Source organism: Biomphalaria glabrata, chromosome 8, assembly GCF_947242115.1.
Source record: "Biomphalaria glabrata chromosome 8, xgBioGlab47.1, whole genome shotgun sequence".
NCBI lineage: Eukaryota > Metazoa > Mollusca > Gastropoda > Planorbidae > Biomphalaria > Biomphalaria glabrata.
This window is the reverse complement of record NC_074718.1, coordinates 25,118,146-25,262,324: the sequence shown is the minus strand read 5'-3', so window position 1 is coordinate 25,262,324 and position 144,179 is coordinate 25,118,146. Positions and strand designations below refer to the sequence as shown.

The 144,179-nt window shown below is 34.6% G+C and overlaps 9 protein-coding genes, 1 long non-coding RNA gene and 1 pseudogene across 18 annotated transcripts; 6 read left to right on the top strand and 5 right to left on the bottom strand.

Annotated features, from left to right (window-relative positions):
- The first annotated feature begins 2,807 nt into the window (after window positions 1-2,807).
- Window positions 2,808-6,989, top strand: LOC106061875 (probable glutathione S-transferase 7). Its single transcript, XM_013220100.2, has 6 exons — window positions 2,808-2,967; window positions 4,509-4,650; window positions 5,046-5,138; window positions 5,255-5,370; window positions 5,470-5,574; window positions 6,585-6,989. Exons 2-6 carry the CDS (start codon window positions 4,512-4,514, stop codon window positions 6,747-6,749), a joined length of 618 nt encoding a protein of 205 aa, XP_013075554.1. The 5' UTR covers window positions 2,808-2,967; window positions 4,509-4,511; the 3' UTR covers window positions 6,750-6,989.
- A 3,532-nt stretch (window positions 6,990-10,521) lies between these two features.
- LOC106061850 (probable glutathione S-transferase 7) lies at window positions 10,522-20,695 on the top strand. Of its 3 annotated transcripts, none has more exons than XM_013220078.2 (6): window positions 10,522-10,679; window positions 15,620-15,761; window positions 15,964-16,056; window positions 19,047-19,162; window positions 19,449-19,553; window positions 20,337-20,695. In XM_013220078.2, exons 2-6 carry the CDS (start codon window positions 15,623-15,625, stop codon window positions 20,499-20,501), a joined length of 618 nt encoding a protein of 205 aa, XP_013075532.2. In that variant the 5' UTR covers window positions 10,522-10,679; window positions 15,620-15,622; the 3' UTR covers window positions 20,502-20,695. The 3 variants fall into 3 exon arrangements, with proteins under 3 accessions (XP_013075532.2, XP_055894995.1, XP_055894994.1); XM_056039020.1 differs by having other exon boundaries at window positions 10,599-10,793; XM_056039019.1 differs by lacking the exon at window positions 10,522-10,679 and adding an exon at window positions 11,636-11,662.
- A 12,378-nt stretch (window positions 20,696-33,073) lies between these two features.
- Window positions 33,074-39,077, top strand: LOC106071096 (allene oxide synthase-lipoxygenase protein-like). Its single transcript, XM_013231133.2, has 15 exons — window positions 33,074-33,679; window positions 33,859-33,903; window positions 34,012-34,140; window positions 34,473-34,570; window positions 34,657-34,789; window positions 34,895-34,990; window positions 35,637-35,733; window positions 35,874-35,991; window positions 36,085-36,177; window positions 36,281-36,341; window positions 36,433-36,538; window positions 36,636-36,733; window positions 36,824-36,997; window positions 38,199-38,365; window positions 38,804-39,077. The coding sequence occupies exons 1-15, from the start codon at window positions 33,161-33,163 to the stop codon at window positions 38,916-38,918; spliced, it is 2,049 nt and encodes a 682-aa protein (XP_013086587.2). The 5' UTR covers window positions 33,074-33,160; the 3' UTR covers window positions 38,919-39,077.
- A 13,720-nt stretch (window positions 39,078-52,797) lies between these two features.
- LOC106069395 (allene oxide synthase-lipoxygenase protein-like) lies at window positions 52,798-72,822 on the top strand. The gene is made up of 15 exons (XM_056038366.1): window positions 52,798-53,503; window positions 55,034-55,078; window positions 56,164-56,292; window positions 58,386-58,483; window positions 61,084-61,216; window positions 61,652-61,747; window positions 61,881-61,977; window positions 62,874-62,991; window positions 63,581-63,673; window positions 63,785-63,845; window positions 64,971-65,076; window positions 65,634-65,731; window positions 65,877-66,050; window positions 66,732-66,898; window positions 71,899-72,822. The coding sequence occupies exons 1-15, from the start codon at window positions 52,985-52,987 to the stop codon at window positions 72,011-72,013; spliced, it is 2,049 nt and encodes a 682-aa protein (XP_055894341.1). The 5' UTR covers window positions 52,798-52,984; the 3' UTR covers window positions 72,014-72,822.
- A 350-nt stretch (window positions 72,823-73,172) lies between these two features.
- Window positions 73,173-98,644, bottom strand: LOC106069394 (inverted formin-2-like). Of its 3 annotated transcripts, none has more exons than XM_056038365.1 (19): window positions 98,582-98,644; window positions 90,543-90,760; window positions 89,802-89,994; window positions 88,855-88,970; window positions 86,561-86,720; window positions 85,698-85,771; window positions 85,475-85,576; window positions 84,756-84,838; window positions 83,866-84,626; window positions 83,458-83,576; window positions 83,204-83,368; window positions 82,579-82,836; window positions 80,987-81,165; window positions 80,626-80,746; window positions 78,539-78,700; window positions 77,908-78,016; window positions 77,308-77,616; window positions 76,338-76,488; window positions 73,173-75,885 (listed from the first exon to the last, which is right to left on the bottom strand). In XM_056038365.1, exons 2-19 carry the CDS (start codon window positions 90,708-90,710, stop codon window positions 75,360-75,362), a joined length of 3,756 nt encoding a protein of 1,251 aa, XP_055894340.1. In that variant the 5' UTR covers window positions 90,711-90,760; window positions 98,582-98,644; the 3' UTR covers window positions 73,173-75,359. The 3 variants fall into 3 exon arrangements, with proteins under 3 accessions (XP_055894340.1, XP_055894339.1, XP_055894338.1); XM_056038364.1 differs by having other exon boundaries at window positions 98,472-98,582; XM_056038363.1 differs by lacking the exon at window positions 98,582-98,644 and adding an exon at window positions 98,174-98,309.
- A 506-nt stretch (window positions 98,645-99,150) lies between these two features.
- LOC129927758 (40S ribosomal protein S12-like) lies at window positions 99,151-99,626 on the bottom strand (annotated as a pseudogene).
- A 4,627-nt stretch (window positions 99,627-104,253) lies between these two features.
- On the bottom strand, window positions 104,254-105,262 carry LOC106064286 (uncharacterized). Its single transcript, XR_001217167.2, has 2 exons — window positions 104,869-105,262; window positions 104,254-104,749 (listed from the first exon to the last, which is right to left on the bottom strand). It is a non-coding gene; the product is annotated as an uncharacterized LOC106064286 (long non-coding RNA).
- Window positions 105,263-114,951: 9,689 nt separating this feature from the next.
- Window positions 114,952-116,703, bottom strand: LOC106051555 (uncharacterized). The gene has a single exon (XM_013206747.2). It carries the CDS (start codon window positions 115,971-115,973, stop codon window positions 114,978-114,980), a length of 996 nt encoding a protein of 331 aa, XP_013062201.2. The 5' UTR covers window positions 115,974-116,703; the 3' UTR covers window positions 114,952-114,977.
- Window positions 116,704-116,915: 212 nt separating this feature from the next.
- On the top strand, window positions 116,916-138,290 carry LOC106051560 (histidine--tRNA ligase, cytoplasmic-like). Of its 3 annotated transcripts, XM_013206754.2 has the most exons (15): window positions 116,931-117,076; window positions 119,745-119,986; window positions 121,507-121,593; window positions 121,838-121,957; window positions 122,256-122,351; window positions 122,488-122,613; window positions 123,440-123,547; window positions 123,640-123,738; window positions 124,696-124,789; window positions 125,751-125,878; window positions 126,000-126,072; window positions 131,176-131,357; window positions 132,878-132,994; window positions 133,111-133,257; window positions 137,584-138,290. In XM_013206754.2, exons 2-15 carry the CDS (start codon window positions 119,888-119,890, stop codon window positions 137,677-137,679), a joined length of 1,572 nt encoding a protein of 523 aa, XP_013062208.2. In that variant the 5' UTR covers window positions 116,931-117,076; window positions 119,745-119,887; the 3' UTR covers window positions 137,680-138,290. The 3 variants fall into 3 exon arrangements, with proteins under 3 accessions (XP_055893289.1, XP_013062208.2, XP_013062207.2); XM_056037314.1 differs by lacking the exon at window positions 119,745-119,986 and having other exon boundaries at window positions 116,916-117,076; XM_013206753.2 differs by lacking the exons at window positions 116,931-117,076; window positions 119,745-119,986 and adding an exon at window positions 120,606-121,008.
- Window positions 126,328-130,638, top strand: LOC129927617 (uncharacterized). The gene is made up of 2 exons (XM_056037313.1): window positions 126,328-127,370; window positions 127,656-130,638. The coding sequence occupies exons 1-2, from the start codon at window positions 126,800-126,802 to the stop codon at window positions 128,921-128,923; spliced, it is 1,839 nt and encodes a 612-aa protein (XP_055893288.1). The 5' UTR covers window positions 126,328-126,799; the 3' UTR covers window positions 128,924-130,638.
- On the bottom strand, window positions 137,794-143,294 carry LOC106051561 (uncharacterized). Of its 3 annotated transcripts, none has more exons than XM_056037316.1 (5): window positions 142,868-143,091; window positions 141,510-142,002; window positions 139,862-139,989; window positions 139,484-139,659; window positions 137,794-138,864 (listed from the first exon to the last, which is right to left on the bottom strand). In XM_056037316.1, the coding sequence occupies exons 2-5, from the start codon at window positions 142,000-142,002 to the stop codon at window positions 138,819-138,821; spliced, it is 843 nt and encodes a 280-aa protein (XP_055893291.1). In that variant the 5' UTR covers window positions 142,868-143,091; the 3' UTR covers window positions 137,794-138,818. The 3 variants fall into 3 exon arrangements, with proteins under 3 accessions (XP_055893291.1, XP_055893290.1, XP_055893292.1); XM_056037315.1 differs by having other exon boundaries at window positions 139,862-139,992; window positions 142,868-143,090; XM_056037317.1 differs by lacking the exons at window positions 141,510-142,002; window positions 142,868-143,091 and adding an exon at window positions 143,115-143,294 and having other exon boundaries at window positions 139,862-139,992.
- Between the last annotated feature and the right edge of the window lie 885 nt (window positions 143,295-144,179).

The following is a 144,179-nucleotide window of genomic DNA, read 5'->3' as shown; positions in this document are numbered from 1 at the left end:
TACGATTGGTGAATGAGGTCCATTAGTCCTGGTGGTGAGCTATCGTTTCCCATTCTTTTTTTTTTTCTTGTACTGCCTCATTATTGCAATTGGTCTTTCCAGTGAGTTTTGTACTATCAAGTTCCTCTATCAACAGTCCAGTTCATAATTTCTACATAAAAATGCGCAAAATGTTCACTCACGTTTATTTATTTATTCAACTTTTACTGATACTGAAAACATTTGAGGCGAATGCGGGAATTTCCGCTGACGTGGTGTTCAAAAAAAAAAAAAAGGTGTAAGCTAAATTTAAGATTATTATATTTTGAATAGAAAAAAAAAGCTTATCTAAAGGTGAATGACTCCGTCTACTATATCTACCATTAATGTACATACGTATAAAAAAAATATAAAAAATTATTCTCATAGTTCCGACTTTCAGACCTTGCGATCTATAGGGCAGATGATGTAAGGGTTATATGTTTCTGTGGCCCACGTTTTACAAGGGTGTCATGTGGCCAGCACAACGACCAACCGCCAATACTTCTCCCCAACTTCTGTTAGGTATCCATTAGAGCAGGGTGGACTCAAAGGTCCCCAAAGATCTGGAAATTAAAAATTGTTCTCTTAGTTTGATGAAAAGATATTTAGTTCATGGTAACTATTTACCATTTGAAGAATCAAGACATTTTTTTTACATTTTTTGGGATGTTCGTTCAGAAATGACATTTATTTCATCCTAGACAATACCGCCTACAGCCCGGCGGGGGATAACGGCGGACAGGTTTCAAACCCGGGGTCATCGAGACGACAATCCAGAGCGCATTTCATACGACCAGGCATCCAGATGCCTTCTCTGTAACATATCAGACGTGGCAGGCATAAAAATGGCCCTTTGAGAAACGGTGTTTGTTTGGGCTTTCTTCCAACCACGCCAGTGCAATGAACTCAATCCTGAAGCTCACCAATGGGATCTGTTTTGATTCCCTGTGGCCTAATCGTCCGTTTCCACCCGAGTGCTACGTTGAGGCCGAGAAGTATTACCCGGGCACTTGTTCTATTAAAACTTAAATTATGGGTAATCGACACTGCTAAGGTCTTTAAATGTGATACCTAGGATCCTTCTGTAGCATCTCAATTACATTGCTAGGACCGCATCATAAACCAAGAGATTAGAGACAGAGTTACTGCAGCGATTGAACCCCATGATGACCTGCTAACTATCGTAAAAAAAAAACTCAAGCTAAAAAATCTATGGCCATATTACAAGGTCTTCGGGGCTCGCAAAGACCTTTATTCAGGGAACAGCACCAGGAAAAAGAAGAAGAGGCAGACATAGAAAGCGATGGTAGGACAACATAAAAGATTGGGCGGGCCTGCCATTGAAAGAGGTTTTAAGGCTAAAGACAGAGAGGAATGGAGAAAGACGGTCGAAGAATCATGTGTGGTGCTCCAACGGTCCAAAAGACTAAGGAATAGGTAAAGGTAAAGGACACTGTTAAGGAGGTCAAAATCTGTAACATGGAGACTATGCTAGTGTTATACATAAAAGACATTTTCTTGACCTTAGATAACATTTCTTTTTCACCGCGCACACAATTTTAAAAAGCTTGAAATTCGAAACGTACAATTTAGTTTGCCAGCTCAATTGAGTTGTGTGTATTCATTGAATATTCCTCAGCTTATAAGGCAATGTCAATAGTACAACGAATGCCAGTAGAAGTAGGCCTAGTTTGATTTATCGTACCAGTGGCGAGCCTTGAAAAGCGTTCCCATTTTTCTTTGCGTCAATGAGGGGCGAACTATGGCCGGCGGGCGAACTATGGCCGGCGGGTGAATAACGGACCGTCACATATTTTAAAATAATAATTTAGAACGAAAATGGCACTCTTTACTCAAGGGGCAAATTTTCACGATTTAAATAGGAATCAATCATCTCTGTTCAAAATGAACAAAGTCAATGTTGAGACGCCAAGACTAATTCAGTTTACTGACAATAACCGGGGGCCTACTTTAAACTTTCTAACCAAAATGTGTTCTTTTTGTCAATTAATTACTTAAAAATGACTTTTGAAAGAAGACAAGCTTAGAGAGCTAGGTTAAATAAATGCACCCCTTTTAAAAGTTATCTCCGCACTTGAATTTAATTAAGCTTCAAACAAAAATGAGAAATTATCCTTATGAATGTGAAAGTATTGTTATCAAGGTTGCTTTACGATAGTTACTATCTTTCATTACATTAAGGGTATGGTGTATCAATATTTTGTAACAAACGTTTTGGAAGCTGGGTTCATTGAGCAGCATTTGCATATCTGTAACAATCTACCTATTTATACACCTCGTCTGTCGTGATACGATGATTGACCACGTTTGTCCTCCAGTGGGCTGAGGGCCTTACACTGGCGTTTCGTGCCTTCTCGTGTGGCTAAATATTAAAGTTACATATAGACTTGGCCATGCCCTACATTTGCGATGATATCTAGATAACAAGGTTAATAGGTGTGCCCGCGACATTAGCGTTTACATGGCAAAGTTCAATGTTATCATGACATCAACAATCTGCATTTCTACTCAAGCGTTGTTTATCTCAAACAAGTCTTCAATAACTGCTTGCAGTGTATTTATTTCTCAAACGTTTGTTTGTTTGCGTGCTGCTGAACAAATCGCTAGAATGTATCTTAGGATTGAAGACTTAACAACGTGTTGATATGGAATTGATCGGCCTAAGCATTAAATCAAGAGCCCATTTGTAACGCTCCCACTTGGCCCCTTGATCCCCAATCAGGCGAAAAGTGATGAACGCCTTTGCTCTGCACTATGACGCTGCAATTACTAACTTGAACTCAGCACACTCTCGCAAGTTTCTATTAATAACACCTTTCTATTCCAGCTCGCCTCGAGCTTTTGCTGCGTCATAGCCAAAGTTTTCTTCTGATCTTAACAACGATTTTATTTTTGCATTAGCTTGACTTCTCCACGTCCCTACAGGTAATCAACTTCAGGCTTAATTTGATTTTTTAATTGTATTTATTCATTAAGTAATGCATTTCTTACTTTTCAATTTATTAACAATGTGCCAGGTTTGAATCTAGGTCACCGCAGCCTATATTTTGAGCTTCATGCAAACAGAATCTATTGATTCGCTTGATTGATTTTTTCAGTGCAAAACGTACACCGCTGCAGATCTTAAATCACTTCTTCAGTTTCTAATAACATTATTGCCTTGAAAATCTGAACCTAATTTTAAATACTGCTTCTTGTTAGTTCAAAGTACGGTTACGTTATTTTCATGTAAATAAAACTCCAAAGGCTTATTCTCACATTTCAAGTCTCTTTATATAATGTTGTTTTATTTTTTTAAGTGTTATAAAGAGAGTTATTGATCATCTTCTTTGAGTTTTCAATCCAGTGTTGGGATGATTGGATGCCAAGATCGGCCCTGGCATTACCACAAATTGCGTGCCATATGACAGGCATTGAGGCATCTATTCGTACCGGTCCTCATAATATATAAAGTTAAATAATGCAGTCAACAATACTACACAGAGCTGATAGATTCATTAGTTTGTACACAAATGTATAATGTACGTTTTACTTTTTAAAAATCGTTGCTTATAACATTCTATCAATTTAAGTTAGAAACATAATCTGACGAAGATAGAATGGTGTGATTGTTATTGCCTTCACGGGTTTGTAAGGAAACACTGAAACTAATGCGACAAATTGATATCCTGAATTTTAATTATCTTGTGCACGGACAATGGACCATTATATGCCTACAGGATAGAGCACGAAAAAGTATTCTGCCTCACTAGGATAAGGGGGCTACTTTTTCATGCGCCACATTGTAGTTGCTCCAAAAAAACTAGTACTAAGTAATAGAATTATGTAGAAATTTGTAGAAATAACTGTGAACAATTAAAGTTCGAATGACGATAGCTCATCCAGCTTCAGTCCTTTGTATATCTTTTATCGTCCTAATTTTACTTTTCCATAATTTCTAGAATCAACTCATTTTTCCTTTTCGATAAAGTAGGCCCTATACTACTGTGGGGAATTCTTCACGAGCCTCGCGGCAAAAGTCAATGACCTTGTCATTTACTTTTTTAGAAATATTTCAGCCAATCTCAATTTGTCTTCATAATTTTTGCTACGATCTTTTTTTATTCTTTTATACAAAATTTGTGAGAACTTTTTTTTTTCGTCAGACGCGCGCTTCTCATTAAGCGTGTGTTAACATGAGTAGGTCTACCAGTAACTTAAGTAATTTTTTTCTAATTATACTTTTTAATAGCTTCTTAAGAACAAAGTCAAGTGTCAATATGTTAGGTAATTAATATTATTCCATAAAATGAAGCAGAATAAGAATAGTTCCTAAAAGATATTTTATGAAACAGGCTGGATTGCCCTCGCTGAAAGCTACATCTGCAAGTGGTGTCCGAAAAAAAGGGCTTTGTCATAACTAAAATTGACACGTCAATCAAGTTTTTTTTTAAAGATATTCGAATGACATTTTTTTTATGTTACAGAAAATGGCGCCAAAAAATATCAAGATACTCTACTTTGACGCCAGAGGAAGAGGTGAAATCAGTCGTCTGGTTTTGGCTGCAGCTGGTCAAAAATTTGATGATGTCAGATTTACCAGAGAAACCTGGCCAGCAGAAAAACCTAGTATGCTTTATATGGAATAACCTTTGTTTTGTTCTATGTATTACTATACTATTGTTAGATTGTATTTATGGTGTGTACATAATGAATAAGTTTCTTAAATTTTGGGGATATTCACGATGAACTAAACAATGTCAAGGACACTTAGTTGGTCTTAAATGCTGCAAACTAAATACCAAAAGGTAAATTAATTACAAATGGAAGAAAATTTGACTCTTCAGTGCTAAAAAGTGCACAAAAATTACTGTTTACCTTTTAAAAAACAAAGTTTATCAACACTTTCTTTCACACCGGATACATTTTTAAAAAAAACTAGTTATTTATAATTATTTACGCCCTAGACGAAAGTCTTATCATGGTCTAACAAACATTGAAAATTGTACATACTTAACTTTCAGATACTCCATTCGGACAACTTCCTGTGCTAGAGATAGATGGAAAGAGATATGCAGAAAGTGTTGCCATTTCAACTTACCTCGCCCGAGAATTTGGTAATTAATAGATCTATGTATAGTTTTAAATGGAATCTAAAGTTATTTTTAAACAAAACTTTTTTGTTTACTTGTTTACATAAATAATATCATTTATATATTATATTTTTTTACAGGATTTTACGGTAAAACAAACTTAGACGGTCTTCAAATTGATCAGGTTATACAACTGGGGGTAGACTTTTGGAATGCAGCAACGAAATATTTTATGGAAAGTGATGCAAAGAAAAAAGTTAGTGATTTTTATTTCGCCCGCTTTATTTTCCTATTGTTCTTCAATGGATGTTAGTGTAAAATGTTTCTTCCCTTTTTTTGTTCCACTCTCTGACAGGAAGAACTCTTAAAGAACCTCAAGGACGTGGAGACACCAAAGTATTTGACTTTCTTTGAGAAGTTACTGAAAGACAATAAAACTGGCTACTTTGTGGGTAGCGGTGTAAGTATAAGCTAAATGTACCTTCAAGTTTCGTCGTCTTGCCCTGTCTTAGATCTAGATGACAGTATTTATCTAGTCCTCGAAAGTAGATTAGCTCTAAATAAATTATAAGAGTTCATCGACTTATCTTATGGAAGCCATCTGTTGATATGTTCTCCTTTACGCCAGAGAGAGTAAACTGGTGTCAGTAGTCGCTAATCGACACTCTATAGACAACGGTTTTGTCTGCGTTATATCTGTTAAATACTGCGCATGTAATAACTGGGCCTTCGTAGTTTAGTGAAATATTATATAGTACTCGTTCTTATTATTAAAACTCCATGAAATTCGTTATATTAAGTATGCTTAACTTTTCGTTGGGAAATCTCCAGTTTAAGTTTTCTCCCTTTTCTTTTTAAATGAAGCTTGGTCACATCCACTTCCAGAAAGTATATTCGTTCAGCCACCATCTAATTTTTTCTTTGCAAGTCTACTAGTTTATTAAATTGTTATACCACAAATGTACACATCAATATTTACTTTTTTTTATTTCAAAGTTTGGCCTTTTTTTTTTTACAAAGCTAATTCTAACTCTGTTTGTCTGGTAAAAAGTTTGTACACGTTATTTCGTTGAAATTTTGAACAATTATTTATAGTGCCTGACAAAACAAAAATCAATTAAAAGAGATTAGTTAATTAACTATTGGTAATTAAGTTTTTTGTGTAGTAATGAACAAGGGAAAAAAATAGTACATTAAAGATGTGGTTATATAGATTGAATTAGTCCCCTTAAGGAGGCTTGAACCCTGAGTTTGAATTCAAATTGCAAAACTTTTTTTTATTCATTTATAAAGCGATCACGGTTACATTTACACGGGCACCCATGTCTGTCTTTCCCCTCCTCTTCCCAAATGGTCCAGACAAATGAGAGTATCAGAGCGCATTTAGAAAAACTAAATGATACTATTTCACTGTATATAAGCTTTGTTACTTTTTTTCTTAAGTATTTTTCTTTCTTGTTACTTTCACAGCTCACTTTGGCGGACCTGTTTGTTTATGATTTAATGTATTTCCTCAAGAAACAAAACATGCTGCCATCTCAAGGCTTCCCGGGCCTTCAGGAACTCTACAATAAAGTTGTAAGCAACAACAATATCAAAGCCTACCTGGCACAGAGGAAAGAAACAGAGAACTAAAATCTGGACTAGTTTCTGTGCATGAAAGCTAGTTGTCATTGTTGATGTTTAAAGGAAACGTCAATCTAGATCTAGATTGAGCAAGATCTAGACTTAGCATAGTAACACAACTGGTTCAGTAGTTTTCTTACTATAACTAGGTCCAAATGTAAATCTGGATGCAAAGGCCATATCTGTGTTATAGACACAATATATTTTATTATAAATCTAGATAGGCCTAAATAAAATGCATGTATTTTTTTTTTTCTTTTTTTTTTTATTTGTGAGAAAGTAAATGAATGATTTTGAAAGTGGAACTACATCAATAAAAAAATATTACTTTTAACTTACTCCATATTGTATAGCTGCTAATTTATGGCTACAGTGACCAGCCTGTGACTTTGTTTAGGCCTACACTGACCAGCCTTTTACTTTTTAAGGCCCACACTGACCAGCCTGTGAATTTGTTTAGGCCTACACTGACCAGCATGTGAGTTTGTGTAGGCCTACTATAAATTATCGAATCTCGGTGAAGACTGGGAGTTAACATTTTTAGGGCGCCCCTTGAGTCAATCCAACTGTAATGGGTACTTGATTTGGGGAAAGTAAAGGCGGTTGGTAGTTGTGCTGGCCACATGAAACATGACACCTTTCTCGTTAACCGTTGGTCGAAACAGATGACCTTAACATCATCAGCCCTATAGATTGCAAGGTCTGAAAGGGGAACTTTTTTTAAAGTGACTTGATCTTCAGGAGTAAATGGAGTTTTGAATTTTCTTTCATGAAAGTTCTCATGAGATTCAACAAGGTTCCTGATTGAATCGTTGGTGCCAAACTGACAAGTACATCAATAATTTTACTGCACCTCTTGGAAGGGGGCTCCGGCATTTTTTTTCCTCCTTTACCTTTTCATTTCGTTTTATAACTGCTTGAATAATAATGATTTTTGAATGACTTTGTGACAGAGAAATCCTGGACTGGGTTGGACTGACGTAATGAGCAGGTATCCCAGTGGGCCGGTGGGACCACCAAATTGGCATGTCCGGTAATTCTGATTTGCCCTGACCTTACATTTTATTGAGATGAAAAAAAGCAAAAATTGCTAGAATCATCTGCTAAGAAATGCAATAGAACTACTAATAGGTTCCTCGCCAGTTAGGCGCAAACGGTTCAGAAACCTTGTTGAACCTCTTGATATTGTTCACGAAGGAACATTCACATTGCCATTTATAACCATGTTAACTGGCGAAGAAACACTAACGCATATCCTCGAAGGTGCAGATTTATGAATATACATGTACATCTTTTGATGCCTTTTAACAAGTAATTGGCTTTGCATCTGATTTCGAAACTGTGTCTTGCAACACTATTGCAGTTGACGTTGAGTCAAAGTGTAGGAAACAAGAATATGAGCCGACAATTAAATATTGCGTAACGTTCTCCACTCTCCGGGCTCTCTACAAACTGCAACACACGACACAACGAACTTAAAGAACCTCACAACTCAGGGTTCCAAAGTATCAGTAACAGTTTAATTTCAAATACATCACAATTGGCAACAACATTAACACTGACTGTATAAAAACCTTGCCACTGTTCCGGACTGACTTCACACACCGTGCTGGTTCTGACATCGCCTCGTACTGGTCACACTGCGAGGTAACGTGAAGTGTCTTGACTCTAACACACTCACTCTTATTGAGGGTCTCTATAGGCCTCCTAGAATCGGATGGAACGTCGCTTGGCCACTGGTTGATCACATTTGCCGTGACTTTCGTGCGTAATATTTACAACACGTGACTTTGCCGAACTGGCGTGCACTGTCACGCGTTGACTGCTCATCTAGCGCTGGCCTGGAGCAATTTGCGTAGTCTAAAACACACAGCACTACCCCCATCTGTGTCACAAGTCACAACCAGGTTTATAACAATATATATAACAGAGAATAACAAAAAAGTGAAAAAAGTGGTCACATTACAACTAGAGCAGTGTTTCTCAAACTTCGGCAAAAACAAAACTCATTTTGGTGGCCCTTCCATTGTTAGCTAGGGGGTCTGGTGAAGCACTGCAATCTCCCCCAGCGGGGTTCGGGGCGGATCCCCTACGCCAAGCGTCTTCTTGCGTTCTTCACAGCCAGAAAAGCATTCTCCTGACATCTACAGCTCATTATTGTGAGTGTCAATCAAGATACAAGTAGTGTAAGTATATATTTATTACGCGTTTTTATCGTAATATTATCTTCATGTTAAGCGAGACCTCTTTTAGTAGGCTTTTATTGGCCAGAATAAGACGCTTACAGAAACATGATTAAACGCTTTTTAGATATTCGACTGTTTTAACTCGCGCAAAATGTTTTATTTTTAAGAACCCTTTGAATAATGGTATAACTTTTAAAAATTATTATGTAAATTTATAGTACAACAGATGTGTTCCTTGAAAAGAAAAGATACTTCACATGTTTAGATTAAATCTTTGAGGGTCGCCGCCAAAAAAAATGTCTGAAAAATAATATTTAAAAAAAAACAACTCATATATAAGTTAATCATTGTGTTCAATATGCTTGTTTGTTACTTCGTTTTGTTCAAGAACTAGAATACAAAGCTCTGAACAAACAAAAAATCGAAAGACGGAGAAGAACTCAAAACGACCAAGTAGATTCTAATCTATTCTCTTTATTTTTTTTTTTTTCATTTGAGGATTGAAGTATAAAATTGTGAGTTATAGTCCCAAAGTTATTGATACAATAGAAAAATCTCAGATTGAGTAAAGGTTGGGAAAAGGCGACTAGAAAATATTTGGTCTCAGAACTCATCTCAATTGTCACTTTTCTACTTAAATTTTTTTTATCAATTCTAAATATACCAAAGCATATTATTTCAATAATTATTGTAAATTTATGCGCAATTACATAGACTCTGTCGCCATATTTAACTATTCTGTTTTAAAACGTCGTGTTTTCGTCGGGGCCGGTAGAGTGGAAAAGATTATCATGTAAGAGTCCTCTCTGAGGCCTCTCTCCTTTTTATAATTATTGCTAATGATTGAATTTTGGCATTAAAGAATATGGGTTGGGGCGACTTGATATAAAAATGTAATTTATAGCATATACAACTTACATTAGTGACAGATTTTATGTATATATTTTTTTTGTAAAAAAAATATGTGTAATTTCCTAACTATAATACAAAAGAAAAAGTATTGATCTGCCGGGTGGGATGGGGTGATTACATCTATTGCCCATACCACATGGTACAAACCTTTTCATTTATATTTAGCCTACTAATGATCTAATTTGAGATTATAGTGTGGTGCGGCATAATATACTAATGGGTTCAAATATCTATAAGTAGATTATATTATAAAGAGTCTCAATTTTGTTCACACACTATGATTTCTGCTTAAAAATAGGACCTCCCCCCCCCCCGATCCGCCAGTGCCTAGGACATGCAACTTGTGGGCCGGTTTGCATGGTAATGCCAGGGCCGATTTTGATACCCAGTCCGCGCCTTTCACCGTAGTCCTAGAGGTGAATCTAATATTTCGGATAATGTGGCTAGCATAAAGCCTATAAATCTGTAAAGTCTGTAAAGAATTTAAAATCCTTTATAAAAGTAAGGTGAGCGCGGACATTCACCCGAATGCCCATATAGCCAGTCCGCCCCTGGATGAGGTAATTTTTTTTTTACTGGCGCACTACTGGTGTATTGTAATCATCTTCTTTTTTGAAGTAACGTCTGTATTATATAAGATACGATATCCTTATTTATGTCTATGCCTTTTTTATATAGACGAGTGTATGCGAGTGCCCCACTCTTCATCGGAAGAAAAATACATAAGTAAATCACTATAAACTAAAAAGACAATTCTACCAAATTCGCATATCACTATCACGAGCATCTTCATCCTATCGTTCAAAGTTCAAAGTAAAGCCTCTAGATCTAGATATATATAGTAAGTTTATCATAGATAAAGATCTGCCGTCTTAGGGTATAGAAGAGATAGTTATAACTTCAATCAGTTTAGTTAGACACTACTAGATCTAGATCTAGTAGCAGTTAGAAATAAGTTAGTATTGAATTACAATAAGTTGAATAAGTATAGGATAGGCCTACTGTATTAACTATTATAGTTTATTATAGTAATAGTGTATAGTTATAAAAGTATTAGTATGTTATGTATTAGTATTATTATGAGTCTATTAAATTATTTAAATGCGGCTTATTATGATATGCATATTAATATTTTTAAAATGCTATAAGGCGGAAAACAGAGTGAGCTCTCAACATTCTACTTTTAGGGCTATTTTTTTGAACAATTTCAAATTGGCTTTTATTGACATATTATATATCATTTTTGATGCCCAAGAATAGAGGAATTCAAAACAAATAAAATCAGAAGCAGCAGACAATTATTTAATATTAAAAAATTGGGTCAAACACACTTACCCCTAAAAATGAAAAATCCATCACTCACAGAAGATATGTCCAATAATCCATGAATTTCACAAATTCACAATGTTATTTACAGAAAAATGTTTCACAAAGTAAAGTATATTCATAGAACATTAGAAAAAAATTCAAAAACTAATTTTTAAAAAACATTTATGCCTATTAATTGAGCCCCCCTAGACCCCACCCTCAATGTAAAAAAAAAAGTTGCAAATTATAACTTATAATCATGCTTAATAACAAAACCAGTTACAGTTTTGACATATTATATATATCAATTTTAATGCCTAAGCATAGAGGAATTAAAAAAAAATAAAATCATTAGCATCAGACAATTATTTACCCATAAAAAAATAGGTCAATCACACTTACCCCTCAACATGAAAAATCCATCACTCACAGAAAATCCATCACTCACAGAAATGTCTATTAATCCATGAATTTCTCAAAACAACAAAAAATATTAAAAGAAGAATGTGTCACAAGGTAAGTATACTTGTAGAAGATTTTAAGAAAAAGAATTAAAATTTATTTTTAAATATTTATGATTAATAACTAAGATTACTATTAGATCTATATCAGAAAGCTTCAAGTCAAAGTTTCAAAGTGAGTATCTGCTACATTTGGAATCCTAGATCTAACTGATGTCTAAAGTATATTGTAGACTAACAAACAATAGATCTGGATTTAGTAGATTATTATAAATAACTTGTAAGAATGTAACTAGTCTAAATGTGAATAAAACAATGTTATGAATGTTGAATGTTTGAATGTGCCTTAAACAGCCATGATAGTGATAGTATGATTCAGATCTGTATATTAGACTTCGTTAACTTTATAGAATAATATATATTATATTATATACATTTTGGCTATATGTATTTAGATTTAGATCTATGACTATGGTATTTAATAAAGTGTCTAATTACTGTAATGCTTTTATTCTTTGGAGCGAGGACTAAATTTGTAGATCTAGACCAGACTAGATCTAGATGTTGATCTTGAATCTAAATCTATATATATCTAGTAATCACAAACATAATAATTATACTTGAATTTAATAGATTAGATCTAGAAATCTAGATCTACATTAAATTGATTAAAATGTTGTGTTTTTTTTTTTAAATAATACAGTATGTGGTAGATCTGCAAGATAATTGAAGAAATTTATAGAAATATACAGTGCGGAGTGTACGAGGTTTTACTTTAGCAATCTGACAAAGTGTAGATCTAGATCTAGAATCTAGTAGATCTAGTCTACACAATTATTTCTAGAATTAATTAAATGTTTATTAATTTTTACGTTTTAAGATTTGAGCTAGATATATCTAGATCGGGAATGTTTATTTAGAGTAGATCTAGATAGATCTAAATGCAGATCGTTGTCTAGTAGATTTAGTATTAAATCTCTAATCTCTACATATCTGTTTCGCTAGTTTTATTTAATGATCAATTTATTTTAGACGTAAATCTATATCTAGTTATTGTTATCTAGGTCTAGAAGACCCCCATTATCTAAGCAACTTTGTAAATAGTCTAAATCCTAAAGAAAAAAACAATAATAACGTGTGTGCGCTGTCTGTATAGAGCTAGTATAAGTATTAGATCTCTAGATCTAATCTATAGACCTACTAGTTCTGCTAGTTTAATTTAATAATCAATTAATTTTTTTTATGTTAAGACGTAAAACATGGTAAAGTCTTACTAGATCTAGACCTAGACAATATTAGAATATATCAGTATATAATATGGATCTAGCCTAGTTCTAGTGAGACTAGTGCCAAAAACCCGAGTTTTTTTTTTTATATAGCGCGCGAGGCATCCAATGAAATAAAACAGTAGAAAGCCGACGGCCTACTATAAATTCAAAATAAATGCCTAAGAAGTCAATATTTTAAACTAAACGATCTGTGTATGATAAAGTCTCTAATTACCTTTCGTAGATGTTATCGCTACGAGTTATTCCCGAGAGAATGACTAGTAAAACACCATGTTGAAAAATTGGTCATGAATTTAAGTTCCGCCGACCGACGTTCTGATTGGTTAAAAAAAATTTTTTTTAATTAAAGTTTTTTTTTTCTTTTTTCAAAAAGAACTAAAAAGAATTCGTTATTACTACAGAAATTTAAAAAAAATGTGTTTAAATTGTAAAATCTGTGTTATTTAAATGATATTTAAAAAAAATAATTGTACATGATGTTTACGGACGGAAAAAAACTCGGAAATGACATCGAGGCTATTTTTTTTAAAAATAAGACAAATGAACCAATATATTCACTTTTTTTTTTCTTTATCACGTAGAACATCCATTTCTAAATGGTAAGCATGTATTTTATACATGAATTTTATATAAAAAAAATGTTTCTTACCTTTTGAAACGGGAGCACTAAAATCCAAAAGTAAATGTTGTCCGTCCTTTAGTGCATACTTGCTGGTATTCACAAACGCACAAATTGATTATAAAAACGTATTTCAAAAAACATTTGCTAATGAAGCTTACACAAACATAGATCTATCCATCAGTAAATCAAATTTTACATGGATGATCTATTTTATGTAGAAAATGAATCTTGAACTACAAAAATGCATTTTCAATAGGAAATCTGTTTTCCGCCATAAAGTAAATAGATTTTATACTATTTATAGACTAGATTAGATCTAGCTAGATTCTAGATCTATTAATCTATACTATACTATAGACATAGACTATGACTATAGACTAACGGTACCATACTAACTATATGTCTATATGAGAATGTTTAATTTTTGTTATTTTGAACATAGACACTAGACAGAGATAAACTCTCAGACTCAAGAGATCATCATCATAATTTAAGATCAATAGTTTTCAAATCTGTTTTCAATGGACCCTGAGATGACAGTACTAGGGCTGGGTCCGCAGTAAGATGAAAATTGTATACAATTTAAGATAACTTTTTCCACTAAAAGCCATTTTATCAGATAATTTGAATAATAATCAGCTTGCCTTTCACTATTTTTTAAATTTTATTGAGTTTAAAAATGTCTATTATGAACTATTCTATGATGACTACATTGTTAATGCAGCTTGGCATAACAGCAAATGATTGTTAACAGTCCTGTAATAGAATTTTGTTTTGCACATAAATATCAAATTGATTTATCAACGTCATTCTTTCAATTATCAAGCCAGTCATCATTGGTATTTCAATTTCTTTACTTTATCACACATTTCAAAGAAAAGGCCAATCTTCATTTTAAAGTTTCCAACCAATGATCCTGAGAATCTATGACACAACGACAATTTTTTGCGATGGCAGAATACTTTGACGGATACTTGCCAACAGATAACATTGCAAGTTACAACTGGATCAAAAATCTATTTAGCTGCCAGCTTACCAACTTGACTAGAAAGGAAGAACATCAGTTAGCTGAATTGTCTAGTGGCAGAAATGTTGAACTTTAATTTTAAGAACAAACATTGATTGCATTTCGGTGCAACATTAGGAAAGAATATGCATATACACTTTTAGCTGAGAAAGTATTGACTGTGCTGGTTTGCAACTACATATATATATATATATATATATATATATATATATATATATATATATATATATATATATATATATATATATATATATATATATATATATATATATATATATATATCAGTGTGAAGCATCATTCTTTGCACTAGCTATGATAAAACTTAAGTTTAGATCACTTCTTCAGATGGAACATGACATTCCAGTGTGTGTTTGTATCAAACACCTTGCTTTGTTTTAAATCAGTTAATAAAAAAACAAATATTGACACTGTCATCATGGCCTCACACAACATAAAGCAGCGCTATGGCACCCCTGTAATAATGCAGTGGGTACCGAGTCACATAGGTGTGACTGGCAACACTATTGCAGACTCATTGGCCTACCAGGGTGGGCAAATTCCACCAACTGAACAGGCTGTAAGTTTTCCTCATGCCCTGGCTATAATTCATAAAACAGAAATTGAAAAGTGGTTTGAGTGCTGGGACAAGTCCAGAAAAAGCCAGTGGAGTCTGGGAGCGCATGAGGCACCCTGACGGTACCTCCCCGTGTTGGAGGCTGTCCAGGCCTGAGTAAGCTATTATAGCACAGTGCAGGACAGGCCACTGTCCTGTTGGCTCATATTTCTCATGGCTATGGCCAAATTTCGATTCACAGTGCCCCCGCTGCGGGGAAGAAGAAGAAACCGTGCCTCATATTCTGTATGGCTGCTCCAGACTTGCTGATCTCCACCTTGACAGATCTGGGAAACCAAAAATTCTTGACCTGTATGGTGACATGTACGGACTACGCAAGACAGCAGGGTTTCTGTCCAGGGCTTTTGCAAGAGAGGATTTAAGCCTCTCTAGCCCTCACTCAAATGGAGTTTGATGATGATGATGAAAAAACAACTAATTAGTCAATTTATTCTTTACAGGAAATGGCTCCACAAAACATTAAGATCATCTACTTTGATGCCAGAGGTAGAGCTGAAGTAAGTCGCCTAATGCTGGCTGCTGCTGGTCAAAAGTTTGAAGATGTGCGACACACAAAAGAAACTTGGCCCACTGAGAAACCAAGTGAGTGCTGAATAACTTGTGAAGCAACATCTATATGTTGTCTTAAGAATTGTTTTTAGAAGTAGGGGCTAGTTTTTATTTGCGTAACATAGGCCTAGAGATTATTACATTCAAGCGATTATTTCATAAGTGATTTTTTTTTAATTTGTGCATTCAAAAAGAATAAAAATATAATGACATAATTTAATATATTTTATTTCAGATACTCCATTTGGACAGCTTCCTGTAATTGAGATAGATGGAAAGAGATTTGCTCAAAGTGTGGCTATAGCAAATTATGTGGCTAGAGAGTTTGGTTAGTTTAATTTTTTAAATTTAAGCATGTAACAATTTATCTTTGAAGAAACAAAAAGATTTCAAAGGTTTGAACATAAGATTAACAGACATTTTTAGCAGGTTAACTTACATTAATGGATGTGTCAACTGTATGTGCCAAGACTGTAATTAGACAGAAAGGTTTTTTCACATTAAAAAATGTCTTGAATACAGAAAAGAAATGATCTCATAAATAATTCCCAAGATATAAAATCATTTCGTTTGTTTTCTTCTTCAAAAGCATACAGCTGTTTACACCACTAGTAGAATTGTTAATGTTTCACAATGTTGTATTTATGACTGGAGATTAGTTTAGCAATGACTATCTTCTGCAACTATAATGGTGTTTTGTACCTGAAATAGAATCTCTCTCTCCCCCCCCCCCCACCCCCCAGTTGCAGTGCTCAAATGATTCTTTCTATATTTTATTTTATGACTGTTTCTTTCTACATACTTTGTTGATAGATTAAAAATGAGAACCCATGCTTGCATGTTTTTACTGAGCTTTTTATTGATCCTCCCTGTTACAAAGGAAAAACAAACTTCATAAGTTCAGGGCACTCAGTTCTGGAGAATGTTTAGGAGAATTTTGTGACAAGCTCAAACACTGGCGTAGCAAGAGTATATGATGCCCTGTGTGACAGGTCCTCATGATGCCCTTCCCCTCCCAAAAAAAAAAGAAGGAAACAGTAAAACGTTCTTTTTTTTCTCCAAAAAAAATGTGTATTCAATGTTCAAGTATTGCTAAAATTGGAAAAAAAAAATTTTACAAAAAGATACTAAAGATAAATCTTAGTGCTTTCTTACTAGCAATTTATCAATAATTTTATCAAAATCTTTTTTTCTATCAGCATTTGCTCAATAGACAAAATTGCCTAATGAGTGTGTCATAATTCTGGATTAGCTAAAGCTTAGAACTATTTCGCTTGCATGTAGCAACACTTACCACAATTGTAAGAAATATCCAAATCAAGATAGTGATATTCAAGACTAATTCATCTACGAATATGTATTTATAAAACTCAAGAGCTCAACGGATCCTTGTTTCAAAACTTGGAGGCTTCTGAAGAAACTGCGACAATCGTTGAACTCACTTTCTATCCATGGGAAATTAGTTTTTGTCAATATTATTAGGAACACCATCAAGATTTTTTTTCATCTTATTTTCGTAATTGTCCAAAATCACAATAAACTTGCTTTGTGTTTTTGTGGATATTTACGCCTTTGGTGTGGAACTAAGCTTGGTTCGAAGCACATGTTATGTCAGCAGCAATTCTTACTTGGATAATAATTTCACTAAATCCATGTAATCACTTTGATTTTTGATCTTCTAATACTTCTTTAATTTGTTAGTGATGCCCACAGAGTGCCAGATTTTGCTTTGAGAGAAAACGAATGATGCCCAGGGTTCTCTTTGGATAATCTCTTTACTCATTCCCTATTGTTTAATTAAATCTTTCGTCTTGCTGTCAATACTGTTCCTTACAGACAAACTACAAATTCCCTCCAAGCAAGCAATGACTTAATGTGAGCGTCTCATACTTTTCAATTTTCGTAGATAACCTCTATCACTCATTAAATCTATTGCTGGATTTCAGTGTAGATGTAGTACTTGATCTTGTTGAGAAGAGTAAGCAGGGGAAGCAAGTGTACTGAACAATTGAGTAAGAAATGTACCAACACAACTTTGTCCCTCATTGTACAATGAAGTAATACTGTACCCTATATCTCTGAAGAAAGTGTAAAAGTGCGTGCCTTCAGGGCTCTAAACAAATGTAATTCATTTGATTCAAATAATCTACAGCTTACATTTAACTTGGTATTTATAAACGCTTGCCCTTTCTATATAACACAAATTAAAGTTTACAAACTTAAAAATTAAGTTAATTTAATGGGGTCTAATCAACGATGGTAAAACGAGAGAAAGAGTTTATGTAAGAAAGCATATAGGAGAAAAACAAAGTAGCGAAATAAATACACTTGTATGTGTTTCTTCATATGTTATACAAATGTGTATTTTTTACAAAGTTTGTCCTTAGCTTGTTTATTTTTGGGGAAGACCAGGAAGGCACCAAGACCAGCATTGATTGTGGCTTTGAAGGCTGATCCGTCAGTGTATATGTGGATGGCTGTTTTTTGGATAGCTTTCAATTGTTTTGAGAGCGTGCCTACTTAAAGCTCCAGTGGATTTGATTCTTTTGTTAGAGTATTACTAATTAAATGTGTTTTAATGGTTGGTTATTTTTAGTTAAGTCCAGGAGATTTGTTTGAGAATCTGGTTTGTTTTTTTTCTCTGTTATTGGGTAGATGGTGTTTTAGGGCTAGTTCGTCAGTAAGTTTTGCTTGTTTTTTCTAATTTCTCTGTGCTAGTAGTTTATTTAGATGGTTGTCCTCTAACCTTCTGTATCTCTCTATAGCCTCAAATGCTTGATTTTTCGCCTTAATTTAAGAGGTTCAATATTGGAGTCTATTTCACAAGCTGCTGTGGGAGTAGTTCTCATACCTTCTCTGATCAAAGGCAACGCTTGGTTTTCGATTGTGTCTAAAGATGAAGAAAACAGCACACTATTTTTCCTTGGCACAGTCTACAAAAGAGCTGACAGCTCAGTAGCAAAAAACTGGCTAGAAGAAGAATCTCCTTAGCTTGATGCCCCTCATTACTTGATTTCCTGTGCGGCCTGCACCACCCACACATCGTTAGCTACGCCACTGAGCTCAAAGGCTTACTTGCCTCAAGCTGTAAACAAATATTCAAAGCTTGGTGAACTCAGAACAGAATTTCCATCCCATGTTAAAAAATATTGTTACAGCCAGGACTTGCGACTCTCATATCTGCAGCAACTAATTTCTGACACCTTCTTTTTCTTTTCTCTCAATTAGAATCATACTTTAAAAATATGTATAGTTTTAGAAATGTATAAATAGTTATTAGAGTTGATGTTCATGTTCTTTTTTTTTTTTTTTTTCTAGGATTTTATGGTAAAACCAATTTGGAAGGGTTAGAGATTGATCAGGTTGTCCAGCTAGGAATGGACTTTTTGAGTGCTGCTGTAAAATCATATCATGAAAAAGATGAAGCTAAGAAAGTAAGTTTTGATTGACATTCTTAAAGATGTGTCGTCGTTGACCTTTTCACCTATACTATGTAAAGTATAGTAGAGAGAAAGGGAATATCTAATCTGGCTATCAAACATTGTCAAAAACTTAAAATCTCCATTAGATCTGCAGGGTTAGCATTAAAATGAGAAACATTATGTTCCATTCAAGTTGATTGTTAAGTTAATGCTTTGAAAAACATTTTGACAGTCAGTCATTCTTACCATGAATGTACATATCAAGACATACAGCCACTTTCCATTTTTCCTTTTCTAGGCTGAACTCAACAAGAGTTTAAAAGAAGTGGAGGCACCAAAGTATTTAGCTTTCTTTGAGAAGTTACTGAAAGAAAGTGGTACTGGCTATTTTGTTGGCGAGGCTGTAAGTTTAATACTACTAACATTTCTGATACTAGAATTAACAAAAACTATTTATATACATAAATATATTTATTATTTTTATTCTTTTACAAATTTTCATCTTTAAATACTCAGTAAGGTCAGCTTGCTATATTTGTAAAGTAACTTTACGAAGTTTTTTATTATATGATAAAGATCTTGTAATGATGGACTCTGGTGGGTAATATGTCCGGATATCTTTAGCTTTGAATACATAGTCCCATTATGATGGAGATATATACTTTGGTTATGATGGAGATATGTATTTTGGTTATGATGGAGATATATATTTTGATGATGAAACTCCTCTGTGAAATAAAACACTGTAATTCTTTAAATAAAAATCATGAAAAGATTGAACACACAATATTAATACACAATATAACTTAATTTCAATAATAGATTCACAAAAGTATTTAACGTGAAGCTTGAAGCTTACTAACAGGACCCCAATATAAAGTTGTCTCCCATTTTTATAGGTTTACAAACAAAAACATCTCAAATGGAAAATAAAGTAAAAACTTTCATTTCTAATTTACTCCCTTTCATTCTCCAATCATCTTTTCAAAAGCTTGAATGTTTGCAAAGCCATTGTGTAAGTAAACTTCCTGTTTACATCTCTCATCACTGCAAATCATTTGACAGATGTGTTAGCATCTCTGTATTTGAATGTTCTGATAATATTGTGATGGGGGGGGGGGGGGAGGTTACAAAAGAGAATTGCAAATACATTTTTTTTTTTTGTTTTTTTTTTTTTTGTTCACAGCTAACACTAGCAGACTTCTTTGTCTATGATTTAACCTATGCTTTTGGCAAGCGAGGTGTTTTATCTTTGGATAGTTACCCACTATTGCAAGAGCTTCAGAATAAAGTAGAAAGTAATGAAAAGATCAAAGCCTATCTGGCAGAGAGGAAAGAAACAGAAAATTAGGCTACTAGTAAAAACGCATATAATTTAAGGAAGAACTACTAGGCCCTGATACTCAACAGCTGTTAGTGTTTGTTTTATATTGTCATTTCCTCTAATGTTGTGATTGTTACCAGTTCATGGAGCATTGAAAACAAAAACTATTTTTATATTATTATTAAGGAAAAAAAAAGATATTAAAATAGATTTTAAAGTTGTGCTATTCTCTTATGTTAAACTTTGTTGATATACTTTTTTGTTTCTTCTGAGTTCATTATTGGAGATGTTGTAAATATTTGACATTGTGTTCTGATATTTTATTGTTACTTCATTCTTAAAGGAATGTGTGGAAAGAAGCACAACTCTAAAACCTAATAAGGAGCTTGTCAGCATTTAATGGCAATAATTTTGTTACACTGTCTATACAACAAACACAATCTAGGCACTACACTTATAGTGTAAGAAACATTGGAAATAGTCACACTTAAGGAAACAAAGTCAACTCTTCTTTTTTTTTTTTTTTTAAAAAAAAAAAAAGCTTACATTAAACTTGTTTGAATACAGAGCTGAAGCCATTCAACTTATACCACCACATCTGTCAAACACATCTGGTACCAAAAAAAAAAATTAACAATTTAATCCCTCGATTAAAGGGTTTTTTTTTTCTCGATTTAATGGTTTAGGAATTATGATGTTATAATGTCACTTATATTTTCTTAGCACAAGATAGGTATACCATACTTACCATACCATACTAAACAGGTTAAGTATAAACAATTGTAGGAGTATGGGGGTACCTGTAAACGTTACTCTGCTCGAGTCTACTTGCTAAGTAGCCAAGCCACTCTTGTCCTTCAGCCACACATCATATACCGTAGACCTTTGGTCAAGAATGAAAATAGAATATTGCATGGAAGTATTTTTTTCTTCCATGTCTCTTAATATTGACAAAAATAAACATTAGAAGTTTAAAACAACAACAACGTTTAGACACAAGTTCTGAATATGTTTGATTGTAAAATGTGCTCATTGGTTTCTTGGATCCTTTCACCTTTATGTACGAACCTTGTTGATGTCCAAGAGCTGAGCCGAAGGCTCTTCGAGCTCTAAGTTGGAAAAAAAACCTGCTTGGACGCCAAACAGTAAAAAAAAAAAACCTGTGAGAACACACTTCTGTTTGAGAGAGACCCAAGTCAATGCCTATGTAAAACATTGCTGTTTCCAATGTCTTTGGCCCTGACGCATGCTTGGCTGCACATGGCCGAAGGCCGAGGGCACCGGGAGCCTCCGCCATTTTCCTTCGCTGTACCAAGCTAGCTGTGCGGGAACCGCCATTGATGTAACGGTCCCTTTGAGGAACAGCGCATGGATGTGGGGCGTGTTCGTGGGGACTTTTTTACAACCCCGCCTCTACAATGGGTGGACTCTCGTCTACCCGTGGGCATCCCCACGGGAGTCTTGTGTTGCTACCCATTTAGCCTATCCACTTCCTCTAATGGCCGTTTCCACGCGGGCGCCACGATGAGGCAGGGCAACGTGCCCGCGAGTCGATACAAGTTTCCATTAAGTTTTCATTTTCAAAGCAAATGACTATTACCAGTTTAAATAGCTAAGACTAATTAACATAGTCCTTTGATGCAGGGTAATATTTTATTTTGCTGGAGAATTAGTCCTATTCAATATGTTCATCTCCAGCGCACGGTTAACGAATTTGCGTACGGTGCCGCATGTTTTGGTTTAACCATGGTTTAACTATATTTCGGAAAAACGGAAGTCATGTTCCAGAAGTCCCCCAATAAAATCTACACATCCCTAAAGATCACCGTGAATGAACAACCCATGAACGTAGTATACAACTTAACATATTTGGGAAGCATAGTATCAAATCACGCTTTTTTTTTCAGGGAGGTTAAGTGTCTGATCAGAGATTTTGGGCGCCTCAAAGCGAGAGTCTGGCGAAATAAATCGTACATGGGTACTTTACAGAAAGCAACTAAGACTTCCTCAACGCTTTCATCATGGGCATACGGTGGCAAGACAGTTATTGCCAAGACTGCACTACAAACAGCGATATATTCGCGAATGCCGGTATGAACTTATAGTCCGACAGTCACGCTATGGGCAGGGCATGTATCCTATGGGGGACGAACATATGCCAAATGCGATCTTTTTTTAGTGAGCTGAAAGCTGGTCGGCGTAACAGAGATGCCCCACGGAGACGCTTCTTTAGAATACTAGCGCAATGTTTTTAAGTCTCTTAGAAAAAAATGTGCCATTGTTACAAAGTGCATGTTTTACTCTATAACGTCGAGATGTTTGCATCACTTGATGTTTCGTAGTAAAGCCATAAGAATAGACGAATATCAATATTAAATGTCCGAACGTAACCATTTGAGAAGTTACACTGCACAGACTTTCTTCCAAGCCAATAATAGCCCAATAGTTTTACGCAAAAGATGCAATGTAAAACGACACGACATGAACTGTGTTTTTTCTAGACTGTTTGGGGGGGGGGGGGCTTAAGACTTTTTATTCTAATCAACATGTAATTACATTTAGAACTAACTGAATACAAAAGCAACTCCTCAGATTGGTAGTTTTTACTCGATCGTTCATTTTCATATCTACAAAAATAGTTCCAAAATGAGTTTGGGTATTTATCCTTCCTTAACAAATTATCCAGCTGGTACTTAGTATATTTCTTTATTTTTTTTTTATTTGGTTACTCTTAACCCTTTACTTTACTACTTGGACGGGAATGAATGAATGAATGAAATCCCCCCTTCCTGTGGGGGGACCGGAATTTAGTGACTGATTTTTGCTTTGATTCTGTTTATTTTAGGAGAGATTTTAATACTAAACCATCACTTGCCCCAGCGCAGCCAAGGGGGGTTAAATTTAAAACCTTAACCAGGGGGGGTTTGCAGTCAAATCCCCCTCTTCTATAAAACAAAACCAAAAAAAAAATAATAATGCAAATGGCAATCCCCAAATTCCAAGAGCATAGCTAAGAATGATTTGATTTAAAACCCCCTCCGAAATTTATGATAAAATCCCTCTTCAATATAAGGCTATCCATACATCAGTCACCAGATTCTATGAGCGTAGCCAATAGGAGTTTTGTGTTTAAAACCCCCCTCCACCGGGGTTTATAGCTAAAAATCACCTCTTCAATATAAAAATAAACAATATTACAAAGAGAGTTTGTGTTACACAAACTCAGAGGCGGCCCCCGTCGAAGTCGGATCCCTGTCGGATCTGCATATTCGCAGAGGTGATTTAATTTTGATGTAAAATGTTTTACACGTTTCGGATGTTCCTTCAGAGTTGAAGATAATTACTTCCTAGTCCAAACCTCCCGCAGGACGACGGGGGATGGGAGCGGGCAGGGTTTGAACCCTGGGCCATCCATAAATCTGAACGACAGTCCAGCGCGCAAACCGCACGACCAGGCAGCCATCCGATGTTCAAAATTAATAATGTTTCAAAGATTCATTTGCCGTAAATTTAAATTTAATAAAAAAATAGTAGATTAGTTTTAGTATATTAAAACATTACAATATTGATCAAAACGTTTGGAAATGAAAATCTACACTTTTTTTTTACACTTTAAGTTTAGAAATTGAAATTCTACATCTTAATCTAGTCTATTTTAGTCTAAACTAGATCTAGAAATTCTAGATCTAGACTCTAAAATAATTTTAATTAGAATATAAATCCAGATCTAGATATACTGTAATAAAAATCTAGATCTAGTTTAAAAAATCTAGATTAGATCTAAATCAAAATATCATTCCTTTTTTAAACTCGAGTCACATAACGAGGCTTAATAAACATTACTATACCGAGTTCTTTTTTCATTTCATTTGAAGAATTAATTCCATATAACGTCAGAGGGAAAAAAAAACACTACGTCACACGGCCTAGCTAGACTAAAAATCGCCTTCATCTATAAGAGCCATTTATCGAGTGTTCATAGACTTTGGTGCACCGAGTGCGTTCTTTAAGCATTTCATTTAAAGAATTCATTCCATATGACGTCAAAGGAAAAAAAAACACTACGTCACACGGCCTAGCTAGAATAAAAATCGTCTTCATCATTACGAGCCTTTTATCGAGTGTTCATAGACATTGGTGCACCGAGTGCGTTCTTTTAGCATTTCATTTAAAGAATTCATTCCATATGACGTCAAAGGAAAAAAAAACACTACGTCACAAGGCCTAGCTAGACTAAAAATCACCTTTATCAACACGAGCCATTTCTCGAGTGTTCATAGACATTGGTGCACCGAGTGCGTTCTTTTAGCATTTCATTTAAAGAATTCATTCCATGTGACGTCAAAGGAAAAAAAAACACTACGTCACACGGCTTAGTTAGACTAAAATATGTTTTCATTAATACAAGCAATTTTTTCGAGGGTTAATAGACATTGGTGCACCGAGTGCGTTCTTTTAACATTACATTTAAAGAGTCCATTCATATGACGTCAAAGAAAAAAAATTCCATTACCTCACAATAGGCTAGTACCGGTACCATAAAAAAAATGTCTTTATTTACACGAGATATTTAACGAGGGTTCATAGACATTGGTGCACTGAGTTCTAATAGATATTATTTAAAAAGGATCAAAGCCACATTGTTTTTGCGTTTTGTCTGTCAGTCGGTCTGTCCGTTATCTTGATTTAAAAAAAACAACTAAAAGTTATTAAAAATTGATTAACCTTTATTTTACGTTTCAAAACATCGCAATAATTTTTAGGTATGAACACAATTGAAAAGTTTATATAATAGATTGTTCCGGATGTTTGTAAAAATAGTAAAAGAAAAAGAGAATTTCAGATAAATGTAATACCGTTAATTAAATTTTTTGGATGGTCTCGTATAAAAATTAGATGTACTACAGACACGTGGAGAGATTTTCATACCTTACTTTGGTGTTTGGATTCTGTTTTCCTTAAAAATCAGAACATAATATTAACGATAATTAGATTTTTTAATGTTTTAGGTAGAAAGTTAAATGTACTGTAAGAGAGTAGTGAGTTAAAATATTTTTCATAAAAATCCGTAAAAACATTATTTCGTTAATGAGAAGATTATTTGTTTATTAATTAGAAGAGGGAGTTCAAACAATTATTTGGCGTTAGTAGATTTTTAAATAAATTCGGACATTTCTGGCGACGATTTGTAAGAAACAAAATCCGGAACATTCTTTATCGATTACAAAACTTCTATGTTATGTTTCAGCAAGAAAATTAAATGTCTAAAAAGTAATTTTCAGTAATCAATTCTAGTAAATTACTTTTTTTTAAAGGCCTGAACAACCTATTGTCGATATTTTTATAATTTGTTTAAAGATGAAAATACGGAACAATTTGATATTGATAACCAAATTATAGTGACGCATTGTCAAATAATATAAGTGTAATATTAGTAAATTATGCGATTTCAAACAATCATTAGGCATAATTCATGTTTTATAAAACAATATCCGGAACATTTTTACACTTAATGAAATATAAGTCAGTATAGAGATTTTGATTTAGCATTAATATGCTATTTACATAAAAAACGGAACAACATGTTATTGATAATGTGTTTTTGCAACGTTTAAGCATGGAAATTGAATGTAATATAAGTTAGAAGAGCAAACAAACATTTGTTGGCGTTGATTAGTTTTGCACAAAAAAATCCGGAACAATCAATTTTAGATACTTAAAACTATTGAGATGTTATGGGAGGAACATTAAAGGGTAAATCAGATTTTCAATAGCTTTTAGAGTTCTAGTTTTTTTAATCTAATCGTGACGGACAGACCGATCAACAGACAAAACGCACCAAAATAATCTTCTTTTATTCCGATGGGGGCGCTAAACAAAAAATAAATAAAATCTGATTTTTAAAAAAAGTTTAAGGAATTGGTTTAGCACCTGATCATGTTGCGACGTTACGCTACTGCACGAAAATCGCTGCATAAAAAGTCCATTTAAAAAAATGTGCGTGATATTTACATACAAAGTGCATTATTAGCCTTTATAAACAAACAGAAATGTTTTCTTTTAATTTTAGCAGCTAGTTGACCAGAAAAAACGTCTTTAACTATTATTTGTATTTGTTGTAAACATTTTCTGTACATTTTTAAAATATATTTGACTTTGTGATACTGAAAATACACAAAAATTGTCCATCTTTGTTAGCATATTGTAACATTGCCTCCCTTACATTTACGTAATTGTTTTAGAATTGGTGTATTTTTATGAAAAAAATCGCTTGCATAATTAATTTTATAAATTAAACGGTTTGCTTTTAGAAAACCAAAAGTAGCCGTTGCACCTAAACTTTTCAAGCCGGATTTAATGATGAAATAATATTTTTCATATCTCTTATAGTTTTCGAGATCTGAGTGTGACAGACGGACAGACGGACGTTTTGCACAAACCTAATAGCGGCTTTTTCCCCTTACGGGGGCCGCTAAAAAAATAAAAAATTACACGCTAAAAATTCTATGAGCGTAGCAAGACAAGTGGGGTTTTGAGCTTACTTCTCTTCCTCCAGAGGGCTTTTTAAAAGTTTAAAACCCCTCCTGATGGTTTTGAGTTTAAATATCCCCATACAGAGTGTTTTGAAGTTGAAAATTTCTCTCTTCAATTCTATTCTAAAGCAAACTGCATTCACCTAATTCTATGATCATAGCTAATGGGGTTTTGAATTTAAAAAAAAAATCCACAGATTTTTTAGTTTAACCCCCCCCCCCCCCCCCCAAAAATTATTTTGACGATAAAACTTCCCTTTTCGATATAAAATCTACAGATTCCAAGAGCGTAGCCAAGAGATGTTACAAATTTCTACCAGTGGCTGGGCTCCATTAATAAAGTGCAGTGTATAGTCATCTGCCGAAAATGAAAAATACTAAATGTGGCTCAACAAAGATGGCTAAGACGGATTTTAGGAGTCAGTTATAGATATCGGGTCTCAATCAAGGAAATCCTATGCCGAACTGGGAGTCGACCCCTTAGTAAGGTTGTGACAGAGCGTCGCATTAGGTTTGCGGAACATGTTCTCTGACAAAATGAAGTACGCATAATCAGAGTTGCGATGACATGGAGGCCATTTCGAGGAAAGCGCAAACAGGGACATCCTAGTACAACTTGGCGCACACTTTCATGGAGGTTCTCAGAGCAGGTGGGAAGAGGCTTCAGACATTGCTAGTGACAGATTTTTGTGGAAGCAGCTTGCCTTCAGTAACAATAGTACATGAGGTTTTTTAAATAAAACTATTTAATAGGATAATGCACAGTAGATATCTCAGAATATGCATTTTGTTGGCTTTTAATACCAGAAATAGTGCTTGGCTTGCTCACAGCGCTCCCCCAGAGCCCCTTGCTGGCAATGGCTCGGAGTCTACAATTTTTCCACTAACTCCAGGAAGAACCTATTCTGGGGTACAATAAACGTCTTCCGAATGAATAAAGGGTCAGAATGTAATAAAGATTAATTATGTACACACACGCACACACACACATCCCGAAAAAAAATCCTTGCTACGCCCATGGTGGTGGGGATTTGGAATCTTCATATTCTTGAAACAGGGACCGCGTATAGATCTACCTTGCTACGCCACTGCGGAGGGTGGTCAATGAAACGCTACTACTTTTATATTTTTATTTGTGCCATAGAAAGTAGTCTTGTTTTGGGCGTTTTTTTCAGGCCGTCCTCCTTCAAATTCGAGTGCCTTTGGCATAAGATCAACCTCCATAAGTCCGAATCGTTGATCACCAGAGCATCTTTATCCGTAATGCAAACTTTCCATTAAAAATATTTAAGGAGGTACATTTTGGTGCAATCGTTCTCACAGTTTTAGATGCTTCAGTATAGATACATTGATATAATACATAGATCTATATAAATATATATTTGCGCCAGTTATGAAAAGGGACTGCGCTCTATCGATCGTTTGTCTAACAGTGGTTCCCAAACTTTTTTGTCTCGTAGACCCCTTGCCATGTTTTCTGGCTTTCGGTAGACCCCCTACTTAACTTGTATTGAGTTTTTGCAAATTCATCAAAACATTTTTAAAACAAATTTCTAACTGTAGTGAGTTAAAGAGTGAAAAACTAATTTAAAGGTTATATAGATCTATTTTTTAATTGATAAAATTCAAATTTAAACTAATTAAAATAACAATTTATATTTATTACTGGAATCACCAAAAGCATTGGAAATGTTATCCGTTGCTACGGATATTATGTTTCATGTAGGAATTTGTTGTTCTATGAAGTAGTCTTCAAACATTAAATCAATCAATTAATTAATTAGCCTTATGTATCATTGTAAAAGGTTTCGCAAAGAGCAGTTTCTCATGTATTTTTTTATCTTTCACGTCTGGCTCAAATATTGGGTGCGCAGAACTGTTTTCACTAACAGGAGAAGGGGTGAAGGTGAGTACCTATTGAGTACCTAAACCAGTAAGCTTTCGACAGGAAGGGCTCATTAGACTTGGCTTGCAGCCCACCTAGCAGAAGGAAAACTGAATTCAAGCTGTGCTGCCTTGCAGCTATACCCGAACATGGAAAAGGTTTCGTGGGTCAACCCTGTTAAAAATATGGAGCCGGCGACCTTTAGGCAGTTTGAAGCACACAACGCTACACCCTGTCAGAGCCTACGACGCCGCTGATCCCAAACTATATGTATGTCGTTTGGAAAGAATTACAAAAGAAGCTTTTAATTTTATAACTCATGCCACAGATGTGACCTTGAACTGTGTTGTTGCTTAAAGAAATTCTTTTAATAATATCAGATGTAGATTTGTGTAAAACAGTTATTTAAAACTACAATCACTGTTTTAACTATAGTGTTTTCTGTATTTTGCTATATGTAAAGAGATTTTGTGAGACGCTCACAAACTATTATCTTCTCTATATGATGTCGAAGAGAAATTTTGTGGGTCTATTCTGATCTGATCAGACTACGAACGTTTTTCAAATCTTTATCTATTTTGTCAGTGTGCAGGCATTGTCTCAAATGATCCTCCAGCATAATTGATTTCATATCGGTATAAAAAGGCACTTAGGCAACCGCTAGTATGACAAGGAAGGAATAAATACCAATTTTAAATAATCAACGCTGTACAGTCTACATTCTTTTTGTTAAACATTGGTTGCATGTAGACAAAATGAATTTATTTAAATAAGTATTTAAATAAAATATAATTTTTCGTTTGAATAGCAGGATGAAAAAATTACATTAATTTGATGTTAAAATTGAAGTCACGACCTGTTTAAATGAAATCTATTATCGTAGACCCCCGTGGACATCTCATAGACCCCCAATTTATGGTTTCGTAGACCCCTTGGAAGTCTTCGTAGACCCCTGGTGGTCTATATAGACCACTTTGGGAATCACTGGTCTTATACATGCCTAACGGCTGTCTGTGTCGGCTCTTATTGAAGTTGTTAGTGAACGGATGCTGCGAGGTGGGGGGAGGGGCTTGCCAGGGCATGTGACCTTTGACTACTGGGGTGGTAATTTGCATACGGGCGAAATGACTCTGGACCAGAAAAATGTTTTATTGGACATTCCGATGGTCTAGAGTCTAGAACAGTGATTCCCAAAGTGGTCTATATAGACCCCCAGGGGTCTACGAAGACTTCCAAGGGGTCTACGAAAGTGAAAAAGTAAATTGGGGGTCTATGACTTTAATGTTCACACCCCATTAATGTAACTATTTCAAACACTAATAAATGATTTGTACCTTAATTATAAATATTTATGCCTTTATTATAAATATTTATACCTTTATTCAAAAGTAAAATAGTTGTATTTAATGTCAATACTAATCTAAATAGTTAATTTTGTCTTCATGTAACTAATGTTTAACAAAAAAGAAATCTTGATTTTACAGCGTTGATTATTTATTTCCTTGTCAAATAAGCGGTTGTCCAAGAGCCTTTTTATGACCATATGAAACCATATACACTGAAGCGTTATTTGAGACGATGCCACACTGATAAAAAGATAAAAGTGAAAAAAAAAAATTCGAACACTCAAAGATAAAGTTCAGAATAGACCAATAAAATCTTTCTTCAACATCATATAGGCCTAGAAAAGATGGTGGTTTGTGAGCGTCTTAGAAGATCTCTTTACCTAAAGCCAAATACGGAAAAAACATTATAGATATAACATTGATTTTACCAGGCCTTGAAGTAGTTTTAAAAACTGCTTTACACAAACCTTCATCAGATGTTATGAAACGAATTTCTTTTAGTAACACTAAAGTTCAAGGGCACATCGGTGGGATGGGCATTAAAGCTGCAAACTGCCTAATGGTCTTCAGTTCCATATTTTTCCCCAGGGCTGACCCAGGAAAGCTTTCCCATGTTTGGGTGTATAGCTGCAAAGTAGCAGAGGTTTGAATTCTATTTTCTTTCGGCTATGTGGGCTGTAAGCCAAGGCTAATGAGTCCCTCCTGCCAGAAGCTTACTGGTTTAGGCGCCAGTAACTCACCTTTGCCCCCTTCTTCTGTTAGTGAAAACAGTTTCGCAGGCCCAATATTTGAGGCAAAGGTGAAAGATAAAAAAAAACACGAGAAACTCTTTGTGAAAACTTTTATGAAACAATATCTGTAAAAACATTTCCAATGTGTATGGTGATTCCAGCAATACATATTAATTGTTATTTTAATTGGTTTAAATTTGAATTATATCTGTAAAAAAGATCTCTCTAACTTATGATGTAGCTTTACATTATTTTTCAACTCTTTGACTCACTGCAGTTAGAAATTAGTTTTAAAAATTAGTTTATGAATGTGCAAAAACGCAATATAAGTTAAGCAGGGGGTCTACCGAAAACCAGAAAACATGGCAAGGGGTCTACGAGAGAAAAAAGTTTGGGAACCACTGGTCTAGAGGTTAAGTTCGCTTAGCCCGTTATCGCTAGGCGGTGGTGTCGTTTCCAGAGTCACTGGTTCGAGCCTCGGTCGGCGCAGTCCCTTATTTTCGTAGCATTTAGGTGGCTTAATAATTTAGTACGATTGAACTGCAAGGGTTGCTACTCCTATTCGACTTTGGGAGTTAAATTAGATTTTTTTTTATTTTGCCATTTTACTTTTGTATTGATAAATAAAACATTGTTAGTAATAACAAAACTTGTAGGAGGATGAAGATCTATTTATCTTCTCTTTTAAAGGACTCTCTGTAGCTTATAAAACAAGAAGATAATTGCCCTGGTAATCTTGCGTTATTTTAACAAATTATTTTCATTTGAATAGATAGCAAAAGGAATATTTAAAATAGCTTCGCACCACCTATTTTTTATTTTTTACACTTCTACCAAGGAAATATTTGTTAATGTTTTTTTTTGTTCTCGCTACGCTTCAATACCATTTGTTCAGAGAATATGTAGGTCAGTTTGAAGAGGTCATTTTACTACAAAAAGGTCAGAAGGATGTTTATTAAAGTCGTTGGGTGAACATTGTTTAAAAGAGAAAAACACCTATTGTATTTTTAAGTCACACACACACACACGCACACACACACAAAGAATGTGTGGTTTGACGAGGTGGGCGGAAAAAAAAAGGGGGGGGGGAGGCTCAGTTACATTTGTTCATGTAATTCTCTCCCTTACCCCTTCTACGTTGGTTTTTTTTAACCTCAGTTTAATTTTTTTTTAAAATTAGGCTACAACTCTTCTTAAGTTTACAACATTGCTATGAAATCATCAAAGCAGCGGCGTCTCTAGAGGTGCTGTCCTCACCTATGGAAAATATCAGGATCGGGGGGACATCAAAGAAGTACCATGTCAGAAAGAACCAATGTTTTTTTTTTCATACAATCGGCTTACCCCATTTTACAATGACCAATGAATAAGTGCAGTGAATTGGTTCTTTATGCAATGTGTAAACCAACGACAGATTTTATCGTCAAGTTTCTTTTATTTCTTACTCAAAAGTAAAGTAGCAATTATACATAAAACACTGAAGCATAATCTTCAAATACAAAAACAAAATTTAATAAAACACTCTGAAAGACACAAAGATAAAGGCACATTCCTCGTCCTATATGCTAGGACAAATTTGTACAAATACTCCTTCTTCCCTAGTGCTATTAGAGCATGGAATGGGTTGCCTGAGTCAGCCAGGAAAACCAGTGACTTGGCAGAATTTAAGTCATTGGTTAATATGCATGACTGAATGCATGACACGTAGGACGTAATCATCTTCTTTTTTGAAGTAACGTCTGTATTATATAAGATAAGATAAGATAATTAGGTGATGAAAAGGTGACACCACTTGATAATCGCACCGGGTAACACCGACTCTAGAGACGCCTCTGGATCGAAGCAAAGAAAAAAACAACAATATGTAACATAAGAATTTAAGAGAACAGCATGGGGAGATGGGAGCACGTTGGTACCTCCATTTGTAGTATTTGTACCCGCCTTTACAGTTGACAAGACTTATGTCATTTAGTGTTATAGTTTTCCTTGTGCTCCCCTACCCTTCTTGGCGAAAAGTGAGTTGTAATTTTTGTATTTTCTCGTGAATGACTTCCCGTGTTCACCAAGGTCAGATAGTTCAACATTATAAAAGCCGAGTACAAGACTTCCGTAACTAGAGTGTTGTCTGGAGACCGAAAATTGTTCGATTTGGATTAACTACTGGATCTGTGCCGTCAGTGAAGTCATCAAAATGTTTTCATTCTTTGGACTTGTGGAGTCTGACTACATAGTCGAAGTGAAAACTGGCGACACCATCGGCGCTGGAACGAACGCCAACGTTTCGATTATACTCTACGATGACAAAGGAGAGTCCAGCTCTGCGATACGACTGGATCAAATCATGACCAACAACTTTGAGAGGGGGTCCAAGGATGTTTTTCAGATCTCCAAGTCCTACACTGGAAGCCTGAAGAAAGAGGGTCGCATTAAGAGAATCGAGTTCTGGAGGGACGACCACTGTTCCAGCAGCGATTGGTACGTGGAGAGAATAGTTGTACAGAACAAGGCCACCAAGAGTCTCTTCGTGTTCCCTGTGTACCGCTGGGTCAACGCCAACTACCGTTACAAGATTAAGCATTTGGACACGGCGCTGCCACAACATGAGGACGAAGATTTGAAAGAACCAAGAAAACAGTACATCGCTGATAAAAGAAAGTATTACATTTTGGATCAGAAGTTTCCCAAAGAGTATCCTGATGGACCAGTACAGGTAAGACACACCTTTTTTTTTTACAAAGTATTTAATACTTCAAATATATTCAGTATGTCATTCAATAGTGAATTGTGCAACCGTCGAAGATTGCGCTATGTCGGTTTGGGCAAATTTTAACATCAACTGAACTTTAATTTCGCTCATTAAAAGTTTTTAAATCTGTGCTTCGTGTTTAGGTCAAGACTTTGCCAGCGGATGAGATGTTTTCCTTCAATGACAAAGTAAGTGCTCAGTTTATACATGACTTGGGAATACTTTGCTAGTTGTTTTTTTTTCGAAGAGGTTTGAAATTGTGAATAATTTACAACCTAAACATTTCTATTTTGTAGTTCTGCTTGTCAACATTGATTCTCGGGTTGAAAGTCTCAAGTAAAATCATCAATTACGCTCACGGTGATTGGAAAAGTATTGGCGACATTGCGTCCATCTATTCACCTCCAGCATTCCCAAAGCCTGACGTAAGTTTACCTTTTTATCTTCAAAAAATCTTGTACAAATTTAATTTAGCTTATAAACCCTAGACAGTTTCAGACCACTTAAGCCTAGTAAAGGTTTTCATTATAAAGGCATGTTCCAAGTTAGCCTACAAATCGTAGCAATAGACCTTAGTTTTGATTCTTCCTATTGTGACCTTGTTAAGACTTCGTGCAGTGTTCAGCACGTCTACAAAGATACTTGTACAACTTCACAATCTGAAACCAGTGCATTCAAGTTTATTTCAATATCTGTATAAAAAGCGTGTTGATGTATGAAAATGTGATGATAATCGCATTTACTTGTTCCATTTCAGAAAGCGTCTTTGTGGACAGACGATCTAAATTTTGGCAGGCAGAGAGTTGCTAGTGTCAATCATTCGGTCATTGCATTGGCTACATCTATACCCGAGAAGTAAGTTTTTGTAACGATTGGAACTTGCATATATAGTCTAGCGCTTGTCAATTTTTGTTCTGTATCGTGTCAATTTTTCAACTCAGATTTCCCGTCACCGATGCACTTCTGGCTCCTCTTTTGGGAGGACTAACATTACAGCAAGCTTTGGATAAGAAAAGATTGTTTATTTGTGATTTCCAGATTCTGGAAGGCCTACCTACACTAAAAGATCGTGTGGTGAGAACCTTTTTTGTAAAACTTAATATCTACATTTTTACAATGAAGTCAGCGTTCTACTTAAATTTGCAACCAATAAACACCCACGTGACTTTTCTTCCACAGCTTTGTGCTCCCATTGGTCTGTTTTTTGTTGACATGGCTGAACAGCTCAGACCCATAGCAATACAACTGTTTCAAAAACCTGGAGCCGAAAATCCAGTAAGGCTTTTGTTCAACTCTTAAAAGTATTATCTATAGGCTAACGATATTTTGGATGTTAATGTTGCATTATATGCTAGTTGGTTAGAAATTAGTTCTAGGGTCTCGGATATTAAGTTACTTTACCTATTGTATAAAGAACACTATGCTAATCATCTTACTATTAATTTTCAAAAAGCCTTAACTTGTTCTGTCTGATACAAATTGTATTTCTTCTTTTTTTCCATTCTCGAATCGAAATGAAAGTTTGCACAATTATCTATTGCCCCTAACAAAACAATCAGTCGAAAAATTAACCAATTATCAACTAGTCGTAATTATTTTGGAAATGTAGGGAAAAAAACAAGTTAAGGGGAGATAAGCCTTGTGTAGAGAGTTAGACAAGAATTGCCTTGTGTAGAGAGTTAGACAAGAATTGCCTTGTGTAGAGAGACAAGAATTGAATTTTAGCTACAGTAAAATAAAATCAATGATGTAAAGAGATTATATCAAAGACTATGTATATTAATTATAAAATAAACCTTGCATCCATTTTTCTACACAAAAAAATAGGGACTACATTCACTTAACGTAATATGACCCATGCATGCAAGGAAAAAAGCCTAAAGTACTTATAAATATTATTGTTTATTCTGAATCATTTTAGATCTTTACTCCACGCTCACCTAGTCTGACTTGGACAATGGTCAAGATGTGGTTTAACAACGCCGACAGTGCCTACCATCAAGCCTTAACTCATCTTGGTAGGTTGTCAGTTTGAATTCGACTAGGGCTTCATTGTACGGTCGTGTGTGTAGAGCCAAAAGTATTTTAAAACTGTTAATACTTCCTGATATTCCATAGTGTGCTAATATTTATTTTTTTTTTGCTAAATAACTCCAAGGTTTCACCCATTTGCTCATGGAGTCATTCTGCTTGGCAACTCAGCGTAATCTGTCACATTCGCATCCAGTCTATAAAATCCTGGCACCACACTTTCTAAATCTGATAGCTATCAACAGGTAAAAAAAATTGCCTTATTAGGTCTGTAGCAACTAGGAAATGTAAATCACAAAGAATATTAGCTTGTTCTAAACTTTCTTTTTGTAATTCAGTCTTGCAGTGTCTGAGCTGATCAGTGAAGGCGGATGGGTGGACAAGGCAATGAACTATGGCAATCAGGGAATGTATGCTCTGGTAGCAAAAGCGTAAGTCCAAAAAAAAAAAAAGCTTTAATGCAAAAATTAACGTTTCTATTCTAGAAATGTAGTTCATCGGTTGTACTAAGCACTCAAACATTTTCCAATACAGATACAAACATTGGAGGCTAGATGTGGATGGAACCTTACCTGAGGATCTGAAGAGAAGAGGGGTAAGTTAATCACTTATCGACACTTTAAGATCAAACCTTTATTCTTTAACCTTAAGTCTAAGACTTGTAGCGTTTTTGTTTTCCTTTTTAGCTGGATGATCTAAACGTCTTACCTGGATACCACTACAGAAATGACGCCATCCTGCTCTACAATGCCATCGACAAATACGTGCGGGACTACCTCGCTATATATTATAGTACGTATTTGCCTACGCCTTAATACTTTTTAAAACAAATCTTGTTAACAGTATCTAATAAGCCATAGTCCTGAAACGTAATTACTAAATTTTCCAGGTACGCCTGAACTTGTTATTGGTGACTTTGAGCTTCAAAACTGGGCTCAGGAATTGGTCAAAGAGAGAAACTTCGCTGAAGGTGGCATGGGAATCATGGTACACATATAGTCACCTGTTAATGTATTAGATCATTACAGAAAGTCATACAATGTTTGCTTATCGATTAATTTCCTTCCCAAATTTCAGGGAATTCCCGGCAATGGAGCGCTCAGTACTGTTGAACAAGTGCAACAGATAGTGACAAGTACCATCTTCATCTGTAGTGTCGGTCATGCCGCCACCAACTTCCCACAATATGACGAGTACGGCTTCCCGCCAAACTATCCAGCCACACTTGTTGAACAGCCACCGAAAGATGCTGTAAGTTGTTGTACAATAACCTACAAAAAACCTAACACATAGATTTAGCCGTTTAAAATCATTTCTGCAATTACCACCAAACGCCTAAACGACTGAAATTCAATATTTTAAAATTCAAGCTCCAGGTATTTGAGCTCGCGTTCTTAAATGAACGGAAAACTATAGCAAGACTTTTTAATGGAATATCTGGTGTACAGACTATAGGATGTGCTATTTTATAAAAGGTCTTTTGTTCATTGCAACTCCCATTTGTAGCACAGCATGGAAGTGTTAGAGATGCGCTTTGACAGTGGCGTATTTTTAAAGACAAAATAGCCGTAATGAGCAAAGGAACATGTCCACATTTGCTACTCTTTAGCTTTGTCAAATCTTTCAATTGGACTTCTTTGTCATTGCTTATTTTTCAAACCTTATTCTTTAGGTTTGATTGTATGTTTGTAAAATGTTTTACATGTTTTGGATGTTCCTTCAGAGTTGAAGATAGTTTACTTCCTAGTCCAAACCTCCCGCAGGACGACGGGGGATGGGAGCGGGCAGGATTTGAACCCTCGACCATCGATAAATCCGAACGACAGTCCAGCGCGCAAACCGCACGACCAGGCAGCCATGTCGTCACATTTCTACATCGCTTTTTTTTTTTACTTTATTTTACTAAGGATGTTAACCGGAACGTAAGAGCCGATTATTTTTTTTTTACAAAGCTTATACTTGTGTATATTTCTCCCACTTCCATTCTCGGATGAGATGAAAACAAATGAATAAAAAAAATACTATTTTAACTATTGGTATGTATAGAAAAGGAAATCTTGCAGTATTGAGATGGAAGTAAAATATGCAGTTCTTTCCCTTGTCAGTTCCTTCCCATGTATAAGCTTTTTAAGCAATTTTTATATTGCATGTTATAGTCAGATTACACAACATCGTGTTGTAGACTTTCTGGTTTAAAGTGTTAACTCGATATCGAGCACGTTATTATATCGCGCACGTTATTCTATACGTTATTCTATCGCGCACGTTATTCTATCGCGCACGTTATTCTATCGCGCACGTTATTCTATCGCGCACGTTATTCTATCGCGCGCGTTATTCTATCGCGTTATTCTATCGCTCACGTTATTCTATCGCACGATGTTATGCATGTTATTCTGGCTTGTCTCCCTTAGCCTATGTACTCCTTGAGTAACCGTTTCCCTTCCCACAGAAAGAAGTGATGACTGAGAAACAAGTCCTAGCATGTCTGCCCAACAAAGAGATGACGCTGGAGATCATGACAATGACCAAAGTCTTGAGCACCAAAGGAACTAAAAGCCTTGGAGACTTTGAAGTGCAGCACATTGTGGAGCCTCAGGCACAGGCTGTTGTGGACAGGTAAACGTTTCACAATATTAAATGCAAACCTTCAACTTAAATCCAAAATTTGAAACCTGGTAAATGGTGCAATGTGTAATAACTTGTGTAGATCTAGAAGTGATTTTCAAAACTGATTTGACTTTAATTCTAAATTTGTATGCATTTGTTTCAAAAGTGGATCAGTGAAGCATAGGGTGACATCGGACTATGTTTTGGGCCAACTTCCTTTCAATTGGGTTTTACTTCCCTTAGTTGGGGCTACGTCCATTCTGCTGACTTTGTTCTCTTGATCCCCTCCCTAGTTTGTTCTCTTTAGTCTTTACTCCTCCCCCTTTGTGTTGGAGTCCGAGCCATTGCAATATTTGTTCTTAGTGTTGAATGGCCACCCAAAGCATTTAACGAAAAATACTGAGTTATTTTTAGGTTTTAAATCTTTATATTCGTTTCACTTTTCAGATTTAAACAAGACATTGCTGAAATTAGCAAAATCATCAAAGAAAGAAACGAATCAAGATTCCCAAAGTACAAATATCTGGATCCTGAATATATTCCAAATAGCATTAGTATTTAAGAAACCTAGATAAACCTAGATTATTGCATGTCTCGAATTCTCAGTATTTGTATACATTGTATTGTATACCTTTAAGTTATTTTTTGATTTATCACATTACAATTTTAATCTAATGTTAACATTTGTTAGAAATAAAGCTGCATTATCATGCAAAGAACAGTAATTGTTGGTTAGTCTTTTTTTAAAGATTCCAAGATCTTAAAATTAAGGTGACATGTTAGCAATCTAAGACTATATAAATTTGAGACTAGCCCAATATTTACAGGCTTACATTTTGTGAACACTAGCTCTTAAACATTAAATACAGAATAAAACTCCTTACATTGATTGAAATTGCGTCAATTATTTTAAAGCAAATCATCTGGTAGGTTTCAGTAAACTTTATAAATTTTCTTCCCTAAATAAGACTGTGCTTAGAATAGAACACGACACGGTTCTGACCTCCATAGTTCATCAAAACTTGTCCACATTTTTGATAACGTCTTCATGCAAATCTGCGATACCGGTATTTTCATTTTTAAAACTTTAGTCATTTCACAACAGCAAATATAATTACATAGTACTTTTCTTTTTAGTACATTTGTTTAAATCGACAGTGTTTCAAGGTTGGGTTTCTCATGACCTAGTTTAAAAAAAAAAAACAGTAAATACTGGTACTTCTTAATGGGGGACCGAATTTTAATTTTAAAATTTTTTTTTACAACTAAATTTGTGTTCACACAAGAAAACAATGTTCAGTGCCGTATTTAAAATTTAAAAGGCCCTAAGCTATTTGAGATTTAGCACTGACATGTATTATCTAGATGCATATCTCTTTGGGGCCCTAAGCTTTAGTGTTGACCAAGTAATTGCGGCATTGAAATGTTAAATGAAATCGTATGCGCGGACTTAAAACAGCGTCAGACTACACATGGTACGTTGACATTAAGGGCGATACCAAACAAATTAACGTATCTCAACAATACAAGATAACTCGTCGTTGGAGCATACAGCCCTCATGCACAAGCCAGGAATGGAAAGTTAAAGGGGGAAAAGTGACAGTGGTTAAAGAATTACATTAGAATGTATCTCGCTTCATCAGGCCTGACTACCAGGTCTGCTATTGAAATTAAAACATTAAATGTTTCTTGGCTACCTATCAGTGGCGTAACTAGGGGGGGGGGGGATGGGGGGGGAGAATTTTAAAATCCCCCCGGGCCCCCACCTAGGGGGGCCCCCAAATGGGTGTCCGAAATTTATTTGTAAATACATAAATTAATATATTTGATTGACAAATAGTGTCAACGGGTGTCTTTTTTAAATCAACATTAATGGATTAAATTTATCACAAAGACTAAACCTAGATATTTTAAAAATATTTTTGCCGCAGAGATCAGTTTTTATATATGATGGTGGACTCCTGTTTCAAACTTTGTATCCACGAATAAAACTGCATGATATACAGCGAATTCCAGGTATCTAGTTACGTTTACTAATAATAGATCTAAATTGCTAGTATTATATGGCTGCACTAATTAACCTTGAAGCAAAATTTACAGAATCGAGTATAACTAAAAGTTATTCTTAACAATGCTAAAAGTGTCCATTTTTCGGGTTTGGCGTCTATAATTTCAGAATGAAACTTCACACTCGAGTTATTACCCCTTTATTCATCTTCCCTCAATCCAATGGAAACTCTCTCTTTTTATTTACATGTAATGATCTAGTCCTTTTGCTTTCGCACAAAACATAAACAAAAAATAATGACGTAACATCATATAATATTAATACATCCTTCCTATTGAAGTTATTATCACACCCTTCCTTTTAAAGTTCTTAATAGTGATATCTACTAGCAGGGCCGGCCCTAGCATTTGCGGGGCCCTATGCGAAACGGATCGCGCGGGGCCTAGTCTGGGTAGGGATGAGCATAATGTCAAAATTATTTTTTTTTAATTAGAAAATAGGCCTACTTTCGTCTTTGCAATGAATTTTTATCAAATGAAAGCTCGCAATGCCACTTTTTATTTATTGGCACCCCAAAACGTCAATTTCGTCTATTCTTCAGGAGATTTGAATAAATTCAAAAAAAGTTCAGGACTTTATCGTATATTTTGCCTTTTCATGAGATTTCATGGAGGCCCTGAAAAATCAGGTGGTCGCGAAAACCCTGTTATTTTATATACGTTATAATTTTTTAATTTAATAATGTACACTTGGAATTAGCGCGGGGCCTATGAAAGCGCGGCGCCCACTGCGACCGGCACTGTCTACTAGGAACTATAACAATTCGTCCACTTCTGGTTGTCTTGACTGAACAAGTTCTCTAGACGTTGGTCTATAACTGTCTGTTTCATTTGTTGCAACAGTTTGCAGTTCATTGTCTTCATCGGTATCATAGTACCCAGAGATGTCTTCATCGAAACTCTTATTGAAAAAGCGTTGATTTCTTCTGTATGTTTTTCCATTGTTTGTCTTTATGATGTAAGATCTGGGTGCTGAATGTTTTTTTATGACAACTGCTTTCTGCCATGTTTGACCTAGACGAACTCTCCAACAGAATAATCTTTAGGTAGTCTTGCTTTTGCATCGTATTTCACTTAGCTTTTCATCTGTCGTTCGTTGAGTAATGTCTCTACATTTTCAGCTATCAATGGTTTAAATAGTTTGTGATCAGTTGGAATGATTCCCTGAGTCTTCTACTCGTCAGCAGTTGTGATAGTGAATACGGCAGTCCACTTATCGGAGTATTTCTATACTCGAGCATAACGAGATATGGATCTTTCCCACTTTTGTATACCCTGAATCCTTTTGCTTTCGCACAAAACATAAACAACCAACAATGACGTAATGCCATATAATATTAGCACAGAATCTTCTTCATGCAGTGGAAAATTAAGAATTTTTTGCCTATCTGGAATTCTGGTCAAAGCTCCTGTGCCCAATTAATATAGTTCGGAAGAAACTACAAAAGTCTGGACTGCATATACGGGAATCTGCTAAAGAAATTAGTACCCTTTCATGCTTTCTGCAAAATGATGAGAAACTGACAAAAACCCAATCCATCGAAAAAGCAAAAGAAGGTAGTGAATACTATGGATTCCCTGTAATCAAAACAACCATATGAAAGAAAAGACTTGATGGGAAGTTGAGTTCTAATGTAGGACTGTCAATACAACTGCATTTCAAACGTGTTGTGACAGAAGTGCTGGACAGATTTCATATGGAGATGAAGGGCAGATTCCAAAGGCTGGAAAGAAAATGGATACCTTTGGGTTTCTTCTTGAACCAAGACACCTGTTAGAAGACACGCTTGTGACAAACTGTGCTTTTTTTCCTGTTTGTATGATGAAATAAATGGAAAATCGCTTTTTCAATGATGTCATTGATGCACGAGCATTTTCATCAACAAACAGTAATACAATCACCAATAGACATATTGAGGAAACAGGCTTCATATGGGAATTACGTGAGCTCAGACTTTGCAACCTCCTCCGAATACTGCTAACTCAGGCCACTTCCATTACGACATTAAGTCATATGAGAGATCATTCTCAAAGCTCAAGCTCATCAAAAAGTATCTCAGGAGCACAATGACGCAAGAAAGGCTTATCATGGTTTTAATGTCAGTCAAGTCACAAATACTAGAAAGTATCGATGTAGTTGATGTTATAGATGTCTTTGCTGCACAGAATGCACGACGTGAAGCGATATCAATTTAGATTTGTCACTTGTGCATTATTTAACTAATAAACAACGGTATTATTCATTAAAAGAGTCTTGATGATTACTTTTTGTTAAGTTTACTGATATACTGAACCAATTTGATTTGGGGCTTATATATTTTTGCGTACATTATCCCATGTCATATGTCGAATGTCAAAATGCAAGGGGCCCCCAAAGAGGTCAATCCCCCGGGCCCCCAAATCCCTAGTTACGCCCCTGCTACCTATGCTGCTTTGTGCACGCTACATTGCGCTCTGCTCTGTGAATGCTACATTGTGCTACGTCTGTAGTGTTCACTAACAGCTTGTCCTACTCGCCACCCACTTAACCCACCTACTTCATCAACTGAATGGCGTTTTTTCCCTAAGTCTAACATCCACATCGGTCGTTATCTTAAGACAAAGTATCGATACAAGTAAATCTAAATCTCAGTTTGATTCTTTGCGGGTTTAAAAAAAATTTTTTTTGGTTTGTTGTTAATTTTGTTTTTGGCCATTGTATTTTCAAGGCCTCTTACTAGGTTTCAACCCATCATTTCGGAAACGCTGTCCTAAGGCAATATTTCAAAGCACTTAATGCACAGAATTATAACTATGCTCTCATAAAGACAAATGTTTAAATGTAAACTTTAAATTGAAAAGGTAATCATAAAGGGAGATAAAGAAAGCATAAAAAAGAACAGAACAGAATAGAATGAGTCTGATTGTACATTTTCGTCAAGGGTCTTCTATAATTACTTTGTTGTTGTTTTAAGTTTACTTGCATTGACCATTGATAACGAGATCTATTAACTTCCATTCAAAGTTGAAAAAAAAATGTATAATGAAAGAAATTATAGGATAACGGGTCCCACTACACTAGTCGATCTTCTTGATGGATATCAACAGCAGGGATTCACTTCTGAGGTGAAGGATGACCCGGTGCTTGGGCACTTGTTATGCACCCACCCCTTTTATAGTAGGTCATGGCGTGGGGCAAATAAAAAAAAAGGTTGGGAGGTCGATCTCATAGCATAGATTTTAAAAAAAAAAGGTCATGGAGAGGGCACTGAGTCAAATCCCTTTTTTCTATAGTAACTTCAATATGTTCGAATATAATTCTGCCATTGTGTCAAAGAAAAAAATATATTTAAGGCAGAATGGTAAGATGTTTTCTTTCATGCTAAAATAAAAATATAACAGAGTCGTAATCGGGTTGCTAAATCTGACACCATCTTAGCATGTTTATTGGCCAGAAGTGATATTGTGGACTATGTTTGAATATTTGAAAGCATTCAGCGCTCATTTCTATACACTTTAGTGGACAAGGTGTTAAAAGACAAGCGAGGTGGGGGATACATTAGGTTAATCAAGTTTACTGAAGACACCAGAGCCGGATTTAAGGTGGAGCTATTCCACAAAAAGTAGCCTTCAAAAAAAAAAAGATTTAAAACATCTCAAAATTTAAACTTTTACTTTTTTTTTCGAACTTTTTTCCCCGCATTTTTTTAGATAAGATAAGATAAGATAGTTTTTATTAATCCAATCAAATGGAAATTCAGTTTGACTACAGTTGAAAACCTCAGCGTAACTACTGTACAATAACATATATATGAAAAATTCGAACAACATTCACACACGAAACACATACACATTCACAACCAGCGCTTTATGAATTTGACTTCTATGTACTTCTCGATGACGACAGATGATCTTGTAACACTCTGACCGAAAGTGGGATGAAGGAGTTTTTAAATCTTTCTGTTTTAGTCCTAATGGAAAGGAGACGACCACTTCTTTCAGATCTTATGTAACAGTGGTTTAATGGGTGCAGGTTGTCTTTAAGAATCGTGAGTGTTTTGGAAAGGCATCTTTAATGAAAAAGCTATTCAAGAGATGGTAGCTGTGTTCGAGTGATATACGATGTTTTTTTAATTAGTCTATGTCTTTGTGCCAGTGAAGTATTACCATAACAGCAGGTGATGGCAAAGTTAATTTACCAACAAACTTTAAATCTTACGATTGACAACCATCGGTGCTGAAGATTTTCCAATCTTTTTTTGTCTAAATTTAGGTTGCGTGCAATAGTTAATCCCAGGTAGGTACATTCTTGAACCTTCGTAAAGATGTGATTTACGATACTTAGCACAAGTACTTCTGAGATTTGGTTCATCAGAGCACATGAGACTGAAGAAAGCATTTTTACGGATGAGTCCCCGCTTGTAGCGTGCTCGTAATATGCAGTTTCGGATCTACGGCTCACCCATGGTCTTACTCTCCACAAACTCAAAAACATACAGAATAAACTTTTTTTTTTGTACTAAAAATGCATATTAAGCAACTTTTTTTTTTTTAAAGTAGGAAAGTTAGAGTTAAATTTACAAGGACTCCATTTCTCTCTTCTAAATTATGGTTTGCTATATGATATTGATATGATTAATAATATGTTTTAAAAAGTGGATTTTAATTATAGCTTTCGAAAAAAAGTGTAGGGGTCTGCCCCAGGGGCTCCACATACCTAAAGCTGGCCCTGGAATGCAATATGATTAGATGAACATCTTTAAATATTATTGTAACGTTTTAAAAGTTGTATAGGTCAACCCACCTCCCAAAAACAATCCATCTCCCAAAGATTATCTCATCTCCTGTAGCCTCCTGTTTAAAATACTATTTCTTTTCTTAACCAGCGATCGCCCAGCAATGACGTCGTCTCTCTCTGTCTCTCTCTCTGTCTGTCTCTCTCTCTCTCTCATTTATAACATACTTATATATTTATAGGCCTACATATAAAATAAACCAAATTAAATCACTTTTTTTTTGCCCTCTGGCCTCTGTGTCATTTATTAACCGGTCATGGCCCTATGAAATATTGAATATTAACCAGAGCGTGAATATCTCACACAAGTTACAGGACAAGTTTTGACAAAATAAAAAAAAAAAACAGTCTATAAATAGTACTATAATGTGTACCATTAAAAAGGAAACTTTGATTGTGATAATAACAACTGTGTCAACTAGAAAAGGTCTGGGTCTAAAGAAATAGCTTCTATGTATGCTAGTGCTATTAGAGCATGCAACGGGTTGCCAGAGTCAGCCAGGAAAACCAGTGACTTGGCAGTTTTAAGTTATTGATTAACATGCATGACTAGATTGACCTAGGGACAAGCGTAGAATGTAGCCATCTTCTTTTCTTTAAGTAACTCAGTTTACGGTTAGGCTTAGGTTAGTATTTTATAAGTTTTGCAATGTATAGACTTCAATGTCGCTTTCACAAACGTATTTCTAAACATAGTGCTATATTTTTTTATTTATTTTAACTTTGTCTCTAGGCCCGCTGATGGTCGTGAAAGGCTAAAAGAATGTCAGTTATATTAACTGTACATGCAGTACTAGGTCTACTGTAATGAATATTCTTGATAATCGTTCTGTTGGCTTACATAGCCTATGTATGATCATTCACTCCCTCTGCTTCGATACTATCATACTACATTGTTATTTGGAGTGCGCCCATAGTCTTTGTTTTTCTTTCTTTATTCTAAAAGGTTTTGACCAATCGTTAGATAAGTAAAATAAAAGTTTCCCCTTTCGGACCTTGCGATCTATGGGGCAGATGATGTTAAGGTCAAGGTCCTCTGTTTCATCGTATCGTTAGACAAGACGTGACAAGAGCTAGAACTAAAAACACTGGTACGAGTGACAAAGGGAAAGACATTTCTGTAAACATTCATAGTTTTGAACATCGTCGTACTGAACAAACTATTGGGAAACATAAATATCAAGAAATAGCGGATTATTTATATTTTTTAAAAAATGTTATATTATGGCCCCCATAGGAAACTATCTTAAAATTCATTGTATTAGCAAGGATTTAAAGTGAAAACTTATACACTATTATCATCGGCGTAGCCAGGATTTTTTTTCGGGGGGGGGGGGGGGTTGGCGGGGGGGGGGGGGATTTTTTCTTCCCCCCCCCGCCCCCCCCCCCCGAATTTTTTTTTTATATGTATTTATGTGTGTGTGTGTGTGTACATAATCTTTATTGCATTCTGACCCTTCATTCTTTCGGAAGACGTTTATTGTGACCTAGAATAGGTTATTCCATGAGTTAGTGGAAAAATTGTAGATTACCCGCCAATACTAGCAAGAGGGTCTGGGGGAGCGCTAGGAGCTCCCCCAGCGCGGGGCAAAGCACCGCCACCAAGCACTATTTCTGATATTGAAAGCCAACAAAATGCATATTCTGAGGTATCTACAGTGCATTTTCCTGCTATTAAAAAGTTTTATTTTATAAACCTAATGTGCTATTCTTACTGACTTAGACCCTCCCGCGCCGTTTGGCGCATTTGCCGTCAAGCTGTTTCCATAAAATTGTAGATTCCCTGCCATTACTAGCAATGGAGTCTGGGGAGCGCTAGCGCGGGGCGAAGCCCCGCCGCCAAGCACTATTTCTGGTATTGAAAGCCAACAAAATGCATATTCTGAGGTATCTACAGTGCATTTTCCTGCTATTAAAAAATTTTATTTCAAAAACCTAATGTGCTATTCTTACTGACTTAGACCCTACCGCGCCGTTCGGAGCATTTGACGTCAAGCTGTTTCCATAAAAATCTGTCACTGGTAATGTCTGAAGCCTCTTCCCACCTGCCATGAGGACCTCAATGAATGAGTGGCGTCAAGTTGTATTAGGATATCATTGCAACTCTTCTTATGCGTAATTCATTTTGTCGGAGAACATGTCCCGCAAACCTCATGCGACGCTCTGTCACAATCTTACTAAAGGGTCGACTCCCAGTTCGGCATAGGATTTCCTTGATTTAGACCCGATCTCTATAAATGACTCCTAAAATCTGTCTTAGCCATCTTTGTTGAGCCAAATTGTGTGTTTTTCAATTTTGCAGATGACTATTCACTGCACTTTATTAATGGAGCCCCGCCACTGATAGAAATATGTAACCTCTCTTGAATACGCTCTTGGAATTAGGTGACTGTAGTTTCCTTTAGATTTTATATCGAAAAGTGAAGTTTTATCGTCAAAATCATCTATTGGTGCTTTTAAACCAAAAAATCTGTGGAGTTGTTGTTTTTTAATTCAAAACCTTATTTAGCTACGGTTATAGAATTTGGTAACTGTAGTTTGCTTTAAAATAATATTGAGCTAGAGGTTTTCCACCTCAAAACGCTCTCTATGGGGATTTTAAACTCAAAACCATCTGGAGGAGAATGGTTTAAACTCAAAACACCCCAATTGGCTTGGCTAAACTCAAATAATTTTAGTGTGTAATTTGCTTTTTTTTTATATTGAAGAGGTATTTTTTAGCATCAAACCCCTCTGAAGGGGAGTTTAAACTCAAAAATCCTATTAGCAACGCTCATAGCATTTTGAGTGCGTAATTTCATTTTTTTGAAGATGTATTTTTTACCTTCAAACCCTGCTGACGGGGGGTTTAAACTCAAAACCCTTTTGGCTACACTCATTGATTTTAGAGTGTGTAATTTGCATTTTTTTTATATTGAAACGGTATTTTTTAGCTTCAAAATCCACTTGTGGGGAGTTTAAACTCAAAACCTCTTTGACTACATTCATAGAATTTTCTATAATTTGCTTTGTTTTTAATATTAAGGGGCGGGGGTTAAACTCAAAACTGAGTCAAAACCCATTTAGCTACGCTCATAACATTTTGACAGCGTAATTAGTTTTTTTTTATATTGAAGAGGTTTTTTTAAGCTTCAAACCCTACCGAAAAGGGGGGAGGGTTAAACTCAAAACCCCTTCAAAATTTTGAGTGTGTAATTTGCTTTTTTTATATTGAAGAATGGGGGTTATCGTAAATTTTGGAGGGGTTTTAAAATCAAAATCTTCCTTAACTGTGCTTTTGGAATATGGGGATTGTCGATTGCATTTTTTTTTTTGGTTTTGTTATATAGAAGAGGGGGATTTAACTGCTAAAACTTCTGGTAGGGGGTTTTTAAACTCAAAACCACTGGTAAGGGGTTTTAAACTCAAAAACCCTTGGCTGCGCTGGGGCAAGTGATGGTTTAGTTGTGAACAGGTCAGGCAGGCGCGAGTGGATAGACCTTTTCTTACTGCTCAACATTAAAATTTACCTAACAGTAGGCAGATGTTAGCGCTACTGGGTGGGCTCAATCTGTGACACCTCAGTCTACGACCAATGGGCTAGAGTCGCCTAAGTAACCAGACATACTACCCTAAACTAAATGAAAGCAAGATAACGAAACTTTAGTTTAGGATAAATAAACAAAACGAAACTTTATTTACATGAAATCAAATAATAATAAAATAATATATACACTAACCACTACAACTAACTAAAACCCTCTAAATCTACGCCACTACAAACACCAACAAACTAACCAAACCAACTATCTACATAAACTGATCAAAACAACTTTCTAACTTAAGAGAACTACATCACTACAAGACAACTACTATACTAGACCTAGAGCTACACAAACACACTACAATAAACTAGTCTTAGTCTAGATCTCAATATCCTTCTACTACAACCAACCCATAACTACAACCAAAACAAGAACATCTTAGTTAGTACACTTACTATTAACATTCACTAAGAACAGAAACAGACTATAACTAAACCACTAAGGCAACACTACAGAAACAAAATAACACTAGCTTCCCTAGAATTAGAATAGATCTACAGAAACAATAACAAAACTTTAAAACTAGATCTATCAATAACAGAAACAAATTAACACTAGATTCCCTAGAATTAGAATAGATCTACAACATCAGTTATAAGCAGCAGCTATATTCAGCAGCTATTTCAGCAGTTAAAACAGCAGCTAAAAGCAGTTTAAAACAGCAGTAACAATAGCAAACTTACAGGCCGTCCCAGGTACAGAATAATAAAATAATTAGACGACAAACCACAAAGATCTTCAGCTGTCAAACAGACAGATATGGTACTGACCATTGGTCAAATGTACACTCATCTGTTTTAAGACAGCATGTAGTACATCACTTTTATACATAGACATATATATATATAGACTGGACGATAAAGTAAAAATTATTATGGGAAACATTTGGGAAAAGATAAGTTTGTATGAGTTATACAGCAGTTATGAGCAGTGTAAAATTAAAAGTATTTATAGTTGTTTTTTTTTCAGCCATAACCTATATAATTGATAGAACCCCTTCTGTATTATTATATCTCCAATCGTGCCTAATTATAAATAGTTTTAAATACTAGATTTAGATCTAGTCTATATAGATACTATAGTAAAAAAAATACTACTTACTACTAGTACTATACTACTATACTATATTTTAAACTATAATTGTAATCTGTCTAGTCTATAGTCTATATAGTTAGTATATAAATAGTTTAGGACTAGATTCAAGATTGTCACTAGATCTATAATCTATACTTATACTAGATCTAGACTATAGTCTGCATGCATAGATGATAGACTGACTAGTTTAATAGTTAGTAGTAAAAAGTATGAAAAGTATTAGACCTATCTAGTTAATACAAATATTAGTCATATTTATTAGATTTAGATCTATCAATAATCAATATTAAATTAGTGACAGTCACAGTGTCAGTGACACTGAATTATTCTGACTTACTGAAACTGAAAGTTAATGTGTATAATATTCAATTTTTTTTCAACCTTTAGAATTTATCTTTGGCCTATCGTACTACGAACATTAGAGCACGTTCTGCTAATTTTTTCTTTTTTGACTAAAAACTAGTTCTAACAATTTGAATCGATAAGACGACCACCATTCATTAATAAAGAAGCCGTGTCAACAAACATAGATCCACACCACAAACCTATATTATATATTTGCCTATGTCTATGATTATGAAACAAAGGCAAAATATTGGGAAAATGGCAGTTTTGTACTTTTCAAAACTAAAGATCATAATTATAAATTGGCTGAAATGTTAGTCCAAGAATTTATAGCTCAATTGCCGCCATTTTTTTTTCACATAGATAGAGCACATAAAACATATTTGACTTCCCCCAAATAAAAATAACTTCCTACTTCCAGTATATATTTATTTATGTCTATGCTTTTATACTATCCCGCACTAACCTATATAAATATGCGGAAGTACTATTATAAAATCTGACACTAACCTATAAAAATAAAATATATAAAAATAGATCTAACCTATACAACAAAAATACATATAAAACTAGCTCAGGGAGCGCAAGCTCACATAGTATTAAAATCTCACCTAAAATAAACAAAATCAAAGCAAAACACCAGTCACTAAATTCCGATCACCCCCCCCCCTGCGGGAAGGGATTTCATTTCAGGTTAGAAAGGGAGGGGTTGAACCCCCAAACTCCCCCTGGCTACGCCTATGTCACTTACATCTTCTTCTTTGCAGCTTTTTATGTTTTCCTCAAGGATGGGTTCTATCGCCCACCTGTCTGTCTCGCCATATAGCTTCCTCTTCTTATTCTCTTTTGTTTTTTTTTGCTTTAAAGCAGTGCTTCCCAAACCGTGGTGTTCCGCGAGACCTGACTAGGTGTTCCGCGAGACCTGACTATGTGTTCCACGAACTACTGGTTATTCAACTAGAAGGCCTACACTTGAACAAATGTTGGAAAAAAAGATTCTTGGATACAAACAAAAATTTAGAACATTCCTAAGAACTGACCTAGATACTGACTCTAATTGCACACAAAGATACAACCATTCAATGATTTCTAATCAAGTCTTTCGGAAAAGTGACACAATATTTCAAAACAAGCGTCTCGTTATTTTAGTTTCCTGTAACCTAGTGGTTAGAAGCAACGATTTTCTTGTGTTGCAGCAAAGTCAAAGTCTAGAAACTGGCTTGACACCGGGGATTTTTTCTCCACCCCCCCCCCCGAAAAAAAAAATATATATATGTTTGTATGGATGGATGTGTGTGTATATATAATTAATTAGTGGTAAGCGTGGTCGAGAGGCCAAGTGCGCTTGAATTTGACTTGAAGAGGGGTTTATCGTAAATTTTGGAGAGGGGTTTAAAATCTAAATCTTCCTTAGGTATACTCTTGGAATTTTGGGATTTTCGTCTGCATTTTTTTTTTGGTTTTATAGAAGAGGGGGATTACATGCAAAACCCCCTGGTAGGGGGTTTCAATCTCAAAACCCCTTGTAGGGGGTTTTAAACTCAAAACCCCTGGTAGGGGGTTTTAAACTTAAAACCCCCTGGTAGTGGTTTTCAAACTCAAAACCCCCAGGTAAGGGGTTTTAAACTCAAAACCCTCTGGTATGGGGTTTCAAACTCAAAACCCCCAGGTAAGGGGTTTTAAACTCAAAACCCTCTGGTAGTGGTTTTCAAACTCAAAACCCCCAGGTAAGGGGTTTTGAACTCAAAACCCTCTGGTATGGGGTTTCAAACTCAAAACCACTTGGTAGGGGTTTCTAAACCCCCTGATAGGGGGTAGGGGGGTTTAAACTCAAATCCCCTTGGCTGTGCTAGGGCAAGTGATGGTTTAGTATTAAAATTTCACCTAAAATAAACAAAATTAAAGCAAAAGATCAGTCACTAAACTCCGACCCCCCCCCCTGCGGGGGGGATTTCATTTTGGGGTGGGGGTTTGAACCCCAACCCCCCACCCTGGCTACGCCCATGATATATATATATATATATATATATATATATATATATATATATATATATATATATATATATATATATATATATATTGTTATAATTTTACTGCTTTATTTAGAAAAAACAATCAATGTGCGAAATGTTTCGTTAAGGAAAAAGTTTGCGCAACACTGCTTTAAAGAATGTGTACCGGACCCTAAGAATAAAACAATGTAGACAAAAAGAAGATTGCTGTCATTAGGCCTAACTTTAGTATGAAAATCCTTATAGTAGGAGCGAAGGTCAAACACTTAATGAGTATAAGGCAAAACTGAGATTTTATATTATGTGATATGTTAACCGAATATCTTTTAGGCTCGGGTAGGCGTCTTCTAGCTATACCTTCCCACCATTCATAGTTTACGATCTGATGATCTTGCTTTAGCCCTTGATAACCTTGAATAATAAATGAACACTTTTTGTAGGAAAAGATTCACTCAGGTGTAACCAAAAAAGTTTTATTGTTTTTTTTAAGTTGTATTAATAGTCTACTGGGATAGGTATTAAATTTGTATACTAGCTCCGCGTATCATGTGACATGAGCCAGGCATACGTAGGATGTGATTATTGTCAAATCCGGGACAAGAACTGAAATAAAAAGGCATGCGGCTGGATACGGTATGCAGGGCTGACTTCGTGCTGAAACTTTTGATTTTAGAGCAATCTAACACGACTTCCACTTTTTGCAAATATTTCTGTGACAGATAAAGCCAAAAAAAAAGTGATTTTAGTAAAAATGTTTTCTTTCTTTGGTCTTGTCGAAAGTGACTATATTATAGAAATAAAAACTGGAGACACTGTTGGGGCTGGCACTAACGCCAATGTATGGATCGTCCTCTACGATGAGACTGGGAAATCCACTTCCGCCATCAAGTTGGACCAGACGCTAAAAAACAATTTCGAACGTGGCTCCAATGACGTTTTCCAAATTAGCAAGTCTCAAACCAGCGACTTGAAGAAGGATGGACAGATTGCCAGAGTCGAGTTTTGGAGGGATGACCACGGCTCTAGCAGCGACTGGTACGTGGACAAAATAGAAGTCCAAAACAAAGCAACCAAAAGTCTCTTTGTTTTCCCGGTGTACCGCTGGGTCAAGGCCAACTACCATTACAAGATCAAACACTTGGATACGTCCCTCCCCCAGCAGGAGCACGAGGATTTGAAAGAACCGCGAAAATACTTTCTCGAAGAGAAAAAGAAAAACTATGTTCTGGATCAGAAGTTTCCCAAAGAGTTTCCAAACTGTCCTATTCAGGTGAAGTGTTTTCTTTAATTTTTTTTATTGTGCATTTGCATTTCTCACCATGTTTAATAAGTCTGGGGAAGAGTGGAAGGGTGAAAGTAGAAAGAATATCGCTATTAGAAAGCTGCTGACGCTATACTTCCATTGTCAAATATATTCAATCACTCGTTTTGAAGGCCAGAGTATACTCATTAATAGAGAGTGAGGCTTAAATGTGAAACTCATGCATCCATTATTGGATTTCAGACAATCCCGTATTAAAATCGTCTTCACGGCATTGACCTTACCTTCGTTCATTAACGCATTAGAACTGTGCAGCTATGTTTCTTCCGTGTTTAAAAACCTAGATAAGTTTTATTTACATAAATTAACACAGAAGTCTTGCAACTCTTTGGGAGCGATTGAATCCAATATTTTTTCTTCATAGAGGGTGGAGGGCCCGGAGGGGCGTTAAAATTTGTGACGTGTGTGTTTCGGGCCGCACTAAAGCAAAAGAATCCAATGGAACCGAGCTTCTAGGGACCGGATAGCATGGCTTTATGTCATGTCCCAATGGTCGTAGGTTGAACACCAACGCATTAGAGCTATTGTACCAATGTGGAGACGGATGGCTGCCTGGTCGAGCACTGGAATGTCGTTCGGTCGTCTCGATGATCCCAGGTTGCCCGCTGCCATGCCCCGTCTTCCGTCGGAGACTGAAAATAAACAGAAAGGAAAACTAGATATTAGAAAGAACAAAAAAAAGGAACGGGAACTCCCACACCGAAGAAAAAGTAAAAGAATTCCTCACGACAACCCTGGCAATACAATTATATATAAGCCTCTCCTATAGTTTTTAATGACTAGCAGAAAAAGATTTAAAAAAAAAAACAAATAATCCCAACGAGCCCCAGCGTTAAGTCAATACTTAGCAAGCCTGAATCTTAGGTGTCCTAGATAGATCCCACTGCTAGCTCATTGAAAGTATCCAGATCAGTAGTTCATAGACTAGACTGAAATGGCGAATCAGTATTTAACATGGCAATGCACATAATCGAAACGTTCAAGGAGAGTAAAAAAAAAATGTAATTCAAGCGACGCCCAAACTTTTTTTTTCCACCCGGGGGCCGTAATTAACCTTTCTACATAGTGTCATGGGCTGCATTATGCAGAAAAAAAAATGTATAACTCAATCTATAGAAATCCAACATCCGCCTCTACTTCATTGTGCGCTATGGCCGAAGTTTCGAGGGGGCCGGATAGTTGCACGTTACGGGCCAATTATGATCCGGGGTAACTTTGGATATTACTATTGTACTGTCAAGACATACTTGATACAATAGTCGAGGGAATGAAATTTAGGGAAAACAGGAATACAACTTAGGGAAATTTTCTAAGACTACGCGCGCTGCCGTGTTTGTCCTAGTCTCCTCTGAGTTAACTCATTGGTTTTATCGTATTTTTAAAATTCATCAGAATATCTTTTTTTTATTTATAATCCTAATCCACATTTTATTTTTTGTAAAAACATTCATAATATTTTTTGTTCTTTTTTTTTTTAAGGTGAAAGAGTTGCCTCTTGATGAACAGTTTTCCTTCAATGACAAAGTCAGTGCAGAGTCTTTGTAGATTTTTTTTAAAGCAAATATTGATTTCAACAATTTAGATAACAAAATTATGTTCGTATGCACGAATCTTTTTAAAGAATTTCTTATGACTATTTTTAATTGACCATATATACCTTTTTACTAAGATTATAGTAAGACACTCTGTCTGTCTGGTATATATTTTGTACACGTAACTTCTCGCGCTTCTTATTTGAGATCAAGATGAAAGTTTGCACAATAATTCATTGCCTCTAACAAAACACGATTTAATCGAAAAAAATTGACCAATTATTTTATTGATAAGTTGTAATTAATTAATTGAGTGTTGTTTTTTTTTATATATAGAACATATAGTAAAAAGTCGGTAAGCTAAAGGGAGATTACCCTCTGTATGAGAATTAGACTATAAAATTGAAAGATAGCTAGAGTAAAATTAAATAATTATTGTTAATGTCAAGATTATATTTACAACTGTGTATTGATATAAGTCTATTACCAAGGACTGTATGTATATTAATCAATTGTAAAGAAAAAATGTGTAATGTTGCCTAAGTCACCGTTTTGACTAATGATTTCCCTTCAACAAAAATATGTTGAAGTATATACACCATTAGGATGTATAATGGAAACGGAAAACTAGCTGATCAATTCGTGGTAATTAATTAATTAATTTTATTTTATATAAGTAAAGGGAGTTAAACCTTGCAGTATAGAGAACCTTGCAGTAAACAGACCTGTAGCTGTGATTTTTTGTGGTTCTTTTCCTTAATTTTTTTTGTTCGAAGTACTTTTTTTTTTTCACTTTGCTTGTTCCATTTTCATTGAGCATATCATTCTAACATTGAAGAGGTTCACATTGGTGTCAACTTTAGTTTCTGTCTAATCTTGAAATATCAAACAAATGCCTCACTTTTTTTTTTTTTTACTAATCAAATATTAACATGCAATAACCTTCTGTTTATTTATACTTAAGAATTTAATCATCGCAATTAAAGACCCTAAAATGGAAATGAAATTTTACATAGATATGTGGATTTAAACTGAGGCCTGATTTATTCATCTTTGTTCTCAATGTTTATGTTACAGTTTAGCTTGGCAGCTTTGACACTTGGTCTTAAAGTCTCCAGCAAAATTGTCAATTTCACATCTGGTGACTGGAAGAGCATTGGAGACATAGCCACAATCTATGCTCCCCCAGCGTTCCCTAAACCTGAGGTGAGTGACTGAGTCATTGAGAAGTAGTTAGTAAGCTATATGGTCATTTGTAAGTTATATAGGTTATGTATGAGTCATGTGCATGTTATGTGTGAGCCGTATGTAAATCGTATGTAAATAGGTCATGTGTAAGTCATATGTAGGTCACGTGTGAGTCCTATGTAGGCCAAATGTGAGTCATGGATAAGTCATTGGGTGGTGGGTATGTCAGTCATGAGTGAATTATGGAGAAAGATTTTGTTACAAACATTATATTCCAAGTCAAAGGCGACGAGTGACGTGTGATAAGAACAGGATGCCAAATGGTAGAGTTCAAGTTCTAAGGCTCGAGGCTTGTTGGTGGCTGAGGATCTCTATAGTAGGCTGAGTCGTTGCAATGATGGCTCTAGGGCGCACCCCTTTGGATTCTGAGTAGACGAATTCTAGTCATTTTTTTACACCTTCAAATCCATTAACTTCTTCTAGGTAGCAACTGTCAGGTGGGTTTACAGGTCTAGGGTATGACTTGCTATGCCGGGTTCCCCACCTGATTATTAACTTCCTGTCGGGGTTGTACTTTAGTTGTGGCTTGTCTGCCTGGACAACCCTAACAGTCTAGCAATCAAGTTATGAAATAATTACCAAAAGAACGAACAATACAAAGAGTAACGTATACTGTTCAATAACGAGATTGCATATAACAAATCAAAGGTTGAATGGAGTAATGATATGATGAGGCAAAAATTATGAAAAAATATTAATAGTATTTACAAGAGCAAATACAAGTTATACATATTATTCAAATGCGATATAGCACACCTTAAGCTCAGTGCCACAATTCGATCAGGGCTCGAGAAGCCCACAGCCCAACGCCATGGATATAAGGACCAAACCATAACAATCAGGCTTGACTACAACAGAGTCCCAAGCCTGCGTCCCTAAACAAGAAAAATATGCATTCCATGAGACCGCCATTCTCAAGATTATATTACTAACGATTTTAAAACTACAACGAGAAGAGTAAAACAAAATAAACTAACTTACCCAATGCTAGGGAAGAAAACAACAAAAGAAAGCTCCAGAAAAAGATCCGCCATCAGCAAAAACATAACAGAAGCAATGAAGCAATAACATCAACCTGGCGCGTCCTTAGGAACTAGCGCGCTTACCATTGTGGTGCATACAAGAAAACATCACACAAGAAGCAACTCTAGATGCGCACTACATCTCCCCGCTCCCCCTACCTGGATCTTGCGAAGGCAAGTACAGTCTTCAAGAGATATTGAAAACTGAACTACATAGATAACCGGAATAAGCAAAAACAATTAGGAAACATTACCCAAGAAGCAACTCTAGATGCGCACGACAGCAACTGTAGTGCTTCCACTGAAGTACAGTTGTAAGGATAAGCTATTGTATTAGACTAATACCAATATTAATAATAATATTTATTATCGAGATGGAAATTTGTCTTTAAAAGTGTGCATTACACCAGACAAAACCAGCCTAGGCTTATCAGGAACTAATGCAACTTGCAGCCTCCTGCAAAAAATCCTGATGGCGCCCTTGTTTGTAACAAAGACTTAATGACCCACAGGAGGCGACACCAAAGAGTTAACGCTAACTTTCAAAGTCACTTGTTTATTGATCATATCTTATTTCATATAGCCTACATATAAGAATGAAATTTACTTCGTTTAATAAAGAGTCAGATAAAGTGTTTGCAATTAGGCCCCATGCATCAAGACTCCTCTTAGACCTAATCCTCTGCAGAAGATAGCAGAAGATAGAAGCGGGACGGATCTGTCTGGTAAAAAGTTTGTATACGCTATTTCTCCCGCCAATCTCGGATCAAGCTGAAACTCTGCACAATTATTCATTGGCGTAGAGTCGTTGACAATATATGAATAAAAAAAATCAACCAATTATATAATCATTTAATCATTGTTAATTAACTATTTCGGTTAATATTGAATAAGGGAAATAACATTTACATTATAGAGAGATATAGTTATAAGTGCTGGGTTCTTCCCCTTAAATAAGTTTATATTTTTTTTGTTTTTTTAAAGAGGACTTTTCAGATTTTGCTTGTTTCTTTGTCATTTTACTTTTAGAGGGCTTCATTTTGGACTGACGATCTTTCGTTTGCAAGGCAGAGACTGGCTAGCGTGAATCATTCCGTCATAAGATTAGTGACACATATTCCCGACAAGTAAGTCTCCTGGATTATTGGATATACTTTGTAGTTTCTAAGCAACAAACATTATCTTATCTTATATAATACAGACGTTACTTCAAAAAAGAAGATGATTACGTCCTACGCGTCATGCATATTAACCAATGACTTAAATTCTGCCAAGTCACTAGTTTTCCTGGCTAGCTCAGGCAAACCATTCCATGCTCTAATAGCACTAGGGAAGAAGGAGTATTTGTACAAATTTGTCCTAGCATATGGGACGAGGAATGTGCCTTTATCTTTGTGTCTAACTGAGTATTTTATTAAATTTTGTTTTTGTATTTGAAGATTATGCTTCAGTGTTTTATGTATGATTGCTACTTTACTTTTGAGCCTTCTGTCCTGAAGGCTTTCTAAATTTAGTGATTTTACTAAAGGTGTTACTCTAGTCAAATGTGAATATTCGTTTGTTATGAATCTCACTGCTCTATTTTGTGTCTGTTCCAGTTTCTTAATGTTTTCTTGAGTTGAGGGGTCCCAAACGGAGGATGCATATTCTATTATTGGCCTAACCAAGGTTAAATAACATTTTAGTTTTATGTTCTTATTTGATTTAGAGAAATTTCTTTTAATAAATCCTAATGCTTTGTTTGATTTTTTTGTAGTTTCATCAATACGTGGATTCCATGACAGTTTTTCATTTATTATAACACCTAGGTATTTTGCGTTTTTAGTCTGTGTTACTGGTTTGCCATGAATAAGATAAGTGGAATTAATTGTTTTAGTTTTTTTGTTACTCTTAACAACTGACATTTTTCTGGGTGGAAAGACATGCTCCAGTTTGATTCCCATTTCTGTAATTCATCTAATTCTCTTTGTAAAATATCTGTGTCTTGTGTTGTTTTTATTGTTCTATATATTATGCAATCGTCTGCAAATAATCTGACTTTTGTTCCTGAAGTAATGCAATTTGGTAAATCATTTATGTAAATTAAAAATAGTAGTGGACCCAAGACTGTTCCTTGAGGTAGCCTACACCTGAGTTTACTGTTATCGGTGTTGATTTAGAGCCATTTATTATTACAGTTTGTTCACTCCCTATCAGAAAATCTTTAATCCACTGATGCAGTGGACCATTAATGCCGAAATATATTAATTTTTTAAGCAAACTATGGTGGTGAACTTTGTCAAAAGCCTTAGAAAAATCTAGTAAGATAGCATCTATTTGTTCACTATTATCTAAACCTTTTGAAAAATCATCAATTAGTCCTATTAGTTGTGTTTCACATGATCAATGTGAGGACATTATGTTTGTCTAAGTGGTTTATGATGTTGCTACATATTATGTGTTCTAGGATTTTACATGTGATGCTGGTAAGTGATACTGGTCTGTAGTTTCCTGGGTCAGATTTTTCTCCTTTTTTAAATAGGGGGGTGACATTAGCTTCTTTCCAGTCCTTTGGTACTCTGCCCTGGTTAAGTGAAGCCTGAAAGAGTATTTTGAACACTGGGGCTAGCTCATTGCTTAGTTCTTTGAGTAATCTAGCTGGAATACCATCAGGTCCAGACGCTTTATTTGGTTTGGTGTTGGCTAATAGTTTTTGAATTCCATTTTCTTGTACTACTATATCTTCTATGTTGTCTACTTGGTTCAAATTCAGTAATATGTCTTTGTCTCCTGGAGCTGAGAATGCTGATGCAAAGTATTTGTTTAGGATGTTTGCTTTAGTTTCATTATCATTATGTATTATGTTATGTTCATCTTTTAATGGCGATATGCCTGTTGTTTCCATTTTCTTAGACTTAATGTATGACCATAGGTTTTTGTTGTTATCTTTAGATATTATATTGTTTATGTATTCACTCTGCAGCTGTCTGCTTACTTTTTGGGTTAAGTGTTTAATTTTTATATACTTTTTGTAAACTCTTTCTGCATTAGTTTCTTTAAATTTTCTATATAGGTTTTCCTTCTGTTTACAAAGCTTCTTTAGTCTATTATTAAACCAGCATTTATTTATTTTGTTTGATATGTATTTAGTTGGTATATGATTTTCTATAATGCTTTTAAGATGGTTTTTAATAAAACTCCAGAGGTCATCGACTGTTTGGTTAATGTCTTTTTCTAATAAGAATGTTTGTTGAAAGTTTAATGCAGCTTGGTTTAGTTGTGTTAGGTTACATTTATTCCAGAGTAAGATTTTTCTTTTGGGTTTTGTATTGGCTACTGCTTTTATCTGACTGTGTATTTTTATGATCTCATGGTCTGATAGACAGGGATAATAACATAATCAACTACTAATCCAGGTCTGTTGGTTAAGAAGAGATCTAATGTGTTATTTAATCTAGTTGGCTTTTTAATGATTTGATCTAAACTAAGGTTGTGTAAAGTTTCTATGAAAAGCCCATTTATGTCCTTAAGGTTTTGGTGTTTATCTATGGTTAGTGTTTTCCAATTTATATCAGGTAGGTTGAAATCGTCCATAATCCAAAAAACTGCATTTTTATTTGTCTCTTTAAGTGTAGTAATCTGATTACATAGTTCCTGCATGTATTCTAAACTAGAATTTGGCAATAACATTGCCATCAGCATTTATAAATCTACATCAGTTTTGTTTATGTTTATTTTCTTTTGAAAGATTGCCAGTGACTGATGATCTAGTACAACCCCTGCTAGGCGGACTGACATTAAAAGAAGCCATACATCAAAAGAGGCTGTTTATTTGTGATTTACAGATTCTAGAAGATTTACCAGTTAAACAGGGTCGAGTGGTAAATACAATTTATCTTCGGACATGTCTACAAATTGGAATAATGATTAATGAGATCTTCTGTCTGTTCCTTAGTCTAATTTATTTACCCCTCAAGTGTAACTTTTAAAATGTGTAGCCAATGTTCTTAATTATTATGGACTGAACCCTCTTAATTTAAAAAAAAAAATATTGTTGGTCAGATTTGGAGTCAATTTATTTATATATTGTGTCTACTGTCAACTGTAGATCTGTAGGTTATGTGTAATGCGCAATTGTAAGATGAATTTCCTTAAAGATAATAGAGATTTATTATTTTTATTATTATTTATTGAACAATAATTTAAATATCAATTTATTATTCTACTTTACCACATCAAATATTCATATTAAATCAGCTAATAATAACACATAATTGATATATATATGCATTTTTTCTTCAAATAAAATCATACAGCTATGTTCACCAATAGCTCTCTTTTTTGAGGACATGTCAGGGCAACTTAGACCTATTGCAATTCAACTTTTTCAGAAACCAGGGAAAGAAAATCCAGTAAGATCTTCAAATATTTATGAAATATCAAGTTTTTAAAAAATTAATCAGTAATTGCTATTTCTTAATTTGGTAGTGGAACATTAAACCATGTGAATAAGATGAATAAATCATTGACATGTTTCATCCTTAGATTTTCACTCCTTTATGTCCCTCTTTAACATGGGCATTGGTCAAGATGTGGTACAACAATGCAGATAGTGCTCACCATCAAGCCTTAACACATCTAGGTCAGTGTTGTAACCAGTTTGCTTTGTGGTCAGGTCATTCTTCATAGTAATAAAAAATATTTTTTTTTGTTTTCTATTTTAAAAAAATCTATTTATTTGTATACCTGTGAGTAAAGATGTAAAGTTAAAAGGAAAAAAAAAGAGAGGTATTGTTTATAAATATTTGTCGGTTTTTTTTTATATATAAAGGCAGTACAATCTGTCATAAATTATCATTTATTATGGAATAACAGTCCTACATGTTGTCTTGACAATAATGACATATTTTTGTGGTATATTTCTTTATATTTTAAAGTTAAGAGTATGTTGTTTTGTTTCTCTCATGTTTCCTTACTTACAAAAACATTGGTGCTCCTTATGATCATGATCTTATTTTATATGTAAACATACTAATTACACTTCTCAATCTGCATAGGCTCATGTATGGCTAACTGTTTGTGCAGTATGACAACTTGACTGTCGTTTGGTCATCTCAATGGGATGTAGATTGAAGGAACATTTGAAGCATGTTAAACATTTACCAAACATTTAATTTCTGGATCTGTAATCTTTTTGCATTTTTAGACACTCCTTTGGAAATAATTTCAAGACCAAACCTTGCTAGATGGCAAGAGAAGACAGCAATTAAGCTTTGATATGGGAACCATCATAATGGCAGAATAGCATACATTAAGCCCCCTGACAACATTTACCTCTAAATCTGGCACTAAAGTTGCTGAGAGAACGATTTTGAATTTGGTAGCCATCAGCTGACAAAATTATTATGCACATCCAGAAGTCTTTTTATAAAAGGAAATTAGATTCTGATGAATTTTTATTTTTTAATTTGGAAAAAAAAAGTGATGAAAAGATTGTGCTTAATATATTGTAAAAAAAAATTCTTTTTTTTTTTTTAGGTTTCACCCATTTACTAATTGAATCATTTTCCTTGGCAACTCAACGCCATCTGTCACATTCTCATCCAGTTTATAAAATCCTAGCACCACACTTTCTAAATTTGGTTGCTATCAACAAGTAAGTGTATAGATATATAGGGCCTAACTATAAGGGGGGAAGAGGGCACAATTTTATGTTTTTTAGAGGGAAAAAAGGCTTGATTTTTATGTTCTCTATATTATATATGTGTTGAGCCTCCATTCTTTATAAATCTCGAGTGGTGCCCCTAGAGAGTATAAGGGGGCAGATCACACAGAGTGAAACCCACGCGGGAAGGGGGCACAAAAACTGGAATAAAAGACATCTTTAAAAAAAAAAAGATTAACAGTAGCGATCTCTAAATATTCAAAAATGTTTCAGAATGAAATCCTATTCAGTGTTTAATTTATAACATATATTTCTACCCTTCAAAGGTATAAACATTATGAAATCTTACATTCAAAACCCTGAATCCGGACAAACCTTTCTCAATAAATAAAAACACAAAAAAGGATCTTGTCTTATCTGAATTGGATAAGACTCATGTCTATACCATAATTAGATATTAACAACTTAGATCAAAAGACAGTATTACATTTAAGTATTTCCTACAATAACTATTAGAGAGTTACAACTAAGTAGAATAGCAAATTGTCTTTAATGCTAGATTTTTCAATGCATGTTGCAGCCTTGCTGTGTCTGAACTAGTCAGTGATGGTGGCTGGGTCGACAAAACTATGAACTATGGCAACAAAGGAATGTATGCTCTGGTAGTTAAAGGGTAAGTCAGTGTGAGTATATGTGTGTGGGGGTGTTTTATATTTTATTTGAGAATTTACAGAATGAAGTTTTAGATTAACAAAAATGTGTATACTAAATTTACACATTTCAGATACAAAGACTGGAGACTGGATATTGATGGAACTCTACCTGAAGAGCTGAAGAGAAGGGGAGTAAGTCATAAATTATTCATGCTAAAGGAGACAAAACTTATAATTATACATTATAATGATATCTATCCATTTATATGGCAATTGCAATCATTTTTTGCATACTTCTAGATGATTGATTTTTTATTTTTTTTTTCAAATCATGTTTCTTATTTAGGTTATGCACACTCTAATTCTCTGTTGATAAAAAGTAAAGGTCTTAGGATCTGAGGTTGATGTCCTGGTAGGAACCTTGAGATTTTTACTTGTGATTATACCCCTGCTCTGAAGATCCCAGCATAAAGTATTACTTGTCCTCAGTTGTGTCTGAAATGTGTAAATTTAGTATACACATTTTGTTAATCTAAAACTTCACTCTGTAAATTCTCAAATATAAAACACCCCCACACATACACTGACTTACCCTTTAACTACCAGAGCATACCTTCCAGTTAGTTGGTGCACTTGCTATATAACACTCCAGGACACCATTAGCAGGGACGGCCTTAGGTATAGGTAAAATAGGCACATACCTTGGGCCTCCAATTGGTAGGGGCCTCGCACAGGACTTAAAGAAAAAAATTTTTAGAGAATAAATTGTGAAACATAGATCAGAACCCTATGGCTCTATGTCTACTAGCATAGCTCTAAGTCTCTTCTATGATTCAAGGTTTATTCATGAAAGTTCATATCTACCTGTTAGACTAACTATGTTAGAAGACCATTGTTTCTTCCTTATGGTGAAAAGTTGAAACATTATTTCTAGTCTGGTAATCATGATCCATCCATGAAGCACATTCATGCTATCGGCACTATATAAATTTAACTTAATTGTTGATTTAGATAGGTTTTGAATTCATTACATATTTTTTGGTCTTGATTTTCATTTTTCTTTTTCATTTGGGGCCACCTTATTCACTTGGCCTAGGGCTTCCATTTGCAGTTACCCAAAGTCAGCCATGCCATTAGTCACAGAGACTCTTCAACCCAGAGTCACCAGAGCCTTGGACCTTCAGGAGAACTTAAATTTAATGCTCATGGGAAAAAAAGAAAATGGAACTTTTTAAAAACATCATGATTCTATTGATTGTGTTCTTTGTAGATTACTTTTTATTTTTTGTAATGTATTCTGTTTTCTTTGATCATTAGCTTGATGACTTCAATGTTTTGCCAGGATACCACTTCAGAGATGATGCCATTCTGCTATATAATGCTATTAACAAATATGTCCATGACTACCTGAAGCTGTATTACAGTATGTAATCACTATATACAGAGATTATGTTTTGTTCCTAGTGTCAGTGAGGATATTTTTAGAACTAGGGTATCTGTTTAACTTGTTATATCACATAAATTTTTTTAAATTACCATAAACTCTCAGAATTACAGACCTGCATTTTACTCATTATAATGGTTCGTTAATTGTAATGCACTAATTAATTTCCTAATTTCAGCAAAGATAATAAAATATTATTATTATTATTTCTTATATTTAGGAAGAAATTATCTTCAAGATTAAAAGAATCGCAGATCATTTTTTAAAATTTTTTTAGGGGGGGGGGGCCAAATTAATCCAGTCTACATTTAATTAACGACAAAAAAAACGAAAGTGTGTTTTAGGAGAACAAACTTAAAAACTAAGAACAGTTTTCTAAAAACAGTTTTATAACTTTAAGAATTAAAATTTAAGTTAAAAAAGATCAATTTGCTGGATTTTTCAAAATTTCATTAAAAAATTATAAATCACAGCCATCTTTACAAATACATAACTGCACAAACTTTAAAGAAAAACTTAATGTCATTTTATTCAAGCTACACCTGAATTGATCAATACTGATCATGAACTTCAAAACTGGGCTCAAGAATTGGTAAAAGAAAGAAATTTTGCACAAGGTGGAATGGGAATAAAGGTAAAAAAACATTTTTTTAATTTAGTAATTTAATTGATAAATCAGGTTGTATTATACATAATAATCAGATATGAGAGATAATTGTGAAAAAATGAATTCAATTGTTCTGTTATGCAAATTATGTTATTGACTCTGAACTATTCAGGGAATTCCTGGCAATGGAACTATCAGTTATGTGGAACAACTGCAACAGATTGTGACAAGTATTATCTTCATCTCTAGTGTTGCACATGCTGCTACCAATTTCCCACAGTATGAAGAATATGCTTTTCCTCCAAACTATCCTGCAACTCTGTTAGGAAAGCCACCAACAGATGCTGTAAGATTGTTTTTTAAAGTTAAATTTACATATTCATTTTCCATGTAGCTAGAATAACATTTTTCTTTGGCAGTGTTGCTTTGGGGTGCTAAGGCAGTCTTTTTTTTTTTAAGAAACAAAAAATCTTTGTGTCTGTATTTGTAGTTATAAATCTATAAAAACATAAAGTTTAAAAAATTAAAATAATTAAACTACGAGATGTTTTTTTATCTTCTGAGTAGTATCTTGTATACCATTTTCTTAAAAGACATCTGCAATAAGATTGGCTAAAAAGGTTCTTTCAAAGAGGACATTTCATATCTGCCAAGATTTCCCATCATTCTCATGTCAGGTTGGTCGTAAGAGTACTTAAGATGGTTGAATTTTCTCTTAGTGTCATGTCATCACTCTGGTGACACCTATAGCTTAGCAAAAAGTAGACTCCTCAGAAGACTTTGTTTAATGATCTTAAGATTATTATAGACATTCTTGCGCTATTTGTGGATCAAATGTCACATTTCAGAACTGACCTATTCCACTTCTTCTTTATGTGATATAATGTGACCTTTATTTTTTTACCTGGATGAAAAGGGCAATGTAGATGTCAGGAGAATGCATTTCTGCAGTTAAGAATGTGAGGAAAGTCTATTAATCAATTTTCCTATTTAAAATTTACTCCTTTGTTTCAAAATCATTTTCCAGAAAGCAGTTATCTCTGAGGAAGACATTCTGAAATCTCTGCCCAACAAAGAGATGACACTTGAGATTATGACTATGACTAAAATATTGAGCACTAAAGGAACAAAGAGTCTTGGTGACTTTGAAGTCCAGTATATTGTTGATCCTAAGGCACTCGCTGTAGTGGAGGGGTAAGTGTCAATATCATAACACTTGTTGTTCTGTAGTCACAGATTAATAATAAATTACTGTAGACGTTACTATTTAATAATGATAATAACGTGACTGTCTTGATCAAGGTAGACATATATAACTAACTTTTATTTCCGTCCGATTCTTTGCTTTCGCATAAAACATAAACAACAAACAATGACGTAATATCTTCTAATATTAACACATCCTTCCTTTTGAAGCTATTATCACATCCTTCCTTTTAAAGTTCTTAATACTTATATTTACAAGGAATTTTGACAACTCGACCACTTCTGGTTGTCTTGACCGGCACAGCAAGTTCTCTAGATTTTGGTTCATAATTGTCTGTTTCTTTTGTTCTAACAGTTTGCTGTTCATTGTCTTCGTCGGTGTCATAGTACCCAGAGATGTCTTCTTCGTAGCTCTTGTTTAAAAACCGTTGATTTCGTCTGTATGTTTTCCCATCATTTGTCTTTATGATGTAAGATCTGGGTGATGGATGTTTCTTAATGACGACTGCTTTCTGCCATGTTTGTCCTAGACGAACTCTCACCTTCTCCCCGACAGAGTAGTCTTTAGGTAGTCTTGCTTTTGCATCGTACCTCACTTTGCTTTTCCTCTGTCGTTCGTTGAGTAATGTCTCTGCATTTTCAGCTACCGATGGTTTCAATAGTTTGGGATCAGTTGGAATGATGTCCCTGAGTCTTCTACTCATCAGCAATTGTGATGGCGAATAAAGCAGTCCGCTTATCGGAGTATTTCTATACTCGAGCATAGCGAGATATGGATCTATCCAACTTTTGTATGCTTTGTTGAATATCTGCTTTACGATACCAACATACACCTCACTTTGTCCATTTGATTGAGGGTATCTGGGACTTGATGTTGTTATCTTGAAACCCCATTCAGAAGCATTGATAGCTATTGAATGGCATATTGTCGCTCACTATTTCTTCTGGTATGCCATGTCTAGCAAAAATACCTTTCATTGCCCTGATAACACATTCTGCTGTTTTGTTCTCTAGTCGTTTTATTTCAGGATATTTGGAGAAATAGTCCACAACAAGCAAAAAGTCATTGTTTCGCCATTCAAACAAATCTGTCGCAACCTTTTTCCATGGTCTGTCTGGTACAGCATGAGGTAGCAATTTTTCCTTCACATTATTTCTTTTGAACGTTGCACATGTTGCGCATTTCATTATTGTCGAAAAAATATCTTTAGACAATCCTGGCCAAAACACACTCTGTTTTGCCTTCGATCTGGTTTTCTCAAGACCAAAATGACCTATGTGCAACTTGTCGAGAATTTCATTTCTCATACTTGAAGGAATTATAATTCTGTTCTCATAAAACAATATTCCATTCTCTTCATGAATACTGTCTTTAAATGACCAATACACTTTCACTGTTTCATGAACTTGAGTTTTTATCTTTGGCCAACCTTCTCTGACATAATTCATTACAAGTTTTAATTTAGCATCAGATTCAGTTTTCCTTCTAATTTCAATAATCTTCTGATCACTTCCCGGAAACTGTGCTGTTGCGCTATGAATTCTCATAACCATGTCATCATTTGAATTTGATTGTTCTTGACCATTGATGTACGCACGCGATAACGTATCAGCTATTTGCATTTTTGAACCTGGATTGTAAGTTACTGTTAATTGATATCTCAACAGTCTTAACATCATCAACTGAAGTCTTGGTGAAATCTTGTGTAAAGGCTTAGTCACAATAGTTTGCAAAGGTTTGTGATCTGATTGTACAGTCACAGTTCTTCCAAAAATATAATGGTGAAAATGTTCAGCTGCAAACACTATAGCTAACATTTCCTTTTCTATTTGTGCATATCTGCACTCTGTTTCTGTCAATGATCTTGACGTATACGCAACTGGTTTGTCTTCTTGCATTAAACATGCTCCCAACCCTTTAGAAGAAGCGTCACACTGAATAGTAACTGACTTTTCAGGGTTAAACAATTGCAGAACTGGAGCTTCACTAAGTGTTTTCTTTATTAGTTGAAAAGCATTTTCTTGCTCTGCATTCCACTGCCACAATACATCTTTCTTTAGCAATTCACGCAATGGACTGGTAATTGTTGACATGTTTGGAATGAAACTTGACAGAAAGTTCAACATCCCTAGCAGTCTTTGAATTCCTGTTCGATCTGTTGGTGCTGGCATCTCCATTATTGCTTTGATTTTAGCTGGATCTGGACGAATACCATCTGCTCCAATTTGTCTTCCGAGATAATTAACACCAGAAAGTTTATATTGTATCTTGTTCTTGTTGAACTTTACATTGTTCTAGCTCTCTCCAGAACATTTTCAAAAATTTGATCATGTTCTTTTTCATCTTTTGCTGCAATCAGCATGTCATCTGACATGATATGTACACCTAGGATGTCTCCGAATACTTGATAAGCACGTTTCTGTAATACTTCACTAGCTGAGGATATACCAAAAGGCATTCTCAAGAATCTGTATCTTCCAAACGGAGTATTGAATGTACATAAATAAGAGCTTGGTTCATCCAACTCAACTTGCCAATATGCATCCTTTTGATCAAGTATACTAAACACTTTTGCCGCTCCCAATGAACTATTGATTTGATCAAATGTTGGTATAGTGAAATGTTCTCTCATTATATATTTGTTCAGTTCTCGGGGATCTAAACACAACCTCAAAGAATTATCTTTCTTCTTTGCTATAACCAAGTTATGAACCCATTCTGTTGGTTCATCAACTTCTGTGATCACTCCATCTTGTTGCATTTGTGTGAGTTTTCTTTTTAATTCTTCATAGAGTGATGGTGCAACTCTGCGCGCACATTGAATAACTGGTTTTGCATCTGACGTCAGTTTAATGTGATACTTCATTTTGTATGTACCGAGTCCTTCTATTACTTGCTTATATTTTTTCATCAACACTCATGGAACTTCATTTTGTTGCTTGACATCGTGTACTTCGACATTTCTCTTTGCCTCAATTAGTTTTAAAGCAATAGATGTCTTCAGACCTAGTATAGGATTTATACTTTTCTTGATCACGTACAGATCATCTTTAACTTCTACATCACCGACTTTAAATGTGACCGATGCAACTCCCTTCAGTTCTAATGCTTCATCCCCCAATGCTCGTAGGGTAGTATTTGAATTCTTTAACTGAGTATCACTTTCTAAATTGTTCCACGTTGACTCTGATATCACATTAGCTTGTGCTCCTGTGTCAATCTTCATTTTGACTATTTTTCCCATAATATTGACATCAACCATCCAAACTTTGACATTGTTGTCAGTACCAATTGCCTCAAACCACAACTCATTTACTTGGCTTGACTGACTTTCATCTTCCAGTAAATCAACAGCCTTGAAGTGTTTCGAACGACATTTTACAGCGAAGTGATTTCTCTTTTTACATTTTCGGCATGTCTGTCCGAATGCTGGGCAATTGTATTTTCTGTGAGATCCACCACAAGATCTGCAATCTCTAATGAAACTTGTTACATGATTCTTTGCCATATTTTCCTGTGAGGTTTTGACTGGCTTTCTATCTTCTGTCTTCTTTAATTTATTAGCAGCATCCACATGTAGTCCTTTCATATCTATCATTTGGTTCTGGGTATGCTCGTCAGCACGAATTATGCTTGCTGCCTTCTCTAAAGTTAAGTCTACATCTCTCAGAAGTCTCTATCTCAATCGATCCGACTGTATGCCACATACCAATCGATCTCTGATGAGTTCATCTCGAAGGTTGTCAAACTTGCATTCTTTTGCCAAATTCTTTAACTCAGTATAATACTGTTCAAACGTTTCTCCGTCTTTCTGCTTTCTTGAAAAGAATTTAAATCTGTCATACACAGTGTTGGACTTAGGCAAAAAATGATTCTGAAACCTTTCAATTACTTTGTCTACAGTCTCATCTTCACATACTTGAAAAGTATTGTAGATGTCTCGAGCGGGTTCACCGATCAGGTGTAACAATAAAGCTTTCTTCACTGGCTCGGGCTTCGTATTTTTTTCAGTGGCGACCATAAACAGTTCAAAACTTTGTCTCCATTTTTTCCATCTTTCAGATAGATTACCGTCTAGTGGCAATGGTTTAGGAGGATCGAATAATTCCATTATTCGTACAGATTCTAGATTCTATGTCTAGATCTAGATCTAACAACATGAACTAACGACACCACAAATAAAATGTACTTTTATCAATTTAGAAACCACTAGATCTAAATCTACCTGTTACCAGCACTTTAAAGCAATGTGACACTAGATTTGACACCTAATCTAACACCAGATCTGACACAAGATCTGAAACCAAATCTGACACCATGTTCTGTAGTCACAGATTAATAATAAATTACTGTAGACGTTACTATTTAATAATGATAATAACGAGACTGTCTTGATCAAGGTAGACATATATAACTAACTTTTTATTTCCGTCCGATTCTTTGCTTTCGCATAAAACATAAACAACAAACAATGACGTAATATCTTCTAATATTAACACACTTGTGTTAGGACAATTTCCAATTTGTGACATAACTTTAATTTAAAGAGTGAACTTTTTTCATAATTACATTTTTTTTTCACAACTAAAAATTAGTTAATTGTAAATAATTATAAAATTTACCGGAAAACACACTTATCCCTTACAAGTTAAAACAATCATTTGTCTTTTATTGAGCCTACATTTTGTTTGTTAACTGTGCTCTATAAATTCAATTATTATTATTTCTCTTGCTCAGTAAGGATTTTTTTACTTTGATTTTGTTGCAATTAATTTTTTTATTCTAAAACCTAGATGAAGTCTAATCTATATTTGGGATATGTAGTACTATCCTGTATACTAAGAATTGTGTACCAAGTAATTACTTGTTATGCAATGAAAAATGTTTCTTATGTGGTGCAAATATGAAATAGTTTTAGCTCAGTGTCATGTAACTCTTTAAGCATTGCTAGAAATTATTTGAAACTAATTATTTGCTTTGATTTTAGATTCAAAAAGGATGTTGCAGACATCAGTCAGACCATCAAAGCAAGAAATAAAGAAAGAGTCCCTAAATATAAATATTTGGATCCAGAATTCATTCCTAATAGCATCAGCATCTAAGGCAGATAAGTTGATGGTAACATTTTGAATAAATAACTTGTAAAAGTGTTACAGTTTTTTTTCTTTTGTGGGCATGACAGTTTAATGCCTTTTTTTGATGAATGTATAGCTTATGCCTTATAGGATTTCAATTTTTTTAAAATTCATATTCAAATAGATATGATTTTTATTTTCAAAATTTTGTTGGCTCTGATTTACTTACTTTTGTTATGATTAAATATGATGTCTACTCATGCCTGATGCTCTACCAGATCTCATGCAACCTCATTCATGAGTATCATGTAATAGATTGCATCTATGTTCATAGACATTTACAAAATGTATGTATGAGTAATAAATGATAAATTGTGCATGAGTTGTGCTGCTATTGCTACCTGCCTAAGTGAATGACATCAATAGTCTGACTTACAAAAACAAGTAATAAAGTTTAAACCAAAAAAAAAAACCTATTTTTTTTAAAGAACTATTTCTCCTTTGAACAAATTATAGAGCAATTATTTTGCTCTTAATAACTAATGAATGTTAGGTTTAACAAACCCCAAATACTCCAGATTATGCCCATGCATAAATCTACTCGAGTATAGAAGATTCTGAATTGATGATATAAATCCAGACCTAACATTAAAAGACAGTAGGCTAGACTCGAATATTGGATCTATAGTTAGAGATAAAATATTTATATTGTGAATTGAAAATTTGTACAAGTATATTTTGTACAAATATACACATGTATATATAGTCACAAATTAATTCTAGCAGTTCAGCCATGATGATTTTTACACAAGACAGTGTGCAAAATGTTTCTGAACTATTTACAAAATACCTGCAGAAATTCCCATTGACCTTTGATTTTGGTTGAATTTATTTATTTTTTATTTTCAAACTTTGACAAATGGAGTCTGTCTATATTTGGAAAAAGTAGTGCATGTTTATAAATGGAACTGTAAACATAAAATATATCTCCTATAAAACAAATAAATTATGTTATTAATTGAATAGACACCATTTGATTTAAAGACAAATTTCTAATTATCTTCTAGTCAGCTATGATTCTATATTTGAGAACCAACATTAAATGCAACTTGTAGGTCACTACAGTCACATACATTATAAAGGCTTTCAACTAAGTTGTAAAACATATCAAACAGTTCCAAGGCAATTTATTTTTTTTTTATTTTTATTTTTTTACAGTGGAGAAAAAAAACAAACAAAAAAGCTACTGCCTTCAATTCTAAAAACTAAGCAGCTGTGTAATAAAATATTGTCATAAATCAAGTCACATTTCATGACAACAATTTTAATTGAGAAGTAAGAAGCACACGTTGAGACAATAAAAATTTATATATAAGTGTATATATAAATTATAAAGGTGACCAATAAACACATTTTGTTGCAATATACTTCAACAGATTATAGTGCTGATGTTAAAAACCATTACAATTGTATAAAAAAAGGTTTACTTTGTAGAATCATATAGCTGATAACTCTGTGTTGGAGTAAAGGATTTCAAAATTAAATTTTGTAATAATTGTGTACCTAATACAAAATGTCTATTGAAAGACGCATGGGTTCAAAAGAAAAACTGAAATTTCTAGTGTTATTAAGTCAATGTGTCTTTTAGACTAGTCTACTGATCTGCCATTTATAACAATGTAGCCCAGAACAACCACTTTCTTAGGCTTGACTGCTGCATGATATAATGGAAAGACTAGATGAAATAATCCATTAGTTTCTAGCAACAGATGGGAGATACACTTCATCACAACCTATTTACTACAGACACATCAACCAAGTAAGAGAGAATGGCTAGCAAGTAGATATTCCAGATTTGGTGAGAAATAAACATTTTTAATCAGGTCTGAAAACCTTGATAGAAGTTTTAAAACAAACCCTGACACAGGAACTGTGTTTAACTTGTTATTGTTCTTGGCAAATACATGTAAATGAAAATCTAAACTTCTTTATAACATACAAACCTAGAATAACAGACTGTGCTAAATAAATATTAACATCAATTTCAAAAATATATCTTGACATTAAATAAACAGATTTTAGCCTATAATTTATAAATTCAACAAACTGAATTCAACTAATTGAACTGAAGATAATACATCAGGTTGTGGTGTAACAGGAAGCTGACTTCAGCTAGATCTAATTGAACTGTAGATAGTACATCAACATGTGGCATGTGCTGAACTTAATTTTAAACAGCAGTTGTTTATAGAACTTCTGTAGTGAACTCTGCATATCAACAAAACATAAATAAAATGTATACTCAACAACCATTTTGTTATAATTTTGACAAATATCAGCAGTTTTCACTGTAATTTTGAGCTTCTAAAGTTTGATAGTGAGCAAGATATAGAAACAGGAAAGACATCCAGTAACATTGTTTGAACATTGTTCACAAGTGTTTTGTTCTTTGATATACAGTAACCAAAACAAATAAAGTAGCAGAAATGTATAGCAATATAATGTAAAGCTCCTGACTAGGCTTTAAATCTTAGAAAAAGTCTTGATGACAAAGTTCAGAAAGTAATACTGCTGTACATTTGTTTGTACAAATTGATTGAGACATGGAATAAATTAAACTCACAACATTGCAACTCAGCAATGAATGCTGCAGATGATGCAATACAAAACTTTTGGTATCACACAAAATCAATTCCTTCAAGATTATCACACACACAAGAAAAACAATTGAAAAAAAAAATGCTCAAAAATATTTCAAAAGCAAATGTTGACTAGTCGTGCAACTGTGACCAAAAAAAAAAAGTTACTGCATAAACTACTAGAAATATGTATTAATGACCAGAAAAAAATATTTATTTTATGGCTAAATCCAAACATCCAAATTGTTTTCCTTATGTAAAAAGCTAGACAAAAAAAAATAACCAAAATGAATGTTTGATGATTTTTTTTTAATCTATAAAAAAAGTAAATAGGAAAATTGAGAAAAACATAAATTTCGCTAAATCTAACAAATGCAGCAAAAAAAAAAATGAAAGCACAAGAAATTTTTGGAAATAACACAGAATGAGAAAAAAAAACACACACTAAAAGCCCTTGTAGCATTGTTTTAGAAGAAAATAAATAAATAAGTACACAAAAGAGTACTTAATTTAATATTCCCAAAGAAACCCCAAGAAAAAAGTATACTTCTATGAATGCTACAAATCACAACAAATAAAAGCCACATGAAATACTTTTTCCTACCCAAGCCATTTTGAAAGCTGATTTTTTCATTAAAAAAAAAGACTATAACTAAATAGTGAAGAAAAAAATAAGAAAAACATGTACTCCAATTGGAAATTGATGAATCTCATGTTTTCTGACCAACTAATTATCACTTTGCTGATTTACCTCGGAAGCGATTGGACAGCCGAGCAGGGTGTTTCCGTTGCTTTTCAAATACCATGTTCTGACCCCCATTCTCAGGATGAACATTTTCCTTGTCAGAGATCTTCATTACTGGATACGGACTGGATGGTGTATTTCCATTGTTCACTTTGGACAGTCCCTTGAGGGCACCATCTTCTCCGTGTAAGTTCCCATTTGCTGGTGACTTCTGCTCAGAGTTCTTCTGCTTTAGGGCCTTGGCAATCTTGTTGAAAAAGTTGGCAAGGGTTCCTGACTTTCTTTCTCCTCTTTTGCCATTCCGGACAAACTGCCCTGTACCCAGATCCTCATCATCTGTGGAATGGTCAGGACACTGAGGCAATGCAATGGTTGGGCCAGCTACCAGTGAGATGGGCTGTTGGTAGGGAAACTTTCTGCAGCCAGCTTCAAGATTGAGAGTGGCTAGCATCATAGAGCTCTCTGGTTGAGCCAAGGGGACGAGTAAGTGATCCTGCTGGGCTTGCTCTTGGTACCTGTAGGATTCATTGTAACTATATATTACCAGACGTGTAGAGAGACATTTGTGAATAAAACAATATATACATTACAATTGTAGGAAACCCTAGCTTGTCTCACGATTTTTAACAAAAACATTAGGCTAAATTTTTATTTTGATTTTTTAAGTGTGAAGATGAAGAGAACAAAGATAGTTTTTTTTCTTAATAAATATTTTAGAAACATAGGAAATGTATACTACTTTTCATGTTATTGCTAATTGAGCCTAAATATACATTAAACGACATCATTACCACTGTCTTTAATATTTTTTAAAAATATAAAGTAATGTTTTCATATATGGTAGAAAAAAGGTCTACTAAAAAGAGATGTTAAGTCTGTTTCCTACAATTGTACTCATTTAAACTTCTAATGACTTACAAACACTAAGCTGTTTGGAATTATAACATTCCTCTAAAACCAGACTGACCTGATCCACTTCTGGGTTACATTGATAGAATCAGCTAAATCACTTCGGCTTCTGTGGTGTGTCCTGACAGTGTTAACTTTAGTAGGCACTGCAGGTGGTTCTCTTTGAAGTCTGCTATACAAAGTCAATGGAGCAGAGTGAAGATTTTTTACTGTATAGGAAATAAAACAAATATTATTTAAAAAATAAAGTTTTGTTGTTTATCCACAAAGTCATTATGACTCAAAGCATTAATTAGAGGAACATCTCAAGAATGAAATAATTTCAAACTTTCTAAATCCTGTAAATTACTATTCAGAGTCCTAGGAAATAAGTTTTTTTTTAACAGGAGGACAAGGTGCGTCTCAAGAAACAAAATGGATGTGATTAAATTATCATCTAGTGCATAAAGTACTTTTATAGACAGAGGAGTCAATCAATCAATTTTTTATTGCTAGCTGCTAGCCTTTCATTTGGTCAAGAGTCTCAGGGGCCTTCAGCTCAACTCTTTTTGGACACATTAAAATGGGATCTTAAAAAGAAAAACTAAAGCAATGGCTGGCAATCAATAGAGACAGTAAACACTAATGGGGAAAGTAGAATCTTTTGTTATAACCTGATACCTTCAGGAATTAGCTAGCACTTTTTAAATTATAATATATATAATTAAACATACTAATAATCATTGAGTAATTTATACAGCACAGAATCATTTGTTTGCCTGCCTCTAATTTTCTTTCAGTTACAAAATTCGTATTCAATGTTTTGAGCGACTGTCTGAGAGGTAATGGTAGGGCCTTCCCATATCCTAGGTTTTTGGAAAGAGATGCTGGATGTTTTTTTTTTTTAATCTTGATAGAGAATAAGAAAATGATAGATTAATGGTGGCTTCAAAGATCATTTAGAGGTTAGGGAGAAGTATTGACCTAAGATTAGGGCTGGTACTGACATCAACTGATCAAAATAAAAAAGGTTATGACAAAAAGTATACCTGAGCTTGTAACTATTTTAGGAGCTGTACTTATAGCAGTGATAGTCAGGTCTGCGTCATACATTTCACTTGAAGGCCTGTTAATCATTGGTGTTCCCATCAATGTAATCCCACTCAAGTCCATTTGATTCAAGTCACGCTCCGGTGTGGTGCAAGACTTCTTTGGCGTGGTCTTAGGTGAGTTCTTGGCAGACAGTGCACTTGGATGTGAGGACTGTATCAATGTAGGCTTAAAGTTACCATGATGAAGCTCTGTCAACAAAGTTTCTACCATTGGCTTCCTCTCTTCTACCATGGATGAGCTGGCAGCTGGAAAAGACAAATATAAATGATAACCAGAAAAAATGACACACAAAAAACACATCACAAAAGGCAACAATGACACACAAAAAACACATTACAAAAGGGCAACAATACAAATTTCAAATTCAAGAAAACACAAGTGTGTAAACTCCTAAAAGTTTACTCTATAAAACATCTTTATAAACTATCATAAAATATTCTAATGTGTTTCATTTCTTGCCTAAATTGTTAATTTTTCATTTAACAAAATCCAAGTACAACACTAAGCATTATTTGTATACAAAAAAAAAAACTTGCCTGCATCCAGACCAAATTTGAGGGCTAAATGTTTGTTTCTCAATTTCTGATTGAACTGGTCATTATGTTTCTCTGCTATACTTTTCTGTTTTCTCATGAGTTGTACTTCCTAATAAAAAGTTGAAAGTTCAAGACTAAAACGTATGTTTAAAAAAATTCAAGTCAAAGTATCTAATACGAATGTTAGAAAATTTATTCTTATAATTATTATTGTAGAAAGATTTTCAACAATGTAGAATAGTTGGCGGGGGTGTGGTAGCTAAGTGGTTAAGCACTTTGCTTCCAAACCTGGAGTCCTGAGTTCGAATCTCTGTGAAGTCTGGGATTTTGAACTTCAGGATTTTTATGGCACCCTGAGTCCACCCTACTGTAATGGGTACCTGACTTAAGTTGGGGAAAGTAAAGGCGGTTGGCCATTGTGCTGGCCACATGACACCCTGTTTGTTAACCATTGGCCAAAGAAACAGATGACCTTAACATCCTTTGCCCTATAGAATAGTTGGTACCAACCCATTATACATGCATCATCTAAGAACTGACTTTTAACAACAGCATTGCGCATTCAATAAAATATTTGCCTATAAATGATATAAAATAATAAATGATATAAAATCACAAAGACTTTGATTACCTGTCGACACTGACGCAACTGTTTAAAGAAGTTAAGTAGTGTTGTAAAGCAGTACTGTATGTCAAATGTCTCCAACTCACAAAAATATTCCGCTAATCTGTGGGTTTGAAGTTTCAGTTCTGAAATGTGACCCTGTAGATCTCTAAATGTACACTTGACCTCCTATGGGAATGAAAACAATTTTTGTTTATATTAAGTAAAGTTAAACTTTATCTAAATAATAAATACCATTTCAAAACTTTTTTTTTCTTTTGCAGATAATTGTTCATATGCCAAAACTTTTATAAAAGATTTCAAAGTAAATAAACTAGTATCCTTCAAAATGTAGCAGTATAGCAGGTTGCCATATTCATCTTGTGGCAAGGTGATACCTGACCCTTGAAACTTCTGATCACAGTGTATAATGAAGCCCCAGAAAGCTTAGTTCCTTTGGACTTGATCTTTTTTTTTTTTTTTTTTTTGTGCAGCACTGAGACTATTGTCATGTTTTGTAATTAATATTGCACCCAGGCAAAGAAAGGTTGGCCAGACAGCAGTAGATGATATTTGGTCATTAAAATTGTCTCTTGGAAGAATTTCAATCTGCATATAGGAAGTGCCGAAGTACAGAGACAGCAGTGATCAGAGTACTAAACGACTTACTTCACAATTCCGACATAGGCCACATCTCAATTCTTTCAATGCTGGACTTGTCCGCAGCCTTTGATACGCTAGACCACGAAATTATGATGGTCAGATTCTCTGCCACTTTCGGTTTAACAGGAATCTTCTTAAAATGGCTTGGATCCTACCTGACTGAACGCACCCAAAGTGTCGTTGTTATCGGAACAGAATCAGCAAGCTTACTCTTGAAGTACGGAGTACCCCAGGGATCAGTTCTAGGCCCAGTACTGTTCACTATGTATACATATCCACTCAGCGGTGTCATACGGCCAACCGGCATCCTATACCATTTCTTTGCCGATGACTCACAGTTATACGATTCCTCAGTACCATCAGAGGTGTCGCATCTGGCAGAGAAAATCAGTAGTACCGTTGCAAGGGTGAGCAATTGGATGGTTGAAAATAAGCTCATAATGAACGAAGATAAGACAGAAATAATTAAGATTGGCACTCGGAACAACGTCTCGAAAGTTGAAAGCACAGATTCTCTTTTTATTACGAACTGCCAGCTTCCTTATGTCCATGTAGTGCGAAATCTTGGAGTTTTCTTCGACTCAACAGTATCTTTCGACCCACACATAAGTCAGCTCTGCAAGGGTCTTTATCCGCAGCTGCGTAGATTAGGCCAGATCCGACCATATTTAACAACGAAGTCAACAAAAACGCTAGCTGTGGCATTCATACTCTCCCGCCTTGACTACTGTAACGCCGTGCTAGCAGGTATACCTGATGACAAAATATCCAAACTGCAACGTATACAGAACAATGCCGCACGAATAGTACTTAGAAAAACAAGACAAGATTCTGCTACTAGGCTCTTGCGCATGCTCCATTGGCTTCCTGTGAAAGCGAGAATCGATTACAAGGTCGCCACACTTTGTCAATGAGATGCCCCTGTACCTTAGAGAACTGATTACTCCATATGTCCCCCAGAGAGCCCTGCGCTCAATGGACAACGCTTTTAGTGGTGCCACGTTTCTCCCTCAAAAGCTACGGTCTGCGGGCTTTTTCAGTGCACGGACCAAAGGTTTGGAACTCACTCTCCATTGATCTCAGACAGACAACAAGCTATACCACTTTTAAGAAGAACATTAAGACCTACTTGTTTAAAACTTTTTTAGATTAGTATTTTTATTTATATAGTCGTGTTTGTGTTTGTAATGTTATTACAGCGCCTTGAGCCTACATTTTGTTTGTTAACAGCGCTTTATAAATAAAATTATTATTATTATTATTATTATTAAAAAGATCAGAGGAAAAACTAGCAGGATAATAAACATGTTTCCAAGACAAGTCCTCAACTTATTGGATATAGTAGAAAGTTGAAGGTGCATGGCAACATGCTTATAAATTCTCATGTTTATAAAAGTTTATTCTTACTTATTTCAAAATGAATACTTTCATTGCAATGATATCAGCCTCACCTCTAGAAAAGCATCAAAATCTTTTCTAATACTTGGACTAGCATTGACCAGCAGACGAACAAAGGTATTAATCTCAGAATTCATTTTGTCAAAGTCAGCTTTAATTTGGCTTGGACTGTAGCTGTTGAGGAGGAAGAATCAAGAACAAAGATGACAGATTTCTGGAAAAGTAAATGATGGATTAGAAGGAAATAAGATAATTAGCTGATGTACAGATTCAAAGGAAAGGACCAAAAATAATTACTTCAAATTAATTTTTCAATATTTGTGGAAGCTTTCAGAGAATCATAACCAAAAAATCCCTTTGGTATTTTTGTAGTAAAATTGTTTAGAGTTAACATTTGAAAGTTTGTACTGTTACCTGGCTGCTTTCTCAAGTCTTGGTATTTCATTTAAGAATGTTAATAGCTGCTCATCTGTACTATCCACCAAACTGACCATGAAATGGACAAGATTATGTCCAGGTTCTGACGTTTTAACATCTGCTAACCTTGACAAGCTGCCAAGTTTAAATCCACTAGCATATCCATTGTACTGACCCTGAAAGTTAGCATAGTCAAGAATTACTTTAGCAGGGCCGAAGCTGTAAGTTTGGTGATAAAAAAAAGAGATTGAATGTGTTAAAAATAAGTGGGGGAGCATGAGACAATTATGTTTTAAAGAGGTTAAAGGCACATGCCATCAGACCTGCCTACCAAAAAAAGTCCAAACGCGTAACGCTGATGGCCAAAATACGTATTTTGGCACCAGAATGTGTAACACTTACGCGATCCACTATTTTGTCATATATAATATATATATATATATATTAGATCTAGAAGTCATGATTAGATCTACAATCTAAATGTAGATCAATACGACAATAGAGATGATACCTAGACTAGATCTGGGTCTATGTCTATATAATGAATATAATCTACTCTAGATCTGGGCTCAAGAATGTACCGATGCCGTGGATCCGCTACATTACATACATACTACATAGGCGTCATAGGTCTACAGTCTACTGAGAGTCTACTCCAAACTTTCGTAGGCCTACCTTCATCCTTGATCTATTCTATACTAAGACTAAGAATCTAGTCTAGATCTAGACTAGATGGTAGTAGATGTTATCGATCTATTCTAGATCTAGATCTAGTCAATCTAAATCATACAACTAAACTGGATCTAGATTGTAGAGTAATGTAGAGAATCATGACATAACGTAATGACTAGCTAGACTCTAGCTAGTAGATCTATTCCTGTATAACAAGTTATCTAGATCTAGACTAGATATCTACAATGTCACTCAATGTGTTTTGAATCGATAGCACTTCAATATTTTTTTCTATACAAATGAATATGGGAATCAGGGATTCAACATAATTAATTTCTACTAATGAACTTAAAAAAAATAAAGTCACGTTGGTGTATCAGCTAACTGACGGTACCAACCTGGAACCAACCCGCCACTCCCTCACTCTCGCATTCTTCATTTCTAGACTAATTCTAATTGCTTTTAAGAACCAATCAACGTATAGATCTGGACACAATGTGTTCCCCCACCTTTTCTCCCCCCCCCCCCCCAACAGGACAGCTTAGTGTGACCTCCGTGACCGCTCGTAAGCTAGTCAAGAGAAGGGGAAAAAAAGGATACGAAATGCGTAACGCGATGGGTTAAATGCGTATTTGCGTACTGACGGTCATTTTTGGGAGATTTTGCGTAATGAATACGCATTTTGCGTAACGGTAGGCAGGTCTGTGCCATCCAGGTAAGTAAATTTAATATTTACAAAACTTAAGTTTTTACTTGCTCCTAACTAGCAGACAACCATTTTTGGCAATCCTAAACTATTAAGCTTTCTTCAGAAATTTGTCAAAGATTTAAACCCAAAACTTTATGTTACAAGTTAAATTCAGAATAATCTAAGCACTAACTAAATGTGAGATTAAAAAGAAAAATCTGTTACTTACATGATTCAGAAAATTTCCAAGTCTCAAAATTAACATAAACATTTCCTTAAGACCCTCGCTGACTAAAAGAGATCTAGAAGTTTCCAGCATGCTAGTCAGAACTTGGTTCAGCTGTGAAGTCATCACTGTGAACTCTGCTCTTCTCAGCTGGCCCATAAGTAATATCCTGTAGTTGGGCAAGTCCAACAGATGCAATAAGAATTGCTCTGCTTGACCCAGTTCCAGTAGATTGCCATTGTAATATTTTAAGTGTTTTATCTGTAATGGACAAAAACTTCATTACAGTGTAATAACTCATTATAGCTACTCTTTTTCAATTCCTACTATTAGCTTACACTCTCTTTATAGGTGGGTGGAAGGAGAAATGGTAGTCAAAAGTCTGGAACTGGCAGCATGTGTAATAACCCAAATGTTGTGGGCTCAATAGCCACACTGTCAGATTTCTATTTCAATGACGACTGATCCGATTTTATTGGAACATAAAGTAAGAATATTTTTTTTTAAATTTACGTGTTCATTTATGTTTGAAATTAGAAATTAAAAAACAAAACGTTCAGGACATTACAAGTGCTGATTGCAAACTTGAAGAGAACAAATATTTTAAGTTTTAAAAAAAAAATCATACCTCATCATGGTCTGGAAGAATGTCCATCAAATATTTGATTAAGGGCAATGGAAGCCATGCTGTATCTCCGGTGGACAGTTTCTGAACAAGTGCTATAGGTTCTTCTTCAAGGCGGTTCAAGAATAGATTGAGGCTGAGTCTAGTTGCATTGCTTAGTAAGGATGTCTGCAAAACAAACATATTTCCTGAACTAATAAGAAATTGTGTTTATCAATCAGTTTCAAACCTTGTGCTAATAATGACTGGGACATTACCTCTAGAATATCATTTTTGGAAACTTTTTCTTTGAAAACTTCTTCTACTTGCTGAAAGTCTGGCTGCAGCTTTAACTTGGAGACATCACAATTCAGCCATATACAGTGTGCAAACTTTGCTGTATGATAATAATAATATATATATCTTAATTACTCATTAGGAAATTTATCTTACAATTGTGCATTACACATAAGCATTATAAGATAAAACAAGATACACAATACCATACAAAATATATGGTAACAACACAATTTCTGTTAAAACATTACATGTGAAATTTACTTAAGAAATTTAGATTTCATTGCAATGATGGAAAAAACAAATTAAGGTTTGGACAAGATCTTGTTAGCTTTATTTTAAAATGCTTAAAAATGTAAAGAGAAATCCAATTTTCATGTTTTACTTACCAATATCCGGTTCATCCAGTTTTATCCATTTTAGGTTTTTCATATCATAAGCCGGATAGGCAATTTTATTTCGTTGGTAGTTGTAATAGTTGACACGTGTGCATTTGTCAACTGGACTTTTTTCCACATCCTTTTGTAAAGTGTTTAAAGAGCTCTGCCTGCTGGGTGCTCTTTTCATTGTCAACACTGCTTTAGTGTCTTTCTTTAGATCCTGGGCAATGGGAGAATTGATAATGCCACAAGCTTTTCTCTTTCGAGGAGAAGGCCCAGCATATCTGGGTGGAAGTTTGAGGGGAGAAGAGTTGTCATACATGCTGATCCTATGGATATTCTCAGCACTCCCAACATTTTCTTTATTTTTCTTGTTATGGAAAGTCAGCTGTTTTCCAACATCTTGTAATTGTTTGTTGGAAATAAGATGAGTCATAGGACTGATAGTACCAAAGTTGAAAGTTGTGCCATTGTCAGCTGTGTAGCTAGGAGGGCTTAGCTTATCCTCACATCCCATGTATCCAGAATCGGAGTAAGCTTTCAACCCGAAACTTTCCTTTTTCAAGGATGAGCTGTTCTGGTTGGTCATCTTAGTGATTTCCACAGGTGTGATTTTCTTCTCGGCAATCACTTTGGGGGAGGAGGCCAAATCTGCTGTAACCAGTGCCTGACAAGCTTGCTCTGTGTCCATTTCTGATAAGCTTGTGGCATCACTGCAGCCATGCACCAAGTGATGTGTGTGCCTCTCTAACAACTGCCATAAAATATCACTGAAAAAGTAAAAAGAGTTTTCGTTAGTATAATAGATGTTATGATTTGTTTCAATTGTTGTTTTTTTTGCTAAAAGAAATAGAACTTTGTAAAACAAATATTTCAATTTTTATAATAAAAGCTTGAACCTTTTTTCTTTTTCATGTATCTCTATAGCTAACAGATCCTGAAGTATATTCACAAATGATACCATTTTGGAACCTCCAAAAACCTAGACAAGGTAAACAAAAAAAAAAATAAATATAAAATTTAATAACAATATGTTTACCTAATTAATAGTTACACCTAATATTACTTTTGAAAAGGATTGTTACATTTCAAAGAATTAAAGCTTTATTGAATAATTATTCAAACAAATGTGCTAGAGTTCCACAAAACACAAAACGTGATGGTGAAACTTTGAAAACTTTTGAATTGCTTTCTTGAAGAAATTTCAATTTGATGAAAAAGATCTTAAAATAAAACAATGACTACAATAAAACACTTTGCATAAAGTTTGACCTTCAAAGGAGTTTCTCAAAAAAATAAAAATTTCTTGTTATGGCAACATTTTTAATTATTTCTTAAAAAAAAAAAAGATTTAAGTTAGTTAACTTTATAGATTCTACAGATATTATAGTAATTAAACAAAAATAGAACCCTTTTTTTTTTCATTATTGTGAAAGGGAAAATAAATGTCAGGTACTTGATTGTTCATGTGGATCATTAGTATATTTTCTTTTGTTCACAAAGAAATCATCATTATAATCTTTTCTAAATTACAGACGTTACCTCAAAAAAAAAAAAAAAAAAAAAAAAAAAAAAAAAAAGGATAATTACGTCCTACTCATGTTATGTTTTAACTCACTCTACTTTGTATAGCATCAGCCAAGTCCTGTGGGCTACTTAGGTCTAAATTTGAATTGATATCTACACTTGTTTCATCTTCATGTTTTTTTTCAATGAATGTCTGAAAAACAAATAATAAATAAATAAAAAGTGTGTCTACCTTAATAAAGTCATTTTTTTTCTTTGTTGTTTGCTTTGGGTGAAAGATTTGTGTTCTTCAACAAACATTCTCTAATACTCACTTGTAATTGTGTATACAGGTCTTCATCAGTATCTTCTCGCTGAAGGAAGGACAGCACATCAAGTAGTGACAAGCCTATAAAAACAAAAGTAATTAAAATGTGTAACTTAAAAAAAAAACTTGAATAAATAGCTACACTTTTGTGCTGTCTTTAAACAGCACACTTTTTTTTCATTGGCACAGTCTGCAAAATAGCTAACAGCTCAGCAGCAATAAAGCTGGCTAGAAGAAGTGTTATGTCTTGAAACTGCAATAGGAAAGGTCATATGTTTCTGTGGCCCATGGTTAATGAGGGTGTCATGTGGTCAGCACAATGACCAACCACCTTTACTTTTCCCCAACTACTGTCAGGTACCCATTAGAGCTGATTGGACTCAGAGGAGCCCTAAATATCCCGAAATTAAAAATCCCAACCTTCGAACCTATGAACCCTGGTTCAGAAGCCAAGCACCACCATGATATGCATATAGTGCTTATAAATCTTGATCTACAAATGGTGTATGCTTATTAAAAAATATGCACATTGAATAAAAAAAAAAAATTTAAGACTAAGACTGCTTTATTGATCCTTATGGAAATTTGTTGTGATAACAAGGACAATTTTCTCATAAAAAGACAACACAACAAAAACATCTAAGTAAATAGAACAGACAATTTACTTTTAAAAGACCAAAATTAGCAGTTGTGCATTATTAGAGCATGATACAGACAATCCAATATTAAATGTATTTTTAATTTTTTTCAGATATAAATTTGACAAGGAGACGACAAAACTGTTAGTGGCTTTTTGCTTTGAGGGTGGCTAAAATATTGCTGTTTGAAAATTAAATAGAAAATTCTTTCAACAAACTCAGAAAAAATTACCAATAAATTCATTGCGAATTCTGCATCTCTGAAAGCGATCACCAGTTGAATTGATGATAGCATTGATGAATGTCAGTACTGCTGTCTTGTGGGGCAATGTCTCAGCAGCTTTCAGTTCATTAACTACAAAACTGAATCTGTGGTACAAATGCCTGGATTTCTACAAGGAAAAAAAAAAGCAACAATAAATCATAAATTTACTAATTCTATTCTAATGTTTATACCTACACAAATTGAAGCCTAAGAAATCTTTGTTTAAAGGAAAACTCTGATGGTTTTGACACGTGTTTTCATTTACAGATGAAGAATATATTAGTCTTTTCATTTTATTTTCAATAATAACTTAGTAATTTATGTTTTTTTTCTGATTAACTTTGCTGTGCATACGAAATAATCAGATTTTTAGTCTTTTTATGTGACGTAAAAAATCTGACCAGTTCAGTTCAGCCACATTAGGTCACATAGCTACTTTTTGGGCAGGGAGGGGTGTGGATGAAAAATGCTAGTTTTTTTTACTGTAGAGTTGGTTTTCTTAAGGCTTTAAGTAGATCTAGACCAGTGATTCCCAAAGTGGTCTATATAGACCCCCAGGGGTCTACGAAGACTTACAAGAGTCTACGAAAGAGAAAAAGTAAATTGGGGGTCTATGAGATGTCCATGTGGGTCTACGATAGTGGATTTCATTTCAGCAAGTCATGACTTTAAAGCCAAGGCTAACGAGTCCCTCCTGCCCGAAGCTTACTGGTTTAGGCGCCAGTAACTCACCTTTGCCCCTTCTCATGTTAGTGAAAACAGCTCCGCAGGCCCAATATTTGAGCCAAACGTGAAAGATCAAGAAATACACGACAAAATGCTCTAGGCGAACACTTTTACAAAAATACAAAAGGCAAACTAATTAATTAATAGTTAATGTTTGAAAGACTACTTCATAGAACAACGCATTCCTATATGAAACAATATCCGTAGAAACGGATGATGAACATACAAAAAAAAAACACATTTCCAATGTGCATGGTGATTCCAGCAATACATATTAATTTGTTATTTTAATTGGTTTAAGTTTATGTGTAAAAAAGATCTCTCTAACTTATGGTGTAGCTTTACATTAATTTTCACTCTTCAACACACTGCCGTTAGAAATTAGTTTAAAAAATTAAATTCGTTTATGAATGTGCAAAAATGCAATATAAGTTAAGCAGGGGGTCTACCAAAAACCAGAAAACATGGCAAGGGGTTACAAAACAAAAAAGTTTGGGAACCACTGATCTAGACCAACATCTTGGTAATACAGACTAGTATCTATTATACTCTTCAGCACCATTATCTGCATGTATGTATATATATATATATATATATATATTTGCCCCTTCAATTAAAATCTTTACAAAAGTGGTGACCTTCATTTGTTTAAAATTCTATTGACGTAATGATTAGCGGAAAGCCATACAGTTAAGTTCAAAATATTGTAAATGAAAATAGATCTAGGTCTATGCAGTTAGATCTAGATTTAGTAAGCAAAAAATAATATGTGCTAAGAAACATTTAATCTATGTAACTAGTGTAAGGGTAGAACTACATGCTTGACTAACCCTGTCAGTGTGATATTTTCTCACCTGTCCAATTAAAAAACAAAAAACACTATTGCCTAAGACCCAAGGAAAAAACGTGCAATGGTCTTTTTCATGACAGAATACACATGCTTAACAAGTCTAAGCCTGAAGAAACCATGTTAGAATCAGTCAAACTCACAGTTTATTTCCCTTTTTTGGGGCAGGGAGGGGTGTGGATGAGAATGTTAAGTGTTTTTTTTTCTCTAGTTGGTTATACTAATGCTTTTAGATATCTATATAACTGTACCACTGACTATCATAGACTATGGACTAGGCCGTCACTAGGCCAATAAAAGAATGAAGCAATGCAATTGGTTATATCTAGATTTGCTTTCAGTATTGTTGAGGGGATTGACATAGATATATCTTAAAAACAAAATCTCATATAATCCTGTCATGACTCTAAAAAAATTTTTTATAATGTTTACTATTACAACTTTTTATGCAGAATTTATGTGTCAATAACTCAAATTTCAAATACCATCGGAGTTTCCATTTAAAAAGAAACTATTACTATTAAAGACATAGGCATTACAAAATTAAATTTAAAAAAAATAAATTCTTAAAATATATTATTAAAATTGTGTATTACAATTAATTATATTAACATTTAAAGACACTAAAACTTTTATAAATCATATATAATAGAACTAGAGATGTAAAGAAAGTCAATCATAGACTTACTTTATATTGATCCAATGCATCTAATAGTCGTCTATAGGCTAGTTTATTATAAACACATATAGCTGACAGGATTTCTACAACATGTTTGCGTGGGAGTGTGTTGGCCAAATCAAATCCTACAAAAAGAAATGTTCAAAATAAATCAAATCTATATTCTCAAAACAATTGGCTATATTTTATTAGACAAGGAAAGTACTTAATAAAACTACTGAATGAAGTAACTCAGGGGGAAAATGTTTGGAAAGCCCCCCAAAAAAAAAGATTTTATTTACTGGGTCTAGAGAGACAGCAATTTTTTTAGCTTTGTAATGTGTATAAATAAAAAAAAATATTATATATATATCATGTAACATCGAATACAATATTAGAAAAATAACTTTTGAAATAGATTTATTTTTTAACAATAAAAAAGCAAAACTGCAAAAAAGCAGTGTTTTTCTTTTGTGTTATTTATTTTTAAGAAAAATAAATACTACAGTTAGATTTTACTAATTTAAAGGCAAAGTATTACTGAGATAATTATTGTATAATATTCCAATCAAGCAGTCCCCCACCCTTTTTTTAATCATAGACATCCAATTTATAATTTTAAATGCCTTTTTTTAATCTCATAACCCCTCCTACAAAACCCTCACAGAATTGGGGAAGTTTTAGTGAAGGAGATAGATAAGAAACCTCATGGGCTCTCTACATGCACTACGCATAACAGTAGGGTTTTTGTCCTAGGCTAGAATTAGGGATTTGAACCTCTCGGCCCTCAACTGAAATGGAGTTTGATGATGATGGCCTCTCTAAAATAATTCTTTTTTTTTTTTTTGCCAAATAAAGCAATCAGAATTATTGTGCAAATGAATTGGTATATTCCATCAGCTACCCATTCGCTTAAATCAGAAGCTGCCATGACTAATGTAATTTTGTTTACTGTTAAGCATGATAAAACAGTCCACCTTTCAGAAGTTTGTAAATTCCATCTGTGCTATTGACTATTGTGTCCATGCCAACACGAGAATTGAGTACAGCTCTTATACAGGATAGGCAGTCAATCTGCAAGATTGCATCTGTGAAGCCTGAATATTTGGAACCAATCATGTGTCCCAGGGAGTCAAGTAAACTGTCCAGTCCATCCAGAGAAACAAATTCCTGCATGATTTAAAAATGAATCGAAGAAGGTCCTTAAAATGATACGATTTAACATTTTTATTTAGCAGCCCAAGTGCTATGGTAAAAAAGACATACAGAGCAAATTTCAGTAAAAATACAATTCAAACTTGCATTGTAACTTACAATGATTAATTTGTTATTTCTAATAAAATTAACTAACAAAAATGTCTTTATTCTTTCATCTTCTTAAACTAGCCAGCTTTTTGCAGCTGTAAGCTCTTTTGTAGTCTAAGCCAAGTAAAAACAGCATGCTGATTTGTTGTTTTTTTTTAAATTGTTCTGTACTGCCATAAAGAGAAGTGTTTATGCTGGGTTGTTGCGGTAATAGGTTCTGTGGTGAATCAAGTTGGGGCATTCAAAGAGTGTGAGTAGGGTTTATTCTAATTCTAGGGGAAAATTTGATGCGGTAAATCCTGTTTTTAGGTTCAAGATTCTATATTGGTTTAAAGAATATATTTGACGTTTCACTTAACGTAAAAATAAAAACTAACCCCTAACTAACTAAGAGTGTTTCTAAAGCTGTATACCTGAAGCCATGCTTCTGAACTATTTTCCAAACGACTTCGAAGAGCATAGTAGACTTGAATAGATGGTGAGTGTGAATACAATATACATGATATTGGATCACACCCATCCAATTGATGCTCAAGTTGCTGTGATGATACTGTAGTATTTCCTACACCAGTGGGTCGCATTTTTAGAATGTGTCAGCATTAGCACTTCACAGCACATAAAGAATAATTATCTTGGAAAGAAGACAAAAAAAATATATAAATATATATATGTGCATTTATAAATCATGTACATGTATGGATTATTAATCTGCTTTTAAAAGTATAAAATACAAGACAAAACATTCTCTTCCAATACAGCCAAAGTGTGTTGCTTGATCACTTATAAATGTAGTCCTGAAACTGTACACAGCAACTTTTTATATTTGCAACTTGAGCATTTTGCTAAAAATTCCTATAAAGGCTCATTTTTTATTTCATATACTAGGATAAATTCATATAAGTACGCCTGCTTCCCTAGTGCCATTATAGCATGGAACAGGTTGCATGAATCAACCAGGAAAACCTGTAATGGCTTCTAAGTCTCTAATCAAGATGCAAAACTAGATTGTCTGAAGGAAAGTCAGTAATTTATTAGGTAAGATAGTCACCTAAGTTGTTGTTTTTTTGGTTAAGTTTGGTGTAGTTCTAAATGACAGTAAATCCTTCCAGCATGTAATATCTATAGTCTTGACAAATATATTGAAAAATTCTTGTGATGTATGCGAATGGAATCTTGTCGCACTGCAATATAGATATCCTGAAGCAACTGTTGCTAGAGGGCTTTAAATTAAGATTATTAAGATTAATTAAGACTTTAATTAAAAAATGTATCTGTGTTCAAATCTTTGTACACAATGTCATCTATCACTGAATGTCAGTAAATTGTAAAATGTTCTGCAGAGTTGAAGATAAACTATTTCCTAGCCCAAACCTCCTGCAGGACGACACAACCAGAGAACTGTCATTTCAGGTTAATAGTCAAGGCTAAGGTGATCTATAAAATTTAGAATGTCTCTATGGAATTGATCTCTTCTAGACAGATCTATATGATGATACTATGTCATTATAGGATCTAAAAATCAAAACTCTCATCTAAATCACAAGAATTCAAAATCAATGTCATGTCTTAACTAAATCTATATAATATATAATCTATTAGCTCCTCCTTCATCATCAAAGATGAGCACTTTCCTCATTTCCTAAGAGGTTGAAGATGACAGTAAAAGTCCAATCCTCTCTTTAAAAAGCTGGCCACACACATTGCATATAGGAAAGTTGGGTCTAATGCAGATAGTCCTGCTTCTGCTCTCAGCTTTTTGCTGGCTATGCGTTATTTCATGCTGGTCACTCTCCTTGCCTCATATATATATTGAAACTCTCGCCACTCATGGCTTCAAGCCACAAAGAGCGATTAAGCGCTAGTGTTTCCCAGCCTTGAATGTCAATATCACACTCCTTGAGTGAGCTCTCAAGGGTGTCTTTGTATCACCTGTGTTGACCCCATACAGCTCCCATTAAAACAGTGTAGATGGAAGGAGTTTTATAAGCTTTTTTAATGTGACTAGAATGTAATTTCCAGGACTCTGAAGCATATATAAGTGAAGGGAGGACTACATCACTGTTTAAAGACTTTCAGTCAGTTTTTTAGATTATATGCTGACTTTAATCCATTGCCAAACTTGTTCCTGAAGTCTGCCAAAAGAAGCACTGACACAAGTAAAACATGAGATTACCTCATCATCTAGTTTGGCATTTGCAGATATGGTACTTCCCATATAGACAAACTTTTTAACATTTTTGCTACTTTTTGGCCATCTATGAGAATGTCTGGTTCTGTGACAAATTTATTTGAAGAGGTTGGTACAACACTTCTGTCTTTTTAACATTGATGCAGAGGCCAAAATTTTTGCAGGCATTGGCAAAGAGGGACAAGCTCTTTTGAAGGTCCTTTTCATTTGAGACATTCAGGGCAGTCATCTGCGAATATCAGGTCTCTGAAGCAATTATATATTTTTTACTTTTGTTTCAGCTTAAGTCTTTGAAAAATGAACAGATTTGTGTCAGTTCAATAACTTAAATGTCAACTCTAATGCTTTCTTTGAGAAAGACATCTTTCAACATAGCGGTGAGCATTAAGCTAAATATTGTTGGAGCCAGCACACAGGCCTGCTTCACTCTGAGACAGAAAAAGGTTTAAAGAGTAGTCTCTGTTGTCTGGACTCTTGCTTGAACGTCATCATGTAATCTGCGCACCATTATTATGAATTGTTCTGGGCAGCCAAATTTTTACATGATTTGCCAAAGACCACAAAAGAATCTCCAGAAGCAAGCCAGCTTGGTGGTGATGTTGTCTGTTTAGCAGCACCTTTGACCTTAGCAAGGATTTTGCCATTATGAGTAATGGATAGGTGGGATATGCCATTAATAAAGTTGTCTATTTCCCTTCCACTTGTAGAGATGAATAATGGAGGCATCATATAGAACTACTTTATTTTTATTATAATATAATTTATTATAGATTTAATAAATCTATTATAATTATATATAGTGTCAGACAGATTGTTACACATAGATTTAGATATATGCTATATTCCTATAATTAGTATAATAATATCTAAAGGTTGTCATGGCCAGGGGTGTCAATGGGGTTAATCTCCCATTGTCTATAAAATACTCCTAATGGCATGCGTTTCAAATAGCCTCTGACAACTATGTCCAGCACCTGGCCTGCTCGTGTGGTTTAGATATTAAGCCCGGCGAAACTGCTCTTACTAACAGGTGAAGGGGTGAAGGCGGATACCTGGCGCCACAAAACCGGGAGCTTCGGGCAGATGGAGCTCGTCAGCCTAGTAAGGCAGTTCATCTAGGAGAGGGGTACTCTGACTTCAAACCCCCGCTGCCTTGCGGTACTGAGACTTCAGGAGACAACCTCGAGGAGAAATCAGGAGTGAAGCCCCTTAGGCATTGGGAGTATCAGCTACGTAATTCCCTCCGGCAGCTTCTGCAACTGAGTTGGTGCCAAATGTAATGCGATGCGTTCCTTTGGATCACATCAGCAAGGTCGAGAGAGGGATCATGACGCATGGGCCACCCATGACCCCTTTATCCAAGGCCCAGGAATGCGCCCCGGAGAGGAAACTCTGGTGCTGCTGCAAAGCAGCTAAAACAACACGGGAGACAACAGTTACGGGTTATAAGTCCAACTTGATTGGCGTAATGTATGGACGCCACGGGTTGTCTCTGACGGGAGAGGTCTTCGCGCCTCACTGATCAGCTACCGCCCGCCTCAACCTGGGCAGCCCCCAGTCAGTTAGGTGCTGATCCACCACAGCCTGCCTGCTCTAATGGGTGCTTAGAGCTTAGTTTAAAACGACAAGTAGGCTGGAAACTTGCACCAAGCAACAAAAGAAGAAAAATTAAACTGAAAAAGAAAATCCCTGTCATGCGACTGGCCACGTGGAATGTCAGGACAATGTGTCCTGGTCTCACTGATGATCTAAGGCAGATTGACGATGCAAGGAAGACGGCAGTTATAAACAACGAGCTAAAAAGGCTACATATTGACATTGCAGCCCTGCAAGAAACCCGACTGGCAGAAAACAGCATGCTCCGCGAGACTGACTACACTTTCTTTTGGAAAGGGAAAGCACAGGATGAGACTCGAATACATGGTGTGGGCTTTGCTGTCAAGAACAGTCTTCTTCCCATGATAGTCCCTCCAGTTGGTGGCTTGGAACGGCTACTAAGCATAAGTATGATGACAGCATCTGGAAAAGTCACTCTAATTAGTGCCTATGCCCCCACACTATGCTCGCTTCAGGAGGACAAAGACAAGTTCTATGAAGACCTCAAAGATGCCATTGCAAACATTCCTCAAAAAGAACATATTGTCATATGATCCTTCTCGGTGACTTCAATGCCAGAGATCACACTACCTGGCCAGACTGTCTTGGGCTTTTTGGAATCGGAAAGATGAATGAGAACGGACAAAGACTGCTTGAATTCTGCACATACCATAAGCTCTGCATTACCAACACATACTTCAGAACAAAACCACAGCACTGTGTCTCATGGAGGCACCCTAGGTCTGGGCACTGGCACCAGCTGGATATGATACTGACACGAAAAAATGACATTGGAAATATACTGCTGACACGTAGCTACCAAAGCGCGGATTGTGATACTGATCATACATTAGTGTCCTGCCGGACAAGACTGCTGCCAACTAAGATCCACACATCACAGGGAAAAAGAAAATCACGCCTGAATACTACTAGCACAATAAATCCTGATCTTTGCACCGAATTTGAGAACAAATTAGAGGAAGCTTTTAAAAACTTCTCTGTGACTGAGGTAGAAAAAAGCTGGACGTTTATGCGTGATACAATCTACCAAACATCATCACTGGTCTTTGGAAACAAAACCAAGAAAAGCAAAGACTGGTTTGAAGCTAGTCTACCAGAAATGGAAACTGCCACTACGAACAAGAGAGCAGCCATGCTAATCTACAAGAAGGATCCCACCCCAAGCAACTTAAAAAGGTTCAGAGCTGCATGTAACAATGCCCAAAGAGTAGCGAGACAATGTGCTAACAAATACTGGCAGGAGCTATGCGAAGATATTCAATCTTGTGCAGACTGTGGTAACATAAGAGGACTATATGAGGGCATGAGAAAAGCCTTTGGACCTCACACCAGCAAGTGTGCTCTGCTCAAGTCAAAAGATGGCTCAATCATCAGCGATCGTGCGCTGCAAATGGAACGATGGGTAGAACACTATGCAGAACTCTACCAGATTGAAAACGCCATCTCACCAAATGCTGTTTCCAACTTCCCATCACTTCCAGTTTTGACGGAATTAGACAAAACGCCCTCAGTAAAGAAGCTGAGCATTGCCATTGACATGCTTGCACATCGGAAAACACCCGGAGGAGATGGCATTCCTGCTGAAGTAATTCAGGCTGGAAAACATGCCCTAATCAAACCACTCCATGACCTGCTAAGCTTGTGCTGGGAACAAGGAATAGTCCCCCAGGAATTGAAAGACTCCAACATTGTTACAATTTATAAAAATAAAGGCGACCGCTCTGATTGTAACAATTACAGAGGCATCTCACTGCTTAGCATAGTCGGAAAGGCTTTTGCTAGAGTATTACTAAAGCGACTACAGATCCTGGCAGATCGTGTTTATCCAGAGTCGCAGTGTGGCTTTAGGGCAGGTAGATCTACAACAGATATGATTTTCTCTCTGCGGCAGCTACAGGAGAAGAGCAGAGAACAAAAGCAGCCCCTCTTCAAAGCATTTATTGATTTGACCAAGGCCTTTGACCTTGTTAGCAGAAGCGGTCTGTTTGCTGTACTAGAGAGAATCGGCTGCCCAAATAAGTTAAGAAAACTAGTGTCAGCTTTTCACGAAAATATGCAGGGCACCGTTCACAAGGAGGTCTACAGAAGCTAGTGAACGCCTTAGCAGCTGCTTGTCAAGAGTTTAGCCTTACTATAAGTCTCTCCAAGACCGAAATCCTGGCACAAGACGTCGCAGAAATACCTATAATACAAATTGGGAGCCACACCCTTTCAGTGGTGCAGGAATTTACCTACTTGGGTTCAACAATTGTCAGTAACCTAGACTTAGACATCGAGCTGACAAAAAGGATAGGAAAAGCTACCACAACATTGGCAAAACTCTCCAAGCGCGTCTGGGAAAATGGTAAATTGACCATAGCGACCAAAATCCTAGTCTACAACGCCTGTGTTGTGAGCACTCTCCTTTATGGCAGTGAAAGCTGGTCAACATACATGTACCAAGAGCACAGATTGAATAGTTTCCACTTGCGCTGCCTGAGACACATAATGGGCATCTCTTGGAGGGACCATGTCTCCAATCAGGAAGTTTTGAGATTGGCCAATATGAACAGCATGTATGCTCTCCTGACACAAAGAAGATTACGCTGGCTCGGACATGTCACCTGCATGCCAGATGGTAGAATCCCGAAAGATATCTTATATGCTGAGCTTGTGGAAGGAGTCAGACCCAAGGGCCGCCCAAGACTAACATATATAGAGATGTCTGCAAGCGAGACATGAGAGCCTCAGGCATCAGCGAAAGTATGTGGGAAAACATAGCCAAAGACCGGAGTGCATGGAGACAGACTGTGCGTGCTGGGACAACCCTTGCTGAGAACAAAAGAATTGAAGCGGCTTTAATCAAGAGGGAAAAAAAGAAAGCTGCCCTGTCTGCTAGCCCTAAATCAGAGGCATACACATGTACGAATTGTGGCAAAGTCTGCCGTTCTAGAATTGGCTTGATTAGCCACACCAGATTCTGCCCCGTTTCAAGATTAAGCCAAAACCAGTGACTCATTTGGGCGCATCCATTGCCTTTCGAGACAAAAGGAGCCATATAATATCTAATAGAGATTAATAGAGTTAATAGAGTCTCAGTCTAATTAGATTTAGATCTATATAATTTTAAATATTATAATCATAATGATAATCTGATAATGTATCTAGACTCTCTAAGTAGTCTAAGTCTGCATAAAGTGTAGATCTAGATCTATTATCTATTATAAATAAAAATAATATTATATTTATAATCTATTCTGAAGTATTCTAGAGTTCTAAGACTAATATTACTAATAATATTACTGACTCAGTGACTGTGATTACAGACATGTGTGTCACTTGATTAAATAAAAGAAAGGACTAGATTCTAGTAGGTACTTTGATAAAAATTTCAGACTCAATATATTGTAATGAAACTTAGATATAGTTAGTTAGAGCTTTTGGAACCGAGTTTATTGATACCTCATTTATGTTTCTAAGTTGATTAGAACAGAAGTTATAGCAATTTTAGTGGCAAAATTTTGCCTATATTATTTTTTTTTAATTGTGACAGAAAAAGGAAAATTTCACATTAAAAATGCTGTAACTTAAATACTATTTGAGTTATTTGCATGTAATTTTCACCAGAAATACATGATTATGTCCTGATATGTATTTTAATTTCAAACAAGTGGTAGCCTGTGACATGATGTTCTTATTCATTTTTAAAGTGAGGTTACTTGTAAAAAAAAGAAACGATCGACAAGAAGTACTTTTTCACATTTAGAAGACTCTAACTTTTAAACCTCAAGAGATAATTGAATACAATTTTAAACAGAGATGCTTTATTATCTGTTGATACTTATTTTACTTTTAAATTATAGTTAGAAGTCCAAGAAAATATTTTACACTTCATGATGTGACACAACATGTACAAAAAAATGACAGAAAAAGTACTTTTTTTCCGTTAATAGGCTATTTTTTTAACTTTCAGAGCTAGATCTAGATCTATATTTATTATAAATAAAATTTTCAACACAAATGCATGAAATTGATTGTGTTGTTCCTTTTATTATTTTGAAACCTGAGATTGAAGTTAACACAAAACTTTTTTTTGTTATAGATCTGTGGCGACAGTAAGTAAATGTAATACGTCACCAGTCACCAGGTCGAAAATAATTTTCCAATATGAATTGTTTTAGAATTTCTAGATCTAAGTCTAGTAGATCTACTTATTCACCACTTATTGCTACTAGATCTAGCCTCTAATACCTAACACACCTGACTGATGAAGTGATGCGAGAGGCCAGCTTAGCCTGGGCTGGCCGAGTCCGACTCCTTCGCGTCAATGAGTCTTTGTAACTTGTTAAACTTATGATGACTTATCTACTGTCTAAAGACTAGAGTCTAGAATAGTCTACTCTAGACTAGATCTAGTCTATGATCTATCATCATCATGATCTAATAATTTAAACAGATAATTTAAATTTAAAATTTGAAAAAAAAAAGATTTAGATCTAGACTGGATCCAGAACTTAAATAATTTGAATGACAATTAGATCTAGTCTAACATTATTACCATAGTCTAGATCTATTGATCTTGGTTTATTAATTTTAAGATATTCCACTTTAAAAAATTCGCGTATCGCCACATTCAAATGTCGCACACAAACAATACACCGTATTTACCTTTTGTTATGACTCATTTTACACCTCTTTAAAACACCCGCCGCTCTGATTGGCCAAAAAAAAAAACAACAGTAGATTGCAGCTACCAATATTTTATAATGAAAATTTTAAGACGCCTAAAATGTTTAATGACAAGCTTCTTACGTTTTTAAATGCAAATCTAATAGACTAAAATCGAGATCCATATGTATAATCAATTTAAATATTTGAAACTATAAATGCAAATACGTTTCTTGTTCAATTAAAGAAACTGTTTGTGATTTTTTTTAAACGCCAATCAGGCAAACATTTTACCTTTTCAAACTGTGGATCGGTGTCGCTTATGTCTATCGAAAATATGGATTTTTTTTTAGTCCATTCTAACATGTAAAACTTGTCACATATTAATTTTTGTCCGTTGAAATATATTGTTATACGAGGAAAGATGCTGCAGACAACTGAACCAGAATTTGTTGAAACATTTTGATTGTCCAGCAGATATATTTGTATATGTTTAAATTAATGCAGATTAATGCATATCGTTTGTTAACTAAAAGAAAAGTCAAAGTGTTATTCATCTAACTTTTATATATAGATCTAGATCTATATATTCTTGACAATATCGAGAGCCTGAGAATCTTTACCATAATCCTTAACAACTACAGCCCCACATGCATTGACTTTTCTTGCTTTGCCTTCTTTATCTAATTTGCAGAGGCCAGCCCATTCACCCAATTTCTTGGCATTATCCACCTTCAGAAGATTGATTCCATGTTCTGCACATAAAGCTTCAATAAGCTTGGTATACAATGGTTCATCAACACTATTAGCTAACACACACAAATGAGCCTGTTGTTTGTCTAATGCTTTTGTGACTTTTTTAACACCTCTACATAAGCCAACATATATTAAAGCTGTTTTAAGAACTTCTTTCAAAGCCTCATATGTAGCCTATCCATAGGAGCACTGGAATCTTTGGCAGCACTTGGGGTTGAGGGTTGGACATCATCTCCTTCTGCGTCAGACATTTTGAAACAGATATCCTAGAGCAGGGTTCGGCAACTTTTTGAGTCGGAAGAGCCAAAAATTACAATTTACAAAATTTTAAAGTTTTTAAAGAGCCACAAAGCTTTTTCTTGCCAACTATAAATAGTAGCACTACTGGCATAAATAAAGTTCTTTGATAAATAAAAATAAATCTATATATTCAAAAGAAAAAATATCTATTTATTTATATATGACTAGTGTTTTTCACAACAAATTAGATACTATATATATGGCATTATTAGATAATTACTTATTATATAAGTAAATAAATCCAAAGAATTAAACATCTACATACAACACTAACTTGTACTAAAATAATAAAACAATTGAGCAAACAAATTCAATGGGAGCGATGGCATTTGTCACAACACTTGTTTTTAGTTTCAAACAAGACTCTAAATTTTCATTTGTTAATTGGCATCTTACTTAATGTTTAATTATATTCATGCAAGAGAACGCTTGCTCGCATGAATATGTCGATCCGAATATAGTCAGCACTCCAATGGCCAACCTTTTCACTTCACTGTAGCAATCTGGAAGACAATTCCAGGCGTCGAATATAAGTCGAATATAAGTGCCTCATCTCGCGTTATTTCTTTGAAAGCTGTCCAATTTTGTTGCGTTACTTACATACATTTCTGGACCTCAAACTTTTCAAACTTGCTTTTCGAATCTGCAAATTCTCCGCTCCATAAAGCTTTACTTTTTAAAGTCCAGTATCAATACCAAATGGCTCAATGTGGATTTCGTTACTATCACTGGTGGATCCAGGGGGGGGCGGTAGGGGCGATCGCCCCCCCCCCCACTCGGCCGACAACCCCGAAGGGGGGGGGCGGACGAATTTTAGTATAGAAATCACACAATTTGTATACGAATTTATTACTTATGTTAATAATATATACTAATTATTTATATTTCAACCTATTTTTAGATTATTTCGCCCCCCCCCTTTCTAGTATTTTGGCCGATTTGGTAGGGTCGGGAGGGGGCGATGGCATCAATTCGCCCCCCCCCCCAACCATAAATTTTCGAGTGAGGGGCGGTCCTATTTATTTGCAGAAATCATAGCTTGCTAACAGAATCAATCAAATATCTATATGATTAAAACTTGTTATTGGTATTTTAACCGGTCCTTATATTATGTCCTTCATCTTTGGCCGATTGGAAGAGGAGGAGCGAATACCTCTACTGCCCTTCCAATCTAAACCCTTTAAGTGTGTGGGGGGGCGGTCCTACTTTTATGGAGAAATCATAGTATGTGAACAAAATTAGTCGAATATCTATATAATATAAACAAGTGGAAGTGCGATACATGCAATCACCTTCCCCCCATCGGACAAACCAATACTTTTTCTTTTTGTATTATAGTAAGAAATTACAAAATTTAAAAAATCTGTCACTAATATAATTTATATATGCTATAAAGTAAATTCTTATATCGAGTCGCCCAACCTCTATTCTTTAATGCAAAATGCAATCATCAGCAGAAATTATAAAAAGGAGCGAGGATTAATCGTTTTCATTTTACAGCCCTTCCCCTTTCCAGACAGAGTTTGTGTAATTTCACATGAATTTGTCATAACTATTTTAAGAAAGACTTTGCTTTGGAAAAGTTATAATTCAAACGAAATTTTTCAATATAACAGTCACGGTTGAGATGAGTTCAAAAGCCATATAACCTTTTCCTAGTCGACTTTTTCCAACCTTTACTCAATTTGATATTTTTCTAGTTAAATAAACTTAGGACTATAACTCACAATTTATGCTTACATTTTATTGAATATTATTGATGGAATTTTTTTTTTCGGCGGCGATCCTCAAAGCCTTAATCTAAATACGTTGGGTATCTTTTCTTTTCAAAGAACAAATCGGTTGTATTTGCAATGTATTAAGGGACTATAAATTCATATTAGAATATTTTTCCACATTATTCAAAAGGTCCTTTATAATAGAATGAATAATGAGCTGTAGGTCAGGAGAATGCGTTACTGCAGTGAAGAATGCAAGTAAACGCTTTTGGAGACGGGGCGAACCCACAGATAAATAATGGGCTGTAGATGTCAGGACAATGCTTTTGGCGTCGGGGCGAACACTGATAAACAATGTTAATCGATTCATTTTTTTTTTTCGATAAGATAAATAATATTTGAGTATGGAACTAAAGAGCTGCATGTGGCTCGCGAGCCGCAGGTTGCCGACCCCTGAGACAAAGAGAAGGAGCCTCCTGTGTGTATGTAATCTATAAATATGAAAAACCGTAATATATGAACTAAACATTGTACGTTATAAAAAAAGGTTGAATAAGGCATCCATAAATTTGAATTTTAATACGTAAACATTTTTAGAAATCCATAACACATTGGATAACATGAAAATTGGATGAACTCCAAATGGTAGCAGGGGAGGAAAGCATGGGCTTCCCGTAGTGCCCTGCTAAGGTAGTTTCTTATGACTCCTCCATTCAGTTGTGACCCTTCAGTTGTCTCTTCGCAGCCATTGGACACACTTGTAAGATATGCACCACTGTTTCCTATGCCTGCCCCATTAGTTAAAGCAGGGGGGGGGGGAGTACCTATGTCATTTGTAACGAAAATAATATTTATATGCTTCCAATCGTATCTGCTGTCTATGAGGGAAATGATTTTGAACCTGGCAAACAGATAAAATGATAATTTCTGTGAAAGAACATTTGCGCATCTCGTAAACTAGAAAAGATACCGGTACTGAAAATCCGACATCACAATATTTTAGACCATTCAAAGTTCTGATGCAACGGCTACTTTTTTTTCTTTTCTGAAAGCGAAAAATCTATTTTTTTTAAATTACTTATGCAATCAGTTTTGTTTTCATAAAAATGCACCACTTTTACAACTATTCACTATTAATAGTAACAAACACGGGAGGCTCTTTATTAGGAAGGCCACAATTTACCATATTTTTAACCTATTTATGCAAACGGTTGTAGATTTTTTTTTGTAAAAAAATATTATTTTTACATTTGTATTGTTAAGTTATGTAAGTTCTATTATACTAAGTAATATTCTGATATTCAGCTACAGTCCATGGTTGACAAACTATCTGCTGCTTGCCAGAAGTTCGGCTTAAACATCAGTCAAAGCAAGACTAAGATACTTGTCCAAAACACATACACTGCACCTCAAGTAAGCATTAATGGCCAACCACTAGAAATTGTTGATCACTTTTGTTACCTTGGCTCCATCATATCCAACAACACTCTACTGGATAAAGACATAAACAACAGGATATCCAAGGCAATGGCCACCATGTCATGGTTGCAGAAAAGAGTCTGGGACAACATATTGCTGACTAGCAGTACTAAAGCCCTAGTCTACCGGACCTGTGTGTTGAGCACCTTGCTGTACGGAAGTGAAACATGGTCAACCTACTCATGGCAGGAAAAAAAGCTGAATGTCTTCCACCTCCGATGCCTAAGGCGGATCTTTAAAATAAGGTGGCAAGATAAGATAACAAATGAGGAAGTGCTACATAGAGCAGGATGCCAGGACATCCGCTCTGTTATCAGCAGCAGACGCCTTGGCTGGCTTGGCCACGTTCGTAGAATGCCAGTAGGTCGACTTCCACAGGACATCCTGTATGGCGATCTAATTGAAGGCAGGAGAGCCGCTGGTCGCCCACTTTTACGTTATACGGATGTATGCAAACGCGACATGAAGCTCTTCAAAATCGACACTGGCAACTGGGAAGAGGTGGCACTGGACAGATCCACATGGAGAGAGAGCATAAAGGAAGGGTCACAGATTGCAGATGTCATACACAACAGAAGCAGAAAGAAGGGTGAAAATGCAATGGCGCCTGGTGATTTTATATGCCCAACCTGTGATCGCAGCTGTGTATCAAGGATTGGCCTCTTTAGTCACACAAGAAGTTGCAAAGGGAAAAGATCGTCTCACGAGACGTAAAATGCCACAGATTATACTAAGTAATATATATTGCACACAAAAAATGTTCACTTTTTTTTCAAGAGAAAAAATCTATTTAGTATGCATATAAGTTGATCATAATTTAAAACAACAATTCGTTTTTTATATTATCGCGTGAGCTGTAATATCACATGGACACTATGGAGAAGTGGTGCCCAAAATGCGGGCCACATCCGGCCCACGAAGTTGTTCTATCGAAACTTTGGCACAAATTGTAGAAAATACCCTCTCCACAAAATATATATATATATATATATATATATATATATATATATATATATATATATATATATATATATATATATATATATATATATAAATAATAAGTTTGAAAAAAACGTCTTTCTCTACGTTAGAGTAAATGGACTAGTATCGATAATAAGCCAACATATTTGTTTCGTAAACAAAAGGAGTCTCTTTTTAAACAACATATTAAGCATTAAACAACTACATGAAACCAAACAAATATCAGCCCTCTCGTTACTACTTCATTTTACCTCACTCTAATATATAGGCTACATGTACCAGTATTATTCCATTGGCTCTTGATGACAAGTTGTCTACGATGATTCTCGCTCTTGGTGCGTGTAATTACTTTGAATGTATATATAAATTAAACTAATGACAACAATGTCACAACATAAATGACCACATAATGAATACTCATAATAAAGTCAAACTCTCTAATTAAAACTAATATTTAATATTCCAAATAGGCATCAATAGCCACTTTAAAATAATGTAATAAATGTAGCCTAATGAGAGATTGATGAAATGAATTGATAACTACAAACATATATTATGAATAACATAATATTAATAACATAAGACAAGTGGCTTCGATACTATGTACTAAAAAAACTATGATATCTGTAAACATAATAAACAATAAAGACATAATCAACAATACAGCAATTAATCAACCACGCCAATCAGACCACCACGGCTACTCCATCCTCCATGCACTGGACCTAGCGCCGCAGACTGCATCAGAGTTCAGTACCGCTGCCCATGTCATCTGATGTCAATCACTGCATGTCGTACATTGTCTTGCTGACTACGCCACTGTCGCTAACATCTATTCTGTGTCTCTAAGCTAGACGGCCACATGCTCAAGACTGCTACCCAGAATGTCAGACTGTCACTAAGACTGCCACTAAGACTCACTAAGACTGTCACTCTAAATAGACAAATAATCAAAATATCGCTAACAACTAGCTAATGCGCCATTCTATTTAATCATAATCAACTAGCATCTAAAGCTAGATATTTATAACTAATAACAATATTTCTTCTTACCCTGGTCCCTAAGAATTAGTTCCTACATGTTGTCTCTGGCAAACAACTCACACCTATTGAAGCCAAGATCGCGAGCCAGCCTCGGCGACTTGCTCCCAATGTTTGTATGTGTCGTTCACCAGAAAACGCCTAGCACACGACACACGCCCCTGCTAACACTACATGGTGTTGTGTCCCGACTGCCCCAAAACTCTACTCTGTATAGGCTGAGACCCTAACCCACGCCTAAACTAACGCTACTAAATCGTCCGTGTCTGTCCCATCCTACGGGTATCGAGTCGCCCTACCAGGTATAAATCTAAGTGTCACACTATTCCTACCCTTTGTCTGTACTCTGTCAAGTCTGTCGGTGAGCCGTGGAAACACCTTACAAAATAATTAACTTTGCTCACACACACACTGTGACACACACACATATCTGTGACAAATAAGACTGCATACTTGGTTTGAGACATCATTGTTAGATTACACCTAGAGTGCAGGATACAAAAAAAAAAAAAAAGACAAGAAAATGAGTCTGCTGTAAGGCTAGCCATGGGCTAGCTAGCTAAAGAGTTGTTCACGTTGTAAGTAGAGACATGAAGCCATTTTCCCACGGCAAATGCGTAAAAAAGTACCGGTACTTAGTTGCAGTGATGGAAGAAATGAGTACTTAAAAGAAGAATTGTATTGAAGCTTTTAACCTTTCTCGTGAAAATTATAAGGAAAGTGAAAGATATGGGTAAATATGTCCATTCAAAACTAACAGACAAAGGAGATTTCAAAATGTTTTTTTTATATTGTCACCGACATATTTGATACCGCTAAAAATCTTTTTTTTTTATTCGCGGTACAAACAACAGTTTTCAAATCAGAGAAGTTAGTAGCCATGAGGGGCATACATGGGACCACCACTGGCGAAGTCCTGATCAAAGAGGTTACAACCATTACAGAGGATCTTTCTCTTCTTGGAAGAAATGAGTTGAAATGACCACTGAAGGTGCCACAAGTGTGGTTGACAGCAAGAGTAATTAGAAAAATTGTTGAGTCAAATGGCACTGAGCCCCTTCATTAAATAATTCACCAACAAAATCTATGTGGCAAACTGTTCAGTCTGGACCATGTGATGATGATCCGTCATTTCGAAAATTCCTCTGCGGCCTGTGTGTTAAGTGCCCAGATGGAGCTGCAGCTTGAATGGACTGACTTACAAACTCCTTGTCAAATTACAAGTGATGCAGACAATTGATTTCCACTCTAGGCTACCTGCAGAAACTTTTCTAAATCTCCAGAAACAAGTGCAATGATCACAACAATTACAAGCATTATTAGTGAGGACTAAACTTTGAACTGATGAATAGGGTGAGACCCATGTTACTTAATTGTCTCACGGAGGAACACCTACATTTCTAGTTTCAGTAGCCTACTCAGACTCGATGTGCCCAGTGGCACGATTTTCGAAAAATAAATGGCCCGCCGGCTGAATAAGGTTGGGCATCACTGCTATAGAGCACTTAACCAAAGGAAAAAAATATTTTTTTTTACGGAAATGTTTTTTTCTTGAGGAATAATTAATTAAGAGATTGACCCTTTACAAAACAATTAGATATTCATTATATGTCATCAGTTAGTCCAGGTTCACATCTATATCTTCTCCGTTCTTCTCTGTCATTTATCTTTGATAGAATTTCATTCTGATAATATTGAAACCAGCCTTTTTACCTGCCTGTGTGAACCACTTCGGGGGCCGATTTTCAGTTTGTGTTTCCACACAAACTGTCTTTGTAACCTTGTTTTTTTTTTTTTTTTATTGTTCGAGTCTGAACTCGGCGTCTCAAGTTTCGGTGCTAGAAAGCCGACGCTTGCCACTGATATAGGCTATACAAGAACTTATTTTTAAAAAGATTTTATATTGTTTTAGCGAACGACCTAATTCTCAGCTCAAGACATCTTCCATTAGCTTAATACAATTCTGTATAAAACAAAGTTTATTGATTTCAACTAATTCATAAAAAAAAAGTTAATTTGTTTATTTATTCCTGTGTTGTCATCGACCAATGATAATAACTGTGCAACGTTTCAACTTGATCCTGTTATGATATGATTAGGAATTAGTTATTTGTTTCGGGAATAGGGTAAAGTTTTACTTAGCGACGATGACGTAAAGTGGGTTAAAAAACAAGAACGCTCTAAGTGACGCTAAAAGGAAGACGCTTCTTGTAGAGCTGTAGAATAGATAGGCCTATACGGATTTACAAACATAGCTGACATCGGACGATTCCCTTCTTGATTATTAAATATATTTGTAGAACAACATCAGCGTCGACTACATATTTGATTGCTTCGGCCTTTCGCCGGTGTTACTGAAGTAGTTTGAGTTACGCATTACTTCCAGTCAGACGTAGATCTACACTAGATATATTTCCAAGAATCAACACCGCGCGGAAGCCTTAACAAGTAAGCCTTGACAGTAAGACTTAAGACGGGAGTATTGCAAACAATCAATACACAACGTTACTACAAAAAAAAAAAAAGGCTTAACTAAATGATTCACATTCACATACAGGACGAATTAACAGCTAAACGTATATCTGGACCTCTTGCTAGATTACACCTAATTTTAAGGATATCTACAATCCACCACGATTTAACCTGGTAGTGATAATCTAGCGAGTGGTCACTTCCCTACAGACTCTAATTATTCTAAGGAGAAAGTAGTTAAATAACACTTGACTTATCTGTCTAAGAAGCGGCGATAACTCCACAGTCAGTCTCTGGTCCACTCTTCCTACGCTAATGTCTGTCCCGGCGGCAAGGCTCACGGCGATGTCTTCCCTAGCGGTGAGATAAGGACAGCGAACGTTTCGGCTCTCCAAGGTCCTTCGGTACTGGTCTGCAACGGCTCCGGTTCTTCGGTGGTACGGCGCAGGGGCGGACTGGCTATATGGGCAAACGGGCAAATGCCCGGTGGGCCGGTACCAAATGGGCCGGTCTGGTCGCGACCAAAGAAAAAAAAATTTAACGCAGACAACTTTTAAAAAAAGTGACAGCAGCAAGACACGAAGGCCCGAACACGTTTTCTTGTTGTTGTTTTTTTTTAATTCTTATTACAATTAATTTTGTTTGAAATTCATCAAGAATATCAACACAAAAAAAAATACACTATACACTGTATGTATCATCATTTGCAAAACGTTAGACCGTACATTCTGCAATGCACGAGCGGCATGGACTGCTTTGATGTCTTCGAGGCTGTGTTTGGCCTCATCATTTTGCTGGTCGGCATGAGCCTTTGATGGCAATCCCATTTTCTTTATCCTCCTTCCCTCCCCCGTCTTTTAATGGTTCCAATGAAATTTAACCAAAAAGAGGGATGAGAGAGGTTAAGTTAGAAAACATTGTAACAACGCAGCAAAAAAAAAAAAACAAAAGATAGGCGCGACAATACTTAATAGAAATTAACTTTAACACATACACACAGCCGCGAAATTGCAAACCACCCAACTTATTTACAGCTCAATATGGGTATAAAGCTCTACTTTCTGCGATTTGATAAGAAAAAGTAAGTTTCTTTTTGTTTATTTTTAATAACATAGATCTAAAAAATACTACACTTAGGGCTTACAAATAATATTATTTAATTAAAAAATAAATCTAGATCTAAATCAATTTTTATACAATTATAATAAATAGCAAACTTATGCTTAGTAATAATAATAAGGCTAGTCTTCGAGCCCGAAGATTAGTGAGGAATGCAGTATTTCCCGTGGCTGCGCAGCCCCAGCTCAGACCAACATATTTTGCCACATCCAGGGCAAACATAACCATTGTCCGCAGGTGGTCGATTTAGATTTTCTTTTCGCCGCTTGCGTTTGTCCTCGGCAGCAGATTTTCTTTTGGTCTGAAATGTGTATCCCGCGGCCTTCGTGAGTGACCTCCAGCTGTCTCGTTCTGAGGCCGCATTCAACCAGGTGCTCTCTTCTACGCCAGCCAAGGAAAGTTGACGCCTAAGCTGGTCTTTGAAGCGTTTCCATGGGGCGCCTCTGTTACGTCAAACACCTTTTAGCTCACCAAAAAAGACTGCCTTTGGCATACGTTCGTCTCCCATACGGGATGCGTGCCCTACCCAGCGTAACTGTCGGACCAAAAGAAGTCCCTCTATACTGTCCATACCGGCGTTTGCAGAGGACATCGCTGTTTGTAGTGCGGTCTTGCCATCGTATGTCCATGATAGAGCGCAAGCATCTTTGGTGGAAGCGCTCAAGAAGTCTTAGATGTTTCCTGTATAGTGTCCATGTCTCAGAGCCATACAGAAGGGTTGAGAGAACCACCGCCTCGTAGACACTGATTTTTGTAGGCAGGCGGAGCGATCTGTTCCGCCAAACTCTCGCCTGAAGGCGTCCAAAAGCGCTACTGGCCCTGGACAGACGGTTATCAACTTTCCTTGAAAGTAAGGCGTCATTTGACACTATACTACCTAGATATATGAAGTGGTCTACCACATTAAGGAGCTGTCCGTTTACGGTGATCCTTGGGGGTGAGTATCGTTTATTGGGTGACTTCTGGAACATGACTTCTGTTTTCCCGAGGTTTATAGCTAGACCGAAAGAGGCGGCAGCGTATGCAAATTCGTTTACCGCGTTCTGGAGGTCATGTTCATTGTGAGCTAGCAGGGCGCAATCATCGGCATAGAGTAGCTCCGTTATGACCATCTCCTTTGTTTTTTGTATGGGATAGTAGACGTCGAACGAAACCGGATATAGATGCCTTCGTGCAATCGCTGCCTCATTTGACCCAGCATTACGCCAAAGAAGATTGCAAATAGAGTAGGAGCAAGTACATAGCCCTGCTTCACACCATTTTCTATTAGGAAGTGATCAGAAAGGGCACCTTCTGGCCTCTTTGTCCCACGTGAAACTGCTTGAGAATAGATATGAACGTAGGTGGGCATCCCAGCCTGGCTAAAATCCTCCACAAACCATCGCGACAGACCGTGTCGAAAGCCTTGGTGAGGTCCTCAAAGGCAGCGTATAGGTTTACGTTCTGCTCTATGCATTTTTCTTGTAATTGTCGCAGAACAAATATCATGTCTGCCGGCTCTGAAACCACAATGGCTTTCAGATAAGACCTCGTCCACTAAAGAGTGGGTTAGTCGGTCGAGCAACTTAGTATGAAGTCATTAATGATGAAAATTATATATATAATATATATAGCGCTGTCACATCCGATATTTAATGGAAGGAGATTTATATTTTCAATAATGGGTCATGGTATATTCCTATACAAATGGCGTTTTTGAGAATGTACTAGGAGGAAGCAAGAGCTTTTCACATTAAGTAAGTGCCTCTCTAACCGTTCTACTTTCTCTTATCTTTGAATGGAATGGGTTGCCTGAGTCAGCCAGGAAAACCAATGATTTAGCATATTTTAAGTCACAGATCAACATAGATGACTAGATTGACACATGAAATGCGTAAGACGTAACAGTTTTATTTTTTGAAGAAACGTCTGTAATCTGTAAGTAATAACAAAAAGCTTCAAACTCAATAGGCTGCTATTGTATTGTTTATAGTTTTCAGACTACATACATGTAGGCCTATAAATAGAATACATTATGTAATCCTACGAATGCATACATTCAGTTTTCGATGCGTTATCAAACTTTATATATTTTGTAGAGAATTAGGCTTACACCTATAAAATAAGAGATGGGCGTAGCCGGGAGGGGAGGGTCTTCAAACCATCACTTGCCTCAGACCTCATTGTCTGAAAGGGAAATTTTACTTACTGCCCCAGTGCAGCCAACTTAAGCAAACTACAGTCACCAAATTTAATGAGCGTAGTTAAAAGGTTTTTGTGGTTTCCCTTCCCCCTCCAGTACAAAAACTAAAGCATTTTACCATTTTCTACCAGTCGCTGGACTCCATTGAATAGCAGATTTGGTTTTTGATTTTTTTTTAGCGAAAGAGTAGCAAGCTAATTGCACTGTAGATACCTCAGAATATGCATTTTTAAAGCTTAAAATAACGGAAATAATGCTTGGTTCCGGGGCTTCGGACCCCACTAGGAGGAGTTCACAGCGCTCCCCCGGACTTCCTAGCTGCCCTTTGGCGGTGTGTACTGTCTTTCCACTAATTATAGGAAGAGAGAAAAAAAAAGTTTGAAAGAATGAAAGATCAGAATATAATGAAGATTAATTACATATACACACACACTAATATATATAGGCCTATATATATAAACTGCGGAGTGGGGTAAACCCCCCCCCCCACACACACACACCGAAAATATATGACATGCCATTTGTGGGCCTGTTTATATGGTAATGCCCGGGCCGATTTTGATACCCAGTCCGCCCCTGGTACGGCGTCTGGTTCTGGTTCACGGTGATCTGTCGTCTGGCTCCGGTTCGTCGGTGACGTAGATTCTGGTTCCGGTTGCTGGTTCCGACGCAGGTACGGTGGTTCCAGGTGGTCGTCTGTCCAAAGTGAAACTGGAACGGTCCAACAGTTGACACAGCGACAAAGTCAAAGTCCAGTGCTAGAATACCGGTTATCTGGCTATCTAACGTGTAGCACAGATTCAGCCGAGCCGTAGATCAAACTGTACTTAAGTGCCGTAGGCAGTAAGATGGCTCTTACGTCAAAAGTTCTTTGGCGTGACCTCAACGGTCGATCTTGGCCTTGCAGAGGTGACCTTCACGTTCGTTCTCAAGATGCCGGGCAGGCGATATCTCTTCAGTACGGCTTTCTTCCCTTCCAACTGTAGCCTTCTCAATACCGAACTACAGACTTCAATACGATGCCCCAACGTATGGGCGTTTCCAAATTACAAATGTAGATCTAGATCTATATTTCGTTACCTCTAGGTCTACGAGTCCAGGATCTCACTGGCTTTCCTTCGCCGACGTGGCTATATAATCAGGGTCTAGCTGCAGACTAGGCCGATGACGTTAACTTCTGCCTCCTCCTAGCAGAGGGCTTCTATCCTTCTGGATGTTGATGCCAGTGAGCTCCGAGTCTGGGGTCGCCACGTTGTTAAGGCTTCCGCGCGGTGTTGATTCTTGGAAATATATCTAGTGTAGATCTAGGCTACGTCTGACTGGAAGTAATGCGTAACTACTTCAGTAACACCGGCGAAAGGCCGAAACAATCAAATATGTAGTCGACACTGATGTTGTTCTACAAATATATTTAATAATCAAGAAGGGAATCGTCCGATGTCAGCTATGTCCGTAAAGCCGTATCTATTCTACTGCTCTACAAGAAGCGTCTTCTTTTAGCGTCACTTAGAGCGTTCTTGTTTTTTAACCCACTTTACGTCATCGTCGCTAAGTAAAACTTTACCCTATTCCCGAAACAAATAACTAATTCCTAATCATGTCATAACAGCATACAAGCTGTTTTTTTTTTAAATAGGTTTTACGGTAATTGCAATGTAGGCCTATAAAAGAGGACCTATCTGATGAAGACCCTTCGGCGCATTGGGCGGCAAGCTGTCTCCACAAAGATGTCATAGGCAATAAATGGAGCCTCTTCCCATCTGATGTAAGGTCCTCCGTGAAAGTATGGCGCCAAGTTATACGAGTAAGTTCCTTTGTGCGCTTTCCTCGTATTGGCCTCCAATATCTGCCGGCTCCATGAGAAAGGAGGGGGGTATGGCGTGGGGCTAGCGACCCTACCCTGAGAAAAACTAAATTGCTACAGAAACTGCAAACTTTAAATTAAACATAAAGATACTTAATATGAGAGGCCAATATTAAAATTAAGAGCAGTTTTTTTTCAACCTTTACTGGTGACATCCTATCCCAAGCAAAAATTAAAAAATTCCGAGCTTGTTTTAGACAGCGGGTCTAGGGGAGTGCTGTAAGGTCCCCCACCAAGCAATTTCTTGCATTCTGTACTGCTCAGATGCATTTACTGCGAGTGAAATTTAGTATACTTAACTGAGCTGAGGAGAGGCACTGGCCGATACTGACGTACCGTATGAGGAAAAAATCGATGTGCATATTATTTGACGTGATTGTCGAGTAAACCCGGACTCCCTGTGGCAGGCCTGTTTTGGTCAAACAAAAGACGTCAACAGAACGATGGTTAGGCGCTCTATGGCCGTGAGGAACGTGGGTGAAATTTGATGGCGTCAACGGAGACAATGTTTTGAGTCAATTTTAATGCGTCCAATAAAGATAATAATAGACCTACTCCTTTTAATGTACCGATAAATATTTTATATTAGTAGGCCAATAGTATTGTTACGAATCTCCTTATCCAGGCTCGCTGCAAATGGTACCAAACGACACCACCAACTTAAAGAACTCGACAACTCTGGGCTTCAAAGTAACGTAATAGTTTAATGTCAATAAATAACAGCCAACACTGTACAATTGGCAGCACGTAACACAAGACTGTACAAATATCTCTTCGATAACACCGTTCCGCCGTATCAAGTCTTGCACTGGTCTCTCTGTCTCGTCTCGGACTTGTACTGAGCCGTTGTAACGAACTGTAGATCGGGAAGTTGTGACTGACTGGTCTCTGATACCTTCGCTCTTTATATAGGGTCCCTACTGGCCTTCTCGAATCGGACAGAACGTCGCTCGACCATTCTGGGTGGTCAGATGACTACAATTCTCGTGACGCTCCTGAGCTGTGTTCACGACGCCGATCCTTCCCGAACCGTCATGTTGAAACTCGTCTCGGCTGACCGTCGTAACTCGTCACGCTCGACCGCTCATCTAGCGCTGGCCTGGGGCGATTGGCGTTGGCTGACTACACACACACACACCACCCCCGTCTGTGCCACCACCAGGTTTATAACAGTATTATTTTTACATGATCAATATTCATGATTATGGTTTTACTAAAAGAATGTTAATATAACATTTAGTCCCTTGAAATCAAATAACACCTTCGCGTCTCTCCCGTCAACATGTCTCTTTTCCTTAGATCAGAAAAAGCTGATTTAGAGGAAAAGTGGGGGGAAAAAAGGGGGGGGGGGGCGCGACAATGTCTCCAAATTAGTATTTAAAATCAATTTATCTAGGCAATCGTACCAAAGCAATTAATTTCGTTTATGACGTATGGAACTCAGTTTTGTTATAGAACTAGTCATGCAAAAGTTCTCATAAGAAAAAAAAAAACCGCATGGGAAAGTAAAAGACTACGATTTTAGTACCGTTACTAATTATAAAAATTTGATGTTAAAGTTTTAAAATAAAGAAAACCTGCAAAAAGATATTAGCATATTGTGACCGTATCCTGTTTTAAAAGCTGGATATGCAATGAAGAGCTGGGAGGTGGGGGGGCAGTAGTGTGAAAATGCTTAATTAGGTAATCTATATACTCCTCTTCAAATTGTCCAAAAAGCTTCGAGATAAATCCCTTTTATGAACCTTTGACACAGGAAAGACTTTTATCCTGTGGCCAGGATGAAGGATTAGCTTTTCACCAAACATTCTGTCTGGATGACTCCATCAACTAGATGATCATTTAATCCCATCCATTTGTCACAGTCCCTTGATCCAATTCAATGGGTTCCCCCTTCCCATGCAAGGATGGAGGCCAAGCCCACAAGGACAAACTTCATATTCCCATACTGAACCATCACATTCTGTGGAGGAGCCATCATCGCCCATATTGCCCCTGCTGGGGAATGCTGCAACAGATCGAACAGGGTTAGTAAGGCTTTCTTCCATCCTCATCACGTGCAAGTATGCTCGCTAGAGCATAAGATGTAGCTTTCTGGAGGCTATGTTTGCTCTCATTCTTAGCCTACTCGCTTTCCCTGGTGGACATTTCCACAGAGGTGTCATGCTGAGATGATGGGAACTTTTTCCTATGGGTATCTCCCCATTTTAGATTTACTATTGATTGAATTTTTTTATTAGGAAAGAAGCAACAGAATATATTTTAAAATATCAATGAATATAAACTTTTTTTTTAACAAATTGTGTACAGGTAAATCCTCCCCCTTTCCCCAAAATTGGAATAGATTTATAAGATAGGATATTCCCCGAATAGAGGATAGTTTTGTTTAAAGCATAGTAGAAAATCTAATCTAAAAGAAACACAAACACACTACAAACAAAATACAAAACACATTAAGTTAATTATTCATATAAAAATGTATTGTTAGAATAGTATTAGAAAAAGCTTTCTTCCTCTATCTATATGTGGGTAATCCCCAACAAGAACGCCTTTGAAATATTTCATGGCAATGTCTATAGTATTTTCTACTTGGTTAACTGAAGCTGGATAAAACTGTATTACAATCTTGCCTTCAGGGGCCACAACGTTTCTTAAGGAACCAAAGAAAGACTCTAATTGTTTTTGCCATGATCCATAAAACAGCCACTGAAGAAATGAAACACTGATCACTAGGTCAAAACTGTTTTCTTTAAAGGGTAGTCCATACCTTAAATCCCACCTGACAAGGTCAAACATTGAACTGTTGCACATATTTAGTTTATCTTTTTCATTACCAATTAATTTAGAGTTGGCATTAATAGTCATTGTTTGAGACCACAGAGAAACATTGTTTTGTATATTAAGGAGACACTCCTTATCATCAAGATCATTTTTAAAACCAACAAGAGACTGCAGCTTTATATCTACACCAACACAATGGTGCCCTAAGTTAAGGAGAGGCATCATGCTCATGCCGTCACCACATCCTACGTCTAAAACCATCAGAGGAAGTAAATTTACATTTGCTGGACTATTGAAATCTACCTGTGATGAATTACACTTAACAATATCATTACTTAATTTTAAGGCCATTGAGATGAGTTCATGTTGAATTCGCTGATTTTGTATAAGCTTTCTTTTACTGATGTGTCCAGTGCAGGTTGAGTTACTAGTCACACACTTATTTAGATGAGTTTTGGAACTGTTGATTAAAAGTTCTGGTCTGCGTTGGAATCCACCGGTGATTGATTTTATTTTAAAATCGCTCAACTTCTTAAATATTTTCAAGTCTTTTGGAAATCTGATATAACTAAGAGGTGTATTGGGAAATAGAAAAATACATTTGCTGACATTATGTAATGATGCATAATACTTTTTTGGTCTAGAAAAAATCAAACTTTTGCTTTTTGTGTTGAGAATATTAAAAACAATTTTTTTCATTTTCTACAAATTTTGTACATGGAGATATATGTTAATATATGGTGACAAAAAATTTATATGGAAAGATTTTTGAACAATATGGTGCATAAACCAGTCACAGTACACAAATGTGTTGATGTAGCTTAATAAAATTAAAATGTAACAATTAAACAAGATGTTGAAAAATATATATTAAAAATGGCATTCAGGAATAAAGAAACATAGTTTTTACATAGGTCACTAACAGATCTTTTTAAAGAGAATCTATTGTAGTATTGTGTCATAGATTCAAAATTTTTAATTATCTCCCCTGTTTCATTTTCTTTTGTATTCTATTAAATTTCCCATTTAAAACATTTAGCATTCAATTTTAGATTTTAAAAAAAAGTCTAGATCTCTACATAAATGAATGATGAATGCAACTACATTTTACTCTATAGACTATTAATTATTATAAATAATGCAAGTTTGCAAGTAAATCTAGAGTAGATATTTTTTGGTCAATTTGAATGGTATGATCACCTAAAAGGTAGTCTAAGTCTGTGGACTATATTTGTCTAGATTTAGATATAGACTTAAAACTTAAATGACATTTTCAACAATAACATATTAGATATAGATCTAGCTCTAACAAAGCCCTTTTGTTTACAAGAAATCATTACAAGTATATTGCATCATATTTCAAAACAACGCATGCCAACTAAGATGGGGGCTACCATTTTGGATTAATCAAATGTCTCACAAATATGAAAAGTATACGAATCAAATTCCTATTTTTTTAGAAGTTCACAACATTATGATTGTTTGCGCAATACTTTATTTTCATATTTTATTAATAAATTATCCAGATGTAATAAAAAAACATAGATTGAGATTTACAGACTGTAGATTAAATCTAGGTTCTAGATCTATTCTACATTACCATTGAATAATATTGTAAAAAAAAATTTGACTTTTAACATAGCCTGCTGTAAGCCTGTATCTTGCAACTCTGTATTATTCAAGCTTGATCTTTTTTTTTTCCCACAATGGCGGATACAGATAAGAAAAAACTTGAAGAACAGATAAAACTCCAAGGCGAAATCGTGAGAAAACTGAAAGCTGAGAATGCAGATAAAGAACTGGTGAGACTAGAAACATATTTGGCGTTTTTTCCTTAAAATATCGGCTACATTTAAATTTAATCTGTACTTATTTACATTACGAAATGATCTCATAAGTCTTTACTTTGAGTCTTTCACTTTCATAAGACTGGATAAGTCAAGAGATCTACACTACCCGAATACAGTCACAGTGAGTCCAGTCACAGTCCAGTGACAGTAACTAAGTAACTGACACGGCGCCGGTTTTGTTATGGTCACGATGACAACAGTTGAACAGAAAGAAAAGTCAATGAAGTGAGCACACACTGAACAATCATATGATGATAATATGTGTCTGTCAGTGATGAGTGAGTGGAGTCACTATGTCACTGACACTGACTTTGTCAAGACTGGAGTAGAAAAGATAAATCTAGATCATTGATTGATCATGATACTTGATAGATGATTCCATGATTTAGGGAGGTGAAAAAAAAATTATCTATGAAAAAAACAATATTTTGTTAATACATCATTAAAATACTTTAAAAGAACTTTACAATGGTGTATAAATTATGACTATATGTTTAACAGTTGAAAGTTATGATTTTTTTGGTGGCGTTTAGAGCTAACATTGGTTGACATGGAACAAGTAAGACAAAAGCATCTTGCTGGCTAAGCCAGAAGAGACACACACCCAGGTCAAAAGTTTAAAAAGTTGGAATTGAGTTTCATAGATGATAGATCTACTTATTTTAGTAGAGATCTAGTATTAGTAAATATCTAGCTCACAAATCTGATTTCATTTATATTTATGAACTTCACTTGTTCATAATGTAAATATTGATGAAATAAACAAATTATCGGGTCTAGAGCAACAAGAAATGTCAGAGAGGTGTGGACAAAAATGGTGGTGTTGCGATGACAGAAAATAACAAAATATTTAAAAATTACAATTAAAATTGCCTGAAACAATTTTTTTTTCAAATGCGTTTTTAAACAAATTGCAAGGTAAAAAATCTTTTAAAAGTATCTAGATCTATAGCTAATAATATTTGCTACAAGATTATAATTTCACTTGTTGGTGAAACGTAATATTATCTTCTAAAAAAAAAAAATTAAAAACTGAAATGTCCATGGAGGTCAGTGTTATTTTGTTTTTTTTAAGTTTGTATGATGTTGATGATGGATCGATCTGAAAATTGGTGGGAATATAGCCAGACACATGCACTATTAGCTGGGGAAAAATCAACAGGGTACAACTTACCTGTAATGAGTATCAGCAAAAATAAAAATGTATATTATATATATATATATATATATATATATACTTTCAATGCAAAATATTTAAATAAATATTTATTTTTTTTTTCAAAAAATTGTCAAAGACAAAAATGTTCTCCATAATCAAAAGTAATTGAATTCACTCTTTTTAGCAATGATATCTTTACATATACTCAGCATAATCGATTTCAAACAAAGACCCATGTAGCAGTAAGGAAAACTGTCTAAAGATTTCACATCATTTTTTGGACACAGGAACTTCCGGAATTTCACCTCGCTACATGATTAGATAACTGGTAATTGGTATGCACACTGACTGACTCAGTGGTCATTCACTATGTGAAGTATAAGTATACAGGGTATGGTCCTGGGTCCAAACTTTACCTGCCACCATCTGGTGTCCATCCCCTGCTATCCTGCAGTATGTCTGCGCTAGCATGTAACAAGTTTCACCTCAGACACTGAAGGAACACATAGACTGAAAAACTTCAACTACATTGTGTCAAAACAGTACCTAGAATCTAGATCTACCTGTCCGAAAGTTAGCTATCTATTCAAAAAAGTAGATTATATCACCCATAATTGGCAGAAGAGATGTTTGTCTAAATACTTACAGTAGTATATAAATTTATAGTAATTATAGATTTTTGTTTTCATGGCATTGAGTTCTATGATTCTATGTGTAGGTTGGGGATTTAAAGCTTATTGAAATAATCCCTGCATTTAAAAAAAAAATTATGTCATCTTTGTTGCTTTAAATTAAAATTATTATTTTTTTTATCGTAGAAAGATCTAAATTAAATTTACTGGACTCTGACAATGTCTGACACAATATATATATATATATATATATATATATATATATATATATATATATATATATATATATATATATATATATATATATATATATATGCTAATAGAGTCTATATACTGTTAAGCCTTAGACCTTCTATATACAAATGTATATGAAAAGGTCTATAGATATAAATTTAATAATATATAGTATTTGGCAGTTTTTATATAAATTAAAACATGGGGTGTTGGTGGCTTTGTGATTAAGCTATTTGGCTTTTGAACGGAAGAGTACTGAGTTCAACTCCTGTTGAAGAAGACAGGGATTTTGAACTGCTTTATTTAGGATGACCCCGAGTCCTCCACTCCAACTATAATGGGTATCCTAACAAGTAAAGATGGTTGTTGTGCAGACCATATGACACCCTCTTTAACTCTGGCTACAGAAATAACAGAAGCTTTATGCATTGTCTTCCCCTTGGAATTAAAGGTCGTTATCATAACAAATTAGAGTATCAAACTAATTTTCTATGTAGTTGTACTTTTGTTAACTGAACTAAAACTAAATGTTGAGACTATGTAATTATTTGTCAAGCAAATTTTTGGGGCTTGTTAATTTTCATTTTTCCACCAGAAAAACTGAAAAAAAAGGAATATTTTTTATCTTCATATATTGATGATCCTGTGTCCACTTTATGCTGATTGGGGCATTTGTGTAATATTATTTGACTCATCCATTCTTCTGAAATTTTCATCACAACATTTGCCTGGGACAATATGATGACTTTCAACCTGTGTTGTTTTCATCGACATTGGCTACAAAAACATGTCGGCTCTGCTATCTACAATTCATTGGCACGGACTCTATGTAATAAGGTAGTTATTTTTCTTAGCCACTTTACTTTTTTTTTTTGAGTACCTTAAGCCAGTATCCACATTTATATATCTAAATAGGTTGTTTTGCTGGTCATTTTTGCTTTGAAATCCCCAGCTAACTATTAAAGACATAGTCAACATCTATTCAGAATTTTTGATGTCCTTTAGAACTTAAATACATGTATGAGACATTAATGGGGGAAAGAAAAAATTTCTTAATAGAAATCCCCATATATACAGTAGTCTCATAATCATATTGATTTTACACCTACCTACATTTCTATTATGGTTCTAAGTTCTCTTTACTTACTTTTAGTGTATAAATTATTTATTTATGTGATACATAAAATAAATTCTCTCATTTTAGTAATTTTCTTGGTTTTGGTTCCAACTCTTTAAAACAGAAACATTTTTTTTTTTGCTTTTGCTGATGCAATTAGAAAAGAATTGACCTACTGTTAACAATTTTTTCTCCCTTGTTTAAAAAACAAAACTTTTTTTTTCCTTGGAATAAAATCACGCAGGTAGAATTAAAAAAATATAGATAAGAAAAATCACTTGTGATCTTGATATTTTGTGTTGTTTGTTTTCTGGACACTCAGAGTTTTAATTAGAACTAGATAAAAAGTCCTGGATAGAGTGTGGACTTGAATTTATGCCATATGTTTATAACATTTCATGCTCATTTGTATAATTTTTTTTTTTTTTTGAGAAAGACAATAATTGAAGTGGCGATGGATTGCTTTAATAATAATTACTATTTTTAAGACTTAGAGCCAATAATGTCTCTGGGGCAGTTAATTAAAACTGATGTTTGTTATGAATAAACTTAAAAGGAGAAAAAAAAAATTCTTGTTAAGAGTGTGTAAATATAGTAGTGTTTATTCATGGATAAGTGTGACCTGTGCCGTGAGAAGAGTGTGCCTCTGAGTGAGGTCGATTTGGACAACATGGAGCAGTGTGACGGGGGAATACACAAAAGCATTAAGATAAACAGTGTCAAAACAAATAAGAAAACAAAGGTAAACACATCTATCACCTGTAAGAGGTGGAGGAATTTCATAAGCAGCTTAGGGTTGTCTACTTTTAGATGACTTCATTAGCTTTAATTTTGCAAAAGGGGTTAAAAATGTCAAAAACATTTTAAAATGGTATAGTTGTCATGATTAGAGAACAAAGGATGCCTATTTTGAAGAACTCTCATGACTTGACATAAATTTCATTTTAATCATTGTTTTCTTTTTGTTTATTATTTTTTCTTTCTTTCTTAACAGCTTTCAAATTTAGGACTTTTTCATAATGATTCTCTTAGTGTTTATGATGTGAGGCATTTTGAGAAGTAAAAAACATGTAAAAAACTAAAACATATTATGATTAGTAAGTTGGTATAGAAATTGTGAGCTACAGATTGAGCATTGTCATGTAAACACTTGAGGTGATTAAGTTGAAAAGGAGAATAGAACAAAATTGTGTCACACCCACACACACAATATCAGATATTTATTTGTGTTTATTCTTAGATTACTGCTGAAGTTAACAAGCTAGTTGACCTAAAAAAGCAACTAAATGAAGATGGACCCAAGAAATTTGTACTCAAAACCCCAAAGGTAAGATATATTAATATATTAAGATGTATTAACTTACAAATACCAGGTACAACAGAGATTAAATTTTGCTGATAAAATGTTTTATTATTATACCCAGCTAACAGTAGCTTGATGTCGCTGATACATTCATGACTAAGAATACAAATCAAAGTCACTTAAATTACCTTATATATATATATAATCTTTTAAAAATTGTATTACATAAGATAAAATTCATGTTATTTTAACTTATTGGATGGCCTAGGGTACAAGAGATTTTTCACCAGAGCAAATGGCAATACGAGAAGGTGTCTTCAACAACATCATAGCATGTTTTAAACGTCATGGTGCTGAAACTATAGACACACCAGTCTTTGAGCTCAAGGTAATTGTAGTTTTTTTTTTATATTATTTTGATTTTCAAATAGATCATTAAAAGACAAAAATGAAACTGTAATGACAATTTTAAAAAATGTGTTACACATCAAGATGTTATTGATTTATTTATTGACTCTTTTAGAGTTTTTTAATACAGCAATTTTTCTCTTTGTCTAATCCTTTCTAAGACACAAGATTTCTACATATAATGATTGTATATATATATATCAACTAGGGCCTTTAAGTTGGTCTGCTCTTGAATATTTTGCTTTTTTTTTTAATTACAATTTTTTTTATTTTGTCAGGAAACGTTAACTGGTAAATATGGTGAAGACTCTAAGCTTATTTATGATCTAGCAGACCAAGGTGGAGAGCTTTTGTCACTACGTTATGATCTGACTGTAAGATTCTCTATATTTATAGGAAAATTATTTTTTTTTAAAGTTGCCATAAAAGATTTGAGAGATATTGTAACATAGTGTTTGATGTTATCTGTTATATTTTAATGTTTCTAACATAGTCTAACTGTGACTTTAGGTACCATTTGCTCGATACCTTGCTATGAACAAAGTTACCAATATTAAACGTTACCATATAGCTAAAGTGTATCGTAGAGATAATCCAGCAATGAACCGGGGAAGATTCAGGGAATTTTACCAGTGTGTAAGTATACAATTACTAGTGTGTATGTAGTTTTACAAATGTGCTTTATTTACCTAATATGTATGTATTTGTATATCAAAAAGTCCAAAACCCTTAGGGCCTCACCTTTTACTAATTCTCCCTTTAAGGGGATTGAGAGGAGATGAAAGAATACAATAGTTATCCCTTTCTTCCTTACCTTTGCCTTGGAAGAACTAATTTTTTAAAATAATTTAAATGTTTATTCACTTTAATATGTTATTTACTTCCAAAGCTAATTGCTATCCTTTTTTGAAAACGCTAAATAGCTAAAACTGCAGCCTTACATAATCTCTCATATAAATTTCTAGGGCTTTTAATAAAACAAAACCTTTTTTTTTAATATAAAATAAGACAATGTGATCTGGTGGATCTTCTGTGGTTCATGTCCTGCTGTAAAGGTGGCTGTCTGGTTGTGTCTGAACTGTGATTTGGTGGCCTTGATGGTCCCAGGTTAAAGCCTGCCTACTGTCATCCTGCTGGAGGTTTAGGCAAGGATTAATTATCTTCAAATCGAAAAAACATTCAAAACATGTTAAACATTTTAAAAACAAAACATTTTTAACAAGACTTCTTGAATTTATTTAGGATTGCAGGCATACATTATTTGGTCTTCAATGAGGAAAATAAAGGCAGTCATTGGGCAGTCCATACAAAATCCTCTTTAACCATGGTAGAAAAACCTCTTAAATCTTAGTCTGCAAAAAGATAACACACCCCAACTTTACCTTAAAGCCTTAATGATGTAGAAAAAAAACAACTTTACATAATCTTACCAAATAACAAATATCTGGAATTTTTTTTTCAGGATTTTGATATTGCAGGTCAGTATGATCCAATGTTGCCTGATGCAGAATGTATTAAGATAGTTGTAGAGATCTTGTCTAGTTTGGATGTTGGAGAGTTTGTTGTTAAGGTAAGTAGGTTGAGACTTTGAAAGGTACTGAGCAGAGCTGAGAGCTTTTAGTATCTAAAATGCTTGAGTTATTATTTTTCTATTGATTCCAGGTAAATCACAGAAAACTCTTAGATGGCATGTTTGCTGCTTGTGGTGTTCCTGATGACAAATTTAGACCCATCTGTTCTTCTGTGGACAAATTAGATAAGGTATGCTTCTAGAATTCTTGTTATGCCATAATGGTATGAGAATTACTTTTCTCAGTATAGAAAAATGTTTTTTAACACATTAGCTTCTATTGCACTAGAATGTGATGTTTATAGTTAACCCCCATAGTGGTAAAATACTATAGGAATTAACCAGTGAATTTTTAAACTTTGTATTAGAAAGCTCTTCGGGCCACATTCAGAATGAGAAAATACCCTTAGGGAACGTTTAGGAATATCTGGTAATGCCTTTTTAACCACCTTCCCTTCCATCAGCATCTAGAAAGTTTGACGATGTATTCAGTTTTTTCCCCAATACTGTACATATGCATCGAGCGATCATGGTGGTAAAAAAAAACAGCTGAATAATTTTAATATTTTTTGAAAATTTGTGATATAGCCCTTTTGTGAAAGTCGGACCTGTGAAAGTTAAGGTAACAGTGTACCTGTTATTTCATTTTAAAATATTTTTCTTTTGTTATGTCACAGATCTTCAGACCCAGACCTCCTCCCCTTGTAACAAATATGTAACCCCCCCCCTTTCCCCCCAAGTCGTTGCAAATATCTGAAGGTTCCCTTGATCATTTTTTTTTAGTAAAAACCAAATATGAATTCTTCATTTTTTTTAATCTTTTTATTTTAAATAAAAAATTGTTTAAATAAATGTGAAAATACTGCAGTGCACAAGGCTGCTCCTAGATATAGTGTTGTTTTTTTAATGCTTTTTCTTTTCTAATAGTATGACATTTTTTCATACAAATTTCACTATGAAGGATGAAAGAAATTACTTTTAAACATGACAAAATAAAAAATAGTTATATATTTATATATTTTTATTAATATTCAATATAAATCAAATGCATTTAATGGCAGGCTTAAAAAAAAGCAATAATACTTACAAAAAATCTGGATTTTTTTTTAAACAGAATTTTTAATATTCTAATTGGTTTCTTCTTGCAGACATTCTGGGATGACGTCAGATCAGAAATGGTTGATGAAAAGGGGCTGGACCCCAAATCTGCTGATATGATTGGAGAATATGTCAGATATAAAGGTTTCTTGTTTAATTTGTATAGCAATATAATGTCAGCTGTTTTATTTTGTACAAATCTGTAATTTTTATTGCATGTAAAGACCAAGCATTTCATGTGTTAGATAGATCAGGTTCATTAAGATAAAAGCTACAACAAATGCCATAGTTTGAACAAGATTTGAAACTGTTGCCTTGATTAATCAAATGCTAAATCACTTGGCAACCACTGAGTTGTTATTATAGTTTTGATTCCTTAATATTCTTAATTGTGATAATAATCTACATAACAATATGGAAGTTTGCCAAATCAGATATTGAGTTTCAGTGGGGGGTTTTTTTTGGTTTGGGTTGGGGGATTGTGTTTTTAAGTGAACATTTTTAAAAAGTATAGTCTTTAGTAAAATTTTTGCTTAGGTAATAAAAGTTTTCTTTTTCTTTTAGGAAATTTAAGATTAAAAAAAAACCATCATTATTTTATCTATTAAATTATTTTTAAAAAATTCCTTTTGTATAGCGCAACTTTCAAGCTTATAGCATGCCCAGAGTGTTACGATCCAATCTCTTGTGGACAAAGGGGAAGAGGGTATCTGGGGAATGTTTACATGACTCTGCTTAAGTCAGGATTCAAACTCAAGCCTATTGATAGGCAGCCACATAATTTTACCACTCTGCCACACATCCTAAATTCTTTCAATAATGTTTAATAAAATTTAGAGCTACAGTTTGCAAAAATTTATATGTAAAAATTTCATGTATGTTGTACAGTTATGATCAAATAATTTGACTCCTTTTGCATATTATTTTGCTTTTTGCTTTGCTATCTTTTAGATCATTTTGATGACCAACAATACATTTTCTAAATAACTTTAATCTTTTGATTTTATTGTAATTGTTACAGTAGTTACGCTGAGGTGGTCAATTGTAGTTAAACTGAATTTCCATTTGATTGGACCAATAAAAATTATCTTATCTTATATTCTAGGAGGGTTAGAGCTAGTGAAAGAATTACTAAATGATCAAAATCTTAAGTCACAAAAAAATGCATTAGAGGGTCTGGAGGATCTCAAACTTTTATTAACTTACTGTGACTCTATTGGTGTCACAAATAAGGTAAGTCTTTTTCTTTCAGTATCAGCAGAATACTTACTTTACTTTGCTATTTCCTGCATTAAAACAGTTTTAATATTTCACTGACGCAAAAGAAATACTTCAGCAATTGTTTTTAATCTAGGTCATCTTTGATATGAGTCTTGCAAGAGGTCTTGACTATTATACTGGTGTTATATATGAAGCTATTCTAACAGGTAGTAGTAGCTCATCTTCATACTGTTTTCTTTCAGATTAATTGTTTTCTTGAAATAAGACCATAAAATAATAATTTTATGGCAATCACTTATCACTTTTTGATTTGTAAAAAAATTTAGATACATTTTTATTTATCTTTTTTTTTTTAAATTTGGTAATTAATTTTAAGGGGACATACGAGTCGGAAAATGACGAATTTTTAATTTTTTTTTCGATTTTTTTTTCTTTCAGATTTTGAAAATTTAACCTTTTTTTTTATATGAATCATATTATATTTTAGCATAAAAATGTTTGTAAATATGTGTATTTTGACTTTGAACATGTACACCTTTTGGTGATTATTTACAAATTATCGAAATTTATCAATGTTTACACCTTGGATACGATATTACCAATCTAACAAAGCTAGGACCATGATACATCAAAAGAAAGGTCACGATCCGATTTATATGTTTATCTGGGGTTCAAACTAATGGATTTATATGTTTTTTTGTAATTCGTATTTTTCCGAGCTATATAATCTACGGAAACTTCCTTATATGGCACATCGGCAAAACTCGGAAAAAATCGACTAATCAGAATGTGCCGTTTCATCCGGAAAAGGCGTTTCAAAATGGCCGACAGCGTAAACACATTCTTGTAGTGAAAGTCAATGAAAGCCTTGCACAAGACAGTTTCAGTTGTTTGGTAATTGTAAACATCAAAGAAAATATCTTTTACATTAAAATGCCTCGACCAAAGGGACGAAGAATGCTAGAGAAGCTCAATAAAGCCAGAAATGTTATGCTATCTGACAAGCTGCGTGGAAATTCCTCTAGGTCTAGGTCTAGTTTAGATCCAGCATCAGAAGGACAACGTGGTGCATCCAGATCGAAATTAGACCGTCTTTCAATAAATACTGATGTTCCAAGTGATCTAGATCTACAAGAAACAGAGCAATTATGGACTATTGCTAATACTAATCAGCTTACTGATTTGATGTCGGATGCATTATGCCCTAATTGTTTTCAGTCAAGTTTGACTATTAGAGTTATAAAAGATGAAAACATGGGGTTCGCATCAAAGTTGAAGTTATGTTGTAGATCTAGTAGTTGTGGATATACTAAATCAAAGTTTTCATCTCCAAGAATACAAAAAAGTAACTGTTCAAATGTTGCATTTGAAATAAACACCAAGATGGTTTTATACAGCCATGAGATAGGAAAGGGTTTCACTTCGCTGCAGACATTTAGCAGCGTCCTAGGAATTTCTGGAATCAGCCAGAGAGCCTTTAAAGACCATGATAATAAAATCACAGGTATGTAAAATTACACAATAATCTACTATTAGAATTATTTCTTTAAAAATTTTAATCTTTACCATATAAAAATTATAGATCTAGACCTAGTAACTATAGATCTAGAATCTAGTCAATCTTTACAAAGTTCTAACTTTTGATAAAAAATACATGTAGTATGATCACTATGATGTAGCCAATGTAGGCTATCTAGAGATCTAAATCTTTTTTTTTTTTTAAAGTTTATATATATTATATATATATTTATAAATCAATTTAATTAATGTTTTTTGTTTTTTTCTTCAGACTGTGAAGTGGAATCTGGGGAAGACATGCTCTACCGCACAGCCAACGCCATACGTCAAGCTTATGCAGAGACGGATGATGACATTAGGGAAGCCATTGAACGAGGAGAAAACCCTTTGATTGACATTTCAGTCAGTTATGATGGGACCTGGCAAAAGCGAGGCTTTACATCGCTTTATGGTGTAGGTGTCTGCATCGATTTACTAACAGGTCTTGTTGTCGACTTCGATATTAGATCTAAGTACTGCCATGCATGCCACATACAGAAAGCTGAGAGCATGAACGCAACTGACCTCGCAGTTTGGAAAGAACAGCATGATTGCTGTACTAATCACCACAAATCCAGCAAGTCTATGGAACAGGACAGTGCTGTAATTCTGTGGAATCGTTCTGTGGCAAAATATAATTTTAGATATGTGGAGATGCTGAGTGATGGAGATTCTTCTGCTTTTAAAGCTGTGCTTGAGTCTAAGCCATATGCTGATAAAGCTGTTACTAAACTTGACTGTATCAATCATGCCCATAAACGTATGGGGACAGCGCTTCGAAAACTTGCCAAAGAAAGCCATCTTGGTGGCAGAGGAGTTGGCAGGTTAACAGAAAAAAAATGTGACAGTTTGCAAAATTTTTATCGTGGTGCTATAATAGACAATATTCCAGATGTGTCCAAAATGAGGAATGCTGTTTGGGCAGGATTATACCACTCCATGTCTACAGATACTGAACACCATCATCGACAATGTCCATTAGGAGAAAATAGTTGGTGCTGGTACCAACAAGCGATTTCGTTGGGACAAGACCCTGACAGCCACTCTAATCATAAGGCATCAACATTTTTGTCTCTAGAGGTGGCTCACAAGCTAATTCCAATTTATCGAAGAATGTCAGATGAGTCCTTGCTTCAACGAATGGCTCATGGTGGTACTCAAAACAACAACGAAAGCCTTAATGCTATGATTTGGACGAGATGTCCTAAAACAAGTTTCATGGGACTTGGCAGAGTGAAAGGCAGTGTTGCTAGAGCTGTGTCAATATTTAATGCTGGCGCCAATGAATTAATTAACGTGATGAATAAGATGCATATTGATGTTTCTTATGTAACATTAAATAATTTAAAAAAGGTCAATGATAAAAGAATTATTCAGTCTGACACTACTAGCCAAGAGGATTATAGAAAAAGAAGAAAGACTGTTTCTTTAACACGGTTTGAAAAAGTCAGAGAGGAATTGGCCAAAGATGGGAATGTATATGGTGCTGGTGCTCATTAGCAATACTACTGTCAATATTTTTTTGTATTATATAATTTTTTTTGTTTTTATTCATTATTGTTAGAGCATATTGACAGTTTAGTTGCTGTTTTAATTATTTGAAACAAAAATGTAATAACTAATTTGTAGCAAAATTTAAACAACACCATCTGATTATGTTTATGTAAATAATATAGATCAACAAACTTTTTCAAATATATTATGATACCTTAATTCAAGAGAAAATGTTAGCAAGTTTTATCTAAACTGACAATTATATATATGCTATCTAAAGAACTCCCTAGATGAATAGTAGAGATATAACAGAACTACTGAACAGTTATCATGAGTTTCAGATTTTGAGTTAGCGCTTTTTTCTTATTTGACATTGTTATATATATGACATTTTTTCATTTTAATCTTCTGTGAACTTCAAGCAAGCTCTTTTCTTTAGTATTTAATATTTATTGTTGCAAATTGTTTGGGTTTTTAGATTGCACACCGGTACATCCTACATTCTTATCAAGTTTTTTTTTCTTTATGGTTGCTAAATGTTATACCTGGTATATAATATATTATTTTATAATGTAATCTGGATGGAATATACTAAATAGCTATTTTTAAAAGCTGCTATACTAAAGTGTAAATAACATATATTTGCTATTCAGTGATTTTCTGAATAAATTTTTGTAATTGAATTTTTTTTCTTTCTTTTTTTGTATTTTTGTATATATCTCTATCTGCCAAATGCTAAGGCTCTGAAACTACTTTTGGAACTTATTTGATATTTGGCATAATTATTCTGTACATATATATCTACATATGCATGCAAAAACTTTTTGATATTTGCGTAAGTTGGATTTTTGTTTGAAATACTACTCTGTAATACAATTGCGTACAATTTACGTTTTATTATCCCAATTAGTTGCTATACTTATATGAAATTTAGAATATGCTCTTTACTAAATATAGCTATTTTTATTATGTTTTCAGATACTTATTATACTAACCTATAAATTACATGCATGTTATCTAGTATTTTCCTGACAAAATTTTTGTAATTGAAATTTTTTTTTTTTTTTTTTTTCATTTTCTTCTTTTTTTGTTTTTGTATTATACCTCTATCTGCCAAACGCTAAGGCTCTGAAACTACTTGAGCTACATACTTCATATTTGGCATACTTTTTCTGTACATAGATATCTACAAATGCATGCAAAAACTTTTTGATATCTCAATAAGTAGATTTTTTGTTTGAAATATTACTCTGTAATAGAATTGTGTACAATTTGCGTTTTATTTTACCAATTGGTTGCTATATTTATATGAAATTTAGAATATGCCCTTTACTAAATATTGATATTTTTTTAATGTTTTCAGATAGTTATTATACCAACCTATAAATTACATACCTGTTATCTGGTATTTTCCTGACAAAATTTTTGTAATTGAAATTTTATTTTGTTTTTTGGCATTTTCTCCTTTTTTTGTTTTTGTATTATATCTCTATCTGCCAAACGCTAAGGCTCTGAAACTACTTGAGCTACATACTTCATACTTGGCATACTTATTCTGTACATAGATATCTACAAACGCATGCAGAAACTTTTTGATATTTGAAGTAGTTTTTTTGTTTTAGCGTTTCAAAGTTTAGAATTATGAAATATTTATGTATTTTTCATGGTTGCAACACTAAAAAAATCATTAAAAAAAGACAATAAAAGATAACAATATTTCCCTTCATGCGTTTTTAATACTTGTCATGTATGATATTTGTGTGTAAAAATTATTAATTTATCTTAAGTATTTTTTGAGTTATAAGCTTTTAATTATAGTTTGTTTGGCGGCCATCTTGGATTGTTTCCATGACAACCAGTAAAGTTATAAAGTCAAAAACTATATTTTTTCAATTGTTTAATTAAGTACTATTAAGATAATATAAAATATTTAGTCTAAATGGAGAACTTTTTTTTTTCCTTCTTTCCGACTCGTATGTCCCCTTAAGGGTAATTGACATCTATATTTTTCATAACTTTGTAACTATTTAAAGTATTTAAAATAGTCATTAATATTTTTAATCATAATAATAAAAATCACAATTATTTAAATTGAATCTTTAATATCAAATTAGCCTAAAGAAAAAAAATCTTAAAATACATTAGAAATATATTTAAAATAGAAAGTTATTATTGTATGATATTATTATTTGTCTTAACAATTAGATTAAATTAATATTTGTGTAATAAAATTTTTTGTTTAATTATCTTAATTTCAGGTCACACAGTCCAACTGTCTGATCAAACAGGCGAGGAATCTGTTGGAGTTGGTAGTGTAGCTGGTGGAGGTCGTTACGATGGCCTTGTAGGCATGTTTGATGCCAAAGGAAAGAAAGTTCCTTGTGTGGGTGTTAGTATTGGCATCGAAAGACTTTTCTCTATAATGGAAGCTAAGGCTCAGGTAAGTAAAAAAAAAGAATCTGCATCTTGAATAGTCTATTAGATCAAGAAATTGGTAATATACATTTTTTAATTTAGTTGCCCTTAAACTGTAATCTATATTTATTATGTACATTTTTTTTCTGGGTAGTAGTGTTTCTTGTATTAGTACACTGTGTATATCATGTTCTTTGAGTTCTGTTTGCTTGTTCTGTAAGCCTAGGATGTTGAGTTGTAAAATGTTAAGGTACCTACTATTTGTCCATTTTGTTTCCATTACCTGAATTTTCACAGGCAGTCCTGGAAGAAACTGCAATGTGCAGACCTTTTACGAGGTGATGTCTGAGCACGCTAAAATTTTTGTTTTCCTGACATTCAAGTGTAGGGTTTTTGTTTCCTTAGGCATTTTGTATAATTCCCCCCTCCCCCCATTTTAATGGAGTTTTTGGGCATGATTGTTGCTCCTATATTGATGTAAAGGGCCGTCTGAGTTTAGTTGTGACTGGAATATTCATGGGACAAGGTGGAGTTAGCCAATGGTCCATTCTCTGCCGTAGAACTCTCCAAAAGGAATTTAGCTACTGTAACAATGCCACATGTGGACTGTGCCATAGACTTGCTCTGTGCAATCGTCATGTCTTGTATCCACTTTCATATGCACCAGCTTTCACATTCTCCAGCTCCAAAAATCCTCATGATGGGTTTTTCATTATATATTAGAGCAGTAGAAGGACATAGACCTTTGTCTGGGATAGTGCAATCCACTCCGCTGTCAATAAGCAACAATAAAGGTAGAGTCCACTATGATTCACCTTCAAAGAAATGCAAGTTGATTAAGCAGTGGGGTTATTTTTACCCATGATCATTTCTCAGACCGTTATGCCCTTATGAGCGTATATCACCACAAAGTGGAGGTTTTGCGTCAAGAGTTCTTCTCCTAGATGGGTTGCATTTTTAGGGCTGACATGCCCCATCAAAGCAAAAAGCAAACTGGTTTGCAGCACCATAGGTTATGTATTTACAAAGACAAAGAAACAATGGTTAACAACTACTGAATTGTTTATTTTGGGCCGTCAAAGAAAAGCTGCAATTCTGGCGTGAAAAAAAATTTGATATTCTGTCAAAACATGTTTCACAGATGTGTGTACATGTGTATTTGTAAGATGAGGCTGTTGAACACTGTAGGTATGATAGACACATAAGCTATGACTTATTGGTCTTGTCTTTGACAGGGTTAGGGTAGAGCTTTGGAAATTTAGTCAATATCAAAAGCTAGTTTTACAGTTTGTTGTGAAGGAATTAGCATTCAAATATTATACATTCAAATAAACTATGTAATACTATAAATAGCATTACCAAACTTATATTACAAAAGCCATTGGGATATATGATATTGTGCAATTTGTTTGCTTTTTTATGCAATGTTCTATTTAACAAACAATCAGTATTTATTATTTAATTTGAGGATTAAAAGAAATGATTTTCCTGAATTGTTCTGTAGATTTTTTAGATGATTGATACATAATAACTTGATTATAATAGGCAGCTCAGACAAAGATTCGTACAACAGAGACTGAGGTTTATGTGATAGCAGCTCAAAAGAACATGGTAGAAGAGAGATTGAAGTTGACTAACGCATTATGGGATGCTGACATTAAGGTAATAGTCAGGCCTGTTTAAGACATTTATGTAGAGAACATTAAAAAATATGAAGATACATTTTTCTTTTTAAAAAAAAAGTATTAATGTCCAGTTGTTCATTTTTTTACCACCAGACTGAACAGTCTTACAAAAAAAATACAAAAATGTTGAGTGAATTCCAGTTTTGTGAACAACGAGGAATACCATTAGCAGTCATCATTGGTCAGTCAGAAATAGAATCTGGAGTTGTGAAATTGAAGGTTATTGGCTCAAGAGAAGAGGTTTGTACAGATTTAGAATATTTTTCAGTATTTTCACTAGGTGGTTGTTTATTTTTAAATTATTATTAGAGAAATAAAACAGCTTTATATCATAGCTAGCTAACACTCATTTAACGTTATCATTTTTCTTAATCCACACATTTAACTTAATCATTTTTCTTAACCTTCAATTGCGCTATGTTTCAAATTCCTATAAAGCAAAAAATAAAATCAAATTAATTTTTTAGTTCTAACCCTTTTTTAATAAAATTGTTGATTTCTGTAACTTTAAAGTGAATTAAATTATTAGACAACTTCCGTTTCCCGTTTTTTGATTGAAGACAACATCAGAAGTGTACTAAATTGAGCTTGTCTGGATTTTCTTTAGCGGTAAGATATTTTACATTATCATTAAATATTATCACCTAAAACAAAAAAATTTTGTTCACAATGTAATGATATTAAATTAATATTTAACCTAAAAATTAACATTAACGTTAGAATTTCTATTATTATTTCTAAGGCATTTAAAAAGGTGTAAATTTGGCACACAAAGAGTAAAATTGTTCAATATACTAGCTGCAATGTTTGATCTAGACATTTAGCTATTTACTTAGATCTAGATTTACATTCAGTTAATCTGCACTAGACCTTAAACAAAATCATACATTTTCACTATGATGATGTAGTCTATAGATGTAGATCTTTCTGATCATTTGTCATTTAGGTTATATTCTTCTTTTTTATGACCATGTTTTTGTATAAATAATGAATTAATTTAATTAAAATAAATCTATATCTATATTGAATCAATATTTTAAAAAAATCATTTTCAGATCTCAATATTTTCCAAAGATGGATCCAAAGTGTTTCTGTGGCTGCTAAAATAGGAATGCTGCTGTAAGATTCCTTTTGATTCTGTAGACAGCGAGCTGTCAAGTGATGATGATGTGGTTGATCAAGATGACAAAGCCTACCTCAGTAGCTTATTTGGTAAAAAATTGTATAAATAGTATTTAAATTTTTTTATGATTATTTTTTAAACGAAATTAAACAATATTATGCCTGTTGCTTTAATTTATTTTGTTCTAAATTTTGTTATTAGATGAAGAAGAAACAGTCACTGAAATAGATGAGCCTGCAGCGCCTACTAATGGATCTACAGACAAACATTAAACCTTTAGATCTAGCTACCAGTGAGGCAGAGGAATAGGAATTGTGGAAATTCCTAGCTGTTGACTCTACTGCTACCAAAGCACTAAAATTCACCAGATAGTAGATACTTTATCTGAAGAAAGTTTTGAGCACATCAAAGCTAACTTGCATTTTGAAAATAATGAACAAAACACTGGCACAGATACATTTTTAAAAATAAGTTTTCAAAAAGAAAATTAACAATGTCCTCAAGTGTAAAAGATGAACAAATTATTCCTTTTAAAGAAAAGTCAGCATTGAAAGGATGCAACCCTAAAAAAAATTGGGGCTACAAAATGCTTGCTTGTTGTGGTATCAATTGAATTATCCAAGGCACTGAATTTTATACTTCGAAAATTGAGCCATGCCCAAACCAGCCTGATATTGGAGCTTCTGAGAACATAGTCCTGAGACATATACAAAATGTTCCTTGTCACTTCTGGCACCAGGTCTATTTGACAAATGGTTTAATTCTATTCCACTACAAACTTTATTGTGGCAGCAAGGTATTGCATGACAGGCACTGTCCGTGCAAACAAGACTTAAAGGCTGTACATTGCCATGAAATGAAAATTTAGTGTAGAAAGTTGAGAAGTATCTGATCAAAAAGACTAGCTCCCTAGACCAGGTTAAATAAATGCTGTAAAGTAGACTGATATTAAATCAGTGACACAATCAACTACTTTGTAGTTTTGCAACCATTAGTCAAAGTTCAGAGATGGGATAAAAAGTATTTAGTCATACTGAATTTGTCCATCAATTATTGTGCTTTACAATTCCTTCTTGGGTGGTGTACAAGATTCTCTGAGGTTTATGTGATAGCAATCCTATTTTATCTTAGAAATAGTACCTCAGAATTGTTTTTCACATTTTTTTTTATTTAGCTGTGGTCCAGGCATGGCTGTTATATGTCCAAGATTTTAAATTTTCTGCTCTCCCAGAAAACAGTAAGCTTGCCTTGTTTGCTTTTAAATAAGAGATTGCTTTATGTTTGATAAAATAAATTAAGGAAGAAAAGAATGGGAAAAAAGAGACTGGTTATCATTTGATGTTGAAAACCAATAGCTAGCCACAAAAAAAAGTTGTCACAGTTATTCCTCCCTGACCCTTACAAACAGTATTGGCCACAATCCCATTCTGCCCGATAGCCAAGTCCTTTGTAAAATGGCTCACTGCAGTGGGTTTTCCACTATCAAATGCATTAAATTCAATGGTTTCTTTATCTTTGACTAAAGTCAAATTGTTTTGTCCTTTCATGAAGCTCGATTTATCAGAATTTCAAAAAGATGTGTGTTTCTGTGAGGTTTCTAAATGCTCTTTTTTTTTTTTCATAAAATTTTAATGCTTTTTTCTTTTAGTACAATTCTTGTAATAAAAATAATAATATAAATATGTGTGTGTGTTTGGGCATGTTTTTAACTGTTTACAGATGGAAAAAAAAACACTACGTATATTAGTATTTAAAAATATAATTTTCATTAATATTTTTTTTACATATTGATATGCTATCATTGTTTTTTGTTACAAAATAAATTTGTTTTTTTTATATACCTTTTCGTATAAAATGGTTTCGTATATATTTTGTGATGTGATGTTTAAAAAGTATGTTGCAATTATAGAACAAATGATAAAATTAGCCACTTATGCTCTAGGTTGCAAATTTGCTACATTGTACATTTTTTCAAGAATAAAAGGTTTTACTCATGTTGTAGACCTTCTATGATAACATTAATCAGCAAAAAGAATTTCTAAAGATGTATTTTAAAATGTTCGCTATAGAGGCTTTAAGCCGACAGTATAGATATTTAAATTTACATCATAGTTTATGTCTTATAGTTCAGTCAGAAAAGGATTTTTAATTTCAGGATCTCTAAGGCCTTTACCTCCACAAACTAAAAATATACATTTTTTTTTTTACTAAAATATGCACATTAAATTAATTTTTTTTTAAAAAAGAAGGAGAATGAGATCAAATGTACTAAAATATTAACACTTTTAGATAAGATTATTAAGTGGATTTTTGTTAAAGCTTTTCCAAAAGTGTAGGCGCCTCCACTTACTTCAATCCAGCCCTGTATGTCATATTTTTAAATTATCAAATAGAATAATTTCATTGTAATAACATGGACAATCTGGAAGAAAACTGGATAAGTTGACCTGGGAGAATCTAGAGAGGCAAGATAGGATAGTTTGGGAGGATGTGGACAGTCAGTTTTAGTTAGCTATGTCTATGTAGAAAATGCAGGACAAGTCAATCCAAATGTAAATAATAATAATAGTGGTAACAAAGAGAACCACATAAGTGTTTTGACATTATTAGATTCTACATGGCATGGGGACATCTTTTTTACCACTTGTGTATAATTGTATAATACACACAATTTTAAAAAGCTGCGTTTTTATGCTATACACAGTAGTTAGTGATGAAACAAGGAAAAAGAAGGTCCAATCATATTATTTCCTACAAATTATTTTTTTTTTTGAAGACAAAAAAAAGCCTAAAATGGCTATAGGCATTTTAAAAATTATTTTCATTACCATTATATAGCAGAATGCAAAGGGTTTGGTTAATAATTAATAGGATCATTGGTTTGCATCTTGAAGGTTTAAAATTTTGTCAAATTAAAATCTTTACCATCTTTTAGAAGTACCGGTACTGCTGAAGAAAATATTTAAAAAAAAAATTATGACATACTCAACTAAAGGAATTTGATGTAATGAGTATATTGACTACAAGAGTCTCAAGCTTGTCTCCACTACCCAGCTTAGTTTCAGGAATAGGTGTCACTACTACAATAGGAACATCTTCCTTTTTTTTTATTTACAACACCACTCACTTCCGTTTCTCTGCTAAGCATGAACTATTTAACTGGCAACGATTTTCAACTGCTAGTTTTTCTCTATATGTGCTAGTCTTTTCAGTATCAGGTCCTTACTTCTTGGCAGAGTGGAGAGACATCTCCCTTTTAGTATCTTTTTAGAATTGTTTCAGATCTGCTCTGAATGTTGTGATGGTGCAAACATGATCATGGTAGTGATGTGTAGCACTATTTTAAGTTTTGTAACTTTTTTTTTTCCATATTTACTCTAAACACAATAAATAATTATGTTCTAATTAGTTATCTTACTCCAAATTATTTTTTTCTCCCCCAGAGAGAAGTCCCACGAGCAAACATGATAGAAGAGATAAAGAATACTTTAGCATCCATTAAAGTAGCTAAAGAACAAAATAACCAGAAAGAAAGTTAGGGCTCAATAATCTCATGCTGCATCCCAGTGGCAGAAAACTTGTACACACAGTGATATCATCATAGAAATGTCAACAGTGAAACATAAACATACATTGACAAAGAAAACTCCAGAAAGTTTTGAACTGTAATTTATTTAGGGGCAATTTATTTATTGACATCTTCATGTTTTGCATGTTGTACAATGTATGAATCTAACAATTTATTTCTGTCATGTAATTTAACAACAATAATCAAACATTGCAGAATGAAACTAGCAATTTAAATGTATAGTCTCTTTGTCATAGTATTAATTAGTTTATTATTTATTGAATACCATGACTGGAGAGGATTGTCATAAGTGGGAGCATTTTTATTTTTTTTTTAGAAATTGTACTTTAAAGGAATAACAGCAAAGATGAAATTCAGCTGACATCATCAAAATGCAGGATTTTTTTTTTATTTTGGTCCTGTCATTTCAGAGTTAATGTAAAGAATTAAGGCATTAAGAGTTATATTAATTTAGCAGTGAAGGTTCTGAAAAACTGAAGCTAAATGTATGAACTTACTTCTTCTTGATTAAACTTATATGTATTGTGAATTGAATAAACTATTAAATTTTGTTGAAATATTTTTCTTTCTTTTTATCTTTTTATTTTTGCTGCCATACATCAGTCTTGTTCTGACTCCCTAATAATTCTGACATGTAAAACCTCAAACATTTCAGCTAACACTTTATTGTCATTAATGGAACACAGAGATAAATATTTTAAGGGCTGCACAACAGAATACATTTAGATCCTGTTATATGGAACTAACAAACTAAAATCTTGGTTCAGAATTAACTCATCTGGTCACATTGAAAATGATGAGTCCTCTTTTATAATTCTAATCTAAAGGTTTAAACTTTATTTAAAGGTTCACTTTACTAGCTCTAAGACTAATGTACACACACACACAAAAAAAACAACCTTTGGAATGGTTCACAGTTTTAACAATGATAATACTTTAATAAAAAAAATAAATATTTTTATAGACATTAAAAAATAGCAAAGCGTTAATTTTTTTTCTTGTCAACAAAACAATTCTATAAAAGCAGTACAATATTATTAGAATGTATAAGACATATTTTTTAAAATTTGATCCAGTGTCTCCATCATTTCATTCTGCATTACATAACCTTGTGTCAATGAATAATACCAGCACCCTAAACAGGAAGACAGCAAGTCAACAAGTTGTTACACAAAATGTCACTATATAAGTATCAAAACATAGCAATCAATTCCTGTTTCTTAAACCACATTGGGACATGATCAGGTTGGTGTTGTTAACCTTCTGGACTGATCAGTGATTGCAATTACTGCATTACAATATGGTTTTGACCTCAACACTAAGGACCCTAAATAAACCGCTGGTCTGATTAACAGGATTCAACAGTGTTGATGTTAAATTACAGAAGTAACACCATTATTATGTACCCAAAATTTATAATAAATTTGTTTTCTGACAGTCTACTGTCAAGAAGAACAGAAATTGTTTACACATGCACCAAGTGTCCCCCCCCCCCCCCCCCCAACTATTTAATATTCCTCCATATAAATATTTTTCATTGCCATACACAGTAACTTTTGCCACAAAAATTTTTTTTTAGTATTTTGTCCTAATCTCTCAATATAAGTACTACAACTATGTTAATTATTTCTCCACATTACAATATAATAGTGCCAGTGACAACTCTTTTGTTACAGAAATGACCCACACTGATAAGCATTGCCCCTTTCAGGTATTTCCCATCTCAATTCACACACATTCAGGCTACACCTCACCTGTCTTCTGGTATCCTTAAATGCTTGGCGAACCAGCTAGCTACTTGCTTAGCCAGATCATGTTTACTAGAGTTGTCTACCTTGTCTGAGTTGTGGAAGAGCTTTAGATTAAGCATGGGAGCAATGGACGCAGCCCTCATCATAGTGACATTGGTCTGGAGTTCTAGTGTGACGTACTATAAATTGGTAGAAAAAAGTATTTATCATATATAGATTCATTTGGTCTGGTGTGACAGTATTATTTGATAGGCAAAATGTATGTATATATATTAAGTGCAAGACGGTGGACACAACCACAAACAGTAGGACATGCCCTCGTTTTGTTGAATGTCTGGTAATCGTAGTCTTAAAAATACTTCTACATCAGTGTATACTTACTTGAACGTCAGTGTAAAACAGCTTGGACACCATAATGGAACAAGATGACAGAAAACTTTCATTTATAGATTTACTATCAACATTTGTGGTGATGAAAGCTGCCACCTGGACTTTAGCCATTTTTATGTCTGCTGAAATGTTAATACAAAATCATTTACTTTGATAGCCTAGCAAAAAAGTTGCTGTCTAAACAATGAGATCTCTAATTGGTCTCTTACAAAAGAACATAACTAAGATTGGAAACAAAAGAAATAGCACTAGGGAAGAAGGAGCATTTGTACAAATTTGTCCTAGCATGCCTTTATCTTTGTGTCTTTCTGAGAATTTTATTAGATTTCGTTTTTGAAGATTATAGTTCAGTGTTTTATGTATAATTGTTACTTTACTTTTGAGTCTTCTCTCCTGTAGGCTTTCTAAACTTAGTGATTTTACTTAAATTGTTACTCTTGTTAATGCAGCTTGGTGTAGTTGTGTTAGGTTGCATTTGTTCCATAGTAAGATTTTTCTTTTGGGTTTTTTATTGGCTGCTACTATTATCTGACAGTGTATTTTAATGATATCATAGTCCGATAGACCAGAGGTAATATCATAATCTACTACTAATCCAGGTCTGTTGGTCAAGAAGAGATCTAATGTGTTGTTTAATCTAGTTGGTTTATTAATGATTTGATCTAAACTTAAGTTGTGTAAAGTTTCTATGAAAAGCTCATTTATGTCCTTAAGGTTTTGGTGTTTATCTATGGTTAATATTTTCCAATTTATATCAGGTAGGTTGAAATAGTGGAACACTTATGTTATATTAGTAGTAGGCCTACATTTGTTTTCCCTTTCAGACCTTGTGATCTAGAGGGCCAATGATGTTAAGGTCATCTGTTTCTTTGGCCAATGATAATGAGCAGGGTGTCATATGGCCAACACAATGCTCAACATTCTTTACTTTTCCCAACTAAAGACAGGTACCCATTAGAGTTAGATGGACTCAGAGGCACCCAGAAAATTCAAAATCTCAGTCTTCACCAAAATTTGAACCAAGGACCCAGGTTCAGAAGCTAATCGCTTAACCACTCAAGCCACATCGCTCCTCTATTTACCATAAAAGAATGGTAATAGTTGGTCAATAGACTCTGCGCATGGAGTACCCGTATGGCATTTGAAACAGAATTTTGTGAGTTATATTTTTTTTATAGTCATCTATTTGATCTAGGTTATTTAGTAAGACATTCTTGTTAACCATCAGCCATAGAAACATATGACATTTAGGCCTACATCATCTGTCCTAAAGATTGCAAGGTCTAGAGGGGAACTTTAAAAAACTTTTTATTTAGCCTAAAAAAAGTTTTTAGGAGAAAAGTGGGGTAATAAACCTTTATATATATATATATAAAGTACCAGCAATAGATTTCTACTGTACTGGCTTCTAATATAAAAAGATTCACTACACATCAAAGAACATTTTCCCTAAATATCTAGTAAGGTATTACTTTTTTAATTATTTCAACATGCGAAATTGAGGGGGTAATATGGAATACTTGACCATTTTCAGTTTAACTATAACAAATACGATTTTATAAAACAAAAATTTTTAAAGTTCAGAAATGATTTTAATAGAACAATCTTTTAAAAAATATAAATCACATTGAATGCACACCTGATTCTGCCGCAGCGCATTTAGTGTGCCACCATTTATTGCATGATACACACTGCATACATTGTTCTTCTTGCAAAGAAAGTTGTGGGTGCCTAGTTAGAAATGATGCTAGCCAGTCTTTGCCTGCCATTTCATTGTCAATATTGAAATTTGTCTTAATATTGTTTTTTTTAGCTAGCTGATAAGCCATTCTTCGCACATCAGTGCAAGTTACACCAAACAGTCTTGACTCCATTTCAGTTATATAACTGACTAATTCCGCTTCAATATGAGGTGACAATATTGGCTTTCTCCCTAAGGGAACATTCACCACTTCACTGAGTGGTGCATCAATGCATTTTACCTTACGCTCTAAAGTTGCCCTAGGAACACCAAAAGTTTTGCTGGCTTTTAAATAGCCCATTTCTTTGTTTCTAACTGCAGTAATTGCTGCAGCCATTGCATCAGTTGTCCACTGCTTTCTCATATTTTTCTGGATGTATATTCGTGGCATCTATTTGAAAAAAATAGTTTAAAAAACATTTAGATCTAATCTAGGTCTATGTTGTTAAGAAATTAATTCATTATTATGATCTGTAGTAAAAATAAGTAATAATCAAGATTCTGGATAGGAAGTCTATTATCTAGATCTATATAACTGTGTAGATCTAAATGTAGATCCAGATCCAGTGTATAAAGATACTATTACTAGACCTAGTAATACAGATCTAGCTATAATAGTCAATTATACTATAGATTATGTTTATAAAAAATAAAAGATCTAGGAATCTATTTTTTATTTTACAAGAGCTTGAAGACAAATTCATCAATAATTATTATTATCAATCTATTATTTGTATTATTAAAAAATGAAGATCTAGAATCTAGATCTATGAGCAATATTAAAATCTAATATATAGATCTAGATAGGGGGTAATAATAGTAACATAAATATGATTAAATATGAGATGCTATCCCATTTTACCCCGGACTAGCTATAGATCCTATGATATAAAATAAATATTACTTTATTAGATCTGCCCCCATGGTAGCAACTTTACTTACCCTGGATGCAGAACATACAAAATTACGTAATGCTAAAATTACCCATATATTAAAATATTATATAATATAGTGTATATACTGATATACTGTCATATTATAATAATATTAATTATTAATATTATAAAAATATATAAAATGTATAATTTATTAAAGATCTAAATTATAAAGCAAAATAGCAAATAATATTTTAATTATAATAATTTAATTATTTTAATATCAAATAATCAATTAATTAATGATTAATTATTTAGATTATAATAATTATTTAATTTATTATAATAATAATAATTTAAATAATAATGAAATATGATTACCTTTAAAATCAAATGGTGTTATATGATTCCTTGAAAAATAGTGGCGTGATGTAAATCTAGATCTATTTTTAAACAGAACAATCGAGTTTCTTGAAAAATTAAATCAAACGTTGCTTGCTTTCCAAAGGTTGAAATTTGGGTAAAATTTGCGGTAGTGGTAGTCCTAGCTCCATGACCATGCCATAGACATTAAAATTAATGTAGCTCTTAATATAAATTTTGGGTAATAGTTCAGATACGCAGATACCTTTGCCGACCACCATGTTGTTTGTTAAGCATATTTATCTCCCTTACCTATATTGAACTTTCTATAACTTTTTTTAAAGAGAGTTTTTGTTCTTATGCTGTCAACTTATGATTTTTTAAGTGTATTTACTGAAATGAAGGTCTAAATAAAATGTTATTAATAAATTGATGAACTTGTTGTTTCTTCTTTTTTTCTACTTATGAAATTATTAATTAAAAAATATATGTTAACAATTAGATCTATAATTAATATAAAACAAATATGCATGAATTAAATGAAATGAAACACGCATCTAGATATACATGTTATGTTTAATTATTATTATTTTTTGAACAAAATTATGCATTATGACTTAGTGATCTTTTGAGAGCAATGACAATAAATGATATAGATCTAGTACGGGAAACTTATTACTATAAGAAATAATACTTTTATGTTTATCTGTTGATGATTAAGACTACAGTTAGATCTATACATTTCTAACGAATTTTAAGCGCTCTCTATTTTCGTAAAATCACACCACGAAGAGAAAGAATTTTATGAAGCTGACACATATCAGTGTCCCTTTCTCTTTCGCCGTGAGGTCTTCTGAGTGGAGTCTACTGTCTACCAGAGATTGTTTGGCGTGTGTTTTATGATCAGATAGGACTAATGTCTGTGTTTATAACTCTTACCACTACCTCTGGCTCCACCTCTCTTGGAGGGAGGATAGGTCGAGTGTAACTAGATCACGAACGTCTTTGTTAAACGTTACGTAGCACCTGTTAAACTATCATGTTTCACAATCTGAAATTTACTTTGCATAGAGTGGGGAACAAAAGCCAATGTATAAAGAAACAGATAAGAAGCATATACACTACTATTTAGATAATTTATGCATCTTTACTTTCGGAGTTCATTAAAAAAAAAACCTCCTCACCTATTACACTAAATTTGTTTAAGATGTGTAGTTGTGGGGGGGGGGGGTTAGCGACTCCGCCTACCAACCCTTCTCTTCACATGGATCCACCTCGCCCATGTATTACATTCCGTTACGGAGTCCAAAGCAAGTTTTCTCTCCCGCCG

What these genes read in the sequence shown, in the direction of transcription:
- LOC106061875 (XM_013220100.2), top strand. Translation starts at nt 4,512, where the DNA reads ATGGCGCCAAAAAATATCAAGATACTCTACTTTGACGCCAGAGGAAGA. An exon ending in CTGGCCAGCAGAAAAACCTA is followed by an intron (nt 4,651 to 5,045) that starts GTATGCTTTATA and finishes CTTAACTTTCAG; the next exon opens with ATACTCCATTCGGACAACTT. An exon ending in TTACCTCGCCCGAGAATTTG is followed by an intron (nt 5,139 to 5,254) that starts GTAATTAATAGA and finishes ATTTTTTTACAG; the next exon opens with GATTTTACGGTAAAACAAAC.
- LOC106061850 (XM_056039019.1), top strand. An exon ending in TTGGCCCACTGAGAAACCAA is followed by an intron (nt 15,762 to 15,963) that starts GTGAGTGCTGAA and finishes ATTTTATTTCAG; the next exon opens with ATACTCCATTTGGACAGCTT. An exon ending in TTATGTGGCTAGAGAGTTTG is followed by an intron (nt 16,057 to 19,046) that starts GTTAGTTTAATT and finishes TTTTTTTTCTAG; the next exon opens with GATTTTATGGTAAAACCAAT.
- LOC106071096 (XM_013231133.2), top strand. Translation starts at nt 33,161, where the DNA reads ATGTTTTCATTCTTTGGACTTGTGGAGTCTGACTACATAGTCGAAGTG. An exon ending in ATCCTGATGGACCAGTACAG is followed by an intron (nt 33,680 to 33,858) that starts GTAAGACACACC and finishes CTTCGTGTTTAG; the next exon opens with GTCAAGACTTTGCCAGCGGA. An exon ending in AACCTGGAGCCGAAAATCCA is followed by an intron (nt 34,991 to 35,636) that starts GTAAGGCTTTTG and finishes GAATCATTTTAG; the next exon opens with ATCTTTACTCCACGCTCACC.
- LOC106069395 (XM_056038366.1), top strand. Translation starts at nt 52,985, where the DNA reads ATGTTTTCTTTCTTTGGTCTTGTCGAAAGTGACTATATTATAGAAATA. An exon ending in AGTTTTCCTTCAATGACAAA is followed by an intron (nt 55,079 to 56,163) that starts GTCAGTGCAGAG and finishes TTTATGTTACAG; the next exon opens with TTTAGCTTGGCAGCTTTGAC. An exon ending in GAAAGCCACCAACAGATGCT is followed by an intron (nt 66,051 to 66,731) that starts GTAAGATTGTTT and finishes ATCATTTTCCAG; the next exon opens with AAAGCAGTTATCTCTGAGGA.
- LOC106069394 (XM_056038365.1), bottom strand. Translation starts at nt 90,710, where the DNA reads ATGCGACCCACTGGTGTAGGAAATACTACAGTATCATCACAGCAACTT. An exon ending in ATGCATTGGATCAATATAAA is followed by an intron (nt 86,721 to 88,854) that starts GTAAGTCTATGA and finishes TTTTCCTTGTAG; the next exon opens with AAATCCAGGCATTTGTACCA. An exon ending in AGACTTGAGAAAGCAGCCAG is followed by an intron (nt 80,747 to 80,986) that starts GTAACAGTACAA and finishes CCTCCTCAACAG; the next exon opens with CTACAGTCCAAGCCAAATTA.
- LOC106051555 (XM_013206747.2), bottom strand. Translation starts at nt 115,973, where the DNA reads ATGAAAAAAATTGTTTTTAATATTCTCAACACAAAAAGCAAAAGTTTG.
- LOC106051560 (XM_013206753.2), top strand. Translation starts at nt 120,874, where the DNA reads ATGGATAAGTGTGACCTGTGCCGTGAGAAGAGTGTGCCTCTGAGTGAG. An exon ending in TTGTACTCAAAACCCCAAAG is followed by an intron (nt 121,594 to 121,837) that starts GTAAGATATATT and finishes TGGATGGCCTAG; the next exon opens with GGTACAAGAGATTTTTCACC. An exon ending in TAATGGAAGCTAAGGCTCAG is followed by an intron (nt 131,358 to 132,877) that starts GTAAGTAAAAAA and finishes TGATTATAATAG; the next exon opens with GCAGCTCAGACAAAGATTCG.
- LOC129927617 (XM_056037313.1), top strand. Translation starts at nt 126,800, where the DNA reads ATGCCTCGACCAAAGGGACGAAGAATGCTAGAGAAGCTCAATAAAGCC. An exon ending in CCATGATAATAAAATCACAG is followed by an intron (nt 127,371 to 127,655) that starts GTATGTAAAATT and finishes TTTTTTCTTCAG; the next exon opens with ACTGTGAAGTGGAATCTGGG.
- LOC106051561 (XM_056037315.1), bottom strand. Translation starts at nt 142,002, where the DNA reads ATGCCACGAATATACATCCAGAAAAATATGAGAAAGCAGTGGACAACT. An exon ending in TGTTTTACACTGACGTTCAA is followed by an intron (nt 139,660 to 139,861) that starts GTAAGTATACAC and finishes ACCAATTTATAG; the next exon opens with TACGTCACACTAGAACTCCA. An exon ending in TTAAGGATACCAGAAGACAG is followed by an intron (nt 138,865 to 139,483) that starts GTGAGGTGTAGC and finishes CTTCCTGTTTAG; the next exon opens with GGTGCTGGTATTATTCATTG.